The 136,663-nt window shown below is 42.8% G+C and overlaps 2 long non-coding RNA genes across 2 annotated transcripts; both read right to left on the minus strand.

Annotated features, from left to right (window-relative positions):
* Window positions 1–58,100: 58,100 nt before the first annotated feature.
* On the minus strand, window positions 58,101–114,446 carry LOC138641398 (uncharacterized). The gene is made up of 5 exons (XR_011313815.1): window positions 114,361–114,446; window positions 61,885–62,066; window positions 59,532–59,572; window positions 58,571–58,612; window positions 58,101–58,195 (listed from the first exon to the last, which is right to left on the minus strand). It is a non-coding gene; the product is annotated as an uncharacterized lncRNA (long non-coding RNA).
* Window positions 63,746–65,779, minus strand: LOC138641397 (uncharacterized). Its single transcript, XR_011313814.1, has 3 exons — window positions 65,753–65,779; window positions 64,773–64,814; window positions 63,746–63,824 (listed from the first exon to the last, which is right to left on the minus strand). It is a non-coding gene; the product is annotated as an uncharacterized lncRNA (long non-coding RNA).
* Window positions 114,447–136,663: the final 22,217 nt, after the last annotated feature.

Below are 136,663 nucleotides of genomic sequence, written 5' to 3' on the forward strand. Positions count from 1 at the left end.
AGAATCCTCTTCTATGTTGGTGGAAAAACCTTCTCTCCTCCAGACGCAAAGAATTCCCCCTTGTGCCCGTCACCTTCCTTGGTATAAACAGATCCTCAGCGAGATATTTGTATTGTCCCCTTATATACTTATACATGGTTATTAGATCGCCCCTCAGTCGTCTTTTTTCTAGACTAAATAATCCTAATTTCGCTAATCTATCTGGGTATTGTAGTTCTCCCATCCCCTTTATTAATTTTGTTGCCCTCCTTTGTACTCTCTCTAGTTCCATTATATCCTTCCTGAGCACCGGTGCCCAAAACTGGACACAGTACTCCATGTGCGGTCTAACTAGGGATTTGTACAGAGGCAGTATAATGCTCTCATCATGTGTATCCAGACCTCTTTTAATGCACCCCATGATCCTGTTTGCCTTGGCAGCTGCTGCCTGGCACTGGCTGCTCCAGGTAAGTTTATCATTAACTAGGATCCCCAAGTCCTTCTCCCTGTCAGATTTACCCAGTGGTTTCCCGTTCAGTGTGTAATGGTGATATTGATTCCTTCTTCCCATGTGTATAACCTTACATTTATCATTGTTAAACCTCATCTGCCACCTTTCAGCCCAAGTTTCCAACTTATCCAGATCCATCTGTAGCAGAATACTATCTTCTCTTGTATTAACTGCTTTACACAGTTTTGTATCATCTGCAAATATAAGAATTGAAGCTTATAATAAGAAAATGCAAAGATTAATGTGAAGAAAGGAGGAGCAGGCTCAGCTGGGTGAAGTCACTTGAATGGTGGATCCTGTGCGATCAGCGGTGTATGGAAGTGTTACCTGACATTGTAATTTTTATTCTCGACAGGGGCATTTGTTTCCCATTTACAAAATGGAGTTGCAGGTCAGACACATAACCACCGCTCCACTCATTTGCCATGGGGCTGTTAGAAAAAGTCTGAGGGCAGAGCTTAGCAGCTCCATGGGAAATAAATGGAGCATGTTCACTGTGGTTCCATCCCAAGGCCATGTTCACACATTCAGTATTTGGTCAGCATTCTACATCAGTATTTATAAACCAAAATTAGGAGTGAAACAATCAGAGGAAAAGTATAATAGAAACACGTCATCACTTCTGTATTTCTCACCCACTCCTGGTTAAGAATACTGATATAACAAACTCTCCAAAAACTGAACGTGTGAACATGGCCTAACTGTGATAAAAGTTCATCATTCTGCCAATTGGTGTGGGGCCCAGTGGTTGGACCACCACCCATCCACACATTTTCATCTATTGTAAGGACCGGTGATAACAAACCTTTTAAGTGCATTATAAAATGTAGCTTTCTTCATTTTTTTATTGACACTATTAATTCATGTTTAGATAATTTTCCTGGCCTGGCAGGTCTGATGTAAAAAACATTAATCAGAGAATTAAAGTGAAGTAATCAAACTGATTTCTGTAATTAAGTAGTGTCCAGATCCTGCAGCATGTTTTTTGCGTTTATAACAATTTCTCATTTAGAAAAAATGATTTTGGTGAATCATTTATGCTGCTGTGTACAAATAGCATGTATATACCGTATATATATATATATATACAGTTGTGGCCAAAAGTATTGATACCCCTGCAATTCTCTCAGATAATACTCAATTTCTTCCTGAAAATGATTGCAATCACAAATTCTTTGGTATTATTATCTTCATTTAATTTGTCTTAAATGAAAAAACACAAAAGAGAATGAAGCAAAAAGCAAAACATTGATCATTTCACAAAAAACTCCAAAAATGGGCCAGACAAAAGTATTGGCACCCTCAGCCTAATACTTGGTTGCACAACCTTTAGCCAAAATAACTGCGACCAACCACTTCAGGTGACCATCAATGGGTTTCTTACAATACTCTGCTGGAATTTTAGACCATTCTTCTTTGGCAAACTGCTCCAGGTCCCTGATATTTGAAGGGTGCCTTCTCCAAACTGCCATTTTTAGATCTCTCCACAGGGGTTTTATTGGATTCAGGTCTGGACTCATTGCTGGCCACCTTAGAAGTCTCCAGTGCTTTCTCTCAAACCATTTTCTAGTGCTTTTTGAAGTGTGTTTGGGGTCATTGTCCTGCTGGAAGACCCATGACCTCTGAGGGAGACCCAGCTTTCTCACACTGGGCCCTACATTATGCTGCAAAATTTGTTGGTAGTCTTTAGACTTCATAATGCCATGCACACGGTCAAGCAGTCCAGTGCCAGAGGCAGCAAAGCAACCCCAAAACATCAGGGAACCTCCGCCATGTTTGACTGTAGGGACTGTGTTCTTTTCTTTGAATGCCTCTTTTTTTCTCCTGTAAACTCTATGTTGATGCCTTTGCCCAAAAAGCTCTACTTTTGTCTCATCTGACCAGAGAACATTCTTCCAAAACGTTTTAGGCTTTTTCAGGTAAGTTTTGGCAAACTCCAGCCTGCCTTTTTTATGTCTCGGTGTTAGAAGTGGGGTCTTTCTGGGTCTCCTACCATACAGTCCCTTTTCATTTAGACGCCGACGGATAGTACGATTTGACACTGCTGTACCCTTGGACTGCAGAGCAACTTGAACTTGTTTGGATGTTAATCGAGGTTCTTTATCCAACATCCGCTCAATCTTGCATTGAAATCTCTTGTCAATTTTTCTTTTCCATCCACATCTAGGGAGGTTAGCCACAGTGCCATGGGCTTTAAACTTCTTGATGACACTGCGCACGGTAGACACAGGAACATTCAGGTCTTTGGAGATGGACTTGTAGCCTTGAGATTGCTCATGTTTCCTCATAATTTGGTTTCTCAAGTCCTCAGACAGTTCTTTGGTCTTCTTTCTTTTCTCCATGCTCAATGTGGTACACACAAGGACACAGGACAGAGGTTGTCAACTTTAATCCATGTCAACTGGCTGCAAGTGTGATTTAGTTATTGCCAACACCTGTTACGTACCACAGGTAAGTTACAGGTGCTGTTAATTACACAAATTAGTGAAGCATCACATGATGATAATAATAATTTTTTGAACAGTGCCAATACTTTTGTAAACCCTCTTTTTATGTTTGGTGTGGAATTATATCCAATTTGGCTTTAGGACAATTCTTTTTGTGTTTTTTCATTTAAGACAAATTAAATGAAGATAATAATAACAAAGAAATTGTGTTTGCAATCAATTTCAGGAAGAAACTGAGTATTGTCTGACAGAATTGCAGGAGCGTCAATACTTTTGGCCACAACTGTATCTATGTAATAAGAGACATTTGACTGAAGTGTCTCGGGTGAATGATGCTGTTTACACATTTCATTGCCCTTTGTTTAGTTGCTGAATTATTAAGTACAGCTTCTATTGAGAATATGATACTTAATGCGGCTAATAATTAGTAAAGAATAAGACAGCTTCAATTTCTCCACCAAAGCACAATCAATTATTGCACATGATATGTTACAAGTCATCAAACCTCTCTGCAACTGAATGAATTCCTGACCCATTGTCATGGGTTAGTGGAATCCGACAACAGGTTCCCACAAATCAGAATTTCTATCTGTCACCTTTCGCTACAGCTAATAATAAAAATGTCAAAATGAAAAGACAGCAAGTTCAAGAAGTTGAACATGTAGAGCAGAGACTGACTGCAGTATAACTTGTGCAATGATCGCATCGCACTGCAAGGACTGGCCCGGCACCTCTCATGACCTGAACTTGACAGCGTGATGTCTTTCTATGCAGCTGTGAAGCTCAGGTCAGGAGAGCAGACAGCCAGTAAGAGGTTTACGCAATTCTCGCACGAGTTATAGGGCAGTCTGTCTCTGCCCATAGTCCAATAAATAGGTAGTGAGTTATAGAACAGGAGGAGTTGGGCAAAATTATCTATGAATTTGTAGGAAAAGATTCATTATAAGGCTTTGTTCACATTTATATTGTGCATACTGCTGTATTTAGTTAGATGTATATGGCAGTGAATCCATAGACTAATATGGGCAAAAAATGTTCTTTTTCCTACATTTTGTCAAGTTTATGTCATGTTACTTTTTTTTATATGTATAAAAAAAACATATTTGACTAATTTCTTTTGGTTCAAGAAAAAAGTATGAATGATGTATAAGTTTTTGTCTTCATAAATTTCAATGTAAAATGTACTGAAACCTATATGTAGGTGTGACGGAGCCAAATTTTTGGAATCTGACCACAGTCATTTTATGTGGTAATAACTCTGCAACGCTTCAACAAATCCCAGTGATTTTGAGATTTTTTTTTCGTGACACATTATACTTTATGATAATGGTAAATTTAGGTTAATATGTTTTGTGTTTATTTATAAAAAATATCAAAAATTTTTGAAAAATGTTAAATAATTAGCAATTTTCAAGATTTGAATGATTATTTATTTAATCCAGATGGTCATACCACAGCAAACCATTAATACATAACATTTCCCACATGTCAGCTTTACCTCAGCACCATTTGTAAAATGTTATTTTATTTTGTTAGCATTTTAGGAGGTTTAAAAATGTAGCAGCTGTTTTTCATTTTTGCAAGGAAATTTACAAAATGTATTTTTTAGGAACCTATCCATGTTTGAAGTGACTTTAGGGGTCTCATATATTGGGAAGCCCCCAAAAGTTATACCATTTTGAAAACCGCACCCCCTGACATATTGAAAACGGCTGTCAGGTAGTTTATTAACCCTTCAGGTGCTTTACAGGAATTAATGCAAAGTGGTATAACAGAAATGAAAATGTGCATTTTTACCACCTAAATGTCAGTAACTTCTGAACAGATTACTACAGCCGTCAGACTCTGAGGCCGCTATATGGTCATGAATTGCCATCGCAAACATCAGGACCACAAAATCATGATCTGAGGATACCAATTGGGATAAAGAGGAAGCCCCCACACTCTCTTAACCATTTATAATGATGTAGTCACTAATTACAGCAGCATCTAAGGGGTTAAACAGATATGGATGGTGCCAACACTGATTGTGGCTAATACAGCAAGTTGTCAGCTATAGTGTACAGCCGACAGCTGCTGGATTGTTACCTGTATGTGGAGGCTAGTCTCTTATATCTCAGGTCAGTTAAAAGACGTATTGGCTGTCATTAAAGGGTTAAAGACATTGAAATGTTCCTGCTGGTACTATTAAAAATAAGGTGAATAAAGCATGAAAAAAATGTAAAAAAATGTATATTGACGTAAATGGATAAGTTGAAATTTAGAACGATGTAATTTGACATATAGCACATCCTCGCATTTGTTTCTGACATATACGTAATCATTCAGCATGTACTTCATATATCTGCCAATGTACAAATGTGAACCTAGCCTAACCTGTATATTATGTATGTAAATCCCTGCTCTTTCTGGGCTTTATAGTTTAGTGGTAGTTCCAATCAGTGATTGACGGTCTTCACAGAAATAGCTGTCACTCATGAGTAGAACCTCCTACCAGAGGATCAGACTTCATGCACCCCCCAACCAGCTGATTTTAGGGGTTGCAGCTTATCAAAGCTACTCCTATGATAAGTATTGGTAGTGAGTGGCACTGTGGGAGGGAGTTTCAATATCATTAAAGGCCACTACACAATGTATGGAGCTGTGCCATTTCCATACACCATGGCACATCCAATCAGCTGATACATGGGGGTATCAGGAGTTGGACCTTCACTGATCTATTATTCATGACTAGTGATGAGCGAATATACTTGTTACTCGAGATTTCTCAAGCATGCTCGGGGGTCCTCCGAGTATTTTTTAGTGCTCGGAGACTTAGTTTTTCTTGCCGCAGGTGAATGATTTTCATCCGTTAGCCAGCAAAAGTACATGTGGGGATTCCCTAGCAACCAGGCAACCCCCACATGTACAGGTCCTTCTCAAAAAATTAGCATATAGTGTTAAATTTCATTATTTACCATAATGTAATGATTACAATTAAACTTTCATATATTATAGATTCATTATCCACCAACTGAAATTTGTCAGGTCTTTTATTGTTTTAATACTGATGATTTTGGCATACAACTCCTGATAACCCAAAAAACCTGTCTCAATAAATTAGCATATTTCACCCATCCAATCAAATAAAAGTGTTTTTTAATAACAAACAAAAAAACCAACAAATAATAATGTTCAGTTATGCACTCAATACTTGGTCGGGAATCCTTTGGCAGAAATGACTGCTTCAATGCGGCGTGGCATGGAGGCAATCAGCCTGTGACACTGCTGAGATGTTATGGAGGCCCAGGATGCTTCAATAGCGGCCTTAAGCTCATCCAGAGTGTTGGGTCTTGCGTCTCTCAACTTTCTCTTCACAATATCCCACAGATTCTCTATGGGGTTCAGGTCAGGAGAGTTGGCAGGCCAATTGAGCACAGTAATACCATGGTCAGTAAACCATTTACCAGTGGTTTTGGCACTGTGAGCAGGTGCCAGGTCGTGCTGAAAAATGAAATCTTCATCTCCATAAAGCATTTCAGCCGATGGAAGCATGAAGTGCTCCAAAATCTCCTGATAGCTAGCTGCATTGACCCTGCCCTTGATGAAACACAGTGGACCAACACCAGCAGCTGACATGGCACCCCACACCATCACTGACTGTGGGTACTTGACACTGGACTTCAGGCATTTTGGCATTTCCTTCTCCCCAGTCTTCCTCCAGACACTGGCACCTTGATTTCCGAATGACATGCAAAATTTGCTTTCATCAGAAAAAAGTACTTGGGACCACTTAGCAACAGTCCAGTGCTGCTTCTCTGTAGCTCAATAGTGGCTTTACCTGGGGAATGCGGCACCTGTAGCCCATTTCCTGCACACGCCTGTGCACGGTGGCTCTGGATGTTTCCACACCAGACTCAGTCCACTGCTTCCTCAGGTTCCCCAAGGTCTGGAATCGGTCCTTCTCCACAATCCTCCTCAGGGTCCGGTCTCCTCTTCTCGTTGTACAGCGTTTTCTGCCACATTGTTTCCTTCCAACAGACTTACCATTGCGGTGCCTTGATACAGCACTCTGGGAACAGCCTATTTGTTGAGAAATTTCTTTCTGGGTCTTACCCTCTTGCTTGAGGGTGTCAATGATGGCCTTCTTGACATCTGTCAGGTCGCTAGTCTTACCCATGATGGGGGTTTTGAGTAATGAACCAGGCAGGGAGTTTATAAAAGCCTCAGGTATCTTTTGCATGTGTTTAGAGTTAATTAGTTGATTCAGAAGATTAGGGTAATAGGTCGTTTAGAGAACCTTTTCTTGATATGCTAATTTATTGAGACAGGTTTTTTTGGGTTATCAGGAGTTGTATGCCAAAATCATCAGTATTAAAACAATAAAAGACCTGACAAATTTCAGTTGGTGGATAATGAATCTATAATATATGAAAGTTTAATTGTAATCATTACATTATGGTAAATAATGAAATTTAACATTATATGCTAATTTTTTGAGAAGGACCTGTACTTATGCTGGATAACAGATGTAAATCATTCAGCTGCGGCAAGAAAAACTAAATCTCCGAGCACTAAAAAATACTCAGAGGACCCCCGAGCGTGCTTGAGAAATCGAGAGTAACGAGTATATTCGCTCATCACTATTCATGACTTACATATTGATCAATACACTATATATTCACTATTTATCTGTTCAAGGCTTGTTGCACACAACACCTTTATGGTTTCTGTCAGTGTATTTATTACACTGTTCAATGCAATTTTTCTGGCAAAAGGTTTTAAAACATATTTTAAGTCAATTTTGGCTGCTGATTACGAATATGAACTCTGTTTTTGGCTATCACATCAGGATTTCGACATATTTAAAATTTTTGATGGAAATTACTCCTAATGTTTTATGATAAAAACACATAATTTTCAGCACTACATTTTGTATATTTTTATTCAAGGAATAACACAGATTACAAAGTCTATGTACAGCAAATCAAATATACTTACAGAATTAAACTACAAAATATAAAAACACATATATATATGGCATACAGATGAATGACAAATGGCAGTTATTTGAACTTTCTTTTCTTGGCTGATCTGTGATGTACAGCTTCTGGGTTGTCTCTCATCAAGCTCCAGCAATAGTCAGCCATCATATGTGAGTCCCACCGGCCTTGCTACCGTTCTTCCATTGTTTTAATGTCCTGATGAAAACGCTCCCCTTGTTCCTCGCTCACATCCCCAAAGTTCTCTGGAAAAAGTCCTATTGGCTGTGTAAATGGTAAATCTTGATACTCATTCTACATCCAAGATTACGCAGACTCATTAGTAGCTCTTCCACAATCTCTTCATAGTTGTCTGCTTTCTTATTCCCTAGAACATTCTGCACCACATTACAAAATGCATTCCAAGCTCTTTCTTCTGGCTCATTCATTGATGTGATAAAATTTGGGTCTCTCATAAGTGTTCTTATTTGAGGTCCATCAAATATTCCAGCCTTCTCTTCACTAAGACCAAGAAAAGTTGAACATATATAATAAAAGCATTCTCCACTGTGATTGAGAGGTTTGATGAACTGCTTCATCAATCCAAGTTTTATGTGTAACAGAGGAAAGACAATGCCCTTCCTATCTACTAGAGCAGGGGTGTCAAACTGCATTCCTCGAGGGCCACAAACAGGTCATGTTTTCAGGATTTCCTTGTACTGCACAGGTGATAATTTAATCACCTACACACATAATGATTACAGCACCTTGTGCAAAGCTAAGGAAATCTTGAAAACACGCATGGTTTGCGGCCCTCGAGGAATGCAGTTTGACACCCCTGCACTAGAGGATCATGGATGACATTCTTATCGCCAGATGCCAAACGCTGTCGCTGAGGCTATTCAGTTTTCACCCAATGCTCTGCTGTAGCTCTACTGTCCCAGTAGCACAGAAAACAAGGGTGTTATCATAACAAATGGGAATTATGCATATTCAAAGAAAACAAAGATATTCTCACATTTATTGGGAGACTAAATGAAAATTAAATTTACCTTAGTGAACTGTATATACCGACCCTTTTCATACACTACTTATACTTATCATGGAATTCATGAAAATGGGCTATATACCTATAGCGCAAAAATGTGATGTGATAGACAAATTATAAGATCAGATTTGAATTCAGCACCCTCAAATTAGTCTAAAACTGTTCTTAAAGTCCATGCCAGAAAACAAAAAATTTTTTTGTAGACCAGTGTTATTTTTGTTACCAGGAAAAGTCTATGATTGTTATCTTACCATACAAAGTGACAGAACCCCAACAGAAATTGGTTAACACTATTTTAAAACTTTAAAATGTTCCTATTATGAGTGTATCATGTTCTCCAAGGAGATCTAGAGTTAGGCGAACATTAAGTATTGTGAATCGCAGGTCATCCATTTAGCCTGTGTGTTTTGATCCTCCTATTAAATAGACTTTGTTTTCTTTGGGTTTGAACTGAAGAGGTTAAAGGCTCTTTGTATGCTGTTTAGAGACATGCAGCTCCATCTCACAGCTGCCCATGACCTGCTCATTTTCTCCCTCTATAAAACCTAGCCAGAACTTCACATCCCCGTTTGTGAAAGTTTGCTTCCTGGCTGGAGTTCATGTGCTGAAGATGGTCTTTGTAGTTGCTGCTGGAGATTGTTGTATTCTGTTATAGGCGTATGGTTTCTCCATTATCCTATTCCCATTTGTACATTTCTATCCTTCCCTTTATTCCTCACTACCTTTGATGAGTGTTTTTGCATGTAAGTTGCTTTCTGTTATCCCTGTTTGTCTTACATGATTATAGACAAACATATCTCTCCCAGACCACCTGGGGAAGGGGTAGGGGACAGCTTAGTACATTAACAGGAGCATATTAAAGCCAGAGACTCGGGCCTCTCTACTTTCAAGAATATCCCAGAGACAGGGACAGTTACAGGGACAAATTGAGCCCCCCTTTGTTACCAAAGACTGACACAGCCTGACATTTTCACAGGCCCCACATTTTTTGATCTTGACAAGGATCCCGTCGCTAGCCTTGCGAGACAGCTGCAGGGTTTGCCTTGTAAGCTATGAGACCTACGATCTAAAGTTTCTTCACAACAGACAGCTGGACCGGAACCTAAACTGGCACTGCTAGATAAGTTCTTGGGGATCGGAACAAATTTGTCATGTTCCACAAAGCCTGTAAACTTTATTTCAGGCTTTGTCCACGGGCATGTTGGAGTGAGGTACAGAGAGTTGGGATTTTTGTGTCCCCTTCTTCAAGGAGACCCTCAATCCTGGGTGTTCTCACTCCCATCTGACTCATTGTCACTTGTTGGTGGATGGATATTTCGGGGCTATTGGCCTCATTTATGATGACCCAGACCAAGTCTCCTTTGCGGAGTCTACAACTGCGTTAAATTCAGCAGGGAGACTGACCAGCAGAGGATTTTTGTTCAGAATTCTGTAGGTAGACAACTGACATCCAGTGGAATGATCCTGCCCTTAGGAGTTAGGGCTAGACTAATCATTTAAAAGATGCATTGGTGCCATACAAAACTCCTGCATTGTTGGAGGCCGCTATTGCTCTTGCCATACATATAGACAGACACCTGCAGGATAGGCCAGTGGTGACCCCAGCCCCTCTGGTATTTCTTAGGACTGAAGTTGTCCCTGTGTGCTCTGAAGAACTTATGCAGTTAGGGGGCTTCTCTCCCGTTATGGGTCTCTTGTGGGTTGGCCGCAAGACAGGGGTGTGCTTTTACTGTTGCAAAAAGGATTATTTTATTGGGGTTCGTCCATCTATAGCTAAGCACCAGAAACCATCAGAAAACCTCTGACCCCAGGTTGTGTGGAGAATTACTACCTGGGCATATATATGTCCTCCAAAGGTGTGTCTTAGTTTATCCTACCTGCAGAAGTGGTTATAGGTACGGAAACTGATATATGTCCTACTGGATAGTAAGGCAGGAGCCAATGTGGTGAATGCTTGGTTCACTCAGATCTATGGTCTCAGCTGTAGTAAGTTGGCAAAGTCCATCCCCATATTTGCGACTCTGCACCTCTTGGTAAGGGAAGCGTTATGTAAATAGCAAATAACTTTAACCTTCAGATAGGGGCTTTTCAAATGCAGCTCCTTTCTTGTTACCTTATGGAAGACCTCCCTACTCCTATTATGTTGGGTATTCCCTGGTTAACTATGCATAATCCAGCCAGAGAGCTAATTAAGTCGAGTGATTTTTGCAAGAATTGCCTAGGTACTTTTACAGTGGGGGAAATAAGTATTTGATCCCTTGATGATTTTGTAAGTTTGCCCACTGACAAATACATGAACAGTCCATAATTTTAAGGGTAGGTTAATATTAACATTGAGAGATAGAATATCAAAAGTAAAATCCAGAAAATCACATTGCATAAATTATATAAATTTATTTGCCTTTTGCAGTGAGAAATAAGCAGGGTCGGACTGGCCCACCTGAGAACCGAATGATTCTTCGGTGGGCCCAAAAAACTCACACTTGCTGGCATACAGGGCCAGCAGCTGCCTAGGGACCCCCACTGCTCCAGGGGCCCTGTTGTGAATTCCGCTCTTGGGCTCCCTCCGGTGGTTGTAAGTGGCACTTTTGTGAGTTCTGCTCTTGGGCTCTCTCTTGTGGTTTCAAGTGGTATGGCTGCTCCTTGGAGTTAGCTGTCATCAGCTGCCTCCACTTATCGTCTCTTCTGCTTGGCTATTTAGCCCTGGCTGTTCCTTCAGCCAGTGCCACTTGTAAATGGTTCCTGGTTGGATTCACATCTCTTTGGATTTCCCTGTTATCCTGACCAGTTCAGCAAAGCTAAGTTTTTGCTTGCGCTTTTCTGCTCACAGATTGTGGACTTATCCGTTCAGTGCTTTCTATGTTTGTCCAGCGTTATCAGTATGAATTAATTCAGTCTTGCTGGAAGCTCTGGGAAGCAGATTTACCCTCCACACCTTTAGTCAGGTGTGGAAATTTTTTTGTAAACTCTGCGTGGATTTTGTAGTGTTTTATACTGACCGCACAGTATTCCATCCTGTCCTATCTATCAAGCTAGACTGGCCTCCTGTGCTCATCCTGGTTTCATTCTGTGTATGTCTTTTTCCTCTCCACTCACAGTCATTATTTGTGGGGGGCTAATCTATCCTTTGGGGATTTTCTCTGAGGCAAGATAGTTTTCCTGCTTCTGTCTTTAGGGGTAGTTAGCTCTTAGGCTGTGATGAGATGCCTAGGGAGAGTTAGGAGCATTCCACGGCTACTTCTAGTGTTGTGTTGAGCTTAGGGACTGCGGTCAGTACTGTTACCACTTCCTTCAGAGCTCGTTCCATGTTGCTCTTAGACCACCGCATCATAACAGTACAAGTGGCAAAAAATGAATTAAATGCATCTCAAAAGAAGGAAAAGAAAGTTCTGAACCATTTTTTTTCTGTGCTCTGGTTTGTCTTTTTCTTCGGCGTTTCATCCTCAGACTAATGGCCAAACTGAGCGAACTAATCAGACCTTGGAGACCTATTTGAGATGCTTTGTGTCTGCTGATCAGGATGATTGGGTGTCTTTCTTGCCGTTGGCCGAGTTTGCCCTTAATAATCGGGTTAGTTCGGCTACTTTGGTTTCACCTTTCTTTTGTAATTTTGGTTTTCATCCTCGTTTTTCTTCTGGGCAGGTTGAGCCTTCTGATTGTCCTGGTGTTGATTCTGTGGTGGACAGGCTGCAGCAGATTTGGACTCATGTGGTGGACAATTTGACGTTGTATCAGGAAAGGGCTCAACGTTTTGCTAACCGCCGTCGGTGTGTTGGTCCCCGGCTTCGTGTGGGGGAATTGGTTTGGTTGTCTTCTCGTCATGTTCCTATGAAGGTTTCTTCCCCTAAGTTTAAGCCTCAGTTTATTGGTCCTTATAAAATTTCTGAAATTATTAATCCGGTGTCTTTTCGTTTGGCTCTTCCAGCCTCTTTTGCCATTCATAATGTTTTCCATAGATCTTTGTTGCGGAGATATGTGGTGCCGTTGTTCCCTCGGTTCACCCTCCTGCCCCGATGTTGGTTGAGGGAGAGTTGGAATATGAGGTTGAGAAGATTTTGGATTCTCATTTTTCGAGGCGGAGGCTTCAGTATCTTGTCAAGTGGAAGGGTTATGGCCAGGAGGATAATTCTTGGGTTGCTGCCTCCGATGTCCATGCCACCGATTTGGTTCATGCTTTTCATTTGGCTCGTCCTGATCGGCCTGGGGGCTCTGGTGAGGGTTCGGTGACCCCTCCTCAAGGGGGGGTACTGTTGTGAATTCCGCTCTTGGGCTCCCTCCGGTGGTTGTAAGTGGCACTTTTGTGAGTTCTGCTCTTGGGCTCCCTCTTGTGGTTTCAAGTGGTATGGCTGCTCCTTGGAGTTAGCTGTCATCAGCTGCCTCCACTTATCGTCTCTTCTGCTCGGCTATTTAGCCCTGGCTGTTCCTTCAGCCAGTGCCACTTGTAAATGGTTCCTGGTTGGATTCACATCTCTTTGGATTTCCCTGTTATCCTGACCAGTTCAGCAAAGCTAAGTTTTTGCTTGCGCTTTTCTGTTCACAGGTTGTGTACTTATCCGTTCAGTGCTTTCTATGTTTGTCCAGTGTTATCAGTATGAATTAATTCAGTCTTGCTGGAAGCTCTGGGAAGCAGATTTACCCTCCACACCTTTAGTCAGGTGTGGAAATTTTTTTGTAAACTCTGCATGGATTTTTGTAGTGTTTTATACTGACCGCACAGTATTCCATCCTGTCCTATCTATCAAGCTAGACTGGCCTCCTGTGCTCATCCTGGTTTCATTCTGTGTATGTCTTTTTCCTCTCCACTCACAGTCATTATTTGTGGGGGGCTAATCTATCCTTTTGGGATTTTCTCTGAGGCAAGATAGTTTTCCTGCTTCTGTCTTTAGGGGTAGTTAGCTCTTAGGCTGTGACGAGATGCCTAGGGAGAGTTAGGAGCATTCCACGGCTACTTCTAGTGTTGTGTTGAGCTTAGGGACTGCAGTCAGTACTGTTACCACTTCCTTCAGAGCTCGTTCCATGTTGCTCCTAGACCACCGCATCATAACAGGGCCCCCAGCCAGTGGCGAGTTGCTAATAGTGGCACAATACGCAGCTGCTATGGGGGCCCCGGTGCCAGCGTAGCAGCAGCGGGTGACAGGAGGCAGAACCCAGCTGCTGCGGCTAAAGCCTGTGCCTGCTGCTAAAGAGAAATGAATATTCACTCTTCACCATTCCCCAATGAGTGTGGAGAGGAGTGAAAATTAATTTCACTTTAATAGCGGAGTTTTAGCTGCAGGCTGCGGCTAACACTGCCCACTATCAGGCCCTGCAGACCAGAGACCCTGTTTCCTCAGGGACCCCAGCCCGGCACCAGCGCTGCCCCCAGTGCATGCTTCATTCAACTGTATCGGCATCATAGATGCCGACACAGTTGAAAGCAATAATTCCCCTCTGCCTCTGACACAGCAGGTGCGCAATTATATCACTTCATCGCTGTCTGTGTGCCAGACAGATGCCAGTGCAGCTGCTGATACCGGAATCAGCGTGGGAACGAGGAGGAGAGGTGAGTATTGTGGTTTGTTTATATATATATATATATATGCATATATATATATATGTATCAGTGAGTCCTGGTTGCGTTATACCCTGGGGGGCAGCATTTTACCCTATGAAGGGGGTGCATTATACCCTATGAGAGGGCAGCATTATACCCTATGAGGTGACAGCATAATACCCTATGAGAAGGGTGCATTATACCCTATGAGTTGGCAGCTTTATACCCTATAAGTGTTATGGAACTGCAACACAGAACTAGGATAGAAGGGGGGAAACTGACCCTGCATTGAGACTAGGCTGATACCCTACGATGGAGTGGGCGACCCATTCCTTGCAAATAGACCCACCGATGATCCTAGTTTAATCTCAGCGAAGACCTATAGATAGGGGGAAGGAGGTCCTTGAAAGATCTAAGGACTGGGTATAAAAACAGGTCACATCCTAATAGAAAACACTGAGACAGCTACAGAAACCAACTGAAAACAGAAACTAAAGATAGAACCAGAGATCCCAGATTAACACTGTTGTCCAGCAAGGAATGGGAGACAGGTGCTGGGTAATAAAGGGTGAAACAATCACCTGATCTAAGGCAACCCAGCACCAGGGAAAAAAGACCAGCAGCCAGAAAACCACAAGAAGATGGCGGATGGTCAAAAACAATAGATTCTAACAATAAGGGGGCAGCATTATACTCTATGAAATGGCAACATTATACCCCATGAGGGGGGTTGCATTATAACATATAAGAGGGGCTGCATTATATCCTATGAGGGGGTAGCATTATACCCTATGAATGGGGTGTATTATACCCTATGAGAGGCTGCAGTATACCATATGAGGGGGGTTGCATTATACCCTATGAAGGGGGCTGCATTATACCCTATGAAGCAGGTGCATTATACCCTATGAGGGGGGCTGAATTTTACCCTATGAGGGGGGTTGCATTATACCTTTTGAGGGGGGTGCATTATACCCTATGAGGGGGCTGCATTATACCCTATGATGGGGGTTGCATTATATCCTATGAGGGGGTAGCATTATACTCTATGAAGGGAGTGCATTATACCCTATGAGGAGGCTACATTATATTCTACTAGCTATTGAACCCGTTCTACGCCCGGGTGGCGAGCATTTATATTGGTATATTGTCTCCATCATGGTATGTGCTGCTCCATCCTGCGTCCCCATCCTGTCATGCGCTGCTCCATCCTGTGTCCCCATCCTGACATGTGCTGCTCCATTCTGCGTCCCCATCCTGTCATGCGCTGCTCCATCCTGCGTCCCCATCCTGTCATGTGCTGCTCCATCCTGCGTTCCCTTTCCTGTCATGCGCTGCTCCCATCCTGCGTCCCCATGCTGTCATGCGCTGCTCCCATCCTGCGTCCCCATCCTGTGATGCGCTGCTCCCATCCTGTGTTGCGCTGCTCCCATCCTGCGTCCCCATCCTGTCATGTGCTGCTCCATCCTGCGTCCCCATCCTGTCATGCGCTGCTCCATCATGCGTCCCCATCCTGTCATGCGCTGCTCCATCCTGCGTCCCCATCCTTATGTGCTGCTGCATCCTGCGTCCCCATCCTTATGTGCTGCTCCATCCTGCGTCCCCATCCTGTTATGTGCTGCTCCATCCTGCGTCCCCATCCTTATGTGCTGCTCCCATCCTGCGTCCCCATCCTTATGTGCTGCTCCATCCTGCGTCCCCATCCTGTTATGTGCTGCTCCATCCTGCGTCCCCATCCTTATGTGCTGCTCCATCCTGTGTCCCCATCCTTATGTGCTGCTCCATCCTGCGTCCCCATCCTTATGTGCTGCTCCATCCTGCGTCCCCATCCTTATGTGCTGCTCCATCCTGCGTCCCCATCGTTATGTGCTGCTCCATCCTGCGTCCCCATCCTTATGTTCATGCTGCATCCTGCGTCCCCATCCTTATGTGCTGCTCCATCCTGCATCCCCATCCTTATGTGCTGCTCCATCCTGCGTCCCCATACTGTTATGTGCTGCTCCATCCTGCGTCCCCATCCTTATGTGCTGCTCCATCCTGCGTCCCCATCCTTATGTGCTGCTCCATCCTGCGTCCCCATCCTTATGTGCTGCTCCATAATGCATCCCCATCCTTATGTCCTGCTCCATCCTGCGTCCCCATACTGTTATGTGCTGCTCCATCCTGCGTCCCCATCCTTATGTGCTGCTGCATCCTGCGTCCCCATCCTTATGTGCTGCTCCATCCTGCGTCCCCATCCTTATGTGCTGCTCCATCCTGCGTCCCCATCCTTATGTGCTGCTCCATCCTGCGTCCCCATCCTTATGTGCTGCTCCATCCTGCGTCCCCATCCTTATGTGCTGCTCCATCCTGCGTCCCCATCCTTATGTCCTGCTCCATCCTGCGTCCCCATACTGTTATGTGCTGCTCCATCCTGCGTCCCCATCCTTATGTGCTGCTCCATCCTGCGTCCCCATCCTTATGTCCTGCTCCATCCTGCGTCCCCATACTGTTATGTGCTGCTCCATCCTGCGTCCCCATCCTTATGTGCTGCTCCATCCTGCGTCCCCATCCTTATGTCCTTCTCCATCCTGCGTCCCCATACTGTTATGTGCTGCTCCATCCTGCGTCCCCATCCTTATGTGCTGCTGCATCCTGCGTCCCCATCCTTATGTGCTGCTCCATCCTGCGTCCCCATCCTTATGTGCTGCTCCATCCTGCGTCCCCATCCTTATGTGCTGCTCCATCCTGCGTCCCCATCCTTATGTGCTGCTCCATCCTGCGTCCCCATCCTTATGTGCTGCTGCATCCTGCGTCCCCATCCTTATGTGCTGCTCCATCCTGCGTCCCCATCCTTATGTGCTGCTCCATCCTGCGTCCCCATCCTTATGTGCTGCTCCATCCTGCGTCCCCATCCTTATGTGCTGCTCCATCCTGCGTCCCCATCCTTATGTGCTGCTCCATCCTGCGTCCCCATACTGTTATGTGCTGCTGCATCCTGCGTCCCCATCCTTATGTGCTGCTCCATCCTGCGTCCCCATCCTTATGTGCTGCTCCATCCTGCGTCCCCATACTGTTATGTGCTGCTCCATCCTGCGTCCCCATCCTTATGTGCTGCTCCATCCTGCGTCCCCATCCTTATGTGCTGCTCCATCCTGCGTCCCCATCCTTATGTGCTGCTCCATCCTGCGTCCCCATACTGCCTCTGACCCGCTCGGCGCCGAGTGCTGGGAGGCCTGAGCAGGCGGGGACACCGGCGCGCTGTGGGGGTCAGGTGCCGGTATCGCCACCAGCTCAGGCCCCCCCAGCACTTACAATACTCACCTGTCCGGCATTCCATCGCTGAGCGCCGCCATCTTCCCGGTCTCCTGGCCGTGACTGTTCAGTCAGAGGGCGGCGCCGGCGCGCATTAAGCGCGTCATCGCGCCCTCTGAACTGAAGGCCACAGACCGAAGATTGGGAAGATGGCGCCGCTCAGCGATGGAACGGGGACAGGTGAATATAGGCGATACTCACCCTCCTGGCGGTCCCTGCTTCTGCGGTGGAGATCGCGGTGTGTGTTCAGTGTGAACGCACACCGCGATCTCCCGGGAGCGTCGCTCTGTGAGGCCCAGACTGCGCCGGCGCTTGCGCTTGCGCAGTCTATAGAGGCTTCGGACAGAGTGACGCTCCCAGCGTTATATTATAGATGAAGGGGCTGCATTATGCTATATGAGGGCTGCATTATATTCTATGAGGGTGCCACTTTATATTCTATAAGGAGGCTACATTATATTCTATGAGGGTGCTGCATTATACTATATGAGGGTGCTACTTTATGTTCTATGAGGGGGCTACCCCAACCCCTGCTATATCATTACGACGTATACTACCTTATATTATACCCTGATATTAGCGTATTTTACCGCACAATTGGTGTCTTGTATTTATTTCTATGTAGCCACATAGTGGGCCCCAAGAATGATTTCCTCTGGTGGGCCCAAGGTGCTCCAGTCCATCGCTGGAAATAAGTATTTGATCCCCTACCAACCACAAAGAGTTCTGGCTCCTCCAGACCAGTTAGACGTTCCTAATTAACTCATTACCTGCATTAAAGACAGCTGTCTTACATAGTCACCTCTATAAAAAAAACTCCTGTCCCCAGACTCAATTAATCAGTCAGACTTTAACCTCTACAACACGGGCAAGACCAAAGAGATTTATAAGGATGTCAAGGACAAGATCATAACCTGCACAAAGCTGGACTGAGCTACAAACCTAAGTAAGTAAGACGCTGGGTAAGAAGGAGACAACTGTTGATGCAATAGTAAGAAAATGTAAGAAATACAAAATGACTGTCAATCAACATCGATCTGGGGCACCTCGTGGGATATCCTTGATCATGAGGAAGGTGAGGGATCAGCCTAAAACTACACGGGAGGATCTCAAGGCAGCTGGGACCACAGTCACCAAGAAAACCAATGGTAACACATTATGCTGTAAAGGTTTAAAATCCTGCAGTACCTACAAGGTCCCCTGCTCAAGAAGGCACATATGCAGCAGGCCCATCTGAAGCTTGCCAATAAAAACATGGATGATTCTGTTAGTGATTGGGAGAAGGTGCTGTGGTCAGGTGAGACAATAATTGAAGTCTTTGGCATTAAATCAACTCGATGTTTTTGGATAAATGCTGCCTGTGACCCAAAGAACACCGTCCCCACTGTCAAGCATGGAGTTTGAAACATTATGTTTTGGGGGTGTTTCTCTGCTAAAAGCACAGGACTACTTCAAGGCTTCAATGGGAAAATGGATGGAGCCATGTACCGTAAATCCCGAGTGACAATTTCCTTCCATCCGCTAGGACAGTACAAATGGGTCGTGGCTGGGTCTTCCAGCAAGACAATGTCTCAAAACAGTAGTATACCAAATCCACCGCACTCCCTAAGTGGAATATCTTAGGCTACGTTCACATTAGCGTTGTGCGCCGCTGCGTCGGCGACGCAACGCACGCAAAAACGCGCCAAAACGCATGCAAAAACGCTGCGTTTTGCGACACATGCGTCGTTTTTTGCCGAAATTTGGACGCAAGAAAAATGCAACTTGTTGCGTTTTCTTGGTCCGACGCTTGCGGCAAAAAAGACGCATGCGTCGCACAACGCAACAAACAAAAACGCAGGCGTCCCCCATGTTAAATATAGGGGCGCATGACGCATGCGTTTCCGCTGCGTCGCCCGACGCAAACTAGCATAACGCTAATGTGAACGTTACCTTATGCAGAAATATAGATTTGCATAATGGTTCGCATATACATTTTGTATAAATTGCCTTATGTTTGATCCGATATACTTGATTGATACTTTATATACTTGAATAAATTAGCATTTTTCAAAAAAATCTATATTTCTGCATAAGATATTCCACTTAGGGAGTGCGGTGGATTTGGTATACTACTGGTATTAGACTTTATGGTCTGTCGCACCAGCACCCCGATCTAATATAGAGTGCAGGCCAATATATTTATATTAATGTCTCAAAACATACAGTCAAGGCAACAAATGAGTGTCTCAAAAAGAAGCACATTAAGGTCATGGTCATAGAAAACTTATGGAGGGAGTTGAAGCTCCGAGTTGCCAAGTGACAGCCGCAAAATTTTAATGATTTAGAGACGAACTGCAAAGAGGAGTGGACCAAAATTCCTCCTGACACTCCTGACATGTGTGAAAACCTCATCATCAACTACAAAAAAAATCTGACTGCTGTGCTTACCAACAATTTTTCCACCAAGTATTAAGTCTTGTTTGCCAGAGGGATCAAATACTTATTTCTCATTGCAAAATGCAAATAAATTGATATAATTTATACAATGTGATTTTCTGGATTTTATTTTTGATATTCCATCTCTCAATGTTAAATTTACACCACCCTTAAAATTATAGACTGTTCAGGTCTTTGTCAGTGGGCAAACATACAAAATCAGCAAGGGATCAAATACTTATTTCCCCCACTGTATCTCTAATGTCTCCACTAAAAACATTCCATCTTTTCTCTCTGATTTTGGGGAGGTGTTCTCTGAAAAGGGGTGTCAAGAACTGCCTCCCCATTGTCCTGTGAACTTGCTTCCAGGTGCAAAGTTGACCAAGACCAAATTTTATCACCTCTCAGGTCCTGAGAGACAGGCTATGATATAATATATCTCTGAGAGTCTTACCAAGGGACATCTTAGATCCTCATCTTCGCCTGTTCAGTGTGGTTTTTCTTTGTTAAATAGAAACATGTGGGCCTACGTCCCTGTTTAGGATATGTGCGTACATTGCATATTTGCTTGCAGAAATTTCTGCAAGGTTTCTGCATCTCTTGGCAGAAAAACGCAGCTGAAAATAAGCACGTTTTTTATGCGTTTTTGTAAATCCATAGAGCTAAATAAAGATATAAAAAAAAAAAGAATTGTGATGTCATTGCCTAGTTCAACCTTTTCAGCCAGATACCCTCATTAACATTAAATAAAGACAGACACACACACACCAGCCTATGTAGGAGCATTAACATAATTAACCTACTTGTACATATGCTGTAACCAAGAAGCAACTGTCAGAAATCTGCGTGAAATGCAATATCTGTTTATTTTTCAAAAAATTTAAAAAAAATCGTGTGGGCTCCCACATAATTTTATTAACCAGCAGAGAGCAAGCGAACAGCTGAGTGCTTATGTTAATATTCTGGGAAGTAGAAGATTGCCAAATGTTCCCAGACTATTAATATCAGCTCACAGCTGTTTGTTTAGCCTTTTCTGGCTAGTTTACAGGGGAACCCCTGATAAAAAATTAACATGGGGTCCCCCTATAAAATTGAACGAGCAAATACTAGGCAGACAGCTGCGGGCTGATATTAATAGCCTGGGAAGGGGCAATGGATATTGGTATCCCCCCAGGCTAAAAACATCAGCTGTCAGCCACCCCAGAAATGGCACATCTTCCCACTTGCCCTGCAGTGGTGGCAAGTGGAGTTCATATTTGTGGAGTTGATGTCCCCTTGGTATTGTCAGGTGACATCAAACCCACAGGTTAGTAATGCAGAGGCGTCTATAAGACACCTATCCATTAGTAATCCTATAATTTCACACCCCCTGAAGAAGTGTGTACGAAACGCGCGTCAGGGGGGAGGGACACAGCATCGAATCCACACATTCAGTAAGTCATTAAGGAGAGATTTTTGCATATTTGGAATTATGTGTGTATTAGCCATGTTGGTGATCATTGATAGAGGCATATCAGGCGTGATAAGAAGGACATAAATTGACCAAGCTCATTCACAAGTTGCTCTGATATATAGCCTAACTATACAGGAAGGTTATGTGGACATATCAGCTAAGGGGCTGTAGTGATTCATTTGGTTTCTTTTCTCTCAGTGACTTTCTGTAATGCTAGACAGCAAAAGGATTTTCGATTTAATGTGTATAATGGATTCTTTAGCCAGGTGTCTCTCACATCTGAGGTCTTGCTTTGTAATTTAACTATTGGATTTACTTTAAGAAATTTGCAATAAAAATAGTATTTTAATTATATTTGTGATTATATGTGCTTTTTCCGTTCACTTCCCCTATTATAGGGAGCAGAGTGTTAGGGAGTGGTTTGTCCTATAGTTACATGGTAAATAAAGACACCGCCAGAAAAAAAAAGTCCTTTATTTGAAATAATCACACTAGCTACTTTATTGAATCTAAATTTACCATACTTACTGAACGCCTAATCCCTGACGCCCTCATCTCCTGCAACAAAAATAAAATAATAAACCAACATATAATACTATCCTGTCTGACGTAGTCCATTTAATACCAAGTGTCCCATGGCGATCTCACGTGTAGAACAGTCACATCTGGAGATGTGACCGATCTACCGAGCCTCCGGCGATACACTGACAGGAGGTGATTGCTCCCGCAGTGTATCCCCGTAGTGAGAGTTCACCGGAGTTCATCGGCTCTGGTGCTCTCACTTACGACACTACCATTGTGTGAGAACTTTCCTGTCACGATTCATGTTTGGATTTGTGGCAGATCTGGCCTCTCAGATTAAAACTATTTTTCCTTTCAGGCTATCGGGGGTTAATGCAGTTTTTCCCTGGTGGCCGCTGGTGTAATTACATTGCTGCATAATAATATAATAATAATCTTTATTTTTATATAGCGCTAACATATTCCGCAGCGCTTTACATTTTTTGCACACATTATCATCGCTGTCCCCGTTGGGGCTCACAATCTAAATTCCCTATCAGTATGTCTTTGGAATGTGGGAGGAAACCGGAGAGCCCGGAGGAAACCCACGCAAACACGTATACAATACAAACTCTTTGCAGATATTGTCCTTGGTGGGGTTCGAACCCAGGACTCCAGCGCTGCAAGGCTGCTGTGCTAACCACTGCGCCACCGTGCCGCCCATAGTTTGCTTTCTTCAAAATGTCACCTAATGCATCAGCTGACTGTTGGTTATACAGGTCCTTCTGGAGACCAACCCAGCTGGAGAAGGAGCTTGTTGAGTGCTGTGGTTCTTCAGCTGAATACTGATATCTGGTGCCTTACTCTGCTGTGCAGTGCATTGCAGCAGAGAAAGCTAAGTGTGGTGTTTTATTTATTAACTTTCCCCTGTGTTCTATTAGTGCAGTGGTGGGACCAGTGCTCTCACCTGCCAGTTCCCTACTTAGGGATAGGAGCAGGGCAAGTGAGGGATTAGGTATCCTGCTCGGTGATGGGATGAAAGAACTCGTATAGGGATGATAGTAAGAGCAGGGCACATCCTCAGGTGAATGCATGAGGAGTCCATGTCCCCGTTCCCTACTGACAGGGCCCACCATTGTTAAAGTGTCCCCCGTGTACCCTTGTATGTTTTGCCATTTTGTGTCCGACCTCTCGTTGGGTCGGGTCATGCTAGGACAGTCACTTCGTGACATTATAACCAACCATCCCATTTTTTCTGGTGAGCCATGGCTCAAATGCAGGCCTTTGCCTAACTGCTTCAGACCCTCACTGAGGAGTTTAAAGTGCAGTGTGGTGAGGTGGTGCAGCAGCTGCAGCAGTTCGTGGGATTTTCGGCTTCGGCCCAGGTGCAGATTATAACCAGAACCCAAAATATCTCTTCCTGACAGGTTCTCTGGAGGGAGAGATACATTTTTGCTTTTTCATGAAGCCTGTAAATTGTACTTCAGGCTCCGCCCTCGCTCATCAGGGAGCAGGGAGTGAGGAACAGGGTGTGGGGATTATAATCTCCCTTCTTAAGGGTGATCCCCAATCATGAGCTTTCTCCCTGCCAGACGGTTCTCCATCTTTGCGGTCAGTGGATGAGTTTTTTGCGGCATTGGCGCTTGTGTATGGGGATCCAGATGGCGTCTCCCTGGCAGAGTCCCGTCTGCATAAAATCAAGCAGGGGGGTTGGCCAGCTGAGGAGTACTGCTCTGAGTTCAGGAGGTGGGCCACTGACACACAGTGGAGTGACGCTGCCCTTTGGAGCCATTTTAGGCAGGGTCTGCTCCAAGGTTGCAGGATACTTTTGTGCAGTACCCCGCCCCCATGTCGTTGGAGGCCGCCATGTCCCTTGCCATCAGGGTAGATAGACGCTTGAGGGAGATACATACACCAAATGTGCCCCCTGTAGTCCTTGCTAGGGAGGGGGACACACCTGAGCAGGCAGACGAACCCATGCAGGTGGGAGGAGTTGGTTCCCAAACAGGGTTGCCTGTGGTTCGCCGTGGTGTGGGGGCATGTTTTACTGTGGGCAGACTGGTGATTTTATCAGTGTCTGCCCAGCTTGTGCTAAAATACCTGTACCACCTAAGAAGTCGCATCCCCCTGGTCGTGTGGAGAGAGGTGAGCGGGGAGTGTATATTTCTTCCATTGCTTCCCCTCAGTATACCTTGTCTGCTGAAGTGGTAGTTGGCCGAGTAACTGAGTGTACACCGGTGCCTGTGGACAGTGGAGCAGATGTCATTCTGGTGGATGCTCATTTTGTCCAGACCCATGACCTGAGGTGTAGGACACTAGCTAAACCCCTAAGTGTCCAGGCCATTGACTCTGTACCACTTAGCCAGCGGTGGGTGGCCCAAGGCTGAACTAGATGGACAAATGTTTTTTTTCGGCCTTGCTAACTATGTTACTATATACAACTGCATATAGGGACTCGTCATGAGGAGTTTCTGTTATGCTATGTCTTGGGGGAAATGCCAACACCCATCATTTTAGGACTCCCTTGGTTGAAAAAACACAACTGGGTCATAGATTGGCGGTCAAAGGAAGTCGTCAGCTGGGATCAGTCTTGTGAGGGCTGCTGCCCAGGGGCTACTGTCTTTGCCATCCTTCTACAACCCACTTCTTCTTCTCCAGTGGGGGCAGCAGAGGGTGCAGGACTCAACCCCCACCACATGCTAACCCTGAGTGTAGGAGTCCTCCTAGGAGGAGGGTCAGGGGAGGGTGATGGTTCCCTCTGAGCATTGTGGGGGTGTGAGTGTGGTGACACAGGGGGACACCTCTGTTGTCAATTCCTCAAAGAATTCACCATCTTGTGGCAAACGTATGCATGGAAATAAACGTTCAGATCCGGACCTGTGTGTGAATGAGTACATATGGGTGTCCACCAAAAACAACAGATGGAAGTGTGCAACTGGGACCTGGAGTTCCAGGGTGATTGGGCCATATGTCGAATTTCAGCCATTTTCAGCCCAGGGACTTTTTAGTTATGGATGTACACACCTCTTTCCCCAGGTCGGCGCTCTGGAGATTTGTGGCGCCTCCAGAGCCTATGTTGTTGGCATTTCCATCACACCACGTTTGCTATAAACCTGAGGGTCAGGTGACTGCCAAGGTGAACTCTGGTGGATGGAGACATCCTCACTGTAGGTTGTTGTCTGGTGAGGTCCAGTGTTGAGAGTCCAGAGGCCCCTCATTGAAAGTGGGGTACTGTCACAATCCATGTTTGTATCTGTGGCAGATCTGGCCTCTCAGATTAAAACTATTTTTCCTTTCAGGCTATCGGGGGTTAATGCAGTTTTTCCCCTGGTGGCCGCTGGTGTAATTATATTGCTGCATAGTCTGCTGATGTGAGTGGTGACCACTCCCACCTTTCTTCAAAAGGTCACCTGATGCATCAGCTGACTGTTGGTTATACAGGTCCTTTTGGAGACCAACCAAGATGGAGAAGGAGCTTGCTGAGTACTGTGGTTCTTCAGCTGAATACTGATATCTGGTGCCTTACTCTGCTGTGCGATGCATTGCAGAAGAGAAAGCTAAGTGTGGAGTTTATTGTTGCTTTGTCTCTTTTCTTGTCTGTAACTTTCCCCTGTGTTGTATTAGTGCAGCGGTGGGACCAGCGCTCTCACCTACCAGTTCCCTACTTAGGGATAGGAGCAGGGCAAGTGAGGGATTAGATATCCTGCTCGGTGAAAGAAGCGGTTTAGGAACGATAGTAAGAGTCAAAAACACTGCAAAATGCAAAAAGAATTGACATGCTGCAGAAAATAAAAAAACTGCAAATACGGACAGAAATTTACTGATTGTGTGCACAACACTTCAGGATTGTCATTGAATTACCTTGCTTTAGTATTCCATTGCGTTTTTGGAGCATTTACGCCCATAAACAAAATGCTGTGAAAACGCATCAAAAACGCATCGTGTGCACATAGCCATAGACTTTCGTGAGTTAAACCGGATTAATATCCGGGACCCAAATACCCTCCCACTCATTCCTGATTTCTTCAATCAGATTATTGGGGAAAAATGGTTCTCCAAGTTGAATCTCAGGGGAGCCTATGACCTGTTTAGGATTCAGGGGGGGGATGAGTGGAAGACGGTTTTCTACACGCCAGAAAGGTATTATGAAAATTTTGTCATGCCTTTTGGTTTGACTAATGCTCCTGCTGTGTTCCAACATTTTGTTAATGACATATTCTGTCACCTTGTGGGTAGATTTGTAGTAGTGCATCTTGACAATATTTTGATCTACTTACCTGATCTCAAGTCTCATTGGGTACATGTCAGGATACAGGATAGAGAGAATAATAAACTGCTAAGTTGCAGAAATGTGTATTCGCCAACCAGGAGGTTAAGTTCTTAGGTTTCCTTGTGTCAGCTGCAGGTTTCCACATGGATCCTGATAAGGTCTGAGCGGTCCTGGAATGGAACCTCCCAGAAAATTGGAAACCATTACAACACTTTTTGGGGTTTTCAAGCTATTATCGGAATTGTATCCAAAACTTCAAACCCCTTACTGACATGACTAGAAAAGTTACTGACTTCTCGAGGTGGTGTGATGGCACTTGGCAGGTATTTTCTTCTTTGAAGAGATGTTTTTCCACTGCACCAGTACTCATACAACCTGATGCTTCTCAACCATTTATTTGGGAGGTTAATGCTTCGTAGGTGGGGATCAAGACTGTATTGTCTCAAGGGTCATCGCCTAGTAAACGGTATCCATGGACCTTCATCTCTAAAAAGTTGTCATCGTCCGAAAGAAACTATGATGTAGGCAATAGGGAACTTTTGGTCATTAAGTTGGCATTTGATGAATGACGTCATTTTAAGGAGGGGGCAGCTCACCCGGTCACAGATTGATCATAAAAACTTGCTGTACTTAGAATCTGCTAAATGTCTAAATCCCAGGCAAGCTAGATAGTCTTTGTTTTTCACCAGGTTTAATTTTGTGGTCACTTACTGTCCTGGGATTAAGAACGTCAAAGGGGATGTTTTGTCTCAAAGTTTCCCTAAGGGTAGGAGTACTGATGATGCAGTCCCTATTTTACAAAAAGGGCTGATCGTCTCCGTGGTGTGCTCTGAAATTGAGGGTGCGGTATTGAAGACTCAGGGAGATGTCTCTGCTGGCCCTACAGGGAAATTGTTAATACCTGTATATCAGCATCTCAAAATTTTAGAGGCTCCTCATAACTCGGCTCTGGATGGTCACCCAGGTAGTAAGGAAATCTTGGACCTCCTTTCTCATTGTTTCTGGTAGCCAAAGTTGCGTAAGGATGTAGTTGACTTTGTGTCCTCTTGTAGTATCTGTGCGCATTCCAAGAACCCTCATACTCGTCCATCTGGGGCTCTTTTACCTTTAACCATTACTGACAGACCATGGACTCATTTATACATGGATTTCATCAGACACCTCCCTTTGTCCTCTGGTAAAAAGGTTATCTTAGTTGTGGTGGATAGGTTTAGTAATATGGCATACTTTATTGTTCTAACTGCTTTCCCTAATGCCAAGACACTGGTTCAGTTGCTTGTCACTGAAGTCGTGAAGCTTCACAGGGTTCCCTCTGATGTGGTATCAGATTGGGGGACCCAGTCTGTATCCAAATTTTGGAGGGTGCTTTTGTTCCAGTTTAAAGATGCATTTATCCATTTCCTCAGCATCCCACCCTCAAAATAATTGTCAGACTGAACAGCTAAACCAAAGTTTAGAGACATACCTCTGATTTTTTGTGTCAGATAACCTGAAGTTTTTTACCACTGGCTGAGTTTGCTTTAAACAATTGTCACAGTGAGTCCACTGGTAAGTCACCATTTTTTGATGCATATAGCTTCCATTCACAATTGGGTAAATCTGACAGGGAGAAGTACTTGGGGATCCTAGTTAATGATAAACTTACCTGGAGCAGCCAGTGCCAGGCAGCAGCTGCCAAGGCAAACAGGATCATGGGGTGCATTAAAAGAGGTCTGGATACACATGATGAGAGCATTATACTGCCTCTGTACAAATCCCTAGTTAGACCGCACATGGAGTACTGTGTCCAGTTTTGGGCACCGGTGCTCATGAAGGATATAATGGAACTAGAGAGAGTACAAAGGAGGGCAACAAAATTAATAAAGGGGATGGGAGAACTACAATACCCAGATAGATTAGCGAAATTAGGATTATTTAGTCTAGAAAAAAGACGACTGAGGGGCGATCTAATAACCATGTATAAGTATATAAGGGGACAATACAAATATCTCGCTGAGGATCTGTTTATACCAAGGAAGGTGACGGGCACAAGGGGGCATTCTTTGCGTCTGGAGGAGAGAAGGTTTTTCCACCAACATAGAAGAGGATTCTTTACTGTTAAGGCAGTGAGAATCTGGAATTGCTTGCCTGAGGAGGTGGTGATGGCGAACTCAGTCGAGGAGTTCAAGAGAGGCCTGGATGTCTTCCTGGAGCAGAACAATATTGTATCATACAATTATTAGGTTCTGTAGAAGGATGTAGATCTGGGGATTTATTATGATGGAATATAGGCTGAACTGGATGGACAAATGTCTTTTTTCGGCCTTACTAACTATGTTACTATGTTACTATGTAATTCTGTATCTTCAGTAAAGATAAGTCTGCGGAGGATCCTGAGGAGTAACAATTCTCGTCTTCTCTCTCATCTGTGTGGGAAGTGGTTCAGATTAATTAAAAGATCATGGGGGACAAATACAAACGTATGATAAATAATGATTGTCAGGTCCGGACCTATGGGTGAATGAGTTGGTATGGCTGTCCTCCAAAAATATTAAACTGAACGTTCCTTCTTGGAATCTAGGTCCTAGATTTATTGGTCCTTATAAAGTGGTCACCGTAATGAACCCTGTAACTTTTCATCCCAAACTACCTCTGATTCTCATGATCCATAATGATTACTCAAATTCTTTACTCAAAAAATATGTTACACCTGTGGTACTGTTCCTGGTTTTATTGATAACAATTTAAAATCTCAGGTAGAGAGAATCATTGATTCATTGATTCTCTTAAGGTTTGCTGTTCTGTATAGTACCTGGTGCATTGGAAGTGGTATGGTCCAGAGGTCAGGATGTGCATGCTGGCAGGTTGATACGGTCCTTTCATTTGGCGCATCTAGATAAACCCAGACCCGATGGTCCTATGGCCCCATGCAGAAGGGGGAATTGCTGGAATTGCTTGCCCGAGGAGGTGGTGATGGCGAACTCAGTCGAGGGGTTCAAGAGAGGCCTGGATGTCTTCCTGGAGCAGAACAATATTGTATCATACAATTAGGTTCTGTAGAAGGACGTAGATCTGGGGATTTATTATGATGGAATATAGGCTGAACTGGATGGACAAATGTCTTTTTTCAGCCTTACTAACTATGTTACTATGTTACTATGATTACTGTCACCAGTGTGTGCCATCCTTCTGGGAGATCTGAGGTTAGGCGATCATTACGTAAAGTAAATCACAGGTCTTCCATTTAGTCTGTGTTTTTTCCTTATATTAAACAGACTTCATTTCCAATAGCGCTGAAAAGGTTCACAACTTTTTGTTTGTTGGTTAGGGACATGCAGCTCCATCTCACAGCTGCTCATGACCTGCTCATTTTCTCTCTATATGTTACCTGGCCAAACCTTCTCATCCTCACCTGTGAAAGTTTACTTCCTGACTTGAAAATGGTTGGTGTGCTGAAGTTGGAGTTCGAAGTTGTTGCTGGAGATTGTTGTATCTTGTTTTGGTTGCAATGATTTCTCCATTATCCTATCCCCATTTGGTGTGCACATTCCTATCCTTCCTGTTATTCCTCTCTACCCTTGGTGAGGCTTTTTATGTGTAAGTTGCTTTTAGTTATCCCTGTTTGTCTTACATATTTATACATTAACATATCTGTCACAGGCCTCCTGGTGGAGGGGACAGCTTAGGACATTAACAGGAGCAGAGTAAGGTCGGAGACTCGGGCCTCTTTGCCTTCAAGAGTACCCCTGGGGACAGGAATAGTTAGGGTCCCACTTCCTTACTGAAGACCATCACAGCGTGACAGTTCCTAAAGCTTTATTCCAGCTACTTTGGTGTTCATTCTAATACCTTTTCTTGAGGCTGACTGTACAAGAAATGGTTGCTGAAATGGCCCTTTGGCAATCCAATTAGACTATGGAGAGCTTCCTCTAAATTCAGTTCAGAAGGGTTGTACAACATTTGCTTTTTGCACCCATTTTTTAATCCCTCATTAACATTGTCTAATTACCGTTATTGCCACTATGGGCATTGAAGAAACGAAATGGCAGAAAGAGACAAAAGATGCTTAAAGGGAATCTGTCAGCAGGATCTCACCCTTAACTATTTTTATGTGTACGTAGCTCTTTTAAAGACAAGTCCAGAGTCAGTCCCTCCATACTGAGAAATCAGCAGTTGAATCGATATAATTAAATGAGACTGAAGTGCTTTTAGTGCTACCTCCTCTTGCTTCACTGGCAGCTCCTTTGCTTGAAGTGAAACAGCATAGAAGCTGTTAGTCAAGCAAGAGATGGCAGCGCTGGGCATGGAATAGAGCTGGAATGACAAGGACTTGGGAAGAGCTTCCACATACCCAAAAGCACAGCTTAATTTGCACACTGATTCAAATGCTGATTTCTCAGTAATGGAGGAATTGACTAGACATGTAAAGGAATTGATGGACTTGTGTTTGAAAGAGCTACATGTGCATATAAATAGTTTGGTGGTGACAGATTCCCTTTAAAAGCAATTCTTCAATGGTTTACCACTTAGCAGAATGCCAGATTTAAGAAATATGTCTCAATTTGACCAAAACTGAGGTGTTTGTGACAATTTGAGATAAAATAAAAAACCTTTTAAACCGCTTTCATCCTGTACTATCAATTATTGAAAAAAAATGTAAAAAACATGCAGAATATAAATTATCTGTGTATATATGTTGGAGTGAGTTTGAATTAGTTACAGCAATTAAAACTGAGGTGAACTTTACTATGTACATATTATACAGTGTGAGGCAGTGATGGGAGCCATATACGAGGGTCATTACGTGTCTCCCAGGATGTGTCTGGAAACATACTGAACCCGCTGGAGTGTGTTGTAATCACATCTACAGCTGAGGTTACAACACAAAATAAAAGTATTTACTGGTTCAAGTTATTTGTCAGAATTAGGGAATCCTGACATGGGCTTTTATTTTTGGAAAGATCTGTAAGAAGTTAGTGGGACAAATCTTTCCATCCGGTCTGGATTTTGCAAGTGGCCCATTGCCACAATTAACATTTAAACCTGCAGGTAAGGATTGGGTGTGTCAGTGTTGTTTTCCTGCGCACCAGAGCTGGAGGTTCTGTGTGTGTACCTGGATGTGTGAAGTTGAGCAAAGATCAGAGACTTAGCCAAACCGTTACCACCCGATATTCCTACGGTTGTGAAGGCACCCACGGTATCAAACTGGATACGGATATTCCGGCTGCGAACCAGTTGATAAAGCTTTAGGTTTATTTTGTAAGTTGGCAAATAAAGCCGTTTATTTCGAACTTACTTGGGTCGCTGCCTCATTAATTCACTTACGGAAACACCGTTGCAATAGAACAGTCATGGGAACACGTTTATTTACTTTGTGTGTATTGAAACAACACAAAAAGAACAGAAAAAAGGCAAATTGGACATAATTTCACACAAAAACCCCAAAATAGGCAGAACAAAATTGTTTGCATCCTCAACTTAATATATGGTTTCACACCCTTTGCAATAAATAACTACAATTAATTGCTTCCTATAACCATAAACAAGCGTCTTACACCTCTCAAGTGGAATTTTGGACCACTCTTCTTTTTCAAACTGCTTCACAATTTTCATATTAGAAGGGTGCCCTCTCCCAACAGCAATTTTAACCCCTTAACCCCCAAGGGTGGACTGCACGTTAATGACCGGGCCAATTTTTACAATTCTGACCACTGTCCATTTATGAGGTTATAACTCTGGAACGCTTCAATGGATCCTGATGATTCTGACATTCTTTTCTCAAGACATATTGTACTTCATGATAGTGGTAACATTTCTTTAATACTACCTGCGTTTATTTGTGAAAAAATTAAAATTTTGCAATTTTCCAACTTTGAATTTTTATGCCCTTAAATCACAGAGATATGTCAGACAAAATACTTAATAAGTAAAAAAGGAGAAAAACATGGAGTTTGTTTAAAAATTATACAAAAAATCTTTAATTACATATACCAAAACACTAATACAAAAAATATATATATACTAACGAACAAACATGAAAGAAAATGATGTGTAGATGCCTAAAAACATGTACAGCGAGCCACATATCCATGAAATAGTATAACACATAATATATAGCAACAGGTGCAGGAGCACCAACCCGCCTAACGACTCCCAGAGTAGATCGAAATACCAGAATCACCCCCTCTGATAAATTAGTCCATGCTCCATTGCCAAGAACCTAGTCCCCTCAATCAGGGATCTGTATCCATAGACCGTATTGTAACGGCCAGAGCGGGGGAATGAGTGTGAGTAGGAAGGTATGGATGTCACCTCACCAGTGGCCACGCTGCCGGAACGTCCCCGACGCGCGTTTCGCCGCTTCTTAGCCCTGCTTTCTCAAGGGGAACTGTGGTACAATCTTCCTTGGAGGACCTTAAGTATCCTAAGATACCGGTCATGTGCGCGTCACATGACCCGGGCTAATTCAACACTGCCTGATGACGGCGCATGCGCCCGCCGTCACTATGGAAACACCTGCACCCCCGCCGCCCGGACCTGCCCGAAGTGCAGCCGCGAGTGAGTACACAATGTCTCAGTCACGTGCCACACCAGGACTGCGCCGGACCGCAAGAGGCGGGCGCCCGTGACAGGCGCGCGCACGCGCACCACAGTGTGAAGTGTGCCCTAAGTATTACCAGTACTAGGAAAAGCCATATATAAAATACAAAAACAGATCTTAAAATCCAAAACAGTGCCCGGAAATCCAAATGGCTTGTGTGCAATTTCGCTGACGCCTCCATAATATATTCAAGTCCATAATGTATACTAGCGATCCATGCATAACTTCCAACTTCTTTATGTTAATGCTTTCGTGGATTATTTCCGAAGTCCATAACGTATGTAATATAATCATCAAAGTCCATACATGACACTGTAGTCCCAGAGGGGATCCCATTTAAGAAAAATACAAAACCTGTATACAAGACAAAACAGTTAAAATCAAAACCACACAAACAGTTAAAAGTACAAAAAACAGAGGGATTACTAAGGGACCGCCCCATAATTTCCAATCATAAGAAGGGACCAAAATTAAGTGCCTCATTAAGTCCAGCTGGTTTCATAGTGCCTAGTGTAACAATCCATTTTAATTCCCGTTGGGCGAGGAATTTTTTTATGTCACCTCCTCTAATGCCTGTATGCACCACATCTATACCCCTCACCATAAAGTCCTTAGAGTTACAGTTATGCACTAACCTAAAATGCTTAGGTATTGTTTTAAGTGTTGTCACATCATCAACTAGCCTTGCCGCACTGATGTCCCGTACGTGCTCCCTTACACGCACTCTCAATTCACGTGACGTCAGTCCTATATAGACTAGGGAACAACTGCATGTCGCGTAGTAGATCACATTAGAGGTATTGCACGAGATATATTCCCTTATCTGATATTCCCTCTTACTATCCGCTGAGCAGAAGGTTGTAGTTCGGACCATATTAACACAGGCTACACAGTGCCCGCACTTAAAAGAGCCTTTAACTTGATGTGTCATACCGAATGGATTGGTACTTGGCGCCACATAGTGGCTGGACACCAAGAGGTCTCTAAGATTTTTTGACCTACGCGGGGTCATTAAAGGCCTTTCGCTGAGAAACGGTCCCAGGGAGGGTTCAGCACTCAAAACATGCCAATATTTAGTTAGAATTGCTCTCATGCTCTCCCACTCATGATTATATACCGAAATAAAACGGATCATATCATCCTTATCTTCCTTTTTGGCATTGCCATGTAACAGCGAATCCCGATTTTTTTAATTTCGCTCTATTGTATCCGTTTTTAATGCATCTTTTACTATAGCCTCTGTCCTTGAATCTCTGCTTCAAGTCCAGGGCCTGTTTTTCAAATCTCTGATCCGTCGAGCAGATCCGCCTCATCCTCAAGAACTGTCCAACCGGGACGGCCCTTATAGTGGCCTGACTATGTGCCGACTTCGCATGTATTAATGCGTTAACTGATGTTGTTTTGCGAAAGACATCAGTCTGGACGGACAAAGTGGAGTCCACTTCCAGACTGATGTCCAAAAAATCAATTTTATAATAATCGTACCTATAAGTCAGTTTGATGTTGAAATCATTCCTATTGAGCTCTCCCATAAATTCATCCAGCTGCTGCACCGTCCCCCGCCAAAAAAACAAAACGTCATCTATGTAACGCAGCCAGCACAGCACATGGTCAGCGGCCCCCGCCCCCGCGTCACCAAAAACCAACCTCTCCCAGAAACCCAGAAAGAGGTTAGCGTACGCGGGGGCACAGGCCGCACCCATGGCCGCGCCACGTTTTTGCTGGTAGAACTGGTCTTTAAACGTAAAAAAATTATGTGTAAGGGTAAAGCGCAGCAGCTGGATGATAAGCTCACACAAAGGGCCGCCCAGGTTGGAGGCCTCGAGGAAGAAGCGGACCGCTCTCAAACCATCTGAATGATTTATGCATGTGTATAACGTCTCGACGTCTGCTGTTACCAGCAGCGTCCCTTCCTCAACAAAGATGCCGTCAACCCTACACAGGACATCCGTTGTGTCTTTTACATATGAGGGTAAGGTCTCAACTAAGGGTTTTAAATAATGATCTATAAATCTACAGATCGGATCACATAAGCCATCAATCCCTGACACAATCGGACGTCCCGGAGGGTTGACGGCATCTTTGTGTACCTTTGGAAGCAAATACAGAGTAGGTATTCTCGGGAATTTCACCGTTAGTCCATCTAGAACTTGTTTATTAATTATGCCTAAATCAAACGCATTTAATAGGATTCTTTGGAGCTCTGCCGAGAAAGACATCACCGGATTAAATCTTAATTTATCATAAACACTGCTGTCCCGCAACTGGCGGAACGCCTCGCGTTCATATTTGACAATTGGCCAAACAACAATGTTCCCCCCCTTGTCAGCCGCCTTGAATACCACGTCATCCATTGCTTGCAATTGACGTAAGCTTTCTCTCTGTTTATGTGTGAGGTTATCGAAACGGCGATGCGTTGTTAGTTTTTTTAAATCATCTGATACCAGTTTCGTGAAAACCTCTACGGCTGGGCATAATGACAAGGGGGGGAAACGTGTTGATTTGGGTGAAATACTCCTTGGGAACGCACCTTCAGCAATCGGATTTTGTTCCTCAAGAAGTTCCTCCAAAATTCGAATGTTGTCTCTGTCGGCAGCGCTCCAATTCTCCTGTTCATATCCTCCCTTGTTGTGCAATTTTTTTAGGATTAGCTTGCGTGAAAAAAGATGAAGATCTTTCAGTGCTAGAAAATAATTAAAACCATTAGTGGGAGAGAATGATAACCCTTTACTTAATACCTCTAATTGAGTATTAGTTAATACATGGTCCGATAAATTGATTACCTGTAACCCTCCCTGGGACTTAGGCTCAGGCTGCTTGCTACCGGCTCCTTTTTTAGAATTCTGTCTGGTGTTCATTTTCTGACTTTGGTTCAATTGAGCACTCTCAGTGTCCATGCCAACCATATGCTTTTTAGAGGATCGGGGTTCTTCATTCCTCATTGATCTAGTGGAGGCAGATCGTGAACGTGATCGGGACCCATTTCTATAGAAGGAGCGTACCCTCTCATTTGTATTCCTCCATTTATACATCTGATTGAGTTGTCTGTCATTCATGTCTCGTTGGAATTTTTTAGATTTTGTTTGTTGTATCTCATCCACCCATTTTTGTGCCTCCTCCTCTACCTCCAAGTTGAATTTCCTTAGGGCTTCACTGCTCATATCCTTTTTAATTATTTTCTGAAGTTCCTCCATTTCACCTTCTATCGATTTCAGAGACTCTGTATTCATCTCTTTTAAGATTTCCATAAACCCAAATGAGCAGGCATTAGCATAACTCTCCCATTTTTCCTTAATTTCAACGTTCTCAACTGGGAAGGATGGGAATACTTGAACCCTTAATCCTCTAGGGATTAACCCTTTTTGTAAATATTTATTTAAAAAGGCATGATTCCACCATATTTTAGTCCTCTTTCTCAAGAGATCTTTAAATTTAAATGTTGTCTCCACCAGCCCTTTATTCATACCCTCCGTGTTTGTACAATTGGCATCTTTGAACACATCATCAATTTTGGAGAGCCATGCACCATCACATGCCCTAAAGTCCATAACGGTATTATTGCTGGAGCTTACTGTGAAAGACACAGAAACAAATATTAGTATAACTAATTCCAGACTCATATTGTGACCTTGACCAGTTGATTGGTCACTCTATAAACCTCCATATATATCAATACGTAAAAAAGGAGAAAAACATGGAGTTTGTTTAAAAATTATACAAAAAATCTTTAATTACATATACCAAAACACTAATACAAAAAATATATATATACTAACGAACAAACATGAAAGAAAATGATGTGTAGATGCCTAAAAACATGTACAGCGAGCCACATATCCATGAAATAGTATAACACATAATATATAGCAACAGGTGCAGGAGCACCAACCCGCCTAACGACTCCCAGAGTAGATCGAAATACCAGAATCACCCCCTCTGATAAATTAGTCCATGCTCCATTGCCAAGAACCTAGTCCCCTCAATCAGGGATCTGTATCCATAGACCGTATTGTAACGGCCAGAGCGGGGGAATGAGTGTGAGTAGGAAGGTATGGATGTCACCTCACCAGTGGCCACGCTGCCGGAACGTCCCCGACGCGCGTTTCGCCGCTTCTTAGCCCTGCTTTCTCAAGGGGAAGTGTGGTACAATCTTCCTTGGAGGACCTTAAGTATCCTAAGATACCGGTCATGTGCGCGTCACATGACCCGGGCTAATTCAACACTGCCTGATGACGGCGCATGCGCCCGCCGTCACTATGGAAACACCTGCACCCCCGCCGCCCGGACCTGCCCGAAGTGCAGCCCCGAGTGAGTACACAATGTCTCAGTCACGTGCCACACCAGGACTGCGCCGGACCGCAAGAGGCGGGCGCCCGTGACAGGCGCGCGCACGCGCACCACAGTGTGAAGTGTGCCCTAAGTATTACCAGTACTAGGAAAAGCCATATATAAAATACAAAAACAGATCTTAAAATCCAAAACAGTGCCCGGAAATCCAAATGGCTTGTGTGCAATTTCGCTGACGCCTCCATAATATATTCAAGTCCATAATGTATACTAGCGATCCATGCATAACTTCCAACTTCTTTATGTTAATGCTTTCGTGGATTATTTCCGAAGTCCATAACGTATGTAATATAATCATCAAAGTCCATACATGACACTGTAGTCCCAGAGGGGATCCCATTTAAGAAAAATACAAAACCTGTATACAAGACAAAACAGTTAAAATCAAAACCACACAAACAGTTAAAAGTACAAAAAACAGAGGGATTACTAAGGGACCGCCCCATAATTTCCAATCATAAGAAGGGACCAAAATTAAGTGCCTCATTAAGTCCAGCTGGTTTCATAGTGCCTAGTGTAACAATCCATTTTAATTCCCGTTGGGCGAGGAATTTTTTTATGTCACCTCCTCTAATGCCTGTATGCACCACATCTATACCCCTCACCATAAAGTCCTTAGGGTTACAGTTATGCACTAACCTAAAATGCTTAGGTATTGTTTTAAGTGTTGTCACATCATCAACTAGCCTTGCCGCACTGATGTCCCGTACGTGCTCCCTTACACGCACTCTCAATTCACGTGACGTCAGTCCTATATAGACTAGGGAACAACTGCATGTCGCGTAGTAGATCACATTAGAGGTATTGCACGAGATATATTCCCTTATCTGATATTCCCTCTTACTATCCGCTGAGCAGAAGGTTGTAGTTCGGACCATATTAACACAGGCTACACAGTGCCCGCACTTAAAAGAGCCTTTAACTTGATGTGTCATACCGAATGGATTGGTACTTGGCGCCACATAGTGGCTGGACACCAAGAGGTCTCTAAGATTTTTTGACCTACGCGGGGTCATTAAAGGCCTTTCGCTGAGAAACGGTCCCAGGGAGGGTTCAGCACTCAAAACATGCCAATATTTAGTTAGAATTGCTCTCATGCTCTCCCACTCATGACCGGTATCTTAGTATACTTAAGGTCCTCCAAGGAAGATTGTACCACACTTCCCCTTGAGAAAGCAGGGCTAAGAAGCGGCGAAACGCGCGTCGGGGACGTTCGGGCAGCGTGGCCACTGGTGAGGTGACATCCATACCTTCCTACTCACACTCATTCCCCCGCTCTGGCCGTTACAATACGGTCTATGGATACAGATCCCTGATTGAGGGGACTAGGTTCTTGGCAATGGAGCATGGACTAATTTATCAGAGGGGGTGATTCTGGTATTTCGATCTACTCTGGGAGTCGTTAGGCGGGTTGGTGCTCCTGCACCTGTTGCTATATATTATGTGTTATACTATTTCATGGACATGTGGCTCGCTGTACATGTTTTTAGGCATCTACACATCATTTTCTTTCATGTTTGTTCGTTAGTATATATATATTTTTTGTATTAGTGTTTTGGTATATGTAATTAAAGATTTTTTTGTATAATTTTTAAACAAACTCCATGTTTTTTCTCCTTTTTTACATATTGATATATATGGAGGTTTATAGAGTGACCAATCAACTGGTCAAGGTCACAATATGAGTCTGGAATTAGTTATACTAATATTTGTTTCTGTGTCTTTCACAGTAAGCTCCAGCAATAATACCGTTATGGACTTTAGGGCATGTGATGGTGCATGGCTCTCCAAAATTGATGATGTGTTCAAAGATGCCAATTGTACAAACACGGAGGGTATGAATAAAGGGCTGGTGGAGACAACATTTAAATTTAAAGATCTCTTGAGAAAGAGGACTAAAATATGGTGGAATCATGCCTTTTTAAATAAATATTTACAAAAAGGGTTAATCCCTAGAGGATTAAGGGTTCAAGTATTCCCATCCTTCCCAGTTGAGAACGTTGAAATTAAGGAAAAATGGGAGAGTTATGCTAATGCCTGCTCATTTGGGTTTATGGAAATCTTAAAAGAGATGAATACAGAGTCTCTGAAATCGATAGAAGGTGAAATGGAGGAACTTCAGAAAATAATTAAAAAGGATATGAGCAGTGAAGCCCTAAGGAAATTCAACTTGGAGGTAGAGGAGGAGGCACAAAAATGGGTGGATGAGATACAACAAACAAAATCTAAAAAATTCCAACGAGACATGAATGACAGACAACTCAATCAGATGTATAAATGGAGGAATACAAATGAGAGGGTACGCTCCTTCTATAGAAATGGGTCCCGATCACGTTCACGATCTGCCTCCACTAGATCAATGAGGAATGAAGAACCCCGATCCTCTAAAAAACATATGGTTGGCATGGACACTGAGAGTGCTCAATTGAACCAAAGTCAGAAAATGAACACCAGACAGAATTCTAAAAAAGGAGCCGGTAGCAAGCAGCCTGAGCCTAAGTCCCAGGGAGGCTTACAGGTAATCAATTTATCGGACCATGTATTAACTAATACTCAATTAGAGGTATTAAGTAAAGGGTTATCATTCTCTCCCACTAATGGTTTTAATTATTTTCTAGCACTGAAAGATCTTCATCTTTTTTCACGCAAGCTAATCCTAAAAAAATTGCACAACAAGGGAGGATATGAACAGGAGAATTGGAGCGCTGCCGACAGAGACAACATTCGAATTTTGGAGGAACTTCTTGAGGAACAAAATCCGATTGCTGAAGGTGCGTTCCCAAGGAGTATTTCACCCAAATCAACACGTTTCCCCCCCTTGTCATTATGCCCAGCCGTAGAGGTTTTCACGAAACTGGTATCAGATGATTTAAAAAAACTAACAACGCATCGCCGTTTCGATAACCTCACACATAAACAGAGAGAAAGCTTACGTCAATTGCAAGCAATGGATGACGTGGTATTCAAGGCGGCTGACAAGGGGGGAAACATTGTTGTTTGGCCAATTGTCAAATATGAACGCGAGGCGTTCCGCCAGTTGCGGGACAGCAGTGTTTATGATAAATTAAGATTTAATCCGGTGATGTCTTTCTCGGCAGAGCTCCAAAGAATCCTATTAAATGCGTTTGATTTAGGCATAATTAATAAACAAGTTCTAGAAGGACTAACGGTGAAATTCCCGAGAATACCTACTCTGTATTTGCTTCCAAAGGTACACAAAGATGCCGTCAACCCTCCGGGACGTCCGATTGTGTCAGGGATTGATGGCTTATGTGATCCGATCTGTAGATTTATAGATCATTATTTAAAACCCTTAGTTGAGACCTTACCCTCATATGTAAAAGACACAACGGATGTCCTGTGTAGGGTTGACGGCATCTTTGTTGAGGAAGGGACGCTGCTGGTAACAGCAGACGTCGAGACGTTATACACATGCATAAATCATTCAGATGGTTTGAGAGCGGTCCGCTTCTTCCTCGAGGCCTCCAACCTGGGCGGCCCTTTGTGTGAGCTTATCATCCAGCTGCTGCGCTTTACCCTTACACATAATTTTTTTACGTTTAAAGACCAGTTCTACCAGCAAAAACGTGGCGCAGCCATGGGTGCGGCCTGTGCCCCCGCGTACGCTAACCTCTTTCTGGGTTTCTGGGAGAGGTTGGTTTTTGGTGGGGCGGGGGCCGCTGACCATGTGCTGTGCTGGCTGCGTTACATAGATGACGTTTTGTTTTTTTGGCGGGGGACGGTGCAGCAGCTGGATGAATTTATGGGAGAGCTCAATAGGAATGATTTCAACATCAAACTGACTTATAGGTACGATTATTATAAAATTGATTTTTTGGACATCAGTCTGGAAGTGGACTCCACTCATCCGTCCAGACTGATGTCTTTCGCAAAACAACATCAGTTAACGCATTAATACATGCGAAGTCGGCACATAGTCAGGCCACTATAAGGGCCGTCCCGGTTGGACAGTTCTTGAGGATGAGGCGGATCTGCTCGACGGATCAGAGATTTGAAAAACAGGCCCTGGACTTGAAGCAGAGATTCAAGGACAGAGGCTATAGTAAAAGATGCATTAAAAACGGATACAATAGAGCGAAATTAAAAAATCGGGATTCGCTGTTACATGGCAATGCCAAAAAGGAAGATAAGGATGATATGATCCGTTTTATTTCGGTATATAATCATGAGTGGGAGAGCATGAGAGCAATTCTAACTAAATATTGGCATGTTTTGAGTGCTGAACCCTCCCTGGGACCGTTTCTCAGCGAAAGGCCTTTAATGACCCCGCGTAGGTCAAAAAATCTTTGAGACCTCTTGGTGTCCAGCCACTATGTGGCGCCAAGTACCAATCCATTCGGTATGACACATCAAGTTAAAGGCTCTTTTAAGTGCGGGCACTGTGTAGCCTGTGTTAATATGGTCCGAACTACAACCTTCTGCTCAGCGGATAGTAAGAGGGAATATCAGATAAGGGAATATATCTCGTGCAATACCTCTAATGTGATCTACTACGCGACATGCAGTTGTTCCCTAGTCTATATAGGACTGACGTCACGTGAATTGAGAGTGCGTGTAAGGGAGCACGTACGGGACATCAGTGCGGCAAGGCTAGTTGATGATGTGACAACACTTAAAACAATACCTAAGCATTTTAGGTTAGTGCATAACTGTAACCCTAAGGACTTTATGGTGAGGGGTATAGATGTGGTGCATACAGGCATTAGAGGAGGTGACATAAAAAAATTCCTCGCCCAACGGGAATTAAAATGGATTGTTACACTAGGCACTATGAAACCAGCTGGACTTAATGAGGCACTTAATTTTGGTCCCTTCTTATGATTGGAAATTATGGGGCGGCCCCTTAGTAATCCCTCTGTTTTTTGTACTTTTAACTGTTTGTGTGGTTTTGATTTTAACTGTTTTGTCTTGTATACAGGTTTTGTATTTTTCTTAAATGGGATCCCCTCTGGGACTACAGTGTCATGTATGGACTTTGATGATTATATTACATACGTTATGGACTTCGGAAATAATCCACGAAAGCATTAACATAAAGAAGTTGGAAGTTATGCATGGATCGCTAGTATACATTATGGACTTGAATATATTATGGAGGCGTCAGCGAAATTGCACACAAGCCATTTGGATTTCCGGGCACTGTTTTGGATTTTAAGATCTGTTTTTGTATTTTATATATGGCTTTTCCTAGTACTGGTAATACTTAGGGCACACTTCACACTGTGGTGCGCGTGCGCGCGCCTGTCACGGGCGCCCGCCTCTTGCGGTCCGGCGCAGTCCTGGTGTGGCACGCGACTGAGACATTGTGTACTCACTCGCGGCTGCACTTCGGGCAGGTCCGGGTCGGCGGGGGTGCGGGTGTTTCCATAGTGACGGCGGGCGCATGCGCCGTCATCAGGCAGTGTTGAATTAGCCCGGGTCATGTGACGCGCACATGACCGGTATCTTAGGATACTTAAGGTCCTCCAAGGAAGATTGTACCACACTTCCCCTTGAGAAAGCAGGGCAAAGAAGCGGCGAAACGCGCGTCGGGGACGTTCGGGCAGCGTGGCCACTGGTGAGGTGACATCCATACCTTCCTACTCACACTCATTCCCCCGCTCTGGCCGTTACAATACGGTCTATGGATACAGATCCCTGATTGAGGGGACTAGGTTCTTGGCAATGGAGCATGGACTAATTTATCAGAGGGGGTGATTCTGGTATTTCGATCTACTCTGGGAGTCGTTAGGCGGGTTGGTGCTCCTGCACCTGTTGCTATATATTATGTGTTATACTATTTCATGGATATGTGGCTCGCTGTACATGTTTTTAGGCATCTACACATCATTTTCTTTCATGTTTGTTCGTTAGTATATATATATTTTTTGTATTAGTGTTTTGGTATATGTAATTAAAGATTTTTTGTATAATTTTTAAACAAACTCCATGTTTTTCTCCTTTTTTACGTATTGATATATATGGAGGTTTATAGAGTGACCAATCAACTGGTCAAGGTCACAATATGAGTCTGGAATTAGTTATAAAAATACTTAATAAGTAAGATTTCCCACATGTCTTCTTTACATCAGCACAATTTGGGAACCAACTTTTTTTTTGTTAGGGAGTTATAAGGGTTAAAAGTTAACCAGCAATTTCTCATTTTTACAACACCATTTTTTTTTGGGACCACATCACATTTGAAGCCATTTTGAGGGGTCTATATGATAGAAAATAACCAAGTGTGACACCACTCTAAAAACTGCACCCCTCAAGCTGCTTAAAACCACATTCAAGAAGATTATTAATCCTTCAGGTGTTTCACAGGAATTTTTGGAATGTTTAAAAAAAAAACGAACATTTAACTTTTTCACAAAAAATTTACTTCAGCTCCAACTTGTTTTATTTTACTAAGGGTAACAGGAGAAAATGAACCCCAAAAGTTGTTGGACAATTTGTCCTGAGTACGCCAATACCCTATATGTGGGGGTAAACCACTGGGCGCATGGCAGAGCTCAGAAGGGATGGAGCGCCGTTTGACTTTTCAATGCAAAATTAACTGGAATTGAGATGGGACACCATGTTGCGTTTGGAGAGCCCCTGATGTGCCTAAACATTGAAACCCCACACAAGTGACACCATTTTGGAAAGTAGACCCCTTAAGGAACTGATCTAGATGTGTGTTGCGCACTTTGACCCACCAAGTGCTTCACAGAAGTTTATAATGTAGAGCCGTAAAACTAAAAAAATTATCTTTTTTCACAAAAATGATCTTTTTGCCAACAATTTTTTTAATTTCCCAAGGGTAAGAGAAGAAATTGGACCCCAGAAGTTGCTGTGCAATTTGTCTTGAGTATGCTGATACCTGATATGTGGGGGTAAACCACTGTTTGGGCGCATGGCAGCTCGGAAGGGAAGGAGCGCCATTTGACTTTTTAATGCAAAATTGACTGGAATTGAGATGGGACACCATGTTGCGTTTAGAGAGCCACTGATGTGCCTAAACATTGAAACCCCCCACAAATGACACCATTTTGGAAAGTAGACCCCATAAGAAACTTATCTAGATGTGTTGTGAGAGCTTTAAACCCCCAAGTGTTTCACTACAGTTTATAACGCAGAGCCGTGAAAATAAAAATAAAAATTTCCCACAAAAATGGCTTTTTGGCCCCCAAATTTTTATTTTCCCAAGGGTAACAAGAAAAATTGGACCCCAAAAGTTGCTATCCAATTTGTACTGAGTATGCTGATACCCCATGTGTTACAGTAAACCCCTGTTTGGGCGCATGGGAGAGCTCAGAAGGAAAGGAGCACTGTTTTACTTTTTCAATGCAGAATTGGCAGGAATTGAGATCGGACGCCATGTCGCGTTTGGAGAGCCCTTGATGTGCCTAAACAGTGGAAGCCCCCAATTCTAACTGAAACCCCAACCCAAACACACCCCTAACCCTAATCTCAACTCTACCCATAACCCTAACCACACCCCTAACCTGAACATGCCCCTAACCCTAACCCCAACCATAACTCTAACCACACCCCTAACGCTGACACACCCCTAACCCTAATCCCAACAATAAACGTAATCCAAACCCTAAGCCTAATTTTAGCCACAACCGTATCCCTAACTTTAGCCCCAACCTTAACCTTAGCCCCAAACCTAACCTTAGCCCCTACCCTAACTGTAGCCCTAACCTCAACCCTAACCATAGCCCCAACCCTAGCCCTAACCCTAGCCCTAAGCCTAAACCTAGCCCTAACCCTAGCCCCAACCTTAACCCTAGCCCCAACCATAACCCTAACCCTAGCCCCAACCCTAACCCTAGCCCCAACCCTAACCCTAGCCCCTAACTCTAGCCCCAACCGCAACCCTAGCCTCAACCCTAGCCCCAACCCTAACCCTAGACCTAGCCCCAACCTTAACCCTAGCCCCAACCCTAACACCAACCCTAGCCCCAACCTTAACCCTAACCCTAACACCAACCCTAGCCCCAACCCTAACCCTAGCCCAGACCCTAACCCTCACCCCAACCCTAACCCTAGCCCAGACCCTAACCCTAGCCCCAACCCTAACCCTAGCCCAGACCCTAACCCTCACCCCAACCCTAACCCTAGCCCAGACCCTAACCCTAGCCCCAACCCCAGCCCCAACCCTATCCCTAACCACAATGGGAAAATGGAAATAAATACATTTTTTTATTTTATTATTTTTCCCTAACTAAGGGGGTCATGAAAGGGGGTTTGATTTACTATTTATAGCAGATTTTTAGCAGATTTTTGTGATTGGCAGCTGTCACACACTAAAAGACGCTTTTTATTGCAAAAAATAGTTTTTGCGTCTCCACATTTTGAGAGCTATAATTTTTCCATATTTTGGTCCACAGAGTCATGTGAGGTCTTTTTTTTTGCGGGACGAGTTGACATTTTTATTGGCAGCATTTTGGGGCATGTGACCTTTTTTGATCGCTTTTTATTCCGATTTTTGTGAGGCAGAATGACCAAAAACCAGCTATTCATGAATTTCTTTTTGGGGGGGCGTCTATACCATTCCATGTTTGGTAAAATTGATAAAGCAGTTTTATTCTTTGGGTCAGTACGATTACAGCAACACCTCATTTATATTTTTTTATGTTTTGGTGCTTTTATACGATAAAAACTATTTTATAGAAAATAATTATTTTTGCATCGCTTTATTCTGAGGACTATATCTTTATTTTTTTGCTGATGATGCTGTATGGTGGGTCGTTTTTTGCGGGACAAGATGACGTTTTCAGCGGTACCATGGTTATCTATATCCGCCTTTTTGATCGCGTGTTATTCCACTTTTTGTTCGGCAGTATGATAATAAAGCATTGTTTTTTCCTCTTTTTTTTAGGGTGATCGCTGAAGGTGTTAACTAGTGGGACAGTTTTATAGGTCGGGTCATTACGGACGCGGCGATACTAAATATGTGTACTTTTAGATAAAGAAATGTATTTATAGGAAAAATATTTTTTTTTTCTTTCTTTAGGAATTTTTTTTTTACATATGTGAATATATATTTTTTTACTTTATAACATTGCCCTGGGGGGGCATCATGTTATAGGGTCAGATCGCTGATCTGACACTTTGCAGAGCACTGTGTCAGATCAGCGATCTGACAGGCACTGCAGGGACGCTTGCAAGCACTTGCTCTTAGCAGGCGTTTGCAAGCCACCTCCCTGCAAGACTCGGAAGCAGCCCCGCGGCCATATTGGATCCGGGGCCTGAAGGGAGGAGGAGGGTCTCAGGTACGCACGCAAGGAGCCCCCTCCCTGCGTTATGCTTCCCTATACCGCCGGAACACTGCGATCATCTTTGATCGCAGTGTGCCGGGGGTTATCGTGCCAGGAGCGGTCCGTGACCGCTCCTGGCACATTGTGCCGGACGTCAGCTGCGATAGTCAGCTGACACCCGGCTGTGCTCTCCCGGTGACCTTGGCCGATCGCATATGACGTACTATCCCGTCACTGGGAATTAAGTCACAGGTCACCTCGACGGGATAATACATCATATGGGATTAAGAGGTTAAGATCTCTCAACAGGTATTCAATGGGATTTTGATCCGGACTCATTGCTGGCCACTTCAGAGCTTTGTTTACATCCATATCTGAGTGCTTCTTAAAGTGTTTTATTGTCCTGCTGGAAGACCCATGACCTGGGACTAGTGAATATACTCGTTGCTCGAGATTTCTCGAGCACGCTCCGGTGTCCTCCGAGTATTTTTCAGTGCTCGGAGATTTCGTTTTCATCACCTCAGCTGAATGATTTACAGCTATGAGCCAGGCTAAGTACATGTGGGGGTTGCCTGGCTGCTAGGGAATCCCCAGATGTAATCAAGCTGGCTAATACATGTAAATCATCCAGCTGCAGCGAAGGAAACTAAATCTCCGAGCTCTAAAAAATGCTCAGAGGACACCCGAGTGTGATCGGGAAATCTCAAGTAACGAGTATATTCGCTCATCACTATCTAGGACGCAAACCCAGTTTTCTGACATTGGGCACTACATTGTGACCCAAAATACTATGGTAATCTTCAGATTTCATAATGCCTTGCCCACAATCAAGGCACCCAGTGCCATAGACAGCAAGACAACCCCAAAACATCTTTGAATTTCAACCATATTTGACTGTAGGTACTGTGTTCTTTTCTTTGTAGGCCTCATTCCATTTTCGGTAAAGAGTAGAATGATGTGCTTTATCTAGGTCTATCTTGGTCTCATCTGTCCACCAGACGCTTTCCCGGAAGGATTTTGGCTTACTTAAGCACATTTTAGCAAACTTCAGTCTAGCTTTTATGTCTCTGTGTCAGCAGTGGGGACCTACTTGGTCGCCTTCTATAGTGTTTCATATCACTTAACTGTCATTGAATAGTTTGTGCTGACCCTCAATCTGCAGGATAGCTTGAATTTATTTAGAACTTGATTAGGGCTGCTTATACACCATCCGGACTATCCTGCGTTGCAACCTTTCATCATTTATTCTCTGCCGTCCACATCCAGGGAGATTAGGTACAGTTCCATGGGTTGTAAACGTCTTGATCATCTTGTGCACCATGGACAAAGGAAGATCAAGATGTCTGCAGATGGATTTATTACTTTGAGATTGTTGATATTTTTCAACATTTTTGGTTCTCAAGTCCTCAGACAATGCAAAGATTAAGTCAATTTCTTCCCTTTTTATCTGGTTTCAGGTGTGATTTTCACATTGCTCACACTTGTTACTTGCCACAGGTGAGTTTGAACGAGCATCACATGCTTGAAACAAAGTTGCTTACCCATAATTATGGAAAGGTGCCAACAATTTGGTCCAGCCCATTTGGGGTTTTATGTGAGATTATGTTCAATTTGTCTTTTTTCCTCTGTATTTTTTGTGTTGTTCATATACACACAAAGGAAATAAGTGTGAGTATAACAAAACATATATAATTGCAATAATTTTCTAGGAGACATATTTCATTTTATGGAACAATTTTAAGGGTACCAACACTTTCAGCCATGACTGTATTTATCAGTGACCATAAGAAATTGTACAATTGCTCACTTCTCGGATCAATACTACAGCTAATTAAAGTTATCTATATTAAATCACTATATCACAAAACATCAGGTCAATCCAAAATATTGAGGTAGTGAAGACTGAGCATCATTAGAAGTCAGAGTGAATAATGTGCTAATGTCCTTAGCAGGTTTTGTCCATGGCTATATATCAGTAAGGTTTTCTAATGATATAATATTAAACAATATGCCAATTTATTGGCAGAATATTGGCTGTGCTGCTGTATTGGGGCCATGGATTTTGCGTTTAGTTGTGTTCTCTTATCATTTATTCCATAAACTTTCTATACAGAAAGTTTTACGGTTTCAGAAAAAGGGGAACAAGGTAGTATGCCCACTGGACTCATGGACTGATGTGAGAGAATTAATTCTTAATGCAATATGACATGTCAGTGCTATATAAATAATGGATAATAACAAAATAAATAAGTACAAGATACAGTCGCTGGTTAATGTGGGCATATGCAGAGCGCTAGAAAGCAACGCTGACAAATTTAGACCATTCTTTGCTACCCACAATTATTTTTCTTGTTCTTTATCCTGGGAACTGGATAAGGCAATCTGATATCTGCATGAATAATACAGTACAAGAGGTTTTGACACAAACTAAACAAAAGAAACACTACCCACCAACTTGTTAATTTATTGATTGGTTGCTAAGCCAAATTCTTTTGAAACTATGGGCCAATTCCGTACCTAGATTTGATAATCTAACCATAGTATGAAAACTAAACTGCTTTTAATCAACTTACTTTTTCATACCACTAGCAGCTACATTCCTTCCTAGGCTAATGTGCCCAATGCAGGTATAGTATGCCCCATCCAGGTATATTTGTCCCCCATCCAGCACAGTTGTGCTCAAAAGTTTACAAAGCCCGGCAGAATTATTGCTTTCTTGGCCTTTTTTCAGAGAATATGAATGATAACACCAAAACTTTTTCTCCACTCATGGTTAGTGGTTGGGTGAAGCCATTTATTGTCAAACTACTGTTTTCATTTTGAAATCATAATGAAAATCCAAAACATCCAAATGACCCTGATCAAAAGTTCACATACCCTGGTGATTTTGGCCTGATAACATGCACAGAAGTTGACACAAATGGGTTTGAATGGCTACTAAAGGTAACATCCTCGCCTGTGACCTGGTTGCTTGTAATCAGTGTGTGTGCATAAAAACTGAGTGAAGTTTCTGGGATCCAGACAGAGTCTTGCATCTTTCATTCAGCCACTTATGTGTCCGGATTGTGAGTCATGGGGAAAGCAAAAGAAGTGACAACGGATCTATGGGAAAAGATAGTTGAACTGTATAAAACAGAAAAGGGATACAAAAAGATATCCAAGGAATTGATAATGCCAGTCAGCAGCTTTCAAATTATGATTAACAAATGGAAAATCAGGGGCTGTGCAAAAACAAAACCACGGTCAGGTAGACTAACAAAAGTGTCATCCAGAAATGCCAGGAAAATTGTTCAGGATATAAAGAAAGACCTACAAATAACATCAGGTGAAATACAGGACTCTCTGAAAACTAGCGATGTGGCTGTTTCAAGATGCATAATAAGGAGACACTTGAAGAAAAATGGGATGCATGGTCAAGTTGCCAGAAGAAAGCCATTACTGTGCAAATGCCACAAAACATCTCTCCTACAATATGCAAAACAGCGACAAGCCTCAAAACTTCTAGAACAAGGTAATTTGGAGTGATGAGACCAAAATTGAACTTTTTGACTACAACCATAAGCATTGCATGTGGAGAGAGGTCAACAAGTCCTATGATGAAAGGAACACCATTCCTACTGTAAAGCACGGAGGTGGATCGCTGATGTTTTGGAGATGTGTGAGCTACAAAGCTACAGGAGACTTGGTCAAAGTTGAAGGAAAGATGAAATGCAGCATATTATCAGCAAATACTGGAGGCACATTTGCAATCATCAGCCCGGAAGCTGATGATTGTACTTGAACGTTCCAATATGACAGCAATCCAAAACACAAGGCTAAGTTGACCTGTCATTGGCTACAGCAGAACAAAGTGAAAGTTCTGGAGTGGTCATCTCAGTCTCCTGACCTCAATATCATTGATCCAATCTGGGGAGATCTGAAACATGCAGTTCATGCTAGACAGCCCAGGAATTTCCAGGAACTGGAGGCTTTTTCTACGAAGAGTGGGCAGCTTTACCATCTGAGAAAATAAAGAACCTCATCCACAATTACCACATAAGACTTCAAGCTGTCATAGATGTTAGAGGGGGCAATACAAGGTATCAGAAATGGGGTATGTGAACTTTTTATCAGGGTCATTTGGATGGTTTGGGTTGTCATGTTTTAAAAAGAGAAAACAAAGTAGTTTGACAATAAATGGCTTCACCCAATCACTAACCAGGAGTGGAAAAAAAGTTTTGGTGTTAACATTTATATTCACTGAAAAAAGGCCAAGAAAGCAAACAGAAAGCAAACAGTCTGCCGGGGTACGTAAACTTTTGAGCACAACTGTACTGAGCAGCGACGGTAACCATGCTCTCATCACTGACTGACAGCCAACTCAGTACTGATAAGCTGCTGAGTCACTGCCAGTCAGGGCTGGGACGTATTTACAACTGCCACTCACTGTGTACTGAACAATGACTGAAGCTCTGCCTCTGTGAATGAAAGTCCGAGGTTGCTTGATGGAATAAAATTAATTTCTTCGTGGTAGTTGGTCTTTTAGTGTGGCAGCTACATAACGTCAGAATGCTAATAAACTGCAGATTAACCCTATATCGGCAGACTATGAGTGAGTTGTTTGCTTTTTTGCCACACATGTTCTCTTTAACCCCTTAGCGACTGCCGATGCGCATTAAAATGGCAGTCATCAAGGGTACTTTTTTTAATTCCCTCATTGCCTTTTTAAAGTGTCAATGGGGAATAGCACCTCCAAGTGTCGGCGATTCCCGAAGGTGTCAGCTGTACATGACAGCTGACACCCTGCAGTATTAGACCCAGCCGATTTTGTGACCAATCGGGGGCTGATTAACCCATTAAATACTGCAGTCATTCACAACAGCGGTATTTAAGTTTTTGCAAGGGGGTCACAAGACCGCCTTAGTAACCATCGGATCCCCACCATGAGAATCGATGGTTAACATGATACCCTGAGGTCATGTGATCACCCGAGGGTACAGTTGCCTATGAGATTAGGAGATTCAGCAATAAGTTGAGTGTCTCACGCACAGTCAGTGATGCACTGACAGACTCATACACTGCAGTGCTTGAGCACAGCAGTGTATGATACAAATGATCAAACTGAAAATTATATATGTCCCACAGTGGGATTTTAAGTAAAAAAAAACCTTGAATAAAACATGTAAAAAAGTAAACAAAAAAACACAAACAAAAGTGCACACAAAAATATGTCACGCCACTAAAAATGCAGTGTTTGTGATAAAGCAAAAAATTTACATATACAGTGCCTTGCGAAAGTATTCGGCCCCCTGGAACTTTTCAACATTTTCCCACATATCATGCTTCAAACATAGAGATACCAAATGTAAATGTTTGGTGAAGAATCATTAACAAGTGGAACACAATTGTGAATTTTAACTAAATGTATTGGTTATTTTAAGTTTTGTGGAAATTCAAAAACTGAAAAGTGGGGCGTGCAATATTATTCGGCCCCTTTAACTTAATACTTTGTTGCGCCACCTTTTGCTGCAATTACAGCTGCAAGTCGCTTGGGGTATGTCTACATCAGTTTTGTACATCAAGAGACTGAAATTCTTGCCCATTCTTCCTTGGCAAACAGCTCGAGCTCAGTGAGGTTTGATGGAGATCGTTTGTGAACAGCAGTTTTCAGCTCTTTCCACAGATTCTCGATTGGATTGATGTCTGGACTTTGACTTTGCCATTCTAACACCTGGATACGTTTATTTGTGAACCATTCCATTGTAGATTTTGATTTATGTTTGGGATCATTGTCTTGTTGGAAGACAAATCTCCATGCCAGTATCCAACAAATGTGTTAGACCGCACCCAATACTGACACCGTCTCCATGGACATCAGGGCGCTCGTCCACACCAGGGGGTCCGTCCCAGCAAAAGAGTCCACAATCGAAATATAGAAAGGACAGCGCCACACCAGGAAGTGACAGACAGTAACTTTCTTTATTCTGCCTCCTGCGGCGACGTTTCGGTCCGTGGACCTTTTTCAAGTGCTTGAAAAAGGTCCACGGACCGAAACGTCGCCGCAGGAGGCAGAATAAAGAAAGTTACTGTCTGTCACTTCCTGGTGTGGCGCTATCCTTTCTATATTTCGATTGTGAAATCTCCGTGCCAGTCTCAGGTCTTTTGCAGACTCCAACAGGTTTTCTTCAAGAATGTTCCTGTATTTGGCTCCATCCATCTTCCCATCAATTTTAACCATCTTCCCTGTCCCAGCTGAAGAAAAGCAGGCCCAAACCATGATGCTGCCACCACCATGTTTGACAGTGGGGATGGTGTGTTCAGGGTGAAGAGCTGTGTTGCCTTTATGCCAAAGATATCATTTGGCATTGTTGCCAAAAAGTTCAATTTTGATTTCATCTGCCCAGAGCACCTTCTTCCACATGTTTGATGTGTCTCCCAGGTGGCTTGTTGCAAACTTTAAACAACACTTTCTATGGATATCTTTGAGAAATGGCTTTCTTCTTGCCACTCTTCCATAAAGACCAGATTTGTGCAGTGTATGACTGTTTTTTCCCCCCACTATATAATGACATGGGGTATATTAATCTTTATTACCGGCACCTTATGTGCTTATTTATCCCCTGTTAATCATATTTTTTGGTCCCCGATACTTTGGGCCCTCCCTAACATGTCTGGGCCCTGTCAACAGTCTGTACTCCGTAGATATTTACCTTGTCATTTATCTCTGGCATGATTAAGTATGTTATAGCTATGGGAAAATCTTATATTAGGACGTTACATCTTCCATTGCATTTACTTGCCTTTATGTCACATAGAATCTTGCTGTATTCGCACACAGGCATTGTTCTATGCAGCTAATCCAATATGTGTGCACTGTGAGAGTTCCAGGAGCACTTATTTATTTCATATCGCCGCTTGCAGGTTACTTCCCAGGTAGCACGTTTTGATTCTATGTGGCCATACTGCGCTGATCACGGATACTGACCTGTTCGGGGCTCCTTCGGCATAAGTGCACCCCACGCATGCACTGTGCAGCTCCGGCGGCGTCACGGGCTGGCTGCGTTGCCGTGGTGATGGGCGGAGATGACGTTTATCCTCCCGCCCATGTTCCATGACGCGTGCTGGCCCCGCCCGCCGCCGGCAGCTTGCACATCATGATGGGTGCGTGCGCTTATTCACCGGGGGTGTTATTAGTTGCCCTACAAATACTCCAGCCCTTCCTTTTACTTACCACGCCTCCTGATGAAGCCACGGCGGTGAAACGCGCGTCAAGGCCCTTCCGTTCTGATAGCACGCCTGCATCATCCTGCAAAATGTCCCAAGGTAATAACATCTTAACCTTATTCATGGGGATTGTTCTTTAACTGCCTAGGGACCGTGCAATATGCCCTTCACTCACCGAGTAGCAGGTATTTAGGCAAACTAACCTAGTCACTTCATAAAAACTTTCTTATATCATGATTTCTGACTATTTACTGTGACGTCTTGGCAGTGCAGTGCTACAGTAGGATTTTTTGTGTCATTTATCAGTGCAACTGTTACCATCTTGTGTCATCTTTGCACATTAGTTATTTTTAGCTGCTGTCTCCTATTCATTTTTCTCTATTAATGTATTTAATGCTTTAATAAAATTTTTGTATTGATTATATACCTCTATCTCTGGCATGGTTTTTGTGCACAATTACATTGTACACAATAATTGATATGGATTTTTACATACTTATCCATAGCTGGCTTTTTCTTGTAGGTGTATATGACTGATTGTTGTCCTATGGACAGACTGTCCCACCTCAGCTGTAGATCTCTGCAGTTCATCCAGAGTGATCATGGGCCTCTTGGCTGCATCTCTGATCAGTCTTGTCCATGTTTGAGATGAAAGTTTAGAGAGCTGGCCGGGTCTTGGTAGATTTGCAGTGGTATAATACTCCTTCCATTTCAATATCATCGCTTGCACAGTGCTCTTTGGGATGTTTAAAGTTTTGGAAATCATTTTGTATCCAAATCGTGCTTTAAACTTCACAACAGTTTCATGGACCTGCCTGTCATCTTCATGATGCTCTCTGTGCTTCACACAGAACCCTGAGACTATCACAGAGCAGTTGCATTTATACGGAGACTTGATTACACACAGGTGGATTATATTTATCATCATTAGGCATTGGATCATTCAGAGATCCACAATGAACTTCTGGAGTGAGTTTGCTGCACTGAAAGTAAAGGGGCCAAATAATATTGCACGCCCCACTTTTCCGTTTTTTAATTTCCACAAAAATTTAAAACAACCAATAAATTTAGTTCAACTACTTCACAATTGTGTTCCACTTGTTGTTGATTCTTCACCAAAAATTTACATTTGGTATCTTTATGTTTGAAGCATGATATGTGGGAAAAGGTTGAAAAGTTTCAGGGGGCCGAATACTTTCGCAAGGCACTGTAATTGGTCTCTCCAAGTCTGGATTGACCCGCTCTATAAACCTGACATGTTATTTATTCCATTTGGTGAACACCGCAACAAAATTTATGAAAAAACATGCCAAAAATGTTGCTTTTTCATCATACTTACTCACAAAACAGTGAATAAAAAGTGATCAAAAAGTCAAATAAAAAATTGTATAAATGAAGACGCCAAACCATCCTGAAAAAAAGCTCTAATATGTCTCATTTGGTAAAAAAATTTTAAAAAAAGTTACAGCTCTCAGAATATGATGATGTAAAAACAAGTTCATTTTTGTTTTTAGTCTATTAAAAGACCAAAGCATAAACAAATAATTGGAGCTAAAGTAAATTTATTATGAAAAAAAGTTAATTGTTCATTTTTTCGTTCCACATTGCTTTAGTTTCTGTGAAGCACTGGAAGGGTTAACCTCTTTACCCCCGAGGGTGGTTTGCACGTTAATGACCAGGTCAATTTTTAGAATTCTGACCACTGTCCCTTTATGAGGTAATAATAATAATAATAATCTTTATTTTTATATAGCGCTAACATATTCCGCAGCGCTTTACAATTTGCACACACGATCATCGCTGTCCCCAATGGAGCTCACAATCTAGAATCCCTATCAATATGTCTTTGGAATGTGGGAGGAAACCGGAGTGCCCGGAGGAAACCCACGCAAACACGGAGAGAACATACAAACTCTTTGCAGATGTTGTCCTGGGTGGGATTCGAACCCAGGACCCCAGCGCTGCAAGGCTGCAGTGCTATCCACTGAGCCACCGTGCTGCTCTGGAATGCTTCAACGGATCCTGGTGATGTTGAGATAGTTTTTGTTTTTGTGACATATTGTACTTCATGATAGTGGTAAAATTTATTCGGTATGACTTGCATTTTTTGTTTAAAAAAAAGGAAATTTGGCAAAAATATTGAACATTTTGCAATTTTCCAACTTTGAATTTTCATTCCCTTAAATCACAGAGATTTGTCACACAAAATAGTTAATATATAACATTTCCCATATATCTACTTTACATCAGCACAATTTTGGAACCGATTTTTTTTTTTCCTTAGGAAGTTATAAGGGGTAAAAGTTGACAAGCATTTTTCCAACAAAATTTACAAAACCATTTTTTTAGGGACCACATCACATTTGAAGTCACTTTGAGGGGTTTATATGACAGAAGACGCCCAAAAGTGACATCATTCTAAAGACTGCACCCTCAAGATGATCAAAACCACATTCAAGAAGTTTATTAACTCTTCAGGTGCTTCAAAGGAATATTTTGAAAAAAAAATTAGCATTAGTACAAAGTTTAATAAGACAAAAACAAAGGGCATTCAAAATCTTGAAAGACGAGAATACTGAAATAGCATTTCAGGAGTATAAAGATCTAAATAAGAAATGTAAAAAAGAAATTAAGCTGACAAAATTATCTACAGAAAAACAGATTGCCAACGACATTAAAATAAATCCCAAATTTTTTTATAAATACATCAATGCCAAAAAGAAAAAAATAGATAGTATCGGTTCCTTAAAAGATGACAACAAGATAATCACAGAGGACAAAGAATAAGTTACTCCATTTTACAAACTACGCCTCTTAATATATTCATCAAGGGGTACAGTGATCATATTGACACCATGGGTGTGTCACAGAATTTTATACCATTAGGCATGGAAGAAAAAATAACTACATTTTTACCACCAAAATTTAGTTTTAGACCCAGATGTTACATTTTCACACAAGAAGTGGGTAAAAATGGCACCAAAATTTGTCCCCCAATTTCTACTAAATGTGGCAATACTCCATATGTGGCTGTACGGTACTACTTAGCCATACGGAGAGACTCGGGAGGAACGGAGAGCTATTTGCCTCCTGGAGCGCAGACTTTCGAGTTGTGGACTCCATATACAGAACCCCTAATTGCTAGAAGAGAAGAATCCCCCCTCAAGTTACCTAATTTGGGAAACTGTACCCCTAGGGGATTTTATCTACAGGTGTTGTGACGATTTTGACTCGACTGGTATTTTCCAGAAACAAGCAGCAATGAATGTTGTCAAGTGAAAATTGCAAACTGCCGTTATAGTGACCAGTACGCTGCAGTGACCAGTTTGCTGTAGTGACCAGTACGTTTCAGTCACCAGTACACTATGCCAAACACGTGCTTCTGGAGGCATGCCCACGTAAGTTAATAGGGCTCCCATTGCTTCAGAAGTGCAAAACGTGGACGCAAGCTTTAGGTACACTGTGGGGCTCAGAAGGGAGGGAGAGCCCCCTATATTTCCATTAGCAGATGACAGACCTGAGTCAGGGCTTGTTTTTTTTGTGGATTGAGTTGAAGCTTTTATTGGGAACATTTTACATAATATTTGGGATCACATTTATCCGGCGCTCTACGCTGATCACTTACTTTGAGGTTTCCATCTAAATCTCTAAGTGACGTGATTCAGATGAAACCCCCGAGAGATTTATTCACTATAATCAGGCAGCATAGTTACTCTGGACTCCGTCTGGCCTCTGTTCAGCAGTGTCCTTCTGTTCAGAAGTGTACAAAATTGTGGCCTACGGCACATTTTTGCTATCTTAAAAGACGGACTTACTGTGATGTTTGTAAGACAAAGAACATGGAAGAGTGCAGCATGAACAGCACCTGTTGGTTCAATGGGGATATTACAATACGAGGTGGGGGGATTAGCCTCTCACCTGGGAATGTTGCGCACCCTGCACAACCTCAGTAGCGAGCGTCTCCGTATGCTCCTGCTGTGTTGCTCCGGGACCGCTCCTGTGCTATGCTTCCTAATCTGATCACGTGGGCACAAGATCCGGCCACGTGATACCACTTCACAGGATGTGTCGCCACTTCAGGTCCTGTGGCCTGGAGATGCTCTCTACGGCCCCATGCTGCTCCAGCCAAAACCCCTCAAGGGAAATGTCATTGTTGTAAAAATATATATATGTGGTCAATTTTAAGAGTGCCATGGCTATAGAGAACACTAAAGTAAGATAATAGCACGGCACTCCGTATGTAGTGAGGTGCACGAATAGGGTACCAATCCCAGTATAAAGTAAAGAAAATCTGGCACTCTCAATTTGTATGCAAAAGAAGGTTTGACAATTTTATTGATCCACTGTGACAAATAATTATGTTGACGTTTCGGCCAATATCTAGGCCTTCATCAGAACTCTAGTAAATAAACATAAAAAATCATATCAGTGTAGAACACACAACAACAGCATAAAGCAACCATAACAGTGGAAAAACATTTGACTTTAGCAAGAGAGGGGGGGGGGGGGAGAGGGAGAGTTGGTGTTTATATAATCTCATGCTAACAAATGCAAAGGATCTGTGTGAATAAATGCACTTGAAACTATTAAGGCGGATCCTGGGACAATAATAGTATATGAAAATACAGATCTAAATATGGCCATAGCCATTGGGTGATATAGGGCCGTACAAACAAAAAGCAATACAGAAAGAGAATTTAGTAACCAAAGGGGCAATGTCAAAATGAATAATAGGAAGAATTTGAAACATGACCTATAGTATACAATCACATACATTTATCTTCAGAGTATATGGATCGCTGGACAAGTGATATCACTAAAAAGGAAACAGATATACAAATGCACAGCAAATTAGTATAGGAAACCACAGTAACAAATAACATACAGGTGGCGCTGCACTATGAGATCCCAATGAACCAGTGTAAAATCCGACTCACCATATAATGCCGCATCTAGGTGCATGAGGAGTAAGTGCACACAGCGTGCTAGAGGAATGGCGGCATGTATGGAGTGTCCGAGTGTCGGTTTATATAGAGATACAGCTATTACCTGCTGATTTTGGTGCCGTGCTGCCGCAAAACCGGAAGTGTCCGATCATGTGACGTCACCGGAAGTGATGTATCGCTGCCGTGCAGGAGCAAAAAGGCTCCTCCGTATACAAGCAACCATGTAAAAAGGTACCGGCCAACAGTATTGAAACAAGTCACCGGAAAAGACAGGATAGGTGGCTGCGATCTATGTTAACAAAGGGAAAATACTCCCAAAACCTGTCAGCATGAAAAAAACGAGCCATAACTAGGAAGAAAATGTGAATTGTGAGATATTAATAAAAGTGGTGACCAAAGGATATCTCTAATGTGAAGAGCCGCAGACTTACCTAGGGAAGAGAATAAAAAGGAGAATTAGAGATTTATGGTAGAAAAATATCTACTGTAAAGTTTAATATAATGGGCTAGTAGCAATAATGAAAAATTGTTGAAAAAAAGGAAAAAATGACACTAATTAGAAAAAATAACACTTATAGGAAAAAATGCAAGTAAAAACGAGACAAAAATGGAAAAAATTGAAAAAAAGGGGAATAAAAAAATAATTAAAAAAAGGAAAATTAAAAAAATTAAAAGACGAAAAAATAATCATAAAAAAATAAATAAATAATAATAATCATAAAAAGATCTTGAAAAGAGGACTGTAAAGAAAAAGTAACTATTTATATAGATTGAAAAATAAATTTATACCCGTCATTGTAGTACAGCATTTAGTCTCAATTAATCCGTGTCTGGAAGGAAAAAAAGGAATAAACTAAAAAACTTAGATAAAGCTAGAAATCTCATAGTCCCTATTCAAACCACGGGGTTCTAAAGTATCTAATTTATTGATCCAAAAGGCCTCACAGAGCCTAAGCGTTTTAACCCTTTTACCGCCTCTCCTGGGGCATGGAATCTGCTCCAATACCTGAAACCGTAACTGCGAAATGTTATGTTTTTTTGGGGCAAAGTGATATGGCAAAGGAAGGTATGTTATACCACAGCGGATACTGGACTTATGCTGTGAGATGCGGTCCCGTACATGCTGGGTAGTTTCCCCAACATATACGAGACCGCAGGGGCACTTTACGGCATAAACAACGAAAGAAGACTCACAGGTATAAAAACCTCTAATTTGGATACCCTCACCTGTATGTGGATGGAAGAATTTTTCGCCTCTTTGTATATTCCCACACTGTGAGCAATGAAGGCACGGGAAAGTACCATTTTTTGGGGTGTCCAAAAAGGTCTGTAAGGGTAACCTCCTGGTCGAGCCAACATCTGCCCGTACCAGTCTATCACGTAAATTAGTAGGTCTCTTAAAGCAAGGCATAAATGGGACTTGGAACTCCTTAATCTCCGGGTAACTAGTTCTCAGTATACTCCAATGTTTTCTGATATTTTTATGTAACCGGTACATAATAGGATGGTACGAGTGGATAAAGGGCAATCTAGTGCCTACAGGGGATGTTGTGGAAATTCGTTCACGTGGTGTATGCATTTAAATAAGTAATCTGTTAGGATAGCCTCTCTCAGAGAATTTTTTCTGTATTTCGTCCAGTCGAGTTTCTCTCACCACTGGATTGGATACAATCCTAGTTATTCTATTGAATTGAGATAAAGGAAGAGATTCTCTTGTGGCTCTAGGGTGACAACTAGAAAACAAAAGGAGACTATTCCGATCGGTCTCTTTAACATGTAAATCAATCTCCAAAATTCCATCAGGATGTTTGATAATTCTGGTATCCAAAAAACTGACTGTATCTAGGTCATAATGTATCGTGAACTGTAGTTCAGGCCAAATTTGATTAAGGTACTTGTGAAAGGAGAGTAGGGAGTCCAATGGGCCCCGCCATATGCAAAAAATATTGTCGATATATCGACGCCATGTGGTGGCATAATCTTGAAAATACGTGTTGGAGTAAACAAAATGTTCCTCAAAAAAAGCCATAAAACAATTGGCATATGGGGGGGCCACATTGGACCCCATTGCAGTACCTTGTTTTTGCAGAAAAAAAGTCATTGCCAAACATAAAAAATTTTTCTCGTAGTACCAGATTGAGGAGTTCCATACAGAACCTAATTGTGTTGCCATCTAGTGACGAACCATTAAGTAATTCCTGAACTGCTGTGAGTCCCTTCTCGTGTATAATAGAAGTATATAAACTATTTACGTCCCATGTGACTAAAATAGAGTCACATGGGACTTGGCCAATATCCTTGATGAGTTTAATGAAATCACCTGTGTCTAAAATGAACGACTTGGTGAGTCTAACCATGGGTGTCAGTATCTTTTCTAATAGAATAGATAATGGGGACAAAACAGAGTCGGTAGAGGCGACGATGGGGCGTCCTGGCGGTTTATCCAATCGTTTATGTACTTTAGGAAGAACATAAAAAACAGGTGTAATAGGAAATTGATTCACCAAAAAATCGTATACTCTCTTATCTATGGTTTTATTCAGTAAATAAGGTTCAATAGTATTGTGAATTTTAGTGGCAATGGATGAAGCAGGATTATGTGACAAGGGTTCATAGATGGTGCGGTCGGCCAATTGCCGATGAATCTCAGCCAAATAGTCCCTTTGATCCATGACCACTATTGCTCCACCTTTATCGGTGGGCTTCACCACCAGTTCTTTATCTTTAATGAGGGAGTGTAAAGCCTGTTGTTCAAGGCTAGTCATATTCACTGGGCAATGTAGTTTGCCTCTAGCTACATCCTGTTTGAATAACTCAACCTCTCTATCAATTAATTCGATGAAAGTTTCTATGGGATGGTCATTTTTTGGAGGCATAAAGTTGCTCCTAGTTTTAATACCCAATTGTTGTAGATTAACAGGTGAAGAAACCAGAGGAGAAGATATAGATGTATTTATATTATCAGTCTTATTAAAAAAGACTTTAAGTCTAAGTGATCTATAAAACTTCTGCAAGTCCATATCCAACTGAAATGTGTCCAATTTGTAAGATGGACAGAAGGAGAGTCCTTTCTGTAGAAGAGACATCTGTGGGGGGCTTAGAGCCTTAGAAGAAATATTAATAATTAAGGAAGTATCCCTACCTGAGATCTGGTCTGGACAGTTGTGGAGGACATCCCTTGCCCATTGTCCGCCCCTCCTTGTCTTCTTCTTGGTGATTGTCTTTTTTTCCTGTTTAAAAAAGGACCTCTCCTGTTGGAGAATTTCTCGTTGTCTGAACTTGAGTAAGTAGAATCGGAAGGTGTTCTTCTGGGTCGATATGAACCTGTGGAGAAAGAATCTTTCCATCGATAAACTCGATTATTTCTATAATCTTCCGCGTTCCGTAGAAATTTCAGTCTCTTCTTTTGTTCAGAATCCTGGCGATGCTGTGAAAGAGTGCTAGTTAGTTTGGTTTTAAATGACTGGAAACCGTCACTGGTCATAGAGGTAGATAATTGTATCTCCGTAGATTGGACTTTTTCTCGTACAGATGTAATAGACTTCTGTAAAGTATCAAGGGTAAGAGTCATTAAATCGAATGAGCATTTATTGAGAATTTGCTCAAATTTTTTACAAAAGTCATCATTCTCTTTGAAAATGGTAGGACGTAAGGCAACCCTCAGGCCTTGTGGGATCCTTTCAGCTTTAAGATATTCAGCAATTGTTGCACAATGTAGCTCTAAATTAATAAGATGACGGGAGTCACGTTCAAATTCTCTGGTCCTATATTCATTAGACGGGATTTGCAGAAATTCACTAGAGATGTCCACGTTAGCTATAATGTCCGCTGCTTCATTAGTGCTATATGAGAAGACGTCTTTAGACATAATCCAAAAAATTAATAATAATAATTAATAATAATTTTATTTATATAGCGCCAACATATTCCGCAGCGCTTTACAAATTATAGAGGGGACTTGTACAGACAATAGACATTACAGCATAACAGAAATACAGTTCAAAACAGATACCAGGAGGAGTGAGGGCCACTGCTCGCAAGCTTACAAACTATGGGGAAAAGGGGAGACACGAGAGGTGGATGGTAACAATTGCTTTAGTTATTCGGACCAGCTATAGTGTAAGGCTCAGGTGTTCATGTAAAGCTGCATGAACCAGTTACCTGCCTAAGTATGTAGCAGTACAGACACAGAGGGCTAATACTGATAAAGTGTATGAGAACATGATGCGAGGAACCTTTTTTTTTTTTTTTTTTTTTTATTATAAATAGGCCACACAGGGATCGTTAGGTTAATGCATTGAGGCGGTAGGCCAGTCTGAACAAATGAGTTTTTAGGGCACGCTTAAAACTGTGGGGATTGGGGATTAATCGTACTAACCTAGGTAGTGCATTCCAAAGAATCGGCGCAGCACGTGTAAAGTCTTGGAGACGGGAGTGGGAGGTTCTGATTATTGAGGATGCTAACCTGAGGTCATTAGCGGAGCGGAGGGCACGGGTAGGGTGGTAGACTGATACCAGGGAGGAGATGTAGGGTGGTGCTGAGCCATGGAGTGCTTTGTGGATGAGGGTAGTAGTTTTGTACTGGATTCTGGAGTGGATGGGTAGCCAGTGTAATGACTGGCACAGGGTAGAGGCATCGGTGTAACGGTTGGTGAGGAATATGATCCTGGCTGCAGCATTCAGGACAGATTGGAGCGGGGAGAGTTTTGCAAGAGGGAGACCGATTAGTAGAGAGTTACAATAGTCCAGACGAGAATGAATAAGTGAAACAGTCAGAGTTTTTGCAGAGTCGAAATTAAGAAAAGGGCGAATTCTAGAAATGTTTACGGTGCTCATGTAACGGTACGTACTAAAGTAAGATGTAATTACGGTGCTCATGTAACGGTACGTACTAAAGTAAGATAATAGCACGGCACTCCGTATGTAGTGAGGTGCACGAATAGGGTACCAATCCCAGTATAAAGTAAAGAAAATCCGGCACTCTCAATTTATATGCAAAAGAAGGTTTGACAATTTTATTGATCCACTGTGACAAATAATTATGTTGACGTTTCGGCCAATATCTAGGCCTTCATCAGAACTCTAGTAAATAAACATAAAAATTCATATCAGTGTAGAACACACAACAACAGCATAAAGCAACCATAACAGTGGAAAAACATTTGACTTTAGCAAGAGTGGGGGGGGGGGATGGAGAGTTGGTGTTTATATAATTTCATGCTAACAAATGCAAAGGATCTGTGTGAATAAATGCACTTGAAACTATTAAGGTGGATCCTGGGACAATAATAGAACAAAAATCACAACAAATAAAAAGAAATATCCAGGCTGAGATGGGCTATAGCCCTGCTCCCTCCGTAAATGCATAAGTGTAGCAAAATATACTAATGGGTGTACTACTCCCAAAACATGAAAAGAACTAGAGAACATGGAGTATAATAAACACCAACAGATTGAAAAATTAAAACAATCATTTTATTAATGCACTTAAAATGTACAAAAACAGCCCAATCAAAAGGGCAAAATACAAAAAAGAGGAAGGGTACAAGGAACCTGCTAGCACAGCAGGCTATCTGGACCAATAGTGAGATATGTATAAGGGCAGGTACAGTAAATCCAGAAACAGAAGAATCCCCCTCCCTTCTGTTTCTGGATTTACTGTACCTGCCCTTATACATATCTCACTATTGGTCCAGATAGCCTGCTGTGCTAGCAGGTTCATTGTATCCTTCCTCTTTTTTGTATTTTGCCCTTTTGATTGGGCTGTTTTTGTACATTTTAAGTGCATTAATAAAATGATTGTTTTAATTTTTCAATCTGTTGGTATTATACTCCATGTTCTCTAGTTCTTTTCCTGGGACAATAATAGTATATGAAAATACAGCTCTAAATATGGCCATAGCCATAGGGTGATATAGGGCCGTACAAACAAAAAGCAATACAGAAAGAGAATTTAGTAACCAAAGGGGCAATGTCAAAATGAATAATAGGAAGAATTTGAAACATGACCTATAGTATACAATCACATACATTTATCTTCAGAGTATATGGATCGCTGGACAAGTGATATCACTAAAAAGGAAACAGATATACAAATGCACAGCAAATTAGTATAGGAAACCACAGTAACAAATAACATACAGGTGGCGCTGCACTATAAGATCCCAATGAACCAGTGTAAAATCCGACTCACCATATAATGCCGCATCTAGGTGCATGAGGAGTAAGTGCACACAGCGTGCTAGAGGAATGGCGGCATGTATGGAGTGTCCGAGTGTCGGTTTATATAGAGATACAGCTATTACCTGCTGATTTTGGCGCCGTGCTGCCGCAAAACCAGAAGTGTCCGATCATGTGACGTCACCGGAAGTGATGTATCGCTGCCGTGCAGGAGCAAAAAGGCTCCTCCGTATACAAGCAACCATGTAAAAAGGTACCAGCCAACAGTATTGAAACAAGTCACCGGAAAAGACAGGATAGGTGGCTGCGATCTATGTTAACAAAGGGAAAATACTCCCAAAACCTGTCAGCATGAAAAAAACGAGCCATAACTAGGAAGAAAATGTGAATTGTGAGATATTAATAAAAGTGGTGACCAAAGGATATCTCTAATGTGAAGAGCCGCAGACTTACCTAGGGAAGAGAATAAAAAGGAGAATTAGAGATTTATAGTAGAAAAATATCTACTGTAACGTTTAATATGATGGGCTAGTAGCAATAATGAACAATTGTTGAAAAAAAGGAAAAAATGACACTAATTAGAAAAAATAACACTTATAGGAAAAAATGCAAGTAAAAACGAGACAAAAATGGAAAAAAAATGGAAAAAGGGGAATAAAAATTAAAAAATAGAAAAATAAAAAAATAATTAAAAAAAAGGAAAATTTTAAAAATTAAAAGACAAAAAAATAATCATAAAAAAAATAAATAATAATAATCATAAAAAGATCTTGAAAAGAGGAATATAAAGAAAAAGTAACTATTATATAGATTGAAAAATAAATTTATACCCGTCATTGTAGTACAGCATTTAGTCTAGTGTTTGTACGGCCCTATATCACCCTATGACTATGGCCATATTTGGATCTGTATTTTCATATACCATTATTGTCCCAGGATCCGCCTTAATAGATTCAAGTGCATTTATTCACACAGATCCTTTGCATTTGTTAGCATGAAATTATATAAACACCAACTCTCCCTTCTCCCCCCCCCCCCCCCTTCTCCTACTGAAGTCAAATGTATTTCCACTGTTATGGTTGCTTTATGCTGTTGTTGTGTGTTCTACACTGATATGAATTTTTATGTTTATTTTCTAGAGTTCTGATGAAGGCCTAGATATTGGCCGAAACGTCAACATAATTATTTGTCACAGTGGATCAATAAAATTGTCAAACCTTCTTTTGCATACTAATTGAGAGTGCCAGATTTTCTTTACTTTATAGAGCACACTGCAATGGATTGGTGGCAAACAACTTTTTATTAAACCACTACGCGTTTGAGCAGCGGACCACTGCCTTCCTTAAATAGGGGTAGTAACCAAAAACATGGAATCATTCATTATTGTCAATTAACCCTTTGTATACCATCGGTCAGCTCTCAGAAGTGCAATGATTAAAACCAAAAGTTCACACTAAAATGTACAATATATATAAAATATATTGATAAAATTATAAAATATGGGGTCTTAAAATAATTACATTTCAAAGTAATTACATTTCAAAATAATTCCACCACCTAATCACCTAAAAGCAGTGTTTGATAAATATTTTGTAAAAAAAACAATCTAAAAATGCTAAAAATAAATTACCGTATGCATGGCATGTAAAATAAAAATATAAATATTTCCTCCGTGTTTCCAAAACACAACAGAAATATAAACTCATCCCTTTTAGTATCTGCAATATGACAAGGTAATACACATTCAGTCATTTCCATCCAAGCTGAAACCCTCCGAAATGTGGTTTAGGTTAAGAATATTAATTGGCATCAATGCAGAATTATTGATCACTTAATGGACACAGAATTGTCAGGTTTTGGCAAGACAAAAGTTTTGTCACCCACTGAAAGTAATGTGATACTCAAACAAATAATTAACTTAAAATACAAATATATGTTGCATAACATTGGTGAATGAAGTTGTGGTGCTATTAGAGTCATATTTAATATTTTGTGTGACTTCCATGAACTTGAAGGACTGCATCCATGAGGTTCAACAATGATCCATACAATTTATTAATGAAGTCATCAGGAATAGCAAAGAATGCAGTCTTACATGGCTCCCAGAGTTCATCTCTTTGGTTTTGTCTTCCAAGCTTCCTCTTTCATCCTACCCCAAACATGCTCAATGATGTTCATGCCTGGTGACTGGGATGGCCAGTCCTTGAGCACCTTGATCTTTTTTGCCTGGAGGAACTTTGTTGTAGAGATGGATGTATGAGATGGAGCAACACTCTGCTGCAGAATTTAACCCCTTTTATGATTTGGAATATAAGAGGTAGCTAATACGTCTTTATATTTTAGGCTATTGATATTGCCTTCCACCTTGCAAATGTTTCGCACACCCCCATACTGAATGTAACCCCAGACCATGATCTTTCCACCACCAAATTTAACAGTTTTCTGGGTATATTTTGGATCCAGTAGGTCTCTTGCAGTATTTGCGGCTGCTGTGGTGTAATTCTACTTAAGATTCATCAGAGAAATCCACCTTCTGCCACTTTTCCAGTGTCCATCTGTTTAGCAGGCTGTGGAACTTTGCAAATGCCACATGGTTTTTATTTGCCTTTTGTTTAGTGCTGGCTTCTGGGCACTGATTCGACCATGGAGGCCATTTCGAGACAGAATCCTACAAACTGTTCTAGTTGACACAGGGACTTGAGGTGACCAGGCCTGTTGGAGCTCTGCTGCAGTGGAAGAGGGGTTTCCTTTGGATTGTCTAACCAACAAACGTTCCTCCTGGGCAGTTGTCTTGCAGGGTCTGCCGGACCTAGGCTTGTCAGACACATCTCCAGTCTCTTGAAATCTTTTTTTAATTCTTTGTACTTGACGCTGAGACACATTAAAGGTGCCAGCCACCTTGGCAGTGGATCTGGTCCTCAACCTCTTGATAATCCAGGCTTTGGTCTCATGGTGGATTTTTGCCATGTTGTCAGAGCTCAAGTTGCAGTTCAAGTGAAGGTCTGAATTGCTGGGTTTCTTTTTATACACACACTAATTAACCGATCATTTATGGAGCACAGGTGAGGATGTAAACTAAGCTTTCAAAAGAATAATTTATACAACCAATGGATGAATTTAACGTCAGGTTATAAGCTTTTATTTACATAACATGGATATGCGACATAACTTCTGTCGGGGAGTGTATATTAATTTTTAGCATGGTTTATTCCACTTTTTATTCAGCAGTATGATGATAAAGCATTGTTTTTTGGCACACTTTTATAGGTCGGGTCGTTGCAGACACGGCGATACCAAATATGTGTACTTTTATTATTTTGGGGGGTTTTTCATACAAAACTGTATTTATAGATAGAATATCTTTTGATTTTTTTAAATATTATTTTTGTTTTTTAAAATATTTTTACAATTATTTTTTTGAAAATGACAATTTTTGCTAACTTTTTTACTTTGTCCCACTATGGGACAATAATTTTTTGCAGTCTGAGCCCTTCTACAGCATGGGGATGCTGCAGCATCCCCATGTTGTAGAAACTGTCAGCTCTGCACTGACAGACAAATTTGCTGATCACACACTGGGCATGATCAGCAAGTTTCCTAGGTCTGGTAACCCGGATGTTGTCATGACAACATTGGGTCACCATGGCAACGATCGGAACCCTGCATCACGCCGCTGGGTGTCTGATCCAAAAGCTGAGGGGTTGTCAGCCTTCTGCCGGCTTCCAGAATGCTGCGATCATGTTTGATCACAGCATTTCATGGGTTAAAATGCCGGGAACGGTCTGTGACCGCTCCTGGCACTTAGTGCCGGGTGTCAGCTGTCAGAATCTCGCGGACATAATTATCCGGCCCTGGTCAAATAGGCCCAGGGCACATGGACGGATTATTACCTCTGATGTCAGAAAGGGTTTAACAAACTTCTTCAATGCGATTTTGAGTATTTAGGTATTTTCTGTCATATAGGTCCCCCAATGTCACTTCAAATGTGATGTGGTCCCTAAAAAAATGGTTTTGTAAATTTTGTTTGAAAAATTTGAAATTGCTGATCATTTTTTAACCCTTCTATTTTCCTAATAAGAAAAATAATGTTTCCAAAATGATGCAGATGTAAAGTATACATGTAGAAAATGTTAATTTTTACCAGAGCTGTAGTAAATAATTAAGAGATCACCACATCAAAACCCTGTCATCTGCAGCCTACTCTCCAGACCTGAACCCAATTGAAAACCTCCGGAATGTAATCAAGAGGATGATGGATAGTCAAAAGCCATCAAACAAAGAAGAACTGCTTACATTTTTGCGCCAGAAGCAGTGTGAAAGACTGGTAGAAAGCATGCCAAGACGCATGAAAGCTGTGATTAAAAATCATGGTTATTCCACAAAATATTGATTTCTGAACTCTTCCTACATTAGTAATACATTAGTATTGTTGTTTCTAAATTATTATGAACTTGTTTTATTTTCATTATTTGAGGTCTGAAAGCACTGTTTTTTTCATATTGACCATTTCTCCTTTCCAGAAAAAAAAATACAAAATTTATTGCTTGGAAATTCAGAGACATGTTGTCACAAGTTTAATGAATACATGAACAATTTACATTTTACTCAAAAATATACCTATAAAGAGAAAAATCAGACAAACTGAACATTTTGCTGTGGTCTCTTAATTTTTGCCAGAGCTGTATTTTGTGTAACATAACTTTGTGATTTAGGGGCATAAGAATCAAAAGTTATTAAAAGTCATATTGAACAAATGTTACAAGTATTATGAAGGACAACATGTCACAAGAAAACAGTCTCAGAATCAGTGGGATCTGTTGAAGCATTCAAGAGTTATTATCATCACATAAATATGCAAATTGCCTCTTCAGAGAAAAAGAGGACTTGAACTCTATAGCGCCACCTGTTAGAAATAGTGATCCTACAAGTCACAATCAACCCTTTAACGAGTCTTGTAATATGACTTAGGATATTATTGTTATTATTATTATTAATTTATATAGCACCATTAATTCCATGGTGCTGTACATGAGAAAAGGGGTTATATACAGAGTTATAAATATCGTTTACAGTAAACAAATTTACAATGACAGACTGGTACAGAGGGGAGAGAGGACCTTTTCCTTGCGGGCTTACATTCTACAGAATAAAGTAATATCACATAAAGTGACAGTCAGATTTTAAAAATTTGGCCTGGTCATTAAGGTCAAATTGTCTCGGTCAATGAGGGGTTAAGGTACATTCAAACTTATTTTTGAGATGTGTACTGTGAAATATGAACCTAGCTGCTGTGAAAAAAAACTACAGCATGCTGTTGTCTGGTCTGTTTTACCAGCCAAACTGCTCTATATAAATAGCAGAGGGCACCTGCACCCATCCATTATGTGGATAAGCACAGGGGGTTACACACAGAGCTAGTCAATTTCTAAATTTTTGGACATAACTGGCACAAGTTTTAGGCTATATAAATATACCATAAAAAAGAATAGAAAATACACTTGCCCTCTGACCCTCAATAACTAGAATAACCCTTTTAAAGACCAGTGATAACTCTTTAATAAATACTTATTCGTTATTGTTCACAATATAACTTCTATAATGTTTCAGAATGAAATGTGGCTCACAAGGTAAAACAGTTTGGGGAGTACTGATCTAGTGATAGAGAATGCATAACTGGTGGAGAAAGGTTGAACTTCAAAGACCTGTGTCTTTTTTTTTCAAACTATATAACTTTGTAACTACAGTATATCTTGTTAGAAATGTGGTCCAGTACATTTTGAGAAGTCTCACTAACATACATAGGCACTTGATCACATAGACTATAATTAAAGATTCACATGTAAAAATCCACCTGGTGCTTTACTAGAGTCCCTGATGTTGTGGTTAGACTTGAGCTTTAGGTGGACACGAGGTACCACTCCAGGATAGACCCCGAAGCTGCAGCAGCTGATCCCAAAAGGAAAGGGAGGCAGGGATGAACTCTGAGAGTCAGACCCGCCAGGAACTGATTCACAGAATGGATAGATGCAGTTCGGCTGGTTGACACGATGGATACTAGACCTGGTACAGTCATGGTAGGTTCTGAATCACAGTTCAAGCTTCAGGTGCAGGATGTAAGTACTAGTTAATACTAGTTCAGACTGGACAGGAGTGGAAGGAACAAGGTACAGATGGGAACAAGGTTAGTCAGGATAAGGTACAGACAGGACAAGTATAAGGTCAGGTTTGGACAGGGCCAGGTTTAGTTAGGACAGATAAAGGAACCTTACACCTAAGTAGGAAGTGTACACACTAGACACTAATGTTGCTTTGGCACCTCCTTACAAGGGGAAAGTGTCTTAAGTACTTGATGTCTCTTAACTATTGGCTGTAGTGCGTGCTGCCCCTTTAATAAGCAGGGAGAGTATGCACCCTTATCACACTCTCTGGAGACCTGCACACCATGCATAGGTCCTGCTAGAAGAAGCTGCATCAGGGACTGGAACAGTGCTGCTGTGGCAGTGAGCACGTTGGTGTCCCTGCCGAGAGGAGGAAAGGGGGGTGTGCAATGATGTTGGTGCTGACATTACACATTGTACGCATGGCTATGTGCCCCATTTAGAATTCCAGAGGAATTGTTATCTTGGGATTTTATAGAGGGGGCCTATGTCTGCATGAACTATATGATCTTTTAGATTAAGGGGTGCCAGAAACAGGATAGCAAAGGTTGCTTAAATTCATAGACTTTAGGATAACCCTTGTGAAGGATAACTCAGTGTCTGGATTGGGCTAGTGATCACATGTTTACATTTTTCTAAAGTTGGGGTAACCTCTTTCTTAAAACTTGATTGCCAACTCATTTAATCTTCTCATTTGTGTAGTATCATCTATCACAATGCACCTAACATGCTGGTTGTCTGAAATGGGTAAACATTTGATTATTGATTTGGGGTGAAAACTGGTGAAATTGTACTAGTCAGTATCTTTAACATACAGCTCAATGGAGAGAATGCCATTTTCGTCCTTGATAACCAAGGTATCAATGAAACATATTGTAAGTATCACAATGTACTGTATATAGCAAATTGAAATTCAGACCAAATAAAATTCAGAATATTATGAAATTCCTTGATGCAGTCCTATGAACCTCCCCATTGACAAAACACATCATCAAAGATGGACATTATGTTTGAACGAGAAGTTGGGCTATACATATGTTTCTTCAAGAGAAAGCATAAAACAGTTTGCACATGTGGGTGGCCACACTGAACCCCATCTCTGATTCCTGTATCTGCAAATAGAATGTGTCCTGTAAAAGAAAAAATGAGATTTGATCACTAAGGCTGGGTTCACATTGCGTTAATGGGAAAGCGCTAACGGACAGCGTTGCACGGCGAAATTAACGCCGTGCAACGCGTCCGTTAGCGCGCCCATTCACAGCAATGGGAACGCGCAGCACTAGAACATGGCACGCGCTATGCGACGCGCCGGTGTTTCCTGGCGCGCCGCGGACGCTGCTTGCAGCGTCCGAGGCGCGCCCGCGGTCCGTTCCCCGCTCTCGCAGATCGGGGATCTGCGAGAGCGGGGACGTTACCGCGACCCCGGGACGCGGCCCCATTAAAAACATTGCGTTAGCGCAACCCGCTAGCGCTAAACGGGTTGCACTAACGCAATATGAACCTAGCCTTACTAAGAATGCTTCATTAATTTATTTTTATCTACACAGTAACTACAAAATTTGCTCTCACAAATTCCCTTTTTGTAAGTAGATGTGTGATGATAAGCTATGCTATGCTTTTAAAAGAGACCTTGGCATTCTAGTTGTTGTCTGTTTGGTCTCCTCCATCAGTCAACTAACCCAGCAGTTAGAGGCATTGGAGTAACTACAGTAATAGCATTAGTATCAGCTGCTTTGGGCCCCAGAGGCAGGAGAAAAAAATGATATTTTGTTGTGTGGTTCTGCTATGTATTAGTTTTCTACATGGATATTGTGATTTTCTAACAGCTCTATTTTGAAGCACTTCCCCACCCTCATTGATATCTTACTTGTCCCTAAGGGTATGTTAATACATTGCAGATTAGTAGTGGATTTCATTGCAGAAAGTTTTGCAACAGTCTCATCCATCTGAAACAAACCCATTTTAAAGAATGGAACTGAGGATAAGTTGCAAAAATGTCTACATATTGGCAGCACGGAAATGCAATCTAATGGTGATCACCAACATTCCATACATCCTAGCAGTTGCATTATGTCTCACACATGTAATCCTTAATGTAAACAACTTTGTATTGGACTCTAATCATAATATTATTTTTCAATCATTACGCATTCCAGTCATCCATTTCATGTCCATGTTCTTTTTCAAGTTAAGCCCATTAACCCCTTCCTGCCATTAGACGTACTATTCCGTTCACGTGGGGTGGGCCCTACTTCCCAAGGACGGAATAGTACGTCATAGGCGATCGGCCGCGCTCACGGGGGGTGCGCGGCCGATCGCGGCCGGGTGTCAGCTGCTTATCGCAGCTGACATCTGGCACTATGTGCCAGGAGCGGTCACAGACCGCCCCCGGCACATTAACCCCCGGCACACCGCGATCAAACATGATCGCGATGTGCCGGCGGTGCAGGGAAGCGTCGCGCAGGGAGAGGGCTCCCTGCGGGCTTCCCTGAGACCCCCACAGCAACGCGATGTGATCGCGTTGCTCCGGGGGTCTCCTACCTTCCTCCCTGCAGCAAGTCCCGGATCCAAGATGGCCGCGGATCCGGGTCCTGCAGGGAGAGAGGTGCCATACCAAGTGCCTGCTCAGAGCAGGCACTTGGTAACGCTGCAGCGCTCTGAGACAGATTGGTGATCTGTCAGAGTGCTGTGCAAACTGGCAGATCACCGATCTGTATTGTCCCCCCTGGGACAAAGTAAAAAAGTTTAAAAAAAATGTTTACAAGTGTGTAAAAAAAAAAAAAAATCCTAAATAATGAAAAAAAATATATATATTATTCCCATAAATACATTTCTTTATCTAAATAAAAAAAAAAAAACAATAAAAGTACACATATTTAGTATCGCCGCGTCCGTAACGACCCGACCTATAAAACTGTCTCACTAGTTAACCCCTTCAGTAAACACCGTAAGAAAAAAGAAAAAAAAAAACGAGACAAAAACAACGCTTTATTATCATACCGCCGAACAAAAAGTGGAATAACACGCGATCAAAAAGACGGATATAAATAACCATGGTACCACTGAAAGCGTCATCTTGTCCCGCAAAAAACTAGCCACCAATCAGCAACATCAGCAAAAAAATAAAAAAGTTATAGTCCTCAGAATAAAGCAATGCAAAAATAATTATTTTTTCTATAAAATAGTTTTTATCGTATAAAAGCGCCAAAACATTAAAAAAATTATATAAATGAGGTGTCGCTGTAATCATACTGACCCGAAGAATAAAACTGCTTTATCAATTTTACCAAACGCGGAACGGTATAAACGACTCCCTCAAAAGAAATTCATGAATAGCTGGTTTTTGGTAATTCTGCCTCACAAAAATCGGAATAAAAAGCGATCAAAAAATGTCATGTGCCCCAAAATGTTACCAATAAAAACGTCAACTTGTCCCGCAAAAAACAAGACCTCACATGATTCTGTGGACTCAAACATGGAAAAATTATAGCTCTCAAAATGTGGTAACGCAAAAAATATTTTTTGCAATAAAAAGCATCTTTCAGTGTGTGACGGCTGCCAATCATAAAAATCCGCTAAAAAACCCGCTATAAAAGTAAATCAAACCCCCCTTCATCTCCCCCTTAGTTAGGGAAAAACAAAAAAATTAAAAAAATGTATTTATTTCCATTTTCCCATTAGGGTTAGGGTTAGGGCTAGGGCTAGGGTTAGGGCTAGGGTTAGGGCTAGGGTTATGGTTAGGGCTAGGGTTAGGGCTAGGGTTAAGGCTACAGTTAGGGTTAAGGCTACAGTTAGGGTTGGGGTTTGGATTACATTTGCGGTTGGGAATAGGGTTGGGATTAAGGTTAGGGGTGTGTCTGGGTTAGAGGTGTGGTTAGGGTTACCGTTGGAATTAGGGTTAGGGGTGTGTTTGGATTAGGGTTTCAGTTATAATTGGGGGGTTTCCACTCTTTAGACACATCAGGGGCTCTCCAAACGCGACATGGCGTCCGATCTCAATTCCAGCAAATTCTGCGTTGAAAAAGTAAAACAGTGCTCCTTCCCTTCCGAGCTCTCCCGTGTGTCCAAACAGGAGTTTACCCCAACATATGGGGTATCAGCGTACTCAGGACAAATTGGACAACAACTTTTGGGGTCCAATTTCTCCTGTTACCCTTGGGAAAATACAAAACTGGGGGCTAAAAAATAATTTTTGTGGGAAAAAATGTTTGTTTTATTTTTACGGCTCTGCATTATAAACTTCTGTGAAGCACTTGGTGGGTCAAAGTGCCCACCACACATCTAGATAAGTTCCTTAGGGGGTCTACTTTCCAAAATGGTGTCACTTGTGGGGGGTTTCAATGCTTAGGCACATCAGTGGCTCTCCAAACGCAACATGGCGTCTCATCTCAATTCCTGTGAATTTTGCATTGAAAAGTCAAACGGCGCTCCTTCCCTTCCGAGCTCTCCCATGTGCCCAAACAGTGGTTTACCCCCACATATGGGGTATCAGAGTACTCAGGACAAATTGTGCAACAACTTTTTGGTTCCAATTTCTTCTCTTACCATTGGGAAAACAAAAAATTGGGGGCGAAAAGATAATTTTTGTGAAAAAAAAATGATTTTTTATTTTTACGGTTCTGCATTATAAACTTCTGTGAAGCACTTGGTGGGTCAAAGTGCTCACCACACCTCTAGATAAGTTCCATAGGGGGTTTACTTTCCAAAATGGTGTCACTTGTGGGGGGTTTCAATGTTTAGGCACATCAGTGGCTCTCCAAACGCAACATGCCGTCCCATCTCAATTCCAGTCAATTTTGCATTAAAAAGTCAAATGGCGCTCCTTCGCTTCCAAGCTCTGTCATGCGCCCAAACAGTGGTTTACCTCCACTTATGGGGTATCGGCGTACTCAGGACAAATTGTACAACAAGGTTTGGGGTCCATTTTCTCCTGTAACCCTTGGTAAAATAAAACAAATTGGAGCTGAAGTAAATTTTTTGTGAAAAAAAGTTAAATGTTCATTTTTATTTAAACATTCCAAAAATTCCTGTGAAACACCTGAACGGTTAATAAACTTCTTAAATGTGGTTTTGAGAACCTTGAGGGGTGCAGTTTTTAGAATGGTGTCACACTTGGGTATTTTCTATCATATAGACCCCTCAAAATGACTTCAAATGAGATGTGGTCCCTAAAATAAAATGGTGTTGTAAAAATGAGAAATTGCTGGTCAACTTTTAACCCTTATAACTCCCTAACAAAAAAAAATTTTGGTTCCAAAATTGTGCTGATGTAAAGTAGACATGTGGGAAATGTTACTTATTAAGTATTTTGTGTGACATATCTCTGTGATTTAATTGCATAAAAATTCAAAGTTGGAAAATTGCAAAATATTCAAAATTTTTGCCATATTTCCGTTTTTTTCACAAATAAACGCAGGTAATATCAAAGAAATTTTACCACTATCATGAAGTACAATATGTCACGAGAAAACAATGTCAGAATCACCGGGATCCGTTGAAGCGTTCCAGAGTTATAACCTCATAAAGGGACAGTGGTCAGAATTGTAAAAATTGGCCCGGTCCATAACGTGCAAACCACCCTTGGGGGTAAAGGGGTTAAAGTGTACCCCAAATGACAGAATATGGCATTAGTTTCAGTAAGGGAACTAGATGTGTTACAGATTCACTTGAAGTAAGTTTGCTTGATAGATTCCATAAATCCCATAGACTTTACTAGGCAAAACTATGTACCTGATTGGCCACCTGTGCATTCAACTACTGCATGGAACCAGTGATATCATTTGTGGGGGCAACGCTGGTCTCTACACTCCTGGTATTCTCACAACATAACCTGTTCCCGCCTTGTTACTGCTGATCTGAGCCGGTAACAGAGGGGGCGCAGTCATTGTGCACATCGCACAGTGCACCTCGTGCTAGGACTATGCCGGCTTCTGAAACAAACGTCACTGATGGCACTTTGTTTCAGGGAGGGCACATTGGTGTGGCAGTGACTGTAGCCTCTGCCCCCTGTCAGTAAACTCTGCGGGTTGGATGCTGCATACTTCCTCAGCGTCCCACCCACAGCATTCAGATGTTACAGTATAGTGGATGGGATTTCAAGGAAACCCATGCATCGACAGCCGCGGCTTCCCTGCGGAGACGGCCATGTGGCGCGTCTCTCCAGACCGCAGCATGTCAATTTATCTTGCAGAGACGCTCAGTTTCCACAAAATAAATATCATCCATACGATGTATTGAGTGCGGTGATTACACATGGTTCAATGAACGCATGCGGAATCACCTGCGTTCGAAGCCGGCAGCGGACATGTGCTGCGTCCAAAGCACTGCCTGTTACTGACCTTGTGCACGTATCACAGTGATGCTTCATATGACTATCCCAACATGCACTGGGCTTCTAAAACAAAGCGTCATCAAAATTAAAATTAAGTATAGTTTATTTTTATTGGTTGCCTATTTGCACATTAATTTTATGGAAGTTATACAAAAGAAAGAACAGTTATATGAAAAAGTTTGGGCACCCCTATTAATCTTAAGCTTAATGTTTTATAAAAATTGTTTTTTCTGCAACAGCTATTTCAGTTTCATATATCTAATAACTGTTGGACACAGTAATGTTTCTGCCTTGAAATGAGGTTTATTGTACTAACAGAAAATGTGAAATCTGCATTCAAACAAAATTTGACAGGTGCATAAGTATGGGCACCCCACCAGAAAAGTGACATTAATATTTAGTAGATCCTTTTTTTGCAAAAATAACAGCCTCTAGTAGCTTCCTGCAGCTTTTAATGAGTTCCTGGATCCTGGAGGAAGGTATTTTTGACCATTCCGCTTTACAAAACAATTCCAGTTCAGTTAAGTTTGATGGTCGCCGAGCATGGACAGCCCTCTTCAAATGATCCCATAGATGTTCAATGATATTCAGGTCTGGGCACTGGGATGGCCATTCCAGAACAGAGTAATTGTTCCTCTGCATGAATGCCTGAGTAGATTTGGAGCAGTGTTTTGGATCATTGTCTTGCTGAAAGATCCATCCCCTGCGTAACTTCAACTTTGTCACTGATTCATGAACATTATTGTCAAGAATCTGCTGATACTGAGAGGAATCCATGCGTTCCTCAACTTAAACAAGATTCCCAGTGCCGGCATTGGCCACACAGCCCCAAAGCATGATGGAACCTCCACCAAATTTTACTGTGGGTAGCAAGTGTTTTTATTGGAATGCTGTGTTTTTTGGCCGCCATGCATATCGCATTTTTGTATGACCAAACAACTCAATCTTGGTTTTATCAGTCCACATGACCTTCTTCCAAAAAGAAATTGGCTTCTCCAAATGTGCTTTTGCATACCTCAGCCGACTCTGTTTGTGGCGTGCTTGCAGAAACGGCTTCTTTCACATCACTCTCCCATACAGCTTCTCCTTGTGCAAAGTGCGTTGTATAGTTAACCGATGCACAGTGACACCATCTGCAGCAAGTTGATGCTGCAGCTCTCTGGAGGTGGTCTGAGGATTGTCCTTGACTGATCTCACCATTCTTCTTCTCTGCCTTTCTGATGTTTTTCTTGGCCTGCCACTTCTGGCCTTAACAAGAACTGTACCTGTGTTCTTCCATTTCCTTACTATGTTCCTCACAGTGGAAATTGACAGGTTAAATCTCTCAGACAGTTTTTTGTATCTTTCCCCTGAACAACTATGTTGAATAATCTTTGTTTTCAGATCATTAGACAGTTGTTTCGAGGAGCCCATGATGCCACTCTTCAGAGGAGATTCAAACAGGAGAACAACTTGCAAGTGGCCACTTTAAGTAGCTTTTCTCATGATTGCATACACCTGGCTATGAAGTTCAAAGCTCAATGAGGTTAGAAAAACAAAAAAAGTGCTTTAGTAAGTCAGTAAAAAGTAGGTAGGAGTATTTAAAACAAGAAAATGATAAGGGTGCCCATACTTATGCACCTGTCAAATTTTGTTTTAATGCAGATTGCACATTTTCTGTTAGTACGATAAACCTCATTTCAAGGCAGAAACATTACTGTGTCCAACAGTTATTAGATATATGAAACTGAAATAGCTGTTGCAAAAAAAACAATACATACCATGAGATACGGCCTTCCCAAAACCCTGTCTGATGACAAATGCACACTTAGCAGGATGCAGCAGGCCTCCACTGATACAGGCTAGGAACGGCACAGGTGCAAACTACTTGATAAAAACAACCACCCCAACCAAACATTGCAGGGGTTGGCTGCCTAGCAGAATAAATGCACATTGATATAACTCACTTAGGACGCCAGTCACACTGATAGGTGCGGTGCACAGTGTCTGTATGCAACCTATTGATGACGCCCCTTGTCTTGTATACAATACAAGGGGCGTCATCAATAGGTTGCATACAGACACTGTGCACCGCACCTATCAGTGTGACTGGCGTCCTATGTGAGTCATATCAATGTGCATTTTTTCTGCTAGGCAGCCAACCCCTGCAATGTTTGGTTGGGGTGGTTGTTTTTATCAAGTAGTTTGCACCTGTGCCGTTCCTAGCCTGTATCAGTGGAGGCCTGCTGCATCCTGCTAAGTGTGCATTTGTCATCAGACAGGGTTTTGGGAAGGCCGTATCTCATGGTATGTATTTTTTCTGAGTTTTTGCAAAAAAAACAATTTTTATAAAACATTAAGCTTAAGATTAATAGGAGTGCCCAAACTTTTTCATGCAACTGTATAAAACAATCACCTTGATACACTCACACCAATTTATTAATCCATAGCCTATTAGAATATAAAATCTTTTACCTTCTACTGCAATAAGTCTGTAATATACTGGCTTTTCTCACAAATATTACGTCTTTTCCAGTATTTTGGTTGCCATGTAATGCAGACATGCTTTGTCACAGTTTACCATTACCCTGCTGGTTCAGGTATCAAAGCACGGTTAAATCTGCTTGTGATGCCCCAGATATCATCCTCATCCTGAGAGGTAAAACACTGGCAGGAATGAATGGAGTGCAACATAATCACGTCTTTGTTGTTCTGACCAGTCTATTAAATGACGACGTTGCATTCACAGGTCTCCAGAATGACAGGCATATGGCACATATAAATAAATGAAAAGGCTGCTGATACAATTACACTTAAAAGTCTGAACTGTGTACCTGGTAACATTTGGTAAGCTCCTGCAGGTTGTGTTCCCTGATCAGTCACCAGATGAAGTCTTCATCAATTTTCAAATCAAGCATTCATTGAAATTCATTATAAAAATATTTAAAAAAGGTTGAAGATCTTAAAAAAGTACACTCAAGATATTCTAGGTCTGTATTTACCATTGCAAAGTTTTGCAAGTATGAAATGGAAAAAATAGTTGTATGATAAAAGTAATATCCATTACTGAAATCTAAATACATAGAAAACACATAAAATATTTACACAGTATAATTCCAACATATTCTGCAGCGGTTTTCAATTATAATATATTTGTAAAATGACAAATAATAAATAACTGAACAATGGGAAAGTAGAGTGGCCCTTGGCCATAAGAGCTTCCAGTCTAAAGGCTCCTACACACATTGACATTTGGCATTTCGGACACTGCAATGTGTATTGTGCATCATGAAGCCTGAGAAATAATGCTATAATGCTGGGGGAATATAAGCAATGTGCATTTTTAATTTAACCCCTTAGTGACAGAGCCAATTTGGTACTTAATGACCAAGCCAATTTTTGCAATTCTGACCACTGTCACTTTATGAGGTTATAACTCTGGAACGCTTCAACGGATCCCGCTGATTCTGAGATTGTTTTTTCGTGACATATTGTACTTCATGGTAGTGGTAACATTTCTTCGATATTACTTGCGATTATTTATGAAAAAAATGGAAATATGGCGAAAATGTTTAAAATTTTGCAATTTTCAAACTTTGTATTTTTATGCCCTTAAATCAGAGAGATATGTCACGAAAAATAGTTAATAAATAACATTTCCCACATGTCTACTTTACATCAGCACAATTTTGGAACCACAATTTTTTTTTGTTAGGGAGTTATAAGGGTTAAAAGTTGACCAGCAATTTCTCATTTTTACAACACCATTTTTTTTTAGGGACCACATCACATTTGAAGTCATTTTGAGGGGTCTATATGATAGAAAATAATGAAGTGTGACACCATTCTAAAAACTACACCCCTCAAGGTTCTCAAAACCACATTCAAGAAGTTTATTAACCCTTTACGTGCTTCACAGGAACTGAAACAATGTGGAAGGAAAAAATGAACATTTAACTTTTTTTGCAAACATCTTAATTCAGAACCATTTTTTTTATTTTCACAAGTGTAAAAACAGAAATGTAACCATAAATTTTGTTATGCAATTTCTCCTGAATATGCCAATACCCCATATGTGGGGGTAAACCACTTTTTGGGCGCACCGCATAACTTAGAAGTGAAGGAGCGCCGTTTGACTTTTTCAATGCAGAATTGGCTGGAATTGAGATTGGACGCCATGTCACGTTTAGAGAGCCCCTGATGTGCCTAAACAGTGGAAACTCCCCACAAGTGACACCATTTTGGAAACTAGACCCCTTAAGGAACTTATCTAGATGTGTGGTGAGCACTTTGAACCCCCAAGTGCTTCACAGAAGTTTATAACGTAGAGCCGTGAAAATAAAAAAATCGCTTTTGTTTACACAAAAATGATCTTTTCGCCCACAAATTCTTATTTTCACAAGGGTAACAGGAGAAATTAGACCATAAAAGTTGTTGTGCAATTTCTCCTGAGTACGTCGATACCCAATATGTGGGGGTAAACCACTGTTTGGGCGCACCGCAGAGCTTGGAAGAGAAAGAGTGCCGTTTTACTTTTTCAATGTACAATTGGCTGGAATTGAGATCGGACGCCATGTCGCGTTTGGAGAGCCCCTGATGTGCCTAAACAGTAGAAATCCCCCACAAGTGACCCCATTTTGAAAACTAGACCCCCCATAGAACTTATCTAGATGTGTGGTGAGAACTTTGAATGCCCAAGTGCTTCACAGAAGTTTATAATGCAGAGTCGTGAAAATAAAAAATATTTTTTTTTTCCACAAAAAAGATTTTTTAGCCCCCAAGTTTTTATTTTCACAAGGGTAACAAGAGAAATTGGACCACTAAAGTTGTTGTCCAATTTATCCTGAGTATGCTGATGGCCCATATGTGGGGGTAACCCACTGTTTGGGCGCACGGCAGAGCTCGGAAGGGAAGGAGCGCCGTTTTGGAATGCAGACTTAGATAGAATGGTCTGTGGGCGTTATGTTGAGTTTGCAGAGCCCCTGATGTACCTAAACAGTAGTAACCCCCCACAAGTGACCCCGTTTTGGAAACTAGACCCCCCAAGGAACTTATATAGATGTGTGGTGAGAACTTTGAATGCCCAAGTGCTTCACAGAAGTTTATAATGCAGAGTCATAAAAAAATATATATATATATTTTTCCACAAAAAGGATTTTGTAGCCCCCAAGTTTTTATTTTCACAAGGGTAACAAGAGAAATTGGACCCCAGAAGTTGTTGTCCAATTTATCCCGAGTATGCTGATGCCCCATATGTGGGGGTAACCCACTGTTTGGGCGCACGGCAGAGCTCAGAAGGGAGGGAGCACCATTTGACTTTTTGAGCGCAAAATTGGCTATCGTGTTTGGAGACCCCCTGATGTACCTAAACAGTGGAAACCCCCCAATTCTAGCTCCAACCCTAACCCCAACACACCCCTAACCCTAATCCCAACCTGATCCATAATCCTAATCACTAACCCTAACCATAATCACAACCCTTACCCCAAAACAACCCTAATGTCAACCCTAACCATAACCCTAATCAAAACCCTAAATCCAACACACCCCTAATCCTAATCTCAACCCTAACCTCAAACCTAACCCTAATCCCAATACACCCCTAATCACAACCCTAACCTTAACCCTAATCCCAAACCTAACCCTAATCCCAAGCGTAACCCTAATGCCAACCCTAACCCTAATACCAACCCTAATCCAAACCCTAACCCTAATCCCAACTCTAACCCTAACTTTAGCCCCAACCCTAGCCCTAACTTTAGCCCCAACCCTAACCCTAGCCCTAAGGCTACTTTCACACTTACGTTGTTTGGCATTCCGTCGCAATCCGTCGTTTTGGACAAGAAACGGATCCTGCAAATGTGCCCGCAGAATGCGTTTTTTGCCCATAGACTTGTATTGCCGACGGATCGTGACGGATGGCCACACGTCGCGTCCGTCGTGCACTGGATCAGTGTTTTGGCGGACCGTCAGCACAAAAAATGTTCAATGTAACGTTTTTTTGTACATCGCATCCGCCATTTCTGACCGCGCATGCGTGGCCGTAACTCCGCCCCCTCCTCCCCAGGACATAGATTGGGCAGCGGATGCGTTGAAAAACTTCATCTGCTGCCCACGTTGTGCACAATTTTCACAACGTGCGTCGGTATGTCGGGTCGATGCATTGCGACGGCCCCGTACCGACGTAAGTGTGAAAGAAGCCTAACCCTAAATTTAGCGCCAACCCTAACTCTAAATTTAGCCCCAACCCTAACCCTAAATTTAGCCCCAACCCTAACCCTAAATTTAGCCCTAATCCTAGCCCTAACCCTACCCCTACCCCTAGCCCTAACCCTAACCCTAACCCTACCCCTAACCCTACCCCCAACCCTACCCCTAACCCCAACCCTACCCCTAACCCCAACCCAACCCCTAACCCTACCCCTAACCCTAGCCCTAGCCCTAACCCTAATTTTAGCCCCAACTGCCATTTTGAAGAGAGACACGAGGAGCATCGGGGGAGATAGGTAAGTATTGGGGGGCCACCTGGGACCCCTTTTCTCTGTCCTCCGATGTGCGATCACATCGGAGGACAGAGAAATTAAAAAGAGATCGCGTTTTTTTTTTTTTTTTGCGATCGCCGGTAAACTGTTAATTACCGGCGATCGCAAATGCGGGGTGGGTTAAAAAAACCCCGAATCATGTTCTCTGGGGTCTCGGCTACCCTCGGCAGCCGAGACCCCGGAGAAAATCCGACTCTGGGGGGCGCTATTTACTTTTTCCACAGCGCCGTTAATTAACGGCGCTGTGGTTTAAGTACCCTTAGCGGCCGCCGTTAAAAGGCGTATCGGCGGTCGCTAAGGGGTTAAAACCCAATTATGTGTTCTTCCTGCATAGAGAGGTGTCTGACAGTGACAGACTTTAGCTCATGCACAAACTTCACAAGTGGATACAAAATCTTTAATATCATTAAGCATAGAAGGCCGCCAAAGGAGTCTAGCAATAGCTTTCCAAGTAGTTGTGACCCCAGGATGGCCGCTCAAGACAGAATCATGACACTCCTATAACAAAAATAATCTTAGATACAGATGTACTCAAAACTTTACATACCCCAGCAGAATTTTTGCTTTCTTGGCTTTTTTTCAGAGACTATGAATGATAACACCAAAACTTTTTCTCCCCTCATGGTTAGTGGTTGGGTGAAGCCATTTATTTTTAAACTACTGTGTTTTCTATTTTTAAATCATAATGACAACACAAAACATACAAATGACCATGATCAAAAGTTCACATTCCCCATTTCTTAATACCCCCTCAAACATCAATGACAGCTTGAAATCTTTTGTGGTAGTTGTGGATGAGGTTCTTTATTTTCTCAGATGGTAAAGCTGCTCACTCTTCTTCGCAAAAAGCCTCCAGTTCCTGTACATTCCTGGGGTGTCTAGCATGCATAGCATGCATGTGTGTGCTAACAGAGCAAGAAGAAATTAATGAGCTTGTGGCAATCTTAATACAGCTCCCTACCCAAGAATGCGGTCCCTTGGAATCTGCCTAGGGGGCCTGATAAAAGGTCATCAAGGGCAGTAAATGGCCCTGGGGCCTGAGGTTCCCCACCCCTGCACTAGTGCATGAAAGCACGAAGAGGTTCGTTTGTTGTACATGGGTCCGGGCTGTGAGTAGCTGTGAGAGATAGGCGGGTCTGGCTACACACATGCCTCACCTCTGGGTGTGGTTAAAGCCTATATACTGTAATAGAGGCTGTTGTTTGGCACATGGTCTGTGTGTTGGGAGGGAAAAGGCCTCTTGTGTGTGAGAGGCTCCAGACCGAGCCTGAAGTACTAGACATTATCCCAGCCTGTGTGCCCACAGGCCTGGAGGAGCAGAGCCCTGCTATGGACATTTATACTTTTTTTTGCCTGAGCTAAAGTCTATTTATTTTCTGTTTGTGCTTCTGGGGTTTATGAAGAAATAAACCCACATAAACTTTTAAAGAAACATGCCTCCTGTTTTGGTCCCGTCGAACCTGAGCGAGTACAACCCCTACAATTGGTGGAAAATGCGGGCATCGTTCCCAGCAGAGATGTGAGACTGCTACAGAAAGGACTGCATGTCCTGGGTCAAGTCTGTCGCAAATCAGCAAGCATCGCCAGACAAAATGGAGGACCTGCGGAAACACCTGGTCCAATCGCAGCAGCAGCAAGAAACAAACAGGCTGTTGTTACAACAGATCCAACAGAGCCAGTAGGAGCAGCAGCAGCAGATGCAGCTTCAAGTGTCCGCCATCCAGGGCAGGATGAGCACCCCAACACCAGGTCCGGCTGATGACGCCCTTGTCCGGAAGGCGGTAAGATGGGCTTTGCAGAAAATGACTCCCGGGGATGATGTTTTGGCTGAAGAACCTGCAGTGGAGAATTGGATTATTGAATCTGAAGAACCTGCAGTGGAGAATTGCAGTGTTGAGGCTGAAGAATCTGCAGTGGAAAGTTTCAGTGTTGAAGCTGAAGAACCTGCTGTGGAGAATTGCAATATTGAAGCTGAAGAACCTGCAGTGGAGAATTGCAGTGTTGCGGCTGAAGAATCTGTAGTGCAGAATTTCAGTGTGGAGGCTGGAGAACCTGCAGAGGAGAATTGCAATATTGAAGCTGAAGAACCTGCAGTGGAGAATTGCAGTGTTGAGGCTGAAGAACCTGCAGTGGAGAATTATAGTGTGGAGGCTGAAGAACCTGCAGTGGAGAATTGCATTGTTGAAGCTGAACAACATGCATTGGAGAACTGCATTGTTGAAGCTGAAAAATCTACAATTAAGAATTGCAATATTGAGGCTTTCCCGGCGGTGTTTGAAAGGGTCACCGAGGGTGAGGAATTCCCGCCAGAGCAGTGGACAGCGGTACTGGCGCCATACTTGATGGAGAAACCCCAGAAAGCATACTATGATTTAGCTTTGCAGGACGCTAAAGAATATGGCAAGTTAAAACGGAGATTCTTGCACGCTTGGGGGTAAAAATGACTCTCAGGGCACAAGCGGGTTCACCATTGGGCGTATCACTGGGACAAACCACTGCACTCCCAAATATTTCACCTGTTGCACCTGGTCCAGAAGTGGTTGCAGCCAGAGTCCTCTATGCCTGCGCAGATGGTATCAAAAACCAAAAAGAAAAAAGCAATCAGAAGTCCAATTATATGCAAATTAACAAAACATCTTTATTTAGAAAAATACAGGTGAACAAACAGCAGGGAATGGATTCCCCATAGTAGCCTCAACACGTATTGATAGGGCACAGATAGGTGTGCAAGGAAGTGCCCGGTACAAGGGACAATATACCACCTTTTAAAAGCATATATAGCGGTCAAGTGACATAAATCACAATAAAACATAAATATGTGGATGGTACATACCCGTTGCAAAAAATAAGGGTCACCCAGCACTCCCTATCGCGCCCACCCCGACGCGCTGTTTGTTCACCTGTATTTTTCTAAATAAAGATGTTTTGTTAATTTGCATATAATTGGACTTCTGATTGCTTTTTTCTTTTTGGTTTTTGATATTATATTGAGTTGCAGTCTGTCCACTTAGTCTTATTCAGTGCGAGGTTTTATTATTATTTACGCAATATGATTTATGATAACTCTTACGTGTTATAGGTGCTGGTATGTTTTCTTTTGATTATTATTGGTTTATTTCTGCGCAGATGGTAGAACGGGTGGTGATGGACTGGTTTCTGCACTCCCTGCCGAGGCCCGTACAGACCTGGGTTGCCCAGGGTGATCTCCGGAATGCCGATGATCGGACTGGTCGGACTGGTCAAGAGATACCAGTGGATGGAAGGTTCTGTGGGAAAGCAGCCCACTCAGTAATGGGGGTCCCAATAGGGGGCAGAAGCCCAAAAAGGGGTGGTGCTCCCAAGGTTCAATAGGGCGGGGAGGTGATGCCCAAGGTTTCTACGAGTGATGCTATTTGCTGGATGTGCCATGGGCCAGGACATATAGCCACCCATTGTCCCCTGACCACCGAGCAGATGGTCTGTAGCATGAGACACCATAGTTCATATTATGCATATCCAGCCTGCAGTGTGAACTCTTCACCCAACGAGGGGCCTTAGAGGAGGGCCTTTTGAAAAAATGTTTCCATTATTAGGAAGTGGTTCTCCCATAGTGTTTGCCTATGCAGTGAATGCAAGGGCTGCAAAAAATTTGGAGACACTTCAATGCCCCTTTGAATAGACATAGAAGAGGGCCTTATGAACAATTGTTCCCATTCTTAGGGAGTGGGTCTCCCATACTGTTTTCCTATGCAGTGAATGCAAGAGATGCCAAAAATTTAAACGGACCCCAATACCCCTTTGAAGAGATGTACAGGGGGGCCTCTTGAAAACAATGTTCCCATTCTTAGGAAGTGGGTCCCCCATACTGTTTGCCAATGCAGTGAAGGCAAGGGCTGCCAAAATATTTGGAAGCACTCCAATGCCCCTTGGAAGAGACGTGGAGGGCCTCATAAAAAAATGTTCCAATTAGAAAGGAACGGGTCTCCTATACTTGTAATGCCCATGCACTAATTGTATGGGCTGACAAACATTTACCCCTGGGGGGTATACATGAGCATACTGTTAAGGCTAGCGGAACGCACCAAATTGTAAGAGAGATGGTATAAGGTGCGTTCGCAGACCGGGGTCCACCGTGCAGAGATGGAACCTGCTGCTGAGTAATGACGGACTATATGGCGGTACAATGTGGATACACACATGGGATAACTTCACCCTGTGTGAAGGAAGCAAACCCTGTTGCGTCACAGGGCCGCGGTACCGCACCAAGAGCGCAAGCAAGGAGTCTCCGGACTCTATCCTAAGACACAGGATTAGAGTACATTCAGACCACTTGCGCTCGACACCGCAACTGGGGTGTCAAAGTAACAGAAAATGTAACTTAAGCACAAGAGTGCATGCTGTGCCACTTTGGCAGATGCCACTAACCACCCAGACTTGGGATAGGAAAGCGCTCTATAAGCGCACGGCGCCGCACTGGCGGTTACAGCAATAGACGCTGTATCGTGTGTCTTTATGTTGACAGCTTAGTCGGGCGCTAGACAGCAAGCATCCACCTTTTGCAAACAGTCATAGACAAGGGAGGGGATTTTAAAGAATGACTTGCACTCATCAACACACCAACGATTCCAAATGTACACTAGCGCATGGCCGTGTGGCCATGCGAACATTTTATAGCTGCAGCAAGAACAGGACCTTCCCAGAAGGACCAATGGGAGTCAGCCACAGAAGAACACCTTCAGGACCTTCCTAAATGACCAATGGGATGTGCTGCAGTATCTAAGCATGTGACCCTTGATCTCCAATGAGAGATCTTGCCCTGGGCATGCTCAGAAAGGAAAGAGCAGGACTTAGTCCCAAACACATCTGCTCGCCACTGCCCAGTACTGACTACAATGGCAGAAGCTGGAAAGGCAGCAGTAACCAGTCGTCCAGTATCAGCCTGAGCTAGAAGCTGGGACCGACGTCTCCGCTGAGCAGACTCCACTGTGGTTGGAGAAGAATGGGAGACCGCAGCGGAGATGGTTCGAAATTCACCCTGTGCAGAGGTGGGATCTTGACACCTAACACATACTGTATAAAAAATGTTGTTACAGGCATCATAAACACCCTTTAAAAAAATTATGTGGGTGTTGCATCACGGACCATGGTCACCCTGGTGATAAAGTGGTGGTGGATGATGAGAAGAAGGAGGAGGACATCAGCAAATAGCCAAAATCAGGAAGTGTATATATGTGTGGGTGTGAAGGGGTGCATGAGAATAGACCTCCTAGAAAAAGACACTGGATTTGAGTTTGTTACGCTGCTATAATTCGGTGGTATTGAGAAGTGTGGCCCAATCCAGCCCTTGTTCATTTTTTAAGAGTCAGCCTGTCAGCATTTTCTGTTGACAGGCGGATGCACTTATCAGTTATAATTCCACCAGTGGCACTGAAAACCCGCTCTGACAAAACGCTAGCGGCAGGGCAGGCCAGGACCTCCCAGGCGTAGAGAGCCAGTTCATGCCACATGTCCAACTTGGATACCCAATAATTATAAGGCACAGAAGAATCACGGAGGACGTTGGTACAGTCAGCTAGGTACTCCCTCAGCATCTTCCCAAACTTTGCAGTCCTTGTAAGAGTACCCCGAGCCTCAGGGCCTGTGCGATGGGAGGGTCTGAGAAAACTCTCCCAGAACTTTGACAGTGTTCCCCTGCCTCTGCTGGATTAAACTTCTGTCTCTTTCGCCTATACTCCTTGGTTGTCCAAAGAACTGTGACTTCTGTCACCAGCGTTTTCAGATGGGAATTTTTTTTAATAATTCCACAACAAAGGCCTTCTGGTACTGCCCCATTTTAGTAGACCTGTCCACCTCGGGAATAAGAGATAGAAAGTTCTCCTTATAGCATGGGTCTAGAAGTGTCACCAACCAGTAATGACTGTCACCCAAAATTTTGAGAACGCGAGGGTCACGGTCAAGGCAGCGTATCATAAGCTCAGCCATGTGTGCCAGACTGCTAGCAGGCAAGACTTCCATGTCCTCACCAAGAAGATGACTGACCATGTTCTCCTCCTCCTCCTCATCGTCCCTGTCCTCAGGCCAGCCAAGCTGAAGAGATGTGCAGGTAGTACCATCTATAGCTCATTAAACTAGCTCCAGTTCTTCCTCCTTCTCCTCCTCCTCTTCCTCATTGTCACCCAATCCACATTGGGATGAGATGAGGCTGGGCTGTGTGTAATCACACTGTATGGTTCCTTGCTCCATCTCATTGTGCTCCGCTGCAATGCATCGTCTTTGATTCTGAGCAGAAAGCATTTCAATAGACAGAGAAGTGGAATGGTGATGCTAATTATGGCGTCATTGCTGCTCACCATCTTGGTGGAGTCCTCAAAGTTTTGGAGGATGGTACATATGTCTGACATCCATGTCCACTCCTGAGGTCTTATGTGTGGAGTCTGAAATGAATACCGATGGCATTGTTGAGGTTTGTAGTCAACAACTGCCCTCTTCTGCTCACAAATCCTTCCCAACAGCTGCAGTGTAGAGTTCCAATGCGTGGGGACATCACAAACCAGTCGGTGAGCCGAAAGCTGCAAACGTTGCTGAAGCACGGCAAGGGCGACGGAAGCTGTAGCTGATTTTCTAAAATGGGCACATAGGCGGTGCCCTTTGATAAGTAGATCCGGCAGCTCCGGGTAGGTTTTGAGAAACTGCTGAACCACGAGGTTAAGCACATGGGCCTGGCATGATATGTGTGTGATTTCACCTTGCCTCAGAGCCACCACCAGGTTATGGCGATTGTCACACGCGACCATACCTGGCTGTAGGTTTAGTGGTGTCAGCCAAAGATCTGCCTGCTCTTTCAGAGCTGTCCACAACTCTTTGTGCGATTTGTCATCTAAGCATATTAGATTCAGCACGGCTTGTTGCTACTTGGCTGAGGCAGTGCTTCCAGCTTGTGACTGATGTGGTCATTTTTGGAGAAGGAGGCTGAAGAGGAGGAGGAGGAGGTGCAGGAGCTTTAGACTGTGGGGGCAACTCTGATTGACCAAGGGCTCGCAAACCTCTGCATCGGGAGGATGTCTTCCATCCCAAGATCTGACTGAGTCTCGGCTTCCACTATGTTAACCCAGTGTGCCGTCAGTGAGATGTGCCATCCCTGCCCACAAGTACTTGTCGACGTGTCCATGGTTAGGTGGACTTTCCCAGTAACTGCATTGTTGAGGGCAAGGCTAATGTTGTGGGACATGTGCTTGTGTAATACAAGGATGGCACACTGGGAGAAATAGTGGCAGCTGGGGACCGAGTACCGAGGGATGGCTGCCGCCATCAGATTGCGGAAAGCTTCCATCTCTACGAGCCTAAAAGGCAACATTTTGAATGCAAGCAGTCACGAAATGTGTGAATTTAGTAGCATGGTCTGTGGGGCGTTGGCTTCATATTTGCACTTGCGTCCCAAGGACTGGGGTATGGACAACTGAACGCTGCACTGGGACAAGGACGTGCTTGCTGATGGTGCTAGTTGAGTGTGTGCAACGACAGGTGCAGGGCAGGATGCATCTTTGCATGCACCATGGACAAAGGAATGGCTTGCATGCACAACAGCAGAAGAAGCAGTGGTGTCATTCACAGACACTGTTCCTGGACCCTGGGGTTCGGCCCACAAAGTCAGGTACTTTGCTGCCATATGGCCTTTTTGGGGTTATCAGCAGAGTCTTTAAAAAACATCCAGACTTGGGAAGACTTAACAGTTGTACTGGCAACTTTCGTCGTGTTGGTGTTACGGGGAATGGTTGCCCGCCTTCTGTCTGCAGTCACCACACTGCTTCTTCCTGCCTGTTGGGGTGCTATGCCTCCCTCTCCCTCTGTGCTACTGTCCTTGCTCTGTATGTCCTCCTGCCAGGTTGGGTCAGTTACACCATCTCGTCTTTCACTTCCGCACCCTGGTCCTCCTCCTTGCTTTCTGGCAATTGTCTCTCATCATTATCCACCACTTGTGACACTTTCCCACCATTGCCTTCATGTGAGCGTGGCTGCTCAAATATTTGGGCATCGCTACATGCGATCTCCTCTTGCCCCACTTCAAGTGGACCGGGCGAGAAGCACGAATCTCTAAATGGAAAAGTAAACAGCTCTTCGGAGTGTCCAAGTGTGGGATCAGTTGTCTCTGGGAACTCGGCATGGTGGGAGGAAGGAGGATCAGGGTGAGGAATATGCGGTCCAGACTCACAGCTACTGAGACTTGACTGTGTGGAAGACAGGGTGGTGGTGGTGGCAAAGTGACTGGAAGCATTATCCGCTATCCAACCAACAACCTTTTGACATTGTTCTGGATTCAATAGTGGCGTGCTGCTGCGGTCCCCTAGTATTTGGGACAGGAAGGTTGGGTGCTTGCCCACTGCCTCGGCCTATGCATGCACCATCACATTCAGTTCCCTGCCCCTTGCCACATGCCTTGCCAAAAATGGAGGACAATATTTTCCATGTTCACTACAAATGGCTGAATTTGGAGCGAACTTATATGTGATCCGCATGACAGACAAACCCCTTTTTAAAATAGCTGGTCTGTAGGTAACTTTTTTTCGACAAGATGGTGTCAATAACTTGGCTAAGACACTGCAACAAAATGTAACAGTAGCCCAGAAATGGCAGAATTTTCAGCACAATGAGATAAAGTAGATTGTGAGCCCTCGCGGGCAGGGTCCTCTCTCCTCCTGTACCAGTTGTGACTTGTACTGTTCAAGATTATTGTACCTGTTTTTATTATGTATACCCCTCCTCACATGTAAAGCACCATGGAATAAATGGCGCTATAATAATAAATAATAATAATAATAATAATAAAGTAGCTCCTTATTCACAAACAGTGGTGTGCTGCTTCCTTTTTTGGACTACTTCATTCACGGTTTGGTATATTCCTATGGAAGCTCTTTTGCACCCAGATTCTTTCCATGCTGAATATGCTGCTCTATTTTTCTATTTCTTGGTCTGTAGGTAACTATTTTTTTTCAACAAACTGGTGTCAATAACTTGGCTAAGACACTGCAACAAAATTTAACAGTAGCCCAGAAATGGCAGAATTTTCAGCGCAATGAGATGTGATCCGTGTGACAACCAAACCCCTGTTTAAAATAGCTGGCCTGTAGGTAACTATTTTTTTCAGCAAACTGGGGTCAATTACTTGGCTAAGACACTGTAACAATATTTAACAGTAGGCCAGAAATGGCAGATTTTTCAGCGCACTGAGATGTGATCCGTGTGACGACAAACCCCTGTTTAACCCTGCTGTTCTATTCGCTTCCACTATACATTTGTACTGCTCCGGTCATTTTTGACATACTTAAAAAAAAAATTTTTCAATACCTGTTGCATTATTATACTGTATGTGAGGATGGTTAGTCATTATATAAAAAAAAAAATTGGATTAAAAAACTGAATTTTTTTATTTATTTTGTGTTTATAAAGGTTACAAGGGCTTATTGAATTCTGCACATAAATTACAAATTTGAGCTTAACTAACTAAAACAACTACTACTACTATAACAACTATAACTAACTATAACTATAACTAAAATTAACTATAGTATAAAATTTAACTGCGTGCAAACATTTTGAAAAAAAAAAATAGTAAAAATAATAAAATAAATTAAAAAATCAGTTTTTTTTTTCAGAAAATCTTCACATAATTCTATTGTTTACATTCAGGACAACAATAATACACATGTCTGCCTAGTCCATTATCATGTCCGGGCTTTCTATCTTCTCGATTGCTTATTGCATCATCATTGTGCATTGTGCTCATAAGTATCACTTGTTTATTTTTTTTTTTTGTAACATAAGTAACCACTGTTGTGTCTTGAGTGAAATAAAACATGGAACTATGTACACCTCTTTTGCTGAGAATACCTTTTGGAAGCTCAGGCTTGCTTGCACACTTGTACTGTTCCCGGTCAAAAATGACCGAATAGCATTTGAACTAATTTTATGGTTGGCATGTGTAAATCTGCACCTAAAGCAACTGTTTACTTCATAAACAATAGTAGATGCAATAAGTAGTCTCAAAAGCAATTATAACTCATTTGTTTTACTCAAAAAATGGCTGAAATTAGCTAAAATGCTATTCGGTCATTTTTGACTGGGAACAGTACAAGTGTAAAAAAAATGTGTCGCAAAAACTAAACAAAAAAAAAAGGACCCTTAGAAAGAACCCCTCAAATTAGGAAAATAGAAGTAACCACAAGTTTCAGAACCGCATAATGAATTGTTTAAAAAATATCAAAGTTCAAAAACGGTCATTTTTGACCGAACAGTACAGCAGGGTTAAAATAGCTGGATTTTTACACTGTAATAAGGAAAGGATGAAGTAGAAAAACAGTGTTCTCTGGATTGATTTTTCAGCAAATCCAGGATTCAGATTAAAAAAAAATATTCCTGGCCCCTGAAACCTGGGGCTATGTCTACAAATATCTGTTATAGCAGCACCAGACAGAACTGCAATGGACCATCTTACTATATGCATTGCAGTCTGTCACATACACTGCCTGCCTGTCTAGCACTGATATCTATGCTGCTTTATTAGTCTGCAGAAGGACTGTTTGTTGAGATGGATATGTGTATTAGATTTGGTACACCAACACTAAGTATGAAGCCAGCAAATCTCTCCCTAGATCAGCAGCAACTCTCCCTACACTGCCAGATTCCGGAGCAGACTGTGACGAGCAGGGCGGCACCAGGTCTGATATAGACCTGATGACGCTGTGCCGCCAGCCAATCACTGTAATGCCACAACCAACATGGCTGCAGCAGTGTGTGGCAGACAATCCCTGCATGTTCATTGGCTCTCTAAAGAGCCCTAAAAATGCAGGGCAGTGTCGGGTGGTCCCGCCGAGCAAACATGAAAATACTCAGCGAGTTCCAAGGATCACGAGCACTGCGATGCTCGGACGAGCACCAAGTAGTGGCGAGTATGCTCGCTCATCACTACCTGACTGTGATGTAAATGCAATGGGATTAAATAAAGTCAATGTCTGACATAATTTCTTAAACTGCTTCTGGATTGACAATAGACTTTAACCTTCTGGGCAGTCCTCTCTTGTTCCTGCACAGAAATTCTAAAACATCAGTGCATTATAAACAGCTTTCATTAGATTATAAAGTTGTAGGGGAGGGAAGCTGGCTTTCACATTCAGCCATACTTCACAAAGAGAAGATAAACATTATTTATTGCCATGTTCACCTCTTCAATCAATGTATACACAGTGCTGAACCAGAGCTGTGTACCATATTTTGCAGACTATAAGACGCACATTTCTCCCCCAAAATTTTGGAGGAAAGTGGAGATTGAGTCTCATAGTCCCTTGTAGATTGTGAGCCCTCGCGGCCAGGGTCCTCTCTCCTCCTGTACCAGTTGTGACTTGTATTGTTCAAGATTATTGTATCTGTTTTTATTATGTATACCCCTCCTCACATGTAAAGCGCCATGGAATAAATGGCGCTATAATAATAAAAAATAATAATAATAGTCCACATGTATCTATAGTCCATCTGTGGGGTTGAGGGGCGGAGGAACGGTGGAGCAATAGGTCACAGTAGGCAGGAGCCTGTGGCTGCAGCTTACTTGTGTGCCCGCTGTTAAATAAAATTAATATTCACTGCTCCTCATGCCCATAATCCCTCCCAACTCTATGCACTGAAGCCAGCCCCGAGAGGTGGGTGGCACTATGAGCAAGTGGAGAAGTGAATGTTGTAATGGTGATAAATTTGCAAATAAAGACCTTGGAGAAAAAGAGGTGTTTACTTAGCGTAATATGTGAGTAAGTCTACAAGTGAACTAAAACAGACTGCACTTTGCCCATTCGACGATTGCACTTTACCCAACTTTTGTTAGTGCCCTATGCACAGCTGTGGAAAAAATATGTACAGCAGACAAGGGTTACAAGTGAGTTGGAATAGAGGAACAGATTGCACTTTGCCCATTCAATGATTGCACATTACCCAACTTAATACATGCATTTTTCCCAGCTGTGGAAGAATGTGTACAACAGACAAGGGTTAATAACAATCTGGATGTCTATCCGGTATCTGAAAAATAAGATATTGTTATAAGACCTGCAACGAAGAAATAGATATGTTTTAACCAGAACAAGAGAGATAACTAAGCAATGCTATAGGAGTGTTAAAATAGTCCACAGTCCTATTAGAGAGAGTCTTATTCGATGGCTCACAATTAGTGTTAAGCATTCCGATACTGCAAATATCGGGTATTGGCCGATATTCGCTGTATCGGAATTCCGATACCGAGTTCTGATACTTTTGCGATATCGGATACCGGAATCGGAAGTTCCCATAGTGCAATGATGCACTATAATGGAGTGTGGGTGGTACGTGGGCGGAGACTGCATGTGTGTGTGCGGGCGGGGTCTGTGCGTGACCATGGGGGGTCTGTGCAGGCCTGTCGGGGGTCTGTGCGGGCCTGCCGTGGGCTCTGTGCAGGCCTGCCGGGGCTCTGTGCGGACTGCCGGAGGTCTGTGCGGGCTGCCGGAGGTCTGTGCGGGCTGCCGGGGGTTTGTGCGGGCCTGCCGGGGCTCTGTGCGGGCTGCCGGGGCTCTGTGCGGGCTGCCGGGGGTCTGTGTGGGCCTGCTGGGGCTCTGTGCAGGCTGCCGGGGGTCTGTGCGGGCCTGCCGAAGGACTGAACGGGCCTGCCGGGGCTCTGTGCGGGCTGCCAGGGCTCTGTGCGGGATGCTGGGGCTCTGTGCGGGCTGCCGGAGGGCTGTGCGTGTGTGCAGGCATCGTCCTATGGGACTACAAGTCCCATCGGACGATGCCTGCTACAGTGACTGTGATTGACAGATTAGCCAATGATGGTACAGTAGTAGTCCCATCATCCGGCTAATGTGTTGAATGTAAAAAAAAATATATATACTACATACATACTACATACATACAAACAACATGCTACATATCTACTACATACTACATACATACTACATACATACTACATACATACTACATACTACATAGATACATACTACATAGATACTACATACATACATGCCACATACTACATACATACCACATACTACATACATACTACATACTACATACAGTACAGACCTAAAGTTTGGACACACCTTCTCATTTCAAGATTTTTCTGTATTTTCATGACTATGAAAATTTTAAATTCACACTGAAGGCATCAAAACTATGAATTAACACATGTGGAATAATTTACTTAACAAAAAAGTGTGAAACAACTGAAAATATGTCTTATATTCTAGATTCTTCAAAGTAGACACCTTTTGCTTTGATGACTGCTTTGCACAGTCTTGGCATTCTCTTCATGAGCTTCTAGAGGTAGTCACCATAAATGGTTTTCACTTCACAGTTGTTCCCTGTCAGGTTTAATAAGTGGGATTTCTTACCTTATAAATGGGGTTGGGACCATCAATTGTGTTGAGCAGAAGTCTGGTGGATACACAGCTGATAGTCCTACTGAATAGACTGATAGAATTTGTATTATGGCAAGAAAAAAGCAGCTAAGTAAAGAAAAACGAGTGGCCATCATTACTTTAAGAAATGAAGGTCAGTCAGTAAGAAAAATTGGGAAAACTTTGAAAGTGTCCCCAAGTGCAGTTGCAAAAACCATCAAGCGCTACAAAGAAACTGGCTCACATGAGGACCGCCCCAGGAAAGGAAGACCAAGAGACACCTCTGCTTCTGAGGATAAGTTTATCTGCATCACCAGCCTCAGAAATCGCAGGTTAACAGCAGCTCAGATTAGAGACCAGGTCAATGCCTGTTCTAGCAGCAGATACATCTCTACAACAACTGTTAAGAGGAGACTTTGTGCAGCAGGCCTTCATGGTAAAATAGCTGCTAGGAAACCACTGCTAAGGACAGGCAACAAGCAGAAGAGACTTGTTTGGGTTAAAGAACACAAGGAATGGACATTAGACCAGTGGAAATCTGTGCTTTGGTCTGATGAGTCCAAATTTGAGATCTTTGGTTCCAACCACCGTGTCTTTGTGCGATGCAGAAAAGGTGAAATGATGGCCCCTACATGCCTGGTTCCCACTGTGAAGCATGGAGGAGGAGGTGTGATGGTGAGGGGGTGCTTTACTGGTGACACTGTTGGAGATTTATTCCAAATTGAAGGCATACTGAACCAGCATGGCTACCACAGCATCTTGCAGCGGCATTCTATTCCATCCGGTTTGCGCTTAGTTGGGCCATCATTTATTTTTCAACAGGACAATGACCCCAAACACACCTCCAGGCTGTGTAAGGGCTATTTGACAAAGAAGGAGAGTGATGGGGTGCTACGCCCTCCACAGTCACCAAGCCTGAACCCAATCGAGATGGTTTGGATTGAGCTGGACCACAGAGTGAAGGCAAAAAGGCCAACAAGTACTAAGCATCTCTTGGAACTCCTTCAAGATTTTTGGAAGAACATTTCCAGGGACTACCTCTTGAAGCTCATGAAGAGAATGCCAAGACTGTGCAAAGCAGTCATCAAAGCAAAAGGTGGCTACTTTGAAGAACCTAGAATATAAGACATATTTTCAGTTGTTTCACACTTTTTTGTTAAGTATATAATTCCACATGTGTTAATTCATAGTTTTGATGCCTTCAGTGTGAATTTACAATTTTCATAGTCATGAAAATACAGAAAAATCTTTAAATGAGGTGTGTCCAAACTTTTGGTCTGTACTGTACATACATACATACATACAACATACTACATACATACTACATACATACATACATACTACATACATACTGCATACTACATACATATTACATACATATTACATACATACTGTACATACTACATACATACTACATACATACATACTACATACATACTACATACATACTACATACTACATACATACTACATTAATACATTACATACAATGCATCCATATAGACATACAGTACATTAAACATAGAGTACATACTCACCATCACTTGTCACTTTGTTCCCCGAAGCCAGTGTCATCTGTAAAAAATATTAAAATAACAAACAACCAATACACTTCCTGATCCGCAGAAATGCACGTGTGTCCCACGACGATCTCCCATGGAGAACAGCAGCATCAGCTGATGCGACCGCTCTCGAGGGGCTCCAGGAATCCAATCATGGAAGGAAGGTATCCTTCACTGTATTCCTCCGCCGCTATAAAAAAATAGTCCCTAGCATCACTTTTGGCATTGCTGTGTGAGAAATTTTCCCATGCAGCAATTGCCATAAAGTGAGACTTTGAACTATAGTAACCTCAGTGATGCACTGCAGAAGCCATTGTCTCCTGTCAGTGTGTCACTGAGGGTCCTATAGAGCAGTGATATCACCCGATGTCACTGCTCTATAGGGGAGATCATTGTGGGACACTCGTTATTAATTGGACTACGGCGGACAGGTAGTATACGGTTTATTATTTCACTTTTTTGCAGGTGCTGAAGTATGGTAAGTATGGTTAAATGAAGAATATTAAAATACTTTTTTCCTAATGTGTGTGTTTTACTAACCCTTTATTACTATTGGATTAATAATGGATAGGAGTCTTATTGACGACGCTCCGTTATTACCCAGGCTTAATGTCACCTTACAATGTCACCTTATTAATCCATATTCCACCACTACACGGGTGTGGGAAGAGAGGGGCTAAGTGCCAGAATTGGCGCATCTTCTGGGGCGGCAGCGGACTGGTATTTGTAGCAGGGGGGGCAATATCCATGGCCCCTCTCTAGGCTATGAATATCAGCCCGCAGCTGTCTGCTTAGACTTTCTGGCTATAAAATATAGGGGGACCCCACATCATTTTTTGGGGGGACACCCTAATTTAATAGCAAGTAAAGGCTACGCAGACAGCTGCGGGGTGATATTCATAGCAGGCTACAAATATTGGCCCCCCGCCGTCAGCTTTCCCCCTCTGGCGCAGAAAATTGCGAGGCAGCCCACTGTTATGAAAGGCAATTCAGTACTACAATGGACATAGCGGTCAGAGCACATACAGTGATCTGACAATAACCCAAAATCATAGAACGAGCTCTGAGACGTGGGAACTCTGCAGACCGCAATCCCTAATCCTCTCCAAACAACACTAGAGGCAGCCGTGGATTGTGCCTAACTCTGCCTATGCAACTCGGCACAGCCTGAGAAACTAACTAGCCTGAAGATAGAAAATAAGCCTACCTTGCCTCAGAGAAATTCCCCAAAGGAAAAGGCAGCCCCCCACATATAATGACTGTGAGTAAGATGAAAAGACAAACGTAGAGATGAAACAGACTCAGCAAAGTGAGGCCCGACTTTCTTAACAGATCGAGGATAGAAAAGGTAACTTTGCAGTCTACACAAAACCCTAAAGAAAACCACGCAAAGGGGGCAAAAAGACCCTCCGTACCGAACTAACGGCACGGAGGTACACCCTTTGCGTCCCAGAGCTTCCAGCAACCAATTAGACAAGCTGGACAGAAAAAATAGCAAACAAATAGCAAAGAAGAACTTAGCTATGCAGAGCAGCAGGCCACAGTAATGATCCAGGGAAAAGCAAGTCCAACACTGGAACATTGACAGGAAGCCAGGATCAAAGCATTACGTGGAGTTAAGTAGAGAAGCACCTAACGACCTCACCAGATCACCTGAGGGAGGAAACTCAGAAGCCGCAGTACCACTTCCCTCCACCAACAGAAGCTCACAGAGAGAATCAGCCGAAGTACCACTTGTGACCACAGGAGGGAGCTCTGCCACAGAATTCACAACAGCACCCCCCCTTGAGGAGGGGTCTCCGAACCCTCACCAGAGCCCCCAGGCCGACCAGGATGAGCCACATGAAAGGCACGAACAAGATCGGGAGCATGGACATCAGAGGCAAAAACCCAGGAATTATCTTCCTGAGCATAACCCTTCCATTTAACCAGATACTGGAGTTTCCGTCTAGAAACACGAGAATCCAAAATCTTCTCCACAATATACTCCAATTCCTCCTCCACCAAAACCGGGGCAGGAGGATCAACAGATGGAACCATAGGTGCCACGTATCTCCGCAACAATGACCTATGGAATACGTTATGTATGGAAAAAGAATCTGGAAGGGTCAGACGAAAAGACACAGGATTAAGAACCTCAGAAATCCTATACGGACCAATGAAACGAGGTTTAAACTTAGGAGAGGAAACCTTCATAGGAATATGATAACCAAACCAAATCCCCAACACGAAGTCGGGGACCCACACAGCATCTGCGATTAGCGAAACGTTGAGCCTTCTCCTGGGACAAGGTCAAATTGTCCACTACATGAGTCCAAATCTGCTGCAACCTGTCCACCACAGTATCCACACCAGGACAGTCCGAAGACTCAACCTGCCCTGAAGAGAAACGAGGATGGAACCCAGAGTTGCAGAAAAACGGCGATACCAAGGTAGCCGAGCTGGCCCGATTATTAAGGGCGAACTCAGCCAAAGGCAAAAAGGACACCCAGTCATCCTGATCGGCAGAAACAAAGCATCTGAGATATGTTTCCAAGGTCTGATTGGTTCGTTCGGTTTGGCCATTAGTCTGAGGATGGAAAGCCGAGGAAAAAGACAAGTCAATGCCCATCCTACCACAAAAGGCTCGCCAAAACCTTGAAACAAACTGGGAACCTCTGTCAGAAACGATATTCTCTGGAATGCCATGTAAACGAACCACATGCTGGAAGAAAAATGGCACCAAATCAGAGGAGGAAGGCAATTTAGACAAGGGTACCAGATGGACCATCTTAGAAAAGCGATCACAGACCACCCAAATGACTGACATCTTTTGAGAAACGGGAAGATCAGAAATAAAATCCATAGAGATATGTGTCCAAGGCCTCTTCGGGACCGGCAAGGGCAAAAGCAACCCACTGGCACGAGAAAAGCAGGGCTTAGCCCGAGCACAAATCCCACAGGACTGCACAAAAACACGTACATCCCGCGACAGAGACGGCCACCAAAAGGATCTAGCCACTAGTGATGTGACGTTCATGAACGAGCCGACTCAAAGAGCCGGCTCTTCACTGTGAACGATATGAGCCGGCACCCATCAGTGAGCCGCTTGTTATCTAGTGGCTCTCTGCTCTCCTCCCTTCCCTCAGCCTGGTGGTGGAGGGGGAGGAGAGGAGCCAGGAGAGACTGTGTGCTGGAGGGGGAGAGAGGAAAGCTGCTGCTGAAAGTCCTGTAGGAGAGGAGTCGGCAGCAGCGCACAGTGTTATCTCATTCACCCGGCCAATACAGAAGCAGGATGTAAATGAAGGCAGAACATGTGACCACAGAGCAGCCAGTCACAGCTCAAGTTTCACTTGTCCTCATGCACTGTCTTCTTACATCTTTGGCTACTTTCACACTAGTGTTAAGTGCAATCCATCACAATGCGTCTTTTGCAGAAAAAACGCATCCTGCAAAAGTGTTTGCAGGATGCGTTTTTTCTCCATTGACTAACATTACGCGACGGATTGCCACACGTCGCAACCGTCGCGCGACGGTTGCGCCGTGTTGTGGCGGACCGTCGGCCGCAAAAAACGTTCCATGTAACGTTTTTTGCAGCCGACGGATCGTCTTTCCGACCGCGCATGCGTGGCCAGAACTCCGCCCCCACCTCCCTGCACCTCACAATGGGGCAGCGGATGCGCTGAAAAGTAGCATCCGCTGCACCTGTTGTGCGGCGGAGACAACGCTAGCGTTGGTAACCTCGGCCCGACGCACTGCGACGGGCCGAGCTCGACGCTAGTGTGAAAGAAGCCTTTATTGGCATCCTGCCCTGTGTTCAGTAGCAACATCAGTCCCTTCAGAGAGAATTTTCTCCAAAACAGGGCAGATTATCACAGAGAGAAGAAACCGGATCAGCCCGTCCAAACTGAGGCACTTAGTGTTTCTTAATGCCAATTTGTCCTAATGACCTTCTAAAAATGTTTCACTGTTAAGTTATACTGCTGTTTTGCACATTTTTTGCATTTGTTTGATGTTCTTATAATGAAAAATAATATAAACAATATTAATCTGTTAACTAGAAGGTTTTGTGTCATTATTTTGGTGAGATTACTGAAGAGCCGATTCAAGAGCCGAAAGAGCCGGCTCTTCTTGCTGAGCCGAGCCGAAAGAGCCGATTCCCAAAAAAAACCCCGAAGTCCCATCACTACTAGCCACCAACTTTCTGGTACCAAAGATTCCAGGATGACCAGCCAACACCGAACAATGAACCACAGAGATAACTTTATTGGTCCACCTATCAGGGACAAACAGTCTCTCCGCTGGACAACGATCAGGTTTATTAGCCTGAAATTTTTGCAGCACCCGCCGCAAATCAGGGGAGATGGCAGACACAATTACTCCTTCCTTGAGGATACCCGCCGGCTCAGCCAAACCCGGAGAGTCGGGCACAAAACTCCTAGACAGAGCATCCACCTTCACATTTTTAGAGCCCGGAAGGTACGAAATCACAAAGTCAAAATGGGCAAAAAACAGCGACCAACGAGCCTGTCTAGGATTCAACCACTTAGCAGACTCAAGATAAGTCAAGTTCTTATGATCAGTCAATACCACCACGCGATGCTTAGCTCCTTCAAGCCAATGACGCCACTCCTCGAATGCCCACTTCATGGCCAGCAACTCTCGGTTGCCCACATCATAATTTCGCTCAGCAGGCGAAAACTTCCTGGAAAAAAAAGCGCATGGTTTCATCACTGAGCAATCAGAACCTCTCTGCGACAAAACAGCCCCTGCTCCAATCTCAGAAGCATCAACCTCGACCTGGAACGGAAGAGAAACATCTGGTTGACACAACACAGGGGCAGAAGAAAAACGACGCTTCAAATCTTGAAAAGCTTCCACAGCAGCAGAAGACCAATTGACCAAATCAGCACCCTTCTTGGTCAAATCGGTCAATGGTCTGGCAATACTAGAAAAATTGCAGATGAAGCGACGATAAAAATTAGCAAAGCCCAGGAACTTTTGCAGACTTTTCAGAGATGTCGGCTGAGTCCAATCATGGATGGCTTGGACCTTAACAGGATCCATCTCGATAGTAGAAGGGGAAAAGATGAACCCCAAAAATGAAACCTTCTGCACACCAAAGAGACACTTTGATTCCTTCACAAACAAAGAATTAGCACGCAGGACCTGAAAAACTGTTCTGACCTGCTTCACATGAGACTCCCAATCATCCGAGAAGATCAAAATGTCATCCAAGTACACAATCAGGAATTTATCCAGGTACTCTCGGAAGATGTCATGCATAAAGGACTGAAACACTGATGGAGCATTGGCAAGTCCGAATGGCATCACTAGATACTCAAAATGACCCTCGGGCGTATTAAATGCAGTTTTCCATTCATCTCCTCGCCTGATTCGCACCAGATTATACGCACCACGAAGATCTATCTTGGTGAACCAACTAGCCCCCTTAATCCGAGCAAACAAATCAGATAACAATGGCAAGGGGTACTGAAATTTAACCGTGATCTTATTTAGAAGGCGGTAATCTATACAAGGTCTCAGCGAACCATCCTTCTTGGCTACAAAAAAGAACCCTGCTCCTAATGGTGACGATGACGGGCGAATATGCCCCTTCTCCAGGGATTCCTTCACATAACTGCGCATAGCGGCGTGCTCAGGCACGGATAAATTAAACAGTCGACCTTTTGGGAATTTACTACCAGGAATCAAATTGATAGCACAATCACAATCCCTATGCGGAGGTAGGGCATCGGACTTGGGCTCATCAAATACATCCCGGTAATCAGACAAGAACTCTGGAACCTCAGAAGGGGTGGATGACGAAATTGACAGAAATGGAACATCACCATGTACCCCCTGACAACACCAGCTGGACACCGACATGGATTTCCAATCTAATACTGGATTATGGGCTTGTAGCCATGGCAACCCCAACACGACCACATCATGCAGATTATGCAACACCAGAAAGCGAATAACCTCCTGATGTGCAGGAGCCATGCACATGGTCATCTGGGTCCAGTATTGAGGCTTATTCTTGGCCAAAGGCGTGGCATCAATTCCTCTCAATGGAATAAGACACTGCAAGGGCTCTAAGAGAAACCCACAACGCTTAGCATACTCCAAGTCCATCAAATTCAGGGCAGCGCCTGAATCCACAAATGCCATGACAGAATACGATGACAAAGAGCAGATCAAGGTAACGGACAGAAGAAATTTTGACTGTACCGTACCAATGGTGGCAGACCTAGCGAACCGCTTAGTGCGCTTAGGACAATCAGAGATAGCATGAGTGGAATCACCACAGTAGATACACAGCCCATTCAGACGTCTGTGTTCTTGCCGTTTAACTCTGGTCAAAGTCCTATCGCACTGCATAGGCTCAGGTTTAAGCTCAGGTAATACCGCCAAATGGTGCACAGATTTACGTTCACGCAAGCGTCGACCAATCTGAATGGCCAAAGACATAGACTCATTCAAACCAGCAGGCATAGGAAATCCCACCATGACATCCTTAAGGGCTTCAGAGAGACCCTTTCTGAACATAGCTGCCAGCGCAGATTCATTCCATTGAGTGAGCACGGACCACTTTCTAAATTTCTGACAATATACCTCTTTCTCATCCTGACCCTGACAAAGAGCCAGCAAATTTTTCTCTGCCTGATCCACTGAATTAGGTTCATCGTACAGCAATCCGAGTGCCAGGAAAAACGCATAGATATTACTCAATGCAGGATCTCCTGGCGCAAGAGAAAATGCCCAGTCCTGAGGGTCGCCACGCAAAAAAGAAATAACAATCAAAACCTGTTGAACTGGATCACCAGAGGAGCGAGGTTTCAAGGCCAGAAATAATTTACAATTATTTTTGAAACTCAGAAACTTAGTTCTATCTCCAAAAAACAAATCAGGAATAGGAATTCTTGGTTCCAACATAGCTTTCTGATCAATAGTGTCTTGAATCTTTTGTACTCTTGCCGAGAGCTGATCCACAAATGAAGACAGACTTCTAATGTCCATCGCTACACCTGTGTACTGAACCACCCAAATGTCTGGGGGAAAAAAAGGCAAAACACAGTGCAAAGAAAAAAAAATGGTCTCAGAACTTCTTTTTTCCCTCTATTGAGAATCATTAGTACTTTGGGCTTCCTGTACTGTTATGAAAGGCAATTCAGTACTACAATGGACATAGCGGTCAGAGCACATACAGTGATCTGACAATAACCCAAAATCATAGAACGAGCTCTGAGACGTGGGAACTCTGCAGACCGCAATCCCTAATCCTCTCCAAACACTGGAGGCAGCCGTGGATTGCGCCTAACTCTGCCTATGCAACTCGGCACAGCCTGAGAAACTAACTAGCCTGAAGATAGAAAATAAGCCTACCTTGCCTCAGAGAAATACCCCAAAGGAAAAGGCAGCCCCCCACATATAATGACTGTGAGTAAGATGAAAAGACAAACGTAGAGATGAAATAGATTCAGCAAAGTGAGGCCCGACTTTCTTAACAGATCGAGGATAGAAAAGGTAACTTTGCGGTCTACACAAAACCCTAAAGAAAACCACGCAAAGGGGGCAAAAAGACCCTCCGTACCGAACTAACGGCACGGAGGTACACCCTTTGCGTCCCAGAGGTTCCAGCAACCAATTAGACAAGCTGGACAGAAAAAATAGCAAACAAATAGCAAAGAAGAACTTAGCTATGCAGAGCAGCAGGCCACAGTAATGATCCAGGGAAAAGCAAGTCCAACACTGGAACATTGACAGGAAGCCAGGATCAAAGCATTATGTGGAGTTAAGTAGAGAAGCACCTAACGACCTCACCAGATCACCTGAGGGAGGAAACTCAGAAGCCGCAGTACCACTTCCCTCCACCAACAGAAGCTCACAGAGAGAATCAGCCGAAGTACCACTTGTGACCACAGGAGGGAGCTCTGCCACAGAATTCACAACAGCCCACGCCGTTTTTTCCCGTTTTTGTTTTTTTTAAATTCAACACTCATTAAGGCCTTTTTTACACTTGCGTCGGTACGGGTCCGTCGCTATGCGTCAGGCCGACGTACCGACGCACGTTGTGAAATTTGTGCACGACGTGGGCAGTGGATACAGTTTTTCAACGCATCCGCTGCCCATTCTGAAGTCTGGGGAGGAGGAGGCGGAGTTTCGGCCGCGCATCCATTATTAATCCAATCGTAATAAAGGGTTAAAAAAAACGCACACATTACTTTAATATTCTTCATTTAACCATACTTACCATACTTCAGTGCCTGCAAAAAATGTAAAATAATAAACCGTATACTACCTGTCCATCATAGTCCAATTAATAACAAGTGTCCCACGACGATCTCCCCTATAGAACAATGACATCGGGTGATGTCACTGCTCTATAGGACCCTCAGTGACACACTGAAAGGAGACAGTGGCTCCTGCAATGCATCACTGAGGTTACTATAGTTCAAAGTCTCACTTTATGGCAATTGCTGCGTGGGAAAATTTCTCACACAGCAATGCCAAAAGTGATGCTAGGGACTATTTTTTTACAGCGGCGGAGGAATACAGTGCGGAAGGATACTTTCCACCCGTCATTGTGTTCCTGGAGCCCCTGGAGAGCGGTCACATCAGCTGATGCTGCCTTTCTCCACGGGAGATCGTCGTGGGACACTCATGGATTTCTGCAGATCAGGGAGTATATTGGTTGTTTGTTATTTTAATATTTTTCACAGATGACACTGGCTTCGGGGATTAAAATGACAAGTAATGGTGAGCATGTACTTTATCTTTAATGTACTGTATGTAATGTATGAATGTACTGTATGTAGTATGTATGTAGTATGTATGTTTTGTTTTTCTTTTGTGTATTTTTCATTCAACACATTAGCCGGGTGAGTGTCAATCACTGTCACTGTAGCAGGCATCGTCCGATGGGACTTGTAGTCCCATCGGACGATGCCTGCACACATGCACAGACCCCCGGCAGCCCGCACAGAGGCCCGTCAGGCCCGCACAGAACCCCAGCAGCCCTCACAAACCCTAGCAAGCCCATACAGTCCCCCGACAGGCCCGCACAGACCCCCGGCAGGCCCGCATAGACCCCCAGCAGCCCGCACAGACCCCCGGCAGCCCGCACAGACCCCGGCAGCCCGCACAGACCCCCAGCAGCCCGCACAGAGCCCCAGCAGACCCGCACAGACCCCCGGCAGGCCTGTACAGACCCCCAGCAGGCCCATCCAGTCCCCCGGCAGGCCCGCACAGACGCCCTGCAGCCCACTTAGACCCCTGGCAGCCCGCACAGACCCCCAGCAGGCCCGTACAGACCCCCGACAGCCCGCACAGACCCCTGGCAGGCACGCACAGACCCCCAGCAGCCCACACAGACCGAGAGGCCCGTACAGATCCCCGGCAGGCCCGCACAGACTCCGCCCGCACACACAGACACGCACAGTGTCCGCCCACGCACCACCCACACTCTTCCCCCCCCTCCAGAACAGGATGTAGAAGCCCCAGGCTCCTGACTTGCTGTGGCACCTACAGGTGTTAGATGGGACAGGAGACTTGCAATTTCCTGCCCTCCAGGTTCAGTGGCTGGGTCTACAATTCCCACACCACCACGGACTCCGGTGTCCGGTCTCTCGGCGCTTTCCTCTGGGGTGAGCCACACTCGCTGCTCCAGACCCCAGGCTCCTCTCCTTTGCCTCTTCTCTTCTCACTGTCCCTAACAGACTGTCTAACCCCAGGCCAGAATTTATGGGGAAGTTCCCCTGAAACCGGGTTTTGTGCTCCCCTTCTGGGCTGGAGTCAGGACGGTGTTGCATGTCAGTGTTACCTGATTAAGGGATCCCTCCTTGTTTCCAGGCATCACATCACATCATCTCCCCCATGAGGAAGACAATATCATTGTTGCATCTGGACTCCTGTGGTGCCACAGCAGCGATATAACACACAGCAAGACCGTATTTTCTTTAACAAAAGTCTGTGCCTGGTTTATTATACTTCCATAAACCACAGTAGGGCATTTGAACATCACAGGACCGACATATAGTCCATTTCACCTGTGGTTACGTTCATACAGTTCATTATATGCATCATAGGAACATAACAATCACCGACTTGTCTGTCAGGCACACATCAGTCAGTTCCAATAGCAGATACTTCTCTGCCGTTATAACCCCCTTGCTGGAGTTACCTTCCTGGAACTCCTGCTCCACACACTGACAGGAGGTCAGTCCTCTCTCTTGGGGAAGCTGCCGAACTGGGATCACCGTCCCTGTGACCAGGGCACTCCCGACAGTCCAGATCTTCAGACGGACGATAGCTCCCCCAAACGCGGTGCCATCATTGACTCTGCAAACACGGCCGCTCTGTGTGCTGTTCAAGATGTCCATCCCCACTTGGAACCGTCCAACACACGGGCCACCAGGTCCAAAATCTCACCATGTGCTCTTCAGGAAGTTAGCACCTCCTACATATAGACCTTCCAGGACCTTACACACGGACCAATCAGGTCCATACACTCTCTCTAGCATGTGACCAATCCTCAGTCACATTATATATCTGTAACCACTCCCATAGGTGAGAGGTGTCTGTGGTTAGTCAGACCCGCCCAGCTCTCCGACTAACCCTTTAAGCCTCTCTTTGAAGCTACACAATACTTGTGTGTTATGATGCGGTGGTCTAGGAGCAACATGGATCGAGCTCTGAAGGAAGTGGTAACTGTACTGACCGCAGTCCCTAAGCTCAACACAACACTAGAAGCAGCCGTGGAATGCTCCTAACTCTCCTTATGCATCTCGTCACAGCCTAAGAGCTAACTACCCCTAAAGACAGAAGCAGGAAAACTATCTTGCCTCAGAGAAAATCCCCAAAGGATAGATTAGCCCCCCACAAATAATGACTGTGAGTGGAGAAGGAAAAGACATTCACAGAATGAAACCAGGATGAGCACAGGAGGCCAGTCTAGCTTGATAGATAGGACAGGATGGAATACTGTGCGGTCAGTATAAAACACTACAAAAATCCACGCAGAGTTTACTAAAAATCTCCACACCTGACTAAAGGTGTGGAGGGTAAATCTGCTTCCCAGAGCTTCCAGCAAGACAGAATTAATTCATACTGATAAGCTGGACAAACATAGAAAGCACTAAACGGATAAGTCCACAATTTGTGAACAGAACAGAGCAAGTAAGAACTTAGCTTTGCTGAACTGGTCAGGAAAACAGGGAAATCCAAAGAGATGTGAATCCATCCAGAAACCATTCACAAGTGGCACTAGCTGAAGGAACAGCCAGACCTAAATAGCTGAGCAGAAGAGAAGATAAGTGGAGGCAGCTGATGACAGCTAACTCCAAGGAGCAGCCATACCACTTGAAACCACAAGAGGGAGCCCAAGAGCAGAACTCACAAAAGTGCCACTTACAACCACCGGAGGGAGCCCAAGAGCGGAATTCACAACACTTGTGGGACTACAGGTCCCAGAACATTACTTCAGGTCCTTCTGCTGGGTTGTTGCCCTTTTATGGCCCCTTCCACATCTCCTGGTGTACTGGCCTGTCTCCTGGTAGCGCCTCCAGCCTCTGGACATTACGCTGACAGACACAGCAAACCTTCTTGCCACAGCTCACATTGATGTGCCATCCTGGATGAGTTGCACTACCTGAGTCACTTGTTTGAATTGTAGAGTCCGTCTCATGCTACCACAAGTGTGAAAGCACAACCAACATTCAAAAGTGACCAAAACATCAGCCAGAAAGCATTGGTACTGAGATGTGGTCTGTGATCCCCACCTGCAGCACCACTCATTTATTGAGTGTGTCTTGACAATTGCCAATAATTTCCATCTGTTGTCTATACCATTTGCATAGCAGCATGTGAAATTGATTGTCAAACAATGTTGTTTCCTAAGTGGACAGTTTGATTTCACAGAAGTTTGATTTACTTGGAGTTATATTCTGTTGTTTAAGTGTTCCCTTTATTTTTTAAGCAGTGTATATATATATATATATATATATATATATATATATAATTGTCTAAGGGGTACTTCCGTCGGTCTGTCTGTCTGTCTGCAACTTCAGTAACGGAAATCCCGCGTCGCTGATTGGTCTCGCCAGCTGCCTGTCATGGCTGCCGCGACCAATCAGCGACGGGCACAGTCCGATTAGTCCCTCCCTACTCCCCTGCAGTCAGTGCCCGGCGCCAGCATACTCCCCTCCACTCAGCGCTCACACAGGGTTAATGCCAGCAGTAACGGGCCGCGGGTACCGCACTCCGTTAACGCTGCTATTAACCCTGTGTGTCCCCAACTTTTTACTATTGATGCTGCCTATGCAGAATCAATAGTAAATAGATGTAATGTTAAAAATAATTAAAAAACAAAAAACCTGCTATGCTCACCTTCGGTAGTCCGACGATGCGCTCACTGCTGCCGCCAGCGTCCGTTCCCAGAGATGCTTTGCGAAATTACCCAGAACACAAGTCATCTGGGTAATTTCGCAATGCATCCTGGAAACGGAAGCATTGCGGCAGCCTCGCGCATAGGGACAGCTTCGCTGGATCCCGGCGGGTGAGTTTATAATTATTTTTTATTTTAATTATCTTTTTTTAAAACGGATATGTGCCCACACTGCTATATACTACGTGGGCAGTGTTATATAGCGCGTGGGCTGCGTTATATACAACGTGGCTGCTATATACTACGTGGCCAGTGTTATATACTACATGGGCAGTGTTATATACTGCGTGGGCTGCATTATATACCGCGTGGGCTGTGTTATATACCACATGGCTGCTATACACTATGTGGCCAGTGTTATATACTGCGTGGGCAGTGTTATATACCGCGTGGGCAGTGTTATATACCGCGTGGGCTGCGTTATATACCGCGTGGCTGCTATATACTACGTGACCAGTGTTAGATACTAAGTGGGCTGTGTTATGTACTGCATGGCCTGTGCTATATATTACGTGGCCACTGTTATATACTGCATGGCTTGTGTTATATACTACGTCGCCTGTGTTATATACTGGGTGGCTGCTATATACTGCGTGGGCTGTGTTATATACTATTTGGGCTGTGTTATATACTGCGTGGCCACTGTTATATATTGCGTGGCCTGTATTAACGCATCGGGTATTCTACAATATGTATGTATGTATGTATATAGCAGCCACATAGTATATAGCACAGGCCACGTAGTATACAGGTCCTTCTCAAAAAATTAGCATATAGTGTTAAATTTCATTATTTACCATAATGTAATGATTACAATTAAACTTTCATATATTATAGATTCATTATCCACCAACTGAAATTTGTCAGGTCTTTTATTGTTTTAATACTGATGATTTTGGCATACAACTCCTGATAACCCAAAAAACCTGTCTCAATAAATTAGCATATTTCACCCATCCAATCAAATAAAAGTGTTTTTTAATAACAAACAAAAAAACCAACAAATAATAATGTTCAGTTATGCACTCAATACTTGGTCGGGAATCCTTTGGCAGAAATGACTGCTTCAATGCGGCGTGGCATGGAGGCAATCAGCCTGTGACACTGCTGAGATGTTATGGAGGCCCAGGATGCTTCAATAGCGGCCTTAAGCTCATCCAGAGTGTTAGGTCTTGCGTCTCTCAACTTTCTCTTCACAATATCCCACAGATTCTCTATGGGGTTCAGGTCAGGAGAGTTGGCAGGCCAATTGAGCACAGTAATACCATGGTCAGTAAACCATTTACCAGTGGTTTTGGCACTGTGAGCAGGTGCCAGGTCGTGCTGAAAAATGAAATCTTCATCTCCATAAAGCATTTCAGCCGATGGAAGCATGAAGTGCTCCAAAATCTCCTGATAGCTAGCTGCATTGACCCTGCCCTTGATGAAACACAGTGGACCAACACCAGCAGCTGACATGGCACCCCACACCATCACTGACTGTGGGTACTTGACACTGGACTTCAGGCATTTTGGCATTTCCTTCTCCCCAGTCTTCCTCCAGACTCTGGCACCTTGATTTCCGAATGACATGCAAAATTTGCTTTCATCAGAAAAAAGTACTTGGGACCACTTAGCAACAGTCCAGTGCTGCTTCTCTGTAGCCCAGGTCAGGCGCCTCTGCCACTGTTTATGGTTCAAAAGTGGCTTTACCTGGGGAATGCGGCACCTGTAGCCCATTTCCTGCACACGCCTGTGCACGGTGGCTCTGGATGTTTCCACACCAGACTCAGTCCACTGCTTCCTCAGGTTCCCCAAGGTCTGGAATCGGTCCTTCTCCACAATCTTCCTCAGGGTCCGGTCTCCTCTTCTCGTTGTACAGCGTTTTCTGCCACATTGTTTCCTTCCAACAGACTTACCATTGAGGTGCCTTGATACAGCACTCTGGGAACAGCCTATTTGTTGAGAAATTTCTTTCTGGGTCTTACCCTCTTGCTTGAGGGTGTCAATGATGGCCTTCTTGACATCTGTCAGGTCGCTAGTCTTACCCATGATGGGGGTTTTGAGTAATGAACCAGGCAGGGAGTTTATAAAAGCCTCAGGTATCTTTTGCATGTGTTTAGAGTTAATTAGTTGATTCAGAAGATTAGGGTAATAGGTCGTTTAGAGAAACTTTTCTTGATATGCTAATTTATTGAGACAGGTTTTTTGGGTTATCAGGAGTTGTATGCCAAAATCATCAGTATTAAAACAATAAAAGACCTGACAAATTTCAGTTGGTGGATAATGAATCTATAATATATGAAAGTTTAATTGTAATCATTACATTATGGTAAATAATGAAATTTAACACTATATGCTAATTTTTTGAGAAGGACCAGTATAGGAGCCATGTAGTATATAGCAGACAAATGCTACGTGGCCTGTGCTATATACTATATGGCTGCTATATACATACATACATACATACATACATACATACTCTAGAATACCCGATGCGTTAGAGTCGGGCCACCATCTAGTATATACAGTATATATATATATATATATATATATATATATATATATATATATGTAAAAAATTAGATGCACTTTTCTTATTCTTCTTTTTAGTTTTTCCCCCTGATATCATAAAAAAAGGAATATAAGATGCAAAACATCAAGGTTTCCCTCAGAACGCAGCTGATCAATGGTGGTCCCAGCCCGGGTACCTTTTATACCTGCTTATTTTTTTAACAGAACCATTGCAAAACAAATTCAGGATTGTCCAAGCAAAGAATCTCATTTAGATATGTGATGACTAAATTGAATGTTACCATCTTGAGACACTTTAATATTTACAATACACTTGGATCACATTGCTGTAATATGGACATAAATGTTTACTTATGCCATTCAAAAAGGTTCATAAAATGTCAAGCAAAAATATCTGCTTTTCAAGTTCATGAAAGTGAACTTGGCATAAAAGTATTTTTTTTAATCTGATTTTGGGGAGCTTTTACCATGAATTTACTACCAAGGTTAATAAAGTTTCTTTAAGTTTGTATTAATTGTGTAAATACAATAAACATGATACCTTGTTGGAAAGAGCACACTCATCACAGCAGATGAAAGAGTTCCCTGGAGTTGGGTTCCTGACAAATGGTGAAGTTTGCATAAGCTTGTCACTGGGGGAAGGGCATGTGAGGTGTCAAAATTCATGTGTCTGCAACAGCTGGAGAATGTGCAGCATAGTCTCTGTATAGACTATAGTGGAAAAAGACAGGAGTATGCAAGAAAGAATGTATTAAGTGAACAATGCAACTGATATTAGTATACATTTCATTCTGCCATCCCTTTATGCAGTTGCCAGGGACACTAATACAAAATATCTAATTTATTTTAAAATAATTATTGCGAGTATGACAGGTAATATAGACGAATATGTATAGGGAAAACTGCCGTAATCTCAGATCACCTGCACTTTTTTCACACCAAATGAAGGATCAGAGCATGCTAAAAGGGAGAAAGTAAACATTTCCAAATATATCCTCATGGAATATTTCCTTAGGGAATATTTCTCCTCTCACTTGAGCCACACATAGTTTTTTTCATTTAATATAACAGTCTGGGATGATGGATCTTCCATTGGCATGTAAAGGAGGCCTTACACTGACTTATCTTATATGCGTTTACATACGTCTTTAGGGTTTTTTTCAAAAGCTATTCCAAGATGCACATGCACAAGTTTGAGTTCCGTTAGGTAAAGGGGGAAATGGTGGTGTCTTAGTGATTTCTTATCAAATAATTGAATATATTGAAATCGAATACGCCCAATCCTTCTTTCACCCAACATTTTCCCTCTAGAGAGAATTGGGACACCCTCATACACCTTATTTTGTTATTATCTGATTCCCTCCCCCAAATTGGTGGGTTTGCTGTGTGTGTATGCGTTTTTAATGGGAAGAGAAGAGAAAAAAGCTCCCAGACCGCGCTACCTTATGGAGAACAAACGTGTTTGGTATTTTAATACAAGTTGATTGAACCTTATCATCATCTGTCATGTGAGAGTTGGGAAATTAGCCTTTAACCTAATGTGTATGAGGGTCATACAAAAAATAACTACTGGTACTTTATTTTTATTTTAACAATTATGTTGGGGGAATTATGTTTTGGCTTATACTTATAAATAAAAAGTTCAAATTCTCCTCCTACACTTCTAAGTATGGCTGGTGATGGACGAGTATGTGACCAGTCCTGCCCAATACTTTCCATTTTTCATTTGGAGGAAGCTAGTGGACAATACTGCTCACATGTTTCCCCACCAACTGCAATTTTGCGACCAAATGAGCTGTGCAGTCTGTGAGGAAGGATGCTTTATCAAGTGTAGGAGGAGAGCATGCAATACCTACTGTATATATTAGTGAAAGCCACAAAATCATGTCCCCAATACATTTGTTAAAACATACAAAGGCCAACCCCTTACCATCAAAGGAACTTAAAAAATCGGGTCTCCAGCCACCAGTCTATGCTCCAAGGAAAAAGTCATATAGGGTGTAGCTGCTCCTAAGTTTTTTTTCTCTTCTGTAAACTAGTCAGGAAGAAGCGGACAATGACTTTTCTTTATACTGACCTTAGCACATGAGTAGGTCTTTTTCTAAGTAGCCACTATTTGGCTGCTCCTACAGTGGACTGTGGCTCACTCTTGTTATGGGCCCACTGTGGTTGCTCATGATAAACCTTGAACAGAGCACACACAGATATATCTTTTGCATGCTACTCTGTTTGTGTTTTGAATCAACAATGTAAATATTTTGCTATACACAAACACCAATCAATATGCAAAGTAGCTAAAATAATTTTATTTGGCACATCTAAAAGCATCCAGAAGTGCAAGCTGAACATATATTAACATTTTCCATGGTGTTCTCAAGACCAGTGCTGCACACAAATTATTGGTAGTGCAACAGGAGTGACAAATCATCAGTCTGTAACGCGCTGTGGGGTGGTAACTGAGCGAGACATTGGTCCCTTGCACCCTGACACATTACATGAACATGAGGGTCCTTGCTGGGTATTTGGACTTGTGATTGCAGAGCGCTACGCCTGTGCTGGTCACGTGTAACCGATGTTGATAGTTTGCCAGGACCAGATGGTCTTTACTGATCGGCAGTTTGTTAGCATTTACAGGGGCTTCTCACTAAATAAGAATAGCATCAAAATGTTATTTATTTCAGTTCTTCAATACAAAAAGTGAAACTCATATTATATAGTCATTACGAACAGAGTGATCTATTTCAAGTGTTTATTTCTGTTAATGTTGATGATTATGGTTTACAGCCAATGAAAACCCAAAAGTCATTATCTCAGTAAATTAGAATGTTTTATAACACCAGGTTGAAAAATGATTTTAAAATCCAAAATGTTGGCATACTGAAATGTATGTTCAAGAAATGCACTCAAGACTTGGTTGGGGCTCCTTTTGCATCAATTACTGCATCAATGCGGAGAGGAATGGAGGCGATCAGCCTGTGGCACTGTAAGCAGGTCCCAGGATGCAGTAATGCAGGAAATGCAGAGCAAGGGTTAACAGTAATGCAATTTAATTATAACAATAGGGAAAACTCATTGCAGGGAGACAAAAGGTAGTTAATGAAGGAAATTGTAATATAACCCAACAGTCTTGTTATGAACTTATCATGACTCCTATGTTCCTCAGCCGCATGTAGTCCGGTGGGGGTGTGTTGTGAATTCTGCTTTTGGGCTCCCTCCGGTGGTTGTAGGTGGTAATGCAGTTGTCTCTGGGCTGCAGTCCTGGACAGGTGTATCTGCTGATTGCAGTTCTGACTGGAGTATTTAGGTTTGCAGGACTCATTAGTCCTTGCCAGTTGTCAATGTTTCTTGGGAAGTGTTGGATCCCTGTCTGGCTTCTCCTGCTTAGCTGCCAATTCAGCAAAGTGTCTGTTTCTTTTTCTATGGCACACAAGCTGTGTGCTTGTTTTTTGATTGTATTCCTGCTCTGAAATTAGTTGTCTCTGGAGTTGCAGATATACGTTCCACGTCTTTAGTTAGATGGAGGAATTTTTGTATAATCTGCTGTGGATATTTTTGGAAGGGTTTTTAATACTGACCGCACAGAACTCTGTCCTATCCTTTCCTATTTTAGCTAGAGCGGCCTCTTGTGCTAAATCCTGTTTTCTGACTGTGTGTGTCTTTCCTCTCCTACTCACAGCCAATATTTGTGGGGGGCTGCCTATCCTTTGGGGTTCTGCTCTGAGGCAAGATAGTATTCCTATTTCCATCTTTAGGGGTATTTAGTCCTCCGGCTGTGACAAGGTGTCTAGGCCTTGTTAGGTACACCCCACGGCTACTTCTAGTTGCGATGTTAAGATCAGGATTTGCGGTCAGTATAGTTACCACCTACTCCAGTGAAAGTTTTCATGTTGCTCCAAGGTGACCGGATCATAACAGGGGTGGTAGTCCCAGCAACGGCTGGCACAGTGTCTTCAATCTTCAAGCATCACCAGGCCACTCATGAACAAGCTTCTGGTGGCAACAGGTGGTCTCCAATTTTGCCCGCTTAGCCCCTACTGACTAGGGCCTAGTCCATTAATTTGTGTAACAAAAGTGTGGGGAAGGGTTGCTGCTGAGGTCTCTGTCCTATGCATGCTCTGCTGCATGCCTGTGAAAGGTGGGGAACACATCGGAGGATCCGGTACCTGGCACCCGCTTCTCAATGCGAGCACCTCGCGCTGCTTAGTGGAGCTTCCGATGCTCTGCGCGCTCTCAAACTCTCAGGGGCCCTCACGCAAGCTCTGCTGAGGCACAACTCCACACTGTCTCTCTTGCTGCGGAGTGCATCCACCCCCACTGATTCTTTTTCTGCTGGCAAGAAACTTCTCCTTTTTTCCCGCACTTCCTGCTCCCTGCCTGGTCTTACCACGCTCCCGCTCACCAGGTCATGGTCCTGTCCGGTTACCCATTCCTTCCCCCCGGCAACATTGGATGCAGCCTCAACAGTTCCGGACTCGGCATCGCAAAGGTACCCACAGCCCGGTCTTCCTCCTTACAGCACTGCAGAGGTGTTATGGAAGCCCAGGTTGCTTTGATAGCAGCCTTCAGGTCATCTGCATTGTTGGGTCTGGTGTCTCTCATCTTTAGTCAGGTCCCCGGTTTGCCTTCCTGCGCAATTCCTACTAGTATTTACCCTGCTCTGCTTTTTGTTTTCCAGTGCCTGTCTCTTCCTCGGCTCCTGCCAGTTCTTGGATCCTGCATCGCCTCCCTGACCCTGGGTCTACAGGACCTGTCCTGGTATTTCCATCCCTCTCTACCTACCCCACTTTCCTGTTAGCTCCCAGACCGTACACCTGGCACCCTGTGCTTGCCGTCTCCTCTCAGCCTTACATCTTGTTCTCTAGAGCCGCCCTTTGGTACTCGCTGTTGAGATACTACTGAATCTGGGCCTGCCCCTAATGCTCCCTGTAGAGGGGATGCCCTCCCTTGGCCAGCTTGCTCAGGGGGCTCTGGTGTTCCAACCCAGCCCAGAGGGTCCACTCTAGGTGACGTTTCCGTGGTGTTACATTTAGTTAGCCACCAATTGTTCAAGTTCTCCCACTTAAAAAGATGAGAGAGGCCTGTATTTGACATCATAGGTAGACCACAACTATGAGAGTCAAAATTGAGAAAACAAATCCAGAAAATCACCTTGTCTGATTTGGCAAGATATATTTTGAAAATTATGGTGGAAAATAAGTATTTGGTCACCTAAAAACATACAAGATTTCTGGCTCTCCCAGACCTGTAACTACTTCTTTAATAGTCTCCTTTGTCCTCGACTCATTATCTGTAGTAATGGCACCTGTTTGAACTTGTTATCAGTATTAAAGACACCTGTCCACAACCTCAAACAGTCACACTCCAAACTCTACTATGGTGAAGACCAAAGAGCTGTCAAAGGACACCAGAAACAAAACCCCTGCACCAGGCTGGGAAGACTGAATCTTCAATAGGCAAGCAGCTTGGTGTGATGAAATCAACTGTAAGAGCAATAATAAAAAAAATGGAGGACATTCAAGACCACTGATAATCTCCCTCAATCTGGAGCTCCACAAAAGATCTCACCCCGTGGGGTTAAAATGATCACAAGAACGGTGAGTAAAAATCCCAGAACCACATGGGGGACCTAGTGAATGACCTGCATAGAGGTGGGACCACTGTAACAAAGGCTACCACACTACGCCACCAGGGACTCAGATCCTGCAGTGCATGTCCCCTTGCTTAAGCCAGTACATGTCTGGGCCTGTCTGAAGTTTGCTAAAGAGCATTTTGATTATCCAGAAGAGTATTGAGAGAATGTCATATGGTCTGATGAAACCAAAGTAGAACTGTTTGGTAGAAACAAAACTTGTCACGTTTGGAGGAGACAGAAAGCTGAGTTGCATCCAAAGAACACCATACCTACTGTGAAGCTTGGGGGTGCAACATCATGCTTTGGGGCTGTTTCTCTGCAAAGGGACCAAGACGACTGATTCGTGTACATGAAAGAATGAATGGAGCTATGTATCGTGAGTGAGATTTTAAGTGCAAACCTCCTTCCATCAGCAAGGGTACGAAAGATGAAATGTGGATGGGTCTTTCAGCATGATAATGATCCCAAGCACACTGCCAGGGCAATGAAGAAGTGGCTTCGTAAGAAGCATATGAAGGTCCTGGAGTGGCCTAGCCAGTCCCCAGATCTCCACCCCATAGAAAACCTTTGGAGGGAGTTGAAAGTCCGTGCTGCCCAGCAACAGGCCCAAAACATCACTGCTCTTGAGGAGATCTGAATGGAGAGATGGGCCAACATAGCAACAACAGTGTGTGGCAACCTTGTGAAGACTTACAAAAAACGTTTGTCCTCTATCATTGCCAACAAAGGATATATAACAAAATATTGAGATTAACTTTTGTTAATGACTAAATAGGTATTTTACACCATAATTTGCAACATAAATCTTGCCAAATCAAAGTGATTTTCTGGATTTGTTTTCTCAATTTTGTGGTCTACCTATGATGTCAATTACAGGCCTCTGTCATCTTTTTAAGTGGGAGAACGTGCACAATTGGTGGCTGACTAAATACTTTTTTTTTTCCAGTGTTTTTTCCTTTGGGAATTTATCTACAGAAAACTAGAAGAAGAGGGGACGGGAAGAAAAACATTAGACTCGAACAAAGAAGACCCAGGAAAACATACTCAGAAGGGAGGTAAGAACATTTCTAAAACAATCCACAGCGAGGAGATTGGAACAAAACAAAATCCTCTAAACTGCATGCTCGCAAACGCCAGAAGCCTGACAAACAAGATGGAAGAACTAGAAGCAGAAATATCAACAGGTAACTTTGACATAGTGGGAATAACCGAGACATGGTTAGATGAAGGCTATGACTGAGTAGTTAACTTACAGGGTTACAGTCTGTTTAGAAAGGATCGTAAAAATCGGAGAGGAGGAGGGGTTTGTCTCTATGTAAAGTCTTGTCTAAAGTCCACTTTAAGGGAGGATATTAGCGACGGGAATCAGGATGTCGAGTCCATATGGGTCGAAATTCATGGAGGGAAAAATGGTAACAAAATTCTCATTGGGGTCTGTTACAAACCCCCAAATATAACAAAAATCATGGAAAGTCTACTTCTAAAGCAGATAGATGAAGCTGCAACCCATAATGAGGTCCTGGTTATGGGGGACTTTAACTACCCGGATATTAACTGGGAAACAGAAACCTGTGAAACCCATAAAGGCAACAGGTTTCTGCTAATAACCAAGAAAAATTATCTTTCACAATTGGTGCAGAATCCAACCAGAGGAGCAGCACTTTTAGACCTAATACTATCTAATATCAATATAAAAGTCTCGCACTCAACTTCAGTTTCTTGGATTAATGAATTTTATTGGTGCAAGGTAGCACTGGAAACGTTTCAGCTCACATGGAGCTTTCATCAGTCACGTGCTTAGCCATACACGTATTAAACGGACAGATCTTAAGTTGGTGTATAGTAGGTGCTTGATGCAGCCAAAAACCGTGGAAGGATCGGACAGTGGTCCTGTGTTTAGAATCTAAACTATAGAACATAGAATCTTGTATAGATAAATAGTACTGGAGAGGGTGGGCCCGACGGTGACCAGCAAAGAAGTAGGGGCTAATTTTAGTAAAATCCACAGGGGGAGGTGGTGGCCTCCAATATAATCATAAGCGGAACAGGAGCTTATACTTATAGTATCCGCGGAGGGAGGTAGTGGCCTCCAATAAGGCATAAGCGGAACAGGGGCTTTAATGACGAGCCGCCTTGAACTGGGTCACCACCCCTGAGACGCGGAGTCCACCGCACGTCTCAGGGGTGGTGACCCAGTTCAAGGCGGCTCGTCATTAAAGCCCCTGTTCCGCTTATGCCTTATTGGAGGCCACTACCTCCCTCCGCGGATACTATAAGTATAAGCTCCTGTTCCGCTTATGATTATATTGGAGGCCACCACCTCCCCCCGCGGATTTTACTAAAATTAGCCCCTACTTCTTTGCTGGTCACCGTCGGGCCCACCCTCTCCAGTACTATTTATCTATACAAGATTCTATGTTCTATAGTTTAGATTCTAAACACAGGACCACTGTCCGATCCTTCCACGGTTTTTGGCTGCATCAAGCACCTACTCTACACCAACTTAAGATCTGTCCGTTTAATACGTGTATGGCTAAGCACGTGACTGATGAAAGCTCCATGTGAGCTGAAACGTTTCCAGTGCTACCTTGCACCATTAAAATTCATTAATCCAAGAAACTGAAGTTGAGTGCGAGACTTTTATATTGATTGCTGATGGTTTGGGAACCTAGTCTCTGCAACACATATATAGCAGTGCACACGGTGTTTATTTGTATAATGCTATCTAATAGACCTGACAGAATAACAAATCTGCAGGTGGTCGGGCATCTAGGAAATAGCGACCACAATATTGTACAGTTTCACCTGTCTTTCACTAGGGGGACTTGTCAGGGAGTCACAAAAACACTGAACTTTAGGAAGGCAAAGTTTGACCAGCTTAGAGATGCCCTTAATCTGGTAGACTGGGACAATATCCTCAGAAATAAGAATACAGATATTAAATGGAAAATGTTTAAGAACATCCTAAATAGGCACTGTAAGTGGTTTATACCTTGTGGGAATAAAAGGACTAGAAATAGGAAAAACCCAATGTGGCTAAACAAAGAAGTAAGACAGGCAATTAACAGTAAAAAGAAAGCATTTGCACTACTAAAGCAGGATGGCACCATTGAAACTCTAAAAAACTATAGGGAAAAAAATACTTTATCTAAAAAATTAAAGCTGCCAAAAAGGAAACAGAGAAGCGCATTGCTAAGGAGAGTAAAACTAATCCCAAACTGTTCTTCAACTATATCAATAGTAAAAGAATAAAAACTGAAAATGTAGGCCCCTTAAAATATAGTGAGGAAAGAATGGTTGTAGATGACGAGGAAAAAGCTAACATATTAAACACCTTCTTCTCCACCGTATTCACGGTGGAAAATGAAATGCTAGGTGAAATCCCAAGAAACAATGAAAACCCTATATTAAGGGTCACCAATCTAACCCAAGAAGAGGTGCGAAACCGGCTAAATAAGATTAAAATAGATAAATCTCTGGGTCCGGATGGCATACACCCACGAGTACTAAGAGAACTAAGTAATGTAATAGATAAACCATTATTTCTTATTTTTAGGGACTCTATAGCGACGGGGTCTGTTACGCAGGACTGGCGCATAGCAAATGTGGTGCCAATATTCAAAAAGGGCTCTAAAAGTGAACCTGGAAATTATAGGCCAGTCAGTCTAACCTCTGTTGTTGGTAAAATATTTGAAGGGTTTCTGAGGGATGTTATTCTGGATTATCTCAATGAGAATAACTGTTTAACTCCATATCAGCATGGGTTTATGAGAAATCGCTCCTGTCAAACCAATCTAATCAGTTTTTATGAAGAGGTAAGCTATAGGCTGGACCACGGTGAGTCATTGGACGTGGTATATCTCGATTTTTCCAAAGCGTTTGATACCGTGCCGCACAAGAGGTTGGTACACAAAATGAGAATGCTTGGTCTGGGGGAAAATGTGTGTAAATGGGTTAGTAACTGGCTTAGTGATAGAAAGCAGAGGGTGGTTATAAATGGTTTAGTCTCTAACTGGGTTGCTGTGACCAGTGGGGTACCGCAAGGGTCGGTATTGGGACCTGTTCTCTTCAACATATTCATTAATGATCTGGTAGAAGGTTTACACAGTAAAATATCGATATTTGCAGATGATACAAAACTATGTAAAGCAGTTAATACAAGAGAAGATACTATTCTGCTACAGATGGATCTGGATAAGTTGGAAACTTGGGCTGAAAGGTGGCAGATGAGGTTTAACAATGATAAATGTAAGGTTATACACATGGGAAGAAGGAATCAATATCACCATTACACACTGAACGGGAAACCACTGGGTAAATCTGACAGGGAGAAGGACTTGGGGATCCTAGTTAATGATAAACTTACCTGGAGCAGCCAGTGCCAGGCAGCAGCTGCCAAGGCAAACAGGATCATGGGGTGCATTAAAAGAGGCCTGGATACACATGATGAGAGCATTATACTGCCTCTGTACAAATCCCTAGTTAGACCGCACATGGAGTACTGTGTCCAGTTTTGGGCACCGGTGCTCAGGAAGGATATAATGGAACTAGAGAGAGCACAAAGGAGGGCAACAAAATTAATAAAGGGGATGGGAGAACTACAATACCCAGATAGATTAGCGAAATTAGGATTATTTAGTCTAGAAAAAAGACGACTGAGGGGCGATCTAATAACCATGTATAAGTATATAAGCGGACAATACAAATATCTCGCTGAGGATCTGTTTATACCAAGGAAGGTAACGGGCACAAGGGGGCATTCTTTGCGTCTGGAGGAGAGAAGGTTTTTCCACCAACATAGAAGAGGATTCTTTACTGTTAGGGCAGTGAGAATCTGGAATTGCTTGCCTGAGGAGGTGGTGATGGCAAACTCAGTCGAGGGGTTCAAGAGAGGCCTGGATGTCTTCCTGGAGCAGAACAATATTGTATCATACAATTATTAGGTTCTGTAGAAGGACGTAGATCTGGGGATTTATTATGATGGAATATAGGCTGAACTGGATGGACAAATGTCTTTTTTCAGCCTTACTAACTATGTTACTATGTTACAGGTGTAGTGACGATTTTGACTCCATGGGTGTTTCCCAGAAACAAGCAGTAGTGGATGTTGCTGACTGAAAATTGCAAACTGCCGCTGTAGTGACCAGTAGGTTGCAGTCACCAGTATGTTATACCCAGACCATGGCTTTGGAGACATGCACCTATACATTACACAGGCTCTCATCTCTTCAGAAAGGCCAGACATGTGGATTCTATATGTGGTTTAGACACACTGGGACTCAGAAGGGAGGGGGGGCATTTAGATTTGAGAGGGCCGAATTTGCTGACTTTGTTTTGGAGGGTGGGGAGCCATTTTGCGTTTCCAGAACCTTTTTGCTACCAGTTACTTGAAAGCCCCCTATATTTCCATTAATGGATGACAGACCTGAGTGGGGACTTGCTTTTTTTGTGGATTGTTTTGATGCTATTATTGGGAACATTTACATAACATTTGGGATCACATTTATCCGGTGTGCTACACTGAGCACTTACTTTGTGGTTTCCATCTAAATCTCTGAGTTCCTTGATTCAGATGAAACCCCGAGGGATCCATTTATTATAATAAGGCAGCAGAGTTACTCTGGACTCAGTCTGACCTCTATTCAGCATTGTCCTTCTTTTTGGAAGTGTACAAAACTGTCGCCAATGGCACTTTTATGCAATCCTAAAAAGACGTATACCATCGGATCAATGACATCCACAATCCCTTCATCTGCCTCATTATATTGAATCTTACGCCGGAGGTTCCATTTGAATCACATATTTCAGTGATTTGCACAGTAGCCCTGGTGTAAGCGCTCAGCGCAGAGTGCAGGATAAATGTGCAAAGAGCCTTACTGCGATCTTTGGGACGCAGAATGAACAAATCAACAAGCAGGTGAAAAATTGGTGTAATTTATTTTTTATGCCATTCCTCATGCTGTATAAGCAATTGGATGACTTAATTCTTCAGGTTGGAGCGATTACAGCCATACCAGATATATATCAGGTTTTTAGTTTGGCTGCGGTCACGCACTAAAAGACACCTTTATTGCAAAAAATAGCAATATATGTATTGGTTATGAGTGGCAAAGATTGAGTGCACTGTCTCCCTTTCGCTCCACATTTACGGTACATATCTAGATTCTTTGTTGGTTTCATATTTATTATTTGAAATCCATGTTCATTAAGTGGATACAGGCCATCTGGCCTTCTGTTTCTGACTGTATTCTTGTATTCTTATAGGGTGCAAATAGGAGAGAAGGGACAGCCATCGCATGAGCGGGGGCGCCATTCTCGATTGTCTTGGGCCGGCTTCACACTAGCGTGTTTTACGGATGTAAGAGAGGTGCTGAAAATACGGATTGCATATGGTACAATGCTTCTCTATGCCCCAGCTCCTATCAGCCGTATTTTACTGATCCGTATTATACGGTGTTCTACGACCGTAGAAAATCGCAGCATGCTGCGTTTGTCACCGTATTGCGCAAAAAATATGCCAATGAAAGTCTATGGGGGCCAGAAAAATACGGGTTATACACGGACCAGAAGTGACTTGAGAGAAATACGCAGCGGTGCGTGTACAGTAAAATCACACTGACAGGTTAGAATAGAATAGCTAAAATAAATGTCTACACATAGTATAGGGGTATATATATATATATATATATATATATATATATATGTATGTAAAAAGAAAAAAATTGTAACAGCACAATGCTCACCGATGGGTGCCTGGCCTCCTGGGTCAAGTGGTCCGCTATCCCCAAATGTATACAAAAAAGCAAAGGAAGGCAGCACTCCAAATATCATAAGGTGAAAAATAGTGAGGTTTATTCAGCCCACATCTTCATGCAGCGACGTTTCGGCTCACACTGAGCCTTTCTCAAGCAGTGAATGATACCAACAACCGTGTTTTTATATACATAATCTACAATCAATTACATCATTATTCATAAAATTTCATTGTATACATAATCAATCAATGTTTAATATAATCCAATATCTGTGCCATAATTAAGGTGCATTGTGCTAAAGTGCTAATGTTGTTACTATTATGTGTCCTCCCATCCATAATCACAACTTTCTTCTTATGTGCTTCAATTAATTCATCCACTTATCCATCACATGTTATTATTAATATGCATATTTATTTCTATATCTTACCCTGCCGCCCACAGAGCACACCACATGGAAGACGCTGATCGCCATTCACGGCGTTCACTAATTCCTACTGCGCATGTCTCAGCGTCATACTGTTCTGTCATAGCTTGCCAGCCAATCCAAAAGCCTCCTACAGACATTTCCACTCGCGCCTGCGCACTCTGTTTCTATCAGTGCCGCGACGCCATCTTGAGTGTGGCAACCAATTCAAAGCTTCCTACGGGCACTACATTTGCGCCTGCGTATTCAAGTTCTATCAGTGCCGCCATCCTCAGTGTGGCTAACTGCATATACATTTCAATATACCACTATGTATCCTCAAAGACACTCGTACGGCTAAATAGTTTACTATTGCACCATGGCACAACGGACGACACCTTACTCAGGCTGTCTCCGCTCACCCATGCCCCTTTGAGCTAGTTTAGTAGCCCATAACGGCCAAAAAACCTCGCATCAGGGTACACAAAAGCGCTTTTATATTGCCAAGTGTCTATACATATGAGGAAAAGACAGCTCCAATGGATTTCATTATGCTTTAATTTATTAGACAAAGCTATTGGCAGACAGTAGTGACACAAAAAAATATAAATGCTTAAGGAAAAAATAATAATTCAATATCCGCCTCCATGTGGTTATGCTCCATACGCCGCAGGGGTAACCATGTTGTACATCTCCATAGATACGAGGACATATCTAAAAAACAATTAAAAAACATTAAAAATTGGAATAACATTATGAGACCCTGTCTCTACAATACATTCCAAATATTAAACTAGGAGCCCATATACATCTGATTCCTAGGTATACTTCAGTGGGACTAATACATACTAGGATTAATTCTAAATTCCACATTGAGTCCTTTTGGTTTCAAAGTATTTAACTCATGAATCCACTTCAGTTCCTGTTTCTTCAAGAGGGATACTCTGTCCCCTCCTCTTCTCTGTATAGGGACCTTATCTATTATTCTAAATTTTAAATCCTTCTCTGCGTGGCCTAGTTCAGTAAAGTGTTTTGAGACCGGGAGGTCAAGCTGCTTCTTTCTAATTGAGTGTCGATGATTATTAATTCGTACTTTTAGCTCGCATGTTGTCTCCCCCACATACCACAATTTGCAGGGACATTCTAACAAATATATTACATGGTCAGAGTTACATGTTAGAAACTGTTTAAGTGTATATTTTTTATTCGTCTCCGGATGCTTAAATGTGGAACCTTTCAGCATATAAGCACAGTTCACACACAACAAGCATGGGAAGCAGCCCTTTTGACTTATTCCAGTGAGTGTACTTTGACAACTGTTCTTTAAGGGACCAATGTCAGATTTGACCACATGATCTTTAATGTTTTTACCCCGACGGTATGAGAATAGTGGGGGCTCTCTAAATTCTTTTATGTCTGGTAGGCAGTTTCTCAGCATCCCCCAATGCTTTTTAATTATCGCTGCTATTTTATCACTTTCCTCCGTATATGTCATGACCCATGGTATTCTATTTGTGGATTTCTTATTGTTATTCTTATTGTTTTGTTGTCCTCCCCACAGTAATTCTTTCCTATCTTTATTCCGGACCACATTTTTTGCTCTAAAGAGTATATATCTCGTGGGTAGCCTCTCTTCAGGAACTTTTCAACCAACATATCCATAAGGACAAAAGGCAGGGAGCCAGCACACCGAGGAAATACAGGAAGCACGGATCTCCGTCCTGACGTGACGTGAAGAATATCCAAAAAACGAAAAGATGATCCAGCTTCCAAATAAAATATAAAAGTTTAATCCAACATATTATTATCACAGCTGTGATAAAGACCGCTTGGTCGAAACGCGTCACTCGCCTTACTATGTGTATGATGCCGTCCCAGGAGTTGTCTCCTTATTTTAATATGTTGGATTAAACTTTTATATTTTATTTGGAAGCTGGATCATCTTTTCATTTTTTGAACATATCCATAACCTCATCCCTTTTTTTGACAATCCTTCGTACCCTTAGCAGCTGACTCAATGGAATTGATATAACCATACTACGAGGGTGCTGACTGTCATACGTTAATAAATTATTTCTGTCGGTTTCTTTAACGTATAAGGTGGTTATGAGCTCCCCATTTATTTGTCTAACCAGAACATCCAAGAACTGTAATTCAGTCCTGGATGAGGTCAATGTAAATTTAATAGTTTCATCTATTATATTAAGGTATTGCTGGAAATCCTCAAGTTCCTTTTCCGTGCCACTCCATAGGAGGAAGACATCGTCTATGTACCTCCACCACACCAGCACATGCCGGAAGTGGTGGGACACATAGACAAGGTCCTCCTCCAAGGCACTCATCACCAGATTCGCATACGCGGGGGCCATATTGGCCCCCATCGCCGTACCGCGTTTTTGTGTATAGAATGTGTCGCCAAATAAGAAGTAACTCCGCTTCAAAATTATTTCCAACAGACTGATAACAAACATTTTACCTATGTCTGATATTTCGACAGTTTCCAACTTCTTTTTTACCACCCTTATTCCAGAAGAGTGTCCAATTGAGGTGTAAAGTGAAATGACATCAAATGATGCCATAATCACCTCCCCCCTCAAATCAACCAACTATAATTTCTTTAAGAAGTCCGTAGTGTCTTTAATATATGAATCCGCTTTTTTAGCAATAGGATTGAGAATTCTGTCCAAAAATGTGCCTATCCTACTAAAAACTGAGTCCACTCCTGACACTATTGGTCGCCCAGGCGGGTCGACCAATGTTTTGTGGATCTTAGGAATTATATATAGTACTGGAGTCCTGGGGAATTCTAGGCATAGATAATTCATCAATTCCTGATCAATTATTCCATTTTCCAATGCTTCTTTTAAACAATTTTTTATCTCCCCCATTATATTAAATTTAGGGTCTCCCTCCAATTTCTCATATACATTTACATCACTAAGTTGTCTATTGATTTCTGCAATGTATTTAGACCTGTCCATGATGACGACAGCACCCCCCTTATCCGCGGGCTTAATGATGATGCCGTCATCATGGACAATCTCCTGTAATGCCCTATGTTCCTCTTTTGTTATATTGGGCCGTTTGAACATGTTAGGGACCCCATTTTTGATCTCTTCAATCTCATTATTTACTAGTTTCTCAAAGGCATCTATAATAGTTGAATTTGTGGGTGGCACAAAGTCGCTATTATTTCTCAACTCTAATTTCCTAGAACTAAACTCGCTACCTCCCATTGTACACATTACATTTTTATCCTGGAACCACTCCTTCAATTTAATTGACCTGAAAAACCTCTCCATATCTACCCGTAAGTCAAACCATTTTGTATGTGAACACGGAGAAAAAGATAGTCCTTTACTAAGGATGGAGACCTGTGGAGGGGTTAATACCTTAGAGGATATATTGATCACAAGTTCTGCTCCTTCTTCTTGGCCGTTGCTTGTCGTTGTGGCTGTGATCTGTTCTTTTCTGGTCTTCTTTTGACACCGGTGGTGACGTTTACCTCCTCTCCTCTTGCGCTTGATTGTCCCTCTGTCGCACCGTCCTGTTCTATAGGGAGCAATATCATTATTAAACAATAACATTCTATTATCCCTTTTATTTATGTCACCACCTTTCTTTTTCCAGACTGGTTTACTGTTCTCTTTCTGCCATGTATATACTTGTCCACTCTCATAATCTTCCAAATCTCTATTCCATTTTCTCCTTTTAATTTCTTCTAAGTCATTGCGTAGCTTAACACTCTCTTTATCCACCTTGTCTTTAAACACATTCCACTCTTCCACTGTGAGCAATGCCTGTATCTTACACTCCATCTCCCCAATCTTTGATTGTAGCTTCTTAATCTCAACTTGTAAAAAATCAATGTTCAACAAGATGGTGTCCATTGCATATTTGTTCGATATCATAACAAAGCGGGAGCAGTATACTGTATTGCCTTGAAACAGATTGGGGCGTATGTTCGATCGTTATCCCCTAGGGATTTTACCCTCTTTATAATACTGCCCCAGAGTCATCATATGTAACTGAAGATTCACGAGTCGTTTAACATCACTTTCGTATTTGCGTTTTAACTCCAATGTAGACGGTGTTTTCAAAAAAATAGCTTCTCCAACAATGCCCCCAAGTATTCGTTCCTCCTCCTCAGATGTATAATTAAAGACTCCTAGTTCCATGGTACTTTTATCCATGGAACATAAAAATTGGCTTATAAAGCAAAATAGTATATTGTAGATTATGCAAAAATTATTCAAAAATTAATTCATATTGTGCATACATTTCCAGACCAGAAATACAAAGAAAAAAATTGGAACAGCACAATGCTCACCGATGGGTGCCTGGCCTGCTGGGTCAAGTGGTCCGCTATCCCCAAATGTATAGAAAAAAGCAAAGGAAGGCAGCACTCCAAATATCATAAGGTGAAAAATAGTGAGGTTTATTCAGCCCACATCTTCATGCAGCGACGTTTCGGCTCACACTGAGCCTTTCTCAAGCAGTGAATGATACCAACAACCGTGTTTTTATATACATAATCTACAATCAATTACGGTACATCATTATTCATAAAATTTCATTGTATACATAATCAATCAATGTGTAATAAAATCCAATATCTGTGCCATAATTAAGGTGCATTGTGCTAAAGTGCTAATGTTGTTACTATTATGTGTCCTCCCATCCATAATCACAACTTTCTTCTTATGTGCTTCAATTAATTCATCCACTTATCCATCACATGTTATTATTAATATGCATATTTATTTCTATATCTTACCCTGCCGCCCACAGAGCACGCCACATGGAAGACGCTGATCGCCATTCACGGCGTTCACTAATTCCTACTGCGCATGTCTCAGCGTCATACTGTTCTGGAGGAGGCTTTTGGATTGGCTGGCAAGCTATGACAGAACAGTATGACGCTGAGACATGCGCAGTAGGAATTAGTGAACGCCGTGAATGGCGATCAGCGTCTTCCATGTGGTGTGCTCTGTGGGCGGCAGGGTAAGATATAGAAATAAATATGCATATTAATAATAACATGTGACGGATAAGTGGATGAATTAATTGAAGCACATAAGAAGAAAGTTGTGATTATGGATGGGAGGACACATAATAGTAACAACATTAGCACTTTAGCACAATGCACCTTAATTATGGCACAGATATTGGATTTTATTACACATTGATTGATTATGTATACAATTAAATTTTATGAATAATGATGTAATTGATTGTAGATTATGTATATAAAAACACGGTTGTTGGTATCATTCACTGCTTGAGAAGGGCTCAGTGTGAGCCGAAACGTCGCTGCATGAAGATGTGGGCTGAATAAACCTCACTATTTTTCACCTTATGATATTTGGAGTGCTGCCTTCCTTTGCTTTTTTGTATATATGTATGTATGTATATATATATATATATATATATATATATATATGTCTAAGGGTTTTTCCGTCTGTCTGTCTGTCTGTCCTGGAAATCCCTGCTCTCTGATTGGTCGAGGCCTGGCGGCCTCGACCAATCAGAGACTGGCACAGCATCGACGTAGAAATCCCGCATCTCTGATTGGTCGAGGCCGCCAGGCCTCGACCAATCAGCAACGGGCACAGCGACGATGATGTCATAAAGGACATAGACATCCTGGCGGCCTCGACCAATCAGCAACGGGCACAGCGACGATGATGTCATAATGGGTGCCATGGCGACGATGTCATAAAGGTTGCCTCGACCAATCAGCAACGGGCACAGTCTGCCGCGAATTCTGGAATCATCATTGTCCATATATTACAGGGACATGCATATTCTAGAATACCCGATGCGTTAGAATCGGGCCACAATCTAGTATATATATATATATATATGTCAGTGAGACACATATATGTATATATATTAATATTTCATACAGCGCTAGATAGCTTAATAGCCGGTAATTCAATTGCCGGCTTTTCTTATCTCCTTCTCAAACCCGACATGATATGAGACATGGTTTACATACAGTAAACCATCTCATATCCCTTTTTTGCATATTCCAAACTACTAATGTTAGTAGTGTGTATGTGCAAAATTTGAGCGCTCTAGCTATTAATTTAACCCCTTCATGACCCAGCCTATTTTGACCTTAAAGACCTTGCCGTTTTTTGCAATTCTGACCAGTGTCCCTTTATGAGGTAATAACTCAGGAACGCTTCAATGGATCCTAGCGGTTCTGAGACTGTTTTTTCGTGACATATTGGGCTTCATGTTAGTGGTAAATTTAGGTCAATAAATTCTGTGTTTATTTGCGATAAAAACGGAAATTTGGCGAAAATTTTGAAAATTTCGCAATTTTCACATTTTGAATTTTTATTCTGTTAAACCAGAGAGTTATGTGACACAAAATAGTTAATAAATAACATTTCCCACATGTCTACTTTACATCAGCACAATTTTGGAAACAAAATTTTTTTTTGCTAGGAATTTATAAGGGTTAAAATTTGACCAGCGATTTCTCATTTTTACAACGAAATTTACAAAACCATTTTTTTAGGGACCACCTCACATTTGAAGTCAGTTTCAGGGGTCTATATGGCTGAAAATACCCAAAAGTGACACCATTCTAAAAACTGCACCCCTCAAGGTGCACAAAACCACATTCAAGAAGTTTATTAACCCTTCAGGTGCTTCACAGCAGCAGAAGCAAAATGGAAGGAAAAAATGAACATTTAACTTTTTAGTCACAAAAATGATTTTTCAGCAACAATTTTTTTATTTTCCCAATGGTAAAAGGAGAAACTGAACCACGAAAGTTGTTGTACAGTTTGTCCTGAGTACGCTGATACCCCATGTGTGGGGGTAAACCACTGTTTGGGCACACGTCGGGGCTCAGAAGGGAAGTAGTGACTTTTGAAATGCAGACTTTGATGGAATGGTCTGCGGGCGTCACGTTGCGTTTGCAGAGCCCCTGGTGTGCCTAAACAGTAGAAACCCCCCACAAATGACCCCATTTTGGAAACTAGACCCCCAAAGGAACTTATCTAGATATGTGGTGAGCACTTTCAACCCCCAAGTGCTTTACAGAAGTTTATAACACAAAGCCGTGAAAATAATAAATACGTTTTCTTTCCTCAAAAATAATTTTTTAGCCCAGAATTTTTTATTTTCCCAAGGGTTACAGGAGAAATTGGACCACAAAAGTTGTTGTCCAGTTTGTCCTGAGTACGCTGATACCCCATGTGTGGGGGTAAACCACTGTTTGGGCACACGTCGGGGCTCCGAAGGGAAGTAGTGACTTTTGAAATGCAGACTTTGATGGAATGGTCTGCGGACGTCACGTTGCGTTTCCAGAGCCCCTGGTGTGCCTAAAAAGTAGAAACCCCCCACAAGTGACCCCATTTTAGAAACTAGACCCACAAATGAACTTATCTAGATATGTGGTGAGCACTTTGAACTCCCAAGTGTTTCACAGACGTTTACAACGCAGAGCCGTGAAAATAAAAAATAATTTTTCTTTCCTCAAAAATTAGTTTTAGCAAGCATTTTTTTATTTTCACAAGGGTAACAGGAGAAATTGGACCCCAGTAATTGTTGCGCAGTTTATCCTGAGTATGCTGGTACCCTATATGTGGGGGTAAACCACTGTTTGGGCGCACGTCGGGGCTCGGAATTGAGGGAGCACCATTTGACTTTATGAATACAAGATTGGCTGGAATCAATGGTGGCGCCATGTTGCGTTTGGAGACCCCTGATGTGCCTAAACAGTGGAAACCCCTCAATTCTACCTCCAACACTAACCCCAACACACCCCTAACCCTAATCCCAACTGTAGCCATAACCCTAATCACACCCCTAACCACAACCCTAATTCCAACCCTAACCCTAAGGCTATGTGCCCACGTTGCGGATTCGTGTGAGATTTTTCAGCATCATTTTTGAAAAATCCACGGGTAAAGGGCACTGCGTTTTACCTGCGGATTTACCGTGGATTTCCAGTGTTTTTTGTGCGGATTTCACCTGTGGATTCCTATTGAGGAACAGGTGTAAAACGCTGCGGAATCCGCACAAAGAATTGACATGCTGCGGAAAATACAACGCAGCATTTCCGCGTGGTATTTTCCGCACCATGGGCACAGCGGATTTGGTTTTCCATATGTTTACATGGAACTGCAAACCTGATAGAACACTGCTGCGAATCCGCAGCGGCCAATCCGCTGCAGATCCGCAGCAAAATCCGCACCGTTTGCACATAGCCTAATTCTAAAGGTATGTGCACACGCTGCGGAAAACGCTGCAGATCCGCAGCAGTTTCCCATAAGTTTACAGTTCAATGTAAACATATGGGAAACAAAAATCGCTGTACACATGCTGCAGAAAAACTGCACGGAAACGCAGCGGTTTACATTCCACGGCATGTCACTTCTTTCTGCGGATTCCGCGGCGGTTTTACAACTGCTCCAATAGAAAATCGCAGTTGTAAAACCGCAGTGAAATGCGCAGAAAAACCGCGGTAAATCCGCGCTAAATCCACAGCGGTTTAGCACTGCACATCAGCACATCAGTGTTTCCAGCCATGGCCGATGATATTGCAGCATCGGCCATGGCTGGATTGTAATATTTCACCAGTTTTTTAGGTGAAATATTACAAATCGCTCTGATTGGCAGTTTCACTTTCAACAGCTAATCAGAGCGATCGTAGCCATGGGGGGGTGAAGCCACCCCCCCTGGGCTAAACTACCACTCCCCCTGTCCCTGCAGGCCGGGTGAAATGGGAGTTAACCCTTTCACCCGGCCTGCAGGGATGCGATCTTTCTGTGACACAGCATATGCGTCACAGGTCGGATTGGCACCGACTTTCATGACGCATACGCTGTGTCACAGGTCGGGAAGGGGTTAAAGGGTTAAATCGCGGAAAAAAATGGTGTGGGCTCCCGTGCAATTTTCTCCGCCAGAATGGTAAAGCCAGTGACTGAGGGCAGATATTAGTAGCCTGGAGAGGGTCCATGGTTATTGCCCCCCTTGGCTAAAAACATCTGCCCCCAGCCACCCCAGAAAAGGCACATCTGGAAGATGCGCCTATTCTGGCACTTGGCCACTGTCTTCCCATTCCCGTGTAGCTGTGGGATATGGGGTAATGAAGGGTTACTGTCACCTTGCTATTGTAAAGTGACATTAAGCCAGATTAATAATGGAGAGCCGTCAAATTATGACACCTATCCATTATTAATCCAATAGTATGAAATGGTTAAAAACACACACACACATTATTACAAAGTATTTTAATTAAATAAATACACAGGTTGTTGTAATATTTTATTATACTGGTAATCCACCTGAAGACCCTCATTCTGTAAATAAGGTAAAATAAAAAAAATACAACAATATCCCATATCTTCCGTCGTTCTGTCACGTCCAACGATGTAAATCCATCTGAAGGGGTTAACTAATTTTACAAGCAGGAGCCTGCTAATGCAGCTGTGCTCCTGCCAGTAAAACCCCAGCGAATGAATGGAATGTAGGTCAATGACCTGTAGTTACCTTCAGTCGCGGTGATGCGCTCTCTGCTGGATGTCCTCATATGAACTCGAGCGTGGGAAAATATTCTGAAAAGTTCCCAGGCTCGAGTTCATATGAGGCATCACCACGACTGAAGGTAACTACAGGTCATTGACCTACATTCCATTCCTGCTTGTAAAATTAGTTAACCCCTTCAGATGGATTTACATCGTTGGACGTGACAGAACGACGGAAGGTATGAGATATTGTTGTTTTTTTATTTTACCTTTTTTACAGAACGAGGTTCTTCAGGTGGATTACCAGTATGATAAAATATTACAACAACCTGTGTATTTATTTCATTAAAATACTTTGTAATAATGTGTGTTTTTTAACCATATCATACTATTGGATTAATAATGGATAGGTGTCATAATTCACACCTCTTCTGGCTTAATGTCACCTTACAATAGCAAGGTGACATTAACCCTTCATTACCCCATATCCCACTGCTACACGGGAATGGGAAGACAGTGGCCAAGTGCCAGAATAGGCGCATCTTCCAGATGTGCCTTTT

Source organism: Ranitomeya imitator, chromosome 6, assembly GCF_032444005.1.
Source record: "Ranitomeya imitator isolate aRanImi1 chromosome 6, aRanImi1.pri, whole genome shotgun sequence".
Classification (NCBI taxonomy): Eukaryota; Metazoa; Chordata; class Amphibia; order Anura; family Dendrobatidae; genus Ranitomeya; species Ranitomeya imitator.